General features: G+C 50.4%; 5 protein-coding genes across 16 annotated transcripts; 3 read left to right on the top strand and 2 right to left on the bottom strand.

Annotated features, from left to right (window-relative positions):
- The first annotated feature begins 3,096 nt into the window (after window positions 1-3,096).
- Window positions 3,097-74,996, top strand: ZBTB16 (zinc finger and BTB domain containing 16). 2 transcript variants are annotated; one of them, XM_072355061.1, is made up of 7 exons: window positions 3,097-3,218; window positions 3,770-5,083; window positions 36,570-36,667; window positions 47,555-47,641; window positions 67,020-67,190; window positions 70,674-70,841; window positions 71,175-74,996. In XM_072355061.1, the coding sequence occupies exons 2-7, from the start codon at window positions 3,840-3,842 to the stop codon at window positions 71,402-71,404; spliced, it is 1,998 nt and encodes a 665-aa protein (XP_072211162.1). In that variant the 5' UTR covers window positions 3,097-3,218; window positions 3,770-3,839; the 3' UTR covers window positions 71,405-74,996. The 2 variants fall into 2 exon arrangements, with proteins under 2 accessions (XP_072211162.1, XP_072211163.1); XM_072355062.1 differs by having other exon boundaries at window positions 3,147-3,218; window positions 3,766-5,083.
- A 2,983-nt stretch (window positions 74,997-77,979) lies between these two features.
- Window positions 77,980-85,577, bottom strand: LOC140261454 (5-hydroxytryptamine receptor 3A-like). 2 transcript variants are annotated; one of them, XM_072354884.1, is made up of 10 exons: window positions 84,522-85,577; window positions 82,831-82,994; window positions 82,568-82,612; window positions 81,647-81,756; window positions 80,808-80,977; window positions 80,511-80,671; window positions 80,014-80,224; window positions 79,355-79,588; window positions 78,809-79,129; window positions 78,004-78,726 (listed from the first exon to the last, which is right to left on the bottom strand). In XM_072354884.1, the coding sequence occupies exons 1-9, from the start codon at window positions 84,592-84,594 to the stop codon at window positions 78,831-78,833; spliced, it is 1,467 nt and encodes a 488-aa protein (XP_072210985.1). In that variant the 5' UTR covers window positions 84,595-85,577; the 3' UTR covers window positions 78,004-78,726; window positions 78,809-78,830. The 2 variants fall into 2 exon arrangements, with proteins under 2 accessions (XP_072210984.1, XP_072210985.1); XM_072354883.1 differs by having other exon boundaries at window positions 77,980-79,129.
- A 6,098-nt stretch (window positions 85,578-91,675) lies between these two features.
- On the top strand, window positions 91,676-111,925 carry USP28 (ubiquitin specific peptidase 28). 10 transcript variants are annotated; one of them, XM_072354830.1, is made up of 26 exons: window positions 91,676-91,774; window positions 95,051-95,125; window positions 95,901-96,033; window positions 96,615-96,705; window positions 96,867-97,029; window positions 97,840-97,926; window positions 98,803-98,940; window positions 99,307-99,380; window positions 99,884-99,960; window positions 100,096-100,244; window positions 101,877-102,004; window positions 102,126-102,221; window positions 103,314-103,508; window positions 103,662-103,876; window positions 104,181-104,251; window positions 104,520-104,748; window positions 105,650-105,841; window positions 106,569-106,708; window positions 106,881-107,066; window positions 107,753-107,848; window positions 108,748-108,926; window positions 109,020-109,098; window positions 109,353-109,432; window positions 109,818-109,941; window positions 110,376-110,574; window positions 110,770-111,918. In XM_072354830.1, the coding sequence occupies exons 2-26, from the start codon at window positions 95,072-95,074 to the stop codon at window positions 110,943-110,945; spliced, it is 3,351 nt and encodes a 1,116-aa protein (XP_072210931.1). In that variant the 5' UTR covers window positions 91,676-91,774; window positions 95,051-95,071; the 3' UTR covers window positions 110,946-111,918. The 10 variants fall into 10 exon arrangements, with proteins under 10 accessions (XP_072210931.1, XP_072210930.1, XP_072210935.1 ...); XM_072354829.1 differs by lacking the exon at window positions 91,676-91,774 and adding an exon at window positions 92,568-92,611; XM_072354826.1 differs by lacking the exon at window positions 91,676-91,774 and adding an exon at window positions 92,642-92,740.
- Window positions 111,926-114,265: 2,340 nt separating this feature from the next.
- On the bottom strand, window positions 114,266-114,958 carry CLDN25 (claudin 25). Its single transcript, XM_072355049.1, has one exon. The coding sequence runs from the start codon at window positions 114,956-114,958 to the stop codon at window positions 114,266-114,268; it is 693 nt and encodes a 230-aa protein (XP_072211150.1).
- A 3,550-nt stretch (window positions 114,959-118,508) lies between these two features.
- LOC140261348 (G protein-activated inward rectifier potassium channel 4-like) lies at window positions 118,509-121,660 on the top strand. The gene is made up of 4 exons (XM_072354654.1): window positions 118,509-118,534; window positions 119,772-119,995; window positions 120,081-121,293; window positions 121,413-121,660. Exons 2-4 carry the CDS (start codon window positions 119,783-119,785, stop codon window positions 121,658-121,660), a joined length of 1,674 nt encoding a protein of 557 aa, XP_072210755.1. The 5' UTR covers window positions 118,509-118,534; window positions 119,772-119,782.
- Window positions 121,661-121,896: the final 236 nt, after the last annotated feature.

Below are 121,896 nucleotides of genomic sequence, written 5' to 3' on the forward strand. Positions count from 1 at the left end.
CTTGGGCGTGACTGCTATTTAACACAAGAACCCAGCTTGGCTTCATTTAGCGTGCTGGTTCCTTTCTAATAAACATGTTACACTACAAGGTGGGGATTAAGTTGAGAAAAGTAAATAAATTGGAAACTGATGGGGAGAGATGGGAGCGAAATGGAACATCCTGGGGGGGAGTGATGGCCGATTAACTCTCATGCTGGGGTGCTGGGAACAGCCCTGCAGGCCAGTGCTGGGGCTTTCTGAGTTGAGCTTTGGTGATTTGGGGTTGGAGGTGGATGCAGGTGTGGGTTTTTTCCTAGTGTTTCCTCTGTGTAGGACGTGGAGGCTGTTGGTTGGAGAGAATGAGGTGTTGCTGAAGGTCATGGGTGAGAGATTTTGGGCTTTTCCCCTGCTTTATGCATTTTATGATCAGTCCACCTCCTTGCTAGCAAAGACTCTCCCTGTTCTGTGCATGCAGGTGAGTGGAGCAGTCAGAGTGGGGAAGGAAGCAGCATAAATCCCGCTGAAAGCTACTTGTGATTTGCATGCATGGTGTAGCTAGCTATTGCTTTTTGTGTGTGTAAATACAGGTGTGGGCAGATGGGTGGTGGAAAGCATTGCAAGAGCACCTGGGCAGCATGTGAGAAGGTGATGGAGCATCAAGGCTGCTCTGGCCACATGGCACATGAGCCATAGCTGTCAATGGATGCTCTGCACAAAAAGGATGAGTAGAGCTGCCTGACTCATCCTGTCCCCGAAACAGCTCCGGTGTGCTGACAGAGCAGCAGGGTGGGGGGAGAGCCCTGTGCTGTGGTTTGGGGAGGATGAGGGGTTTTCAGCATTTGCTTTTGTTCGGGGCACTGAGAAGCAGAAATCCCCAAGAGAAAGGGGTTGCTTTTGGGTTATGGTTGACAAATGCAAACTGTGGAAAGATGTTCTGATGAGCTTTCCTAGCAACTCTTGTGCACTGCTTCATCTTTCAGCTCTAAGCAGAACAGGCTCCACATTCAAACCCTGAGCTTTCCACGAAGGTCTCCAAAGCACCAGAATGCTGCATTTAGACAGAGCTTTTCCCAGGCATGAGACATGAAGGAGCAGGTGAATTCAATCCCCATGGGGACCAACTGCTGCTCCACTCTTGGTTTTAACCCCAGTTTAGCATATAGCAGCATTTTGGAGAGAGGCTCCTCACTTTTGGGGTGGTTGTGCAGAGCCTACAGGCGTCTTATTGTAACGCAGGTGGCAAAATTAAAGCACATGCCCAGCTGCTGAGAGTGCATCTGCCTTCCTGCTGCTTCAGTGCATGGTCCAAAAGGGCTTTGGGAAGCAGTGCAGCACAGCATGAGGGACAGTACCAGTACCTGCAGGGCACCTGCAGCCTAGAGAAGAGAGGGATTTCTGCTTCTAGAACTGACAGTCCAGTGCTTTTTGGGGGGAAACCAGGAGCTGTATTAGAAGCAAGTCTCTTAAACAACCCGGTAGCTTTTACTATGTATATATTAAAAGAAAAGAAAGCAACAAAAAGTACAATGCTCCAGTTCACTGGAAGGACTGGGGGGGTTAATTTTCAGGATGCTGCATGGGAATTTAGCCGTGGGATTTCCATTATTGCTAATGGGACTCATGCAGCTTAATTTCATGCGAGCTCCACTAAAAACATACCCCTAACTGTCTTTAAAATTTCAGCCCTGGAATTGAGCCTTTTAAAAGTTAGAGGAGGGTAAACAAACACCTGAAACCGCACCATCTTTGCTATTTTCTCCCTTTCAGTTGGTTTCGGTGGAGGGGGGTGGGGGGGAAAAGGCAGGCAGTCGTAAGCAATTAAGAAAGAAAAAACATATTGCTCTCACGCTGGCTGCCTGCGTTCCGAACTTTAGCTTTCTGCCAATTGAAAGGGCAGAGTTACAGCCCCTGAGAAATTGGGGTGGCTGATGCCTTATCCTTATCCTTAAGCATTGCACTGCGAATGCTGCATCATAATACATATCTAATAACCCCAGCACCACCGCCTGCAGTGTGGGCCTTCGGTTATTAGGCCATTCTTGTTAAATGACTGCTATCATCTGGTCCCAAAGTACATTAAATCCCATTATAATTATGAACACACTTCCCTATAACATTCTCCTTAGATTACATTTGCACTGCTTTACCCCAAGGGGATTTTTGTACTAATGCCGTCCTTATTTGTTATTTTAGCTGACAGGGCCGGGCTGCAGGCAGTGCTGGCAGCAGCGATCTGTGCTTCCCCTGTCCCTGCAGGTCCCCGATGTGCGCGCTGACGGTGTGCGCTGTGCCAACACAGCTCAGCGCTGTAGGTCCCTATTTCTGTGCTGGGCTCGGGCTCCTTTTCGTGCTTCCTATCAGGGCTCAGTGCCGCTCGGGGAAGGTGTTCGGACAATCGTAGCTTTACTAAAGCGATGTGCGTGCAGCGTGACGTTCCGCTTTCCAGCCGAAAGCTGGCGTCGGGCCCCTAACTTGGCTTTTGGTGACCGTCCCTACCGTTTCCACTCGACCGCCGCGGGCTCTTAGAGCCGGGCCGCGGCATCGGTTCCCCAGGAGCGCTTTTGTTCCGAGATGGGGGGGGTGGGTTTGCCCCGGTGGGTGCGTGCGTGCTCGCCCGGGTAAGCGGCTCCGCGGGGCCGTCGGGGGTCGGGTATCGCGGCGGCTCGGAGGAGCGGGCGGGGGGCAGCGGTACGGGGCAGCCCCCGCGGTTGGGCGCCGCTCGCCGCCTCCTCCGGTTCATTGGCTCCCCGCGGCCGCCGGCTTCTCCATGTTTGTTGTTGGCAGCGGCCGGCGGAGCCAAGCGCTGTCCAGCAGCCGCCGCTCGCCCGCCCCAGCCCCGCGCTCGAGCCCCGGAGCCGCCGCCGGGCGCTGGGGCGGGCCCGAGCGGCGCCGCAAGGTGCCCCCGCGGGGGACCGGGAGGGAGCGGGGGCCGCGGCCCCGAGGGAGCGGGCGGACGGCGGGCGGAGCGCAGGCGGCGTTGCTGCCCGCGGAGCGGCGCACTCGGGGCCGCGCAGGATGCTCGGGGCCCCCGTCGGGGCGGGCCGGGGCGGGGCCGGGGGGGGCGGCGGCGCCAGCAGTCAAGATGGTGCGGGCGGCGGCGTCGGGGGTGGGGGCGGCCTGACGTGGGCGCGGGGCGGCCCGTCGGCCGGCGCCGCGGTGATTTGCTGCGCGGCGCGGCGAGCGGCGGCGGCGGCGATGAGAGCGGGCAGTGCGAACTGCCGGAGCAGCCGCCGGCCGCCGTGAGTGCGGGCAGCGGGCGGGCGGGCGCGGGGCTGCCGTCCTCTTCTTCTTCCTCCTCCTTCCCCTCCTCCTCCTTTTCCCCCCTCCTCATCCCCGCCGCGATGCGCGGCTGAGGCTCTGCGGGCGCTCCGGTGCCTCCGGGCGCGGGGCTGTGCCGGGCGCGGCGGCTCTCGCTCTGCACCTGATGAGCGCCGAGCCGGGTCCGAGCCGTGCGCGCGGGACGGGGCGGCCGCCGCTGCCTGCCGTGCCGTGCCGTGTCCAGCTGGGCGTGCTCGCCGGCTCCGCTCACCGGGCGATGCGCGGCGATGCGCTCCCACCGCTGCCGCTCTCCTCTCCGAGCAGCTGCCGGCGGGACCGCGGTTCTCAGCGCCCCGGAGCGCTGCGGGTGCCGGCCCCGAGCCGAGCGCACAAACTTTTCAGAGCATCGTGACTCGGCGCCGAGCTCCGGCTAACCAACCACCCGCTCCTTCTCTCCTCCCCCGTCCCTCCTCTTTTGTTTTTTCCCCTTTCTCCTCTTCCCCCCCCCTCTGTCTTTTGTTTTCGCAGATAGTCGGCACACAAAGCTAGACCCAGATTTGAGCGACGGCAAGGCACCCTAATGAGTGAACCTCGGGAGCGCTATGGATTTGACTAAGATGGGCATGATACAGCTCCAGAACCCCTGCCACCCCACGGGGCTGCTGCACAAAGCCAACCAGATGCGCCTGGCGGGGACGCTGTGCGACGTGGTCATCATGGTGGACAGCCAGGAGTTCCACGCTCACAGGACAGTGTTAGCTTGCACTAGTAAAATGTTTGAGATCCTCTTCCACCGCAACAGTCAGCATTACACTCTGGACTTCCTTTCACCAAAGACTTTCCAGCAGATTCTGGAGTATGCTTACACAGCCACCCTCCAGGCAAAGGTTGAAGACTTGGATGACCTGCTCTATGCAGCTGAGATCCTAGAAATAGAGTATCTAGAAGAGCAGTGCTTGAAGATCTTGGAGACCATCCAGGCATCTGATGACAACGATGCCGAAGTCACCATGACGGATGGAGGTGCCGATGAAGAGGAGGACAGGAAATCGAGGTACATCAAGGGGCTCTTCATCTCCAAGCATTCCAGCGAGGAGAGTGGCTACGCCAGCACGGCTGGACAGAGCGGGCCGGGCGCTATGGTGGAGCAGAGCCCCTCGGTCTCCACGTCCTTTGGCCTCTCTGCCATGAGCCCTACCAAGGCAGCGGTGGACAGCCTGATGAGCATCGGGCAGTCGCTGCTGCAAGGTGCCCTGCAGCACAACGTCCCCGAGGAGCCGCACGCTGCCGGCCGCCACCCCGGCCCCAGCGAAGTCAAAACCGAAGTGATGCAGGTGGAAGATGCCTCCAGCCACGAGAGCCCACGGCCGGCGGAGTCGGGTGCTTCCAGTGGGGAGAAATCTGATGACAAGAGCAAGGAAGACCCCGGCACCCCGACCCGCAGTAGTGTTATCACAAGTGCCCGCGAACTGCACTACGTCCGCGATGAGAGCGCGGAGCAACCTCCCGAGGCCGCCCAGGGGATGCTGGTGGGGCCGGAGCAGTCTGCAGCTGCGAGCGAGAAGCCTTTGGGTGTCTACTCTGTGCTCCCCAACCACAAAAGTGACTCTGTGCTCAGCATGCCGCCCTCCATGACATCCACCCTTCACATGCAGCCAGCCCTGGCCGTGTCTATGGACTTTAGCGCTTACGGAGGGCTCCTGCCCCAGGGCTTTATTCAGAGGGAGCTGTTCAGTAAGCTTGGGGAGTTGGCAGCCGGCATGAAAACGGAGAGCAGATCCGTGGGTGAGCAGTGCAGTGTATGCGGGGCAGAGCTGCCGGACAACGAGACCGTCGAACAGCACCGGTGAGTCCTTGCCATGTCCGGCCCCGTGTGTGCACCTTCGGTTGTTTGTTTTGCTATTGCTGAGGTGTTTTCCTCTGTTTATTGTCGTATTTTGCTCTCAAAATGAATGCGACGCTCGGGTGCGATCTTAGTTGTGGGTTTTGATTTCTGAGTGGGAGTGCTGAGAGCTTAGCATCAAATCTATGCTGCGAGCCCCAAATCGGGACGTGGAGCAGCGTGTGCTCTGCCAGCCTCGCATAGAGAGAGAACTGCCTTAACTTTCTCAGGGCTGGCAGCCATGCCAGAATCTTCCTTTCTGTGAGTGCTGGGTGGGGTGCATAGCCCAGAGCTGGCTTGAGGTGTTGTAGGTGTTTCTTGCTAGCACAAACCCCGCTGGTTTTCCTGGCTGTTGTCTGCAGAGCCCGATAGTGTCACTGCCGTTTGAGTTTAGGGATCTGTGCCACAGATCCCATGCTCTGCAGATCCTCCCCCCCCTTTGCTGAGCTCCTGACCCCGGTGTGAGTGCCTGGTGCTCTGCAGGGTTTGTTTCTGTAGGGGAGATAGAGACCTGCTGCGTGCTCTTGTCCTACTGCACGGATGACGTTTGGGATTGCTGTGTTGCGCGGCTTGCCGCTCCCGTAGTTTAACACCTGCTTGGTGATGTTGCTCGGCTGCACGGTTTATGAAATATTTGCACTTTGCCCAAAGTAACATGCAGGTCAGGCTGGGATTGCTCTGTCACCAGGTCCAGCTTTTACCCTCTGCTGTGGGTGGGTGTGTGCTGGGGGATACCGTGGTGCTTGGTGCCTGGGGGGCTGTGTGCCGGCTGCTCCCGGCACGTGCTGCTATCAGATACGTGCTGCTATCAGATACACACCTCCAGAGTTCCTCGCAGCATCCCCAAAGTGCCTGAACTGAGCATCATCTCCAAATATTAATGAATCAACAAGTTAATTAGCCCCGATGCGCACAATGTCGTGCACTCATGGGGATGGTGCGGGTGCTGCTAACAGGGGCTGCTCCAACCCATAAGCTCGTGGCCGTGTGGGTGACCCCTGTGGGGGCAGCGGCTGCTGCATCTCTAGTGCTGCAGCATTCAGCCCTGCGGAGCTCTGTGAGCTGGCAGTGCATCGCGGCTTGCCATGCCATGCAGAGCCTGCTGACAGCCATCCCCCTGCCCCAGAGGGTCCCTCCTGCTTTGTACACCCGTGCAGCAGGGTTCTGCTTTGTTCCCCTGCATTGCAAGCAGGAGAGCTGGGGTTTGTGTGTGTGCGTGCGAGGGACAGATGATGCCTGACCAAAGCTTTTCACTCGGACGAAGATCTGGCCGTGCTTGCTGTAGGGTGATGCAGACTGAACGTCACCAAGGGAAAGCTGCAGTGAATGCTCAGTGAGAATTTTAACGTGGCTTCTATCACACTCTCCAGGATCTTCCCTTCTCCCTGAGCGCAGAGCATTGACCAATACTGGAACCGGTTCATAACCCTGATCTTGTGCCAGGGCTCCTGCTGCCCTGTGCTGTACCTTGTGTTCTGCTGAGGTTTGGGGCTGATCTAACACAGAGCAGAGCAGCTTTTGCTAAAAACACAGCCCCAGAATGATGGTTTTGAGGCAGTGCCGCACTTGGTCTGCTCCTGCTTTGAGGCCATGGCTGTGTGCAGTCACGGCGTGCTGGTAAACTTTTCAGAGCGAGCCAAATCCTTTGAGCTGTTTTAAAACTGATTTGTAAGACGGTCCGTGTTGAAAGGTGTTGGGCAACAGTCAAATGAACTTTAAAAGAGGAGGAAAGAGAAAAATGGAAATCCAAGGCAGTTTGGGCGTAGAAAAGGTTTCATGTGGCTTTTTTATAGTGTTTGCTTTCTGATACGTGGTGAAAATTACCATTTCGAGAGGATTTGTGGGATCCCATTGTATTTATGGAGCTGTTAAACAGCATCCACGCTACGCTGGGATCTATAACTCTCTGCTGGAGCAGTTGTGCAGGTGGTGGCAGCTGCACCGTGCTGCCACTTTGCTCCCAGGGTGTGCTGAATGACAGCGGTGTCACCACGGAGCTGCTGCTTTGGGTCACCTCTTTCTGCTGCCTGCCTGTTGGTGTGGTTTAGCTTGCTTTGTAGAGAAGCAGCCTTGTGCCCAGCTGTGTTCCAGGCTGCAGCTGGATGCCCGCTGCTCTGTCTCCTGCTGGATGAGTGCTGGTCTGCCCGTCTGTTTGTTCCAATCCCATGCTTTCAAGGTGTTGGAGTGATGGGCAGATGCAGCACTTCCAGTGCTGCTGGCACTGCCTGAGCTCCTGGTTCTGTGGCTTTTGTATGCAAGAGTCCCAGCAGGGAGAGGAGAGACCAAAGCGCTCTGCACAGAGAGCACTTAATGAGCCAAAAGCATCCCAACATGTACAGTGTCTGTTTATGTTACGTGAGTGAATACATATGGTGTGTATGTTTGTTTACGCACACGCGTGCCTAGATGCGTATAAATATAAATGTTTAGAGTCTGAGAACCTCCTGAGCGTTGCTCCTGCCTTCACTAGTGTGGGAAATGTGTGCACGTGGGGGAAGAAATAAAAGAGCACGGTGTTTCCCTCAGGCCCTGGAGGGGCTGTGATTTGGGTGTTCAGCTCAGAGAGCACCCAGGGGTGCAAGTCCCCATTGGGTCCCCTGTAACCCAGGAGCAGCCCTACAGCCACCCTGTGCTTCTTGGATGGCCGTCGGCTGCTTTGCAATCTGTTTTCCTTGTTGCCCAAGCTTATGATTTTGACTAATTGAGTGCGTATTGAGTTGGTGACTCTTGAATTTTGTCCTTTTTTTTTTTTTTTCCTCCCCTTTTTTAAATAAAAGATTTCCTTCCAGGATCAGCAAAGTTCAAACTTAATCTAATGTTAGTATTGATTGCTGCTTCTAATTGCAGACCAAAAAAGCTGTAGTTCAGTGGCCCTTTTCCGGTTTGTTTGTATGAAGAAAAATCTCCGCTTCTGCAGGGCTGTGCTGAGCTGCTGCCTGAATCTGGGGCAGTTTGTCATCGTGAGGTTAAATGCATTCAGACTTCATCAAATGGGTGTTTCATAAATGTATTTTTTCACATGCGAAGCAGCAGAGAAAGCTGTCAGGGGGTTGATGTGATTTGATGATGGCTGTGAGCGGCACAGTTCTTCCTTTTTCCTTTGGTGCATCATCCGTTCCCTCTGCAGGGAAAGGGTTTGAAGGGCAGAGCATCCAAACCCACAGCGTGGTCCTGCAGGGTGACCCCGAGCAGTGCTGTGTGCTGGCAGCGTTGTCCACATGTCCCTCTGTGACGTGCAGATGCCCAGCTGGAAAATGAAAGTGCTTTACGCCAATGTTGTCTAAAGCAAATCATAACCGGTAACTACGATGTGCTCCCCTTGGTGCTGTTTTGGCTGGAAGGTGCCTCTAAATCCATGTTAGTGCATACCTTGGGAAACCTCTCTTTGGATTCCCACATCTGATTTTTGCATGGCTTGGAAGGTATCGCGGTTGAGCTGCCTCCTCTCAGACATGTGCTCTGGTGGATGATTTTAAGGTTAGGTTTGCCCTGTCACCCCAAACCTTTGCCCTATTTGTGCGCATGCAGTGCAGAGGAGCAGCAGATCTGCTTGCCCTATGCCTTGCCAATTGTGCTCTGCTGGCTCCCCAAAACACACGAGCCTCTCTATGCGATCCTTGCGCTCCTTGATGCGGTGCAGCGAAGTGGAACAAACTGCGGGTCCCTAACAAAGACCTGTGATTGAACGGACCCATTGGCTGCTGCTTGTCACTGCGTGCACTGGGACACCTCCAGCAGCTCTGACTGCATGGAGCAGCGGTGCCGAAGCAAACCTTAAGTGGCTGCGTAGGGAAATATTGCTGCTTTTGGCTCTTTGCTTGCCAACCTCACCTCCATTTGTCTTCGAGTGGATTAGCTGAGCATTGTAATACTAATGCCATTAGGCACGTTGGCACCGCTCAACATGTCACAGTGAGAAACAGATGCAGTATACCATTAAAGCAATAAACGTGATAAATCAGATCCCAAGTGCTTTGTGAGATGTTATTAGTGTTAATTTTGGTAGCTGGGTACAGTAGTTGTTTTTTATTTCATTTTAAGCATTCGTCGATTTATGTTCCGCTGAGGTCGGCTGCAATCGAAACTTTAAAGAAAGGAAGAAAGAAAGAGAAAAAGAAGGAATAAATAACAAAAAAAGCAGCCCCCCAAACTCTGCCCGTGATTATTTCCAGAGTTCGAAGACAACTTGGCAGCTCTTGTTTCTCGCTGATGGGCCTTATTAGTGGCACCTGGCATCATAACCGCCTAATGGAAACCAGCGTTCCCCCACTGCGTGGCCGCTGACAAGTAGCTCTGTCAGTGCGGGGCTGCCATGCGAGGAAGCTCTTATTAGCTTTATGGGCAGGGGGACCTGCCCTGCTCAGGAAATGAATGTTGCAGCCGAGGTCCGCGGCGCTGACCCCGAGCGTGTAACCTGTGAGTGCCAGCCGAGACCCCGCGCAGGATGCTTGGGATTTCGGGCTTTCTCTGGTTCTTGTCATAAGGAAAGAGGGAATACGTTGTGGTATGTTGCAGCCTTGAACTTTTGATTTATTCGGTGGGGGACTTAACCATTTCCATGCAGCGCTTGGAGCGCGGAGGGGGAAGCGGCTCTCTTTGGCTTCGACGCTGTGCGGTCGTTTATCGCGTGTCTTGTTGGTGGATGGCAGTGCAAGCAGAGCTCTGCAGCTGCCCTCAGAAAACACCACGTTGGTTTTTTCCCCCTTGCCTAGAAATGGGCAGCAGCTCCTCAGGCTGGTGTGGCAGCACCTGCATGGGGCAGCACGCGGCGGCATGCGAGCGTTGCAGAGCTTTCACTTCTCGTTATCATTTGCAAAGCGCTGCTTGTTCAAATGGCATTTATTGGCTGCACGGAGGATCCCTCTCAGAGGGAATGCACTGTTTTAGGGTGACACCAGCAAATCTTTTGTGTGTGCACGTGTGGTTTTTTTTCTCCTCAATGTGTGGAAATGCTGCGAGAAGCACAGGTCTGTAGCAGGATCTCTGTGCCGCGCTGCAACGTTGCCCATTCCCTGACACTGCTGCCCGTATCTGCATGGTGAGAAGATCTGCATTTTCTTTTTTGCTCATAATTAGCACGAGTTTTCTTTTTACTTCCCTCCCCCCCACCCCCCCCATCTCCCCTTGACAGCTTCAAGAGAGACTTTAAATGAGTAATTACTAAATATTTCCCGGCAGCCAAACACGGGGCCATGGCATCTCCTGTTGCAAAAGTGAAAAATATTTCTGTTTGCAGTTAATTTTAGTGGCAGGCAGATCATGTTAACTGGGTGTAATTGCTTCCAGATATGGCAGAGGGTTTTGTGTGTTAGGATGAAGGGTCTGGTAAGTGCTCACTTCCTGTGTAAATTAGCCTATTCCATTCATTCTTTCTTTCTGGGCAGCCCTGGATTGTGTCATTCTTCTTGCAATTTTTTTTTCCCCCCCCTCTCCGGTCTGGTGTGAGGCAGCTAAGTGCTTTATAGTGGGTTTAATTCTTCGTTTGGCATCACCTTAGCAGCGAGGCGGTGTCCAGATGCTCGGGATAGGGTCTGTCCCCTCTCCTCCATCCTTTTCCTTTGCAACAAAGCCCGGTGCCGTCCTGCTGCCCTGCATGGCTTTGGGCAGCTGTTGTATTTTTGGGGTCGCGTGGCCCAAAGTAGTGCACGCTCTATGGGACGGCCCCATTTCACACAACGCTATGGTGGTTTGTTTGAAGGGCACATGTGGTTGTGCTGTCTGCCCAGAGATTTGCTTCCTCTCTGGCTACGGTGAAGATTAGGAATTGAGAAACCCCCCAAGAGCGTGGCACGTAGCAGAAATTAAGACAGAAGAGATTTGTGTCATTCAAGGAACACAGGGAGCTTTCTGCATCATTGCAATGAGTCAATGCAAATAAGGCAGTGGGGAAGGTTGGGGACCATGAATTTGGGCTCCTGAGTTCGAGGACTTTCCGTCCCTTCATGACACCGATTTCTGTTCTAAGCCCTCAGCCTGATCGTAAAGAGCTGCTGGGGGGCACTCAGAAGTGCTGCCTCGTTATTGGCTCCAGATAATCTTTATCTGCACCGCAGTGATTCTGAAACAGCCGTTATCATTTTGGAGCACCGGTTTGCACTGGCAGCGTTTCGGATCGCTTCCGCAGCTCATGTGCACAGATACCTTTACAGGGATAACAGCTGCTGCTTCGCCACCGGTTGTTTGGGAATAAAGGTGTTTTTTTTCCTTCTTTCCATCCATTTCCCAACCAAGGGAAGTGCTGGGGCACTTTGCTCTGCACCCCACTCCTATTTGGGGTGGTAGGACCGATGGTGTTTGTGCTTTGGATGGCAGCCAGCGCAGCCTCCATCATTTTCACTGTAGTGTTCTTAACTGATTTTAAGTAGATTACGGCTGGAAACGTGCCCCACTGTGCTAGTTGAGTTTGCCATTGACTTTTGTAATCTTGTCGCTGTTTTTGTTGGCATGTTGTTTAATAAACAAGCTGGCAATATGTAATTTAGGAAATATTTCTCTGTGTAAGCAAGAGAGGCATAATTCAGTTGCAACTCGAGCTGCTCATGGTAAGTCCCCGTTGAATGCAGGGTCGTGTTACCTGTGTCAGCACGGGGTTCTGGTTATCTGGGTGCATCAGTGAGCTGATAACCCCGTGCTCTGCTCATAGGGGTTGGTGTGGGGTGCCCAGGGTTTGGGGGGGCTCAGGGGGCACATCCAGCAGCGCACAGAGGGGACGTGGTGCTGCGCCGTGGTAGGAACCTCTGTGGGTGACCTATAAAGCAGTCAGAAATGGAACAAGTGGAAAAAAAAAATAGCACGAAAAGAAACTAAAAAAGCCCGAAACCCCAAACACCAGAGCATTTCCATTACCTGCTTACCAAGAAGGACGGAAAGAAAAGAAATAAGCTGGAGCCAGTGCTTGGTTTTAAAGTCATTTCTCTGGTCATTTTTAGACATGCGATGTGATTCAGTTTTTGTCTGTATGTGTATCTGCGTAAGCATATCTCTGTGTGCGTGTATAAATCTATATACTCATCTATCTATGTATATACATATATATATGTGCACACAGACACAAAGCTACACAACCACTGCTTAGCATTTAATCTTGTTGTAAGGTTTGTGTTCTCCCTGCAGGTTTGAAGTGGTTTTGTGCCACCAGGTTTGGGGACAGCGTGCTGGCAATGAGCTCAGTGCACTTTGCCCTCCGTCACCGTCCCTCGTTCTTTTCTCTGTGCATTATTTATAGTAAATGATATTAGAAAGGAGTGTTAAGGAGGAAGTGTGATTCATCCTCCTTGAAACCATTGATGACATAAATAAAGGCAAAGTGCTTACTATGTGCTTTTTATTATGGTATTTAAAGGCAGGCTGTACTAATTTTGGAGTGTACAGGGTAAACCCATGAATACTGTGAATCTAAGAAATTAGATTTAACCGCAGCATGTAATACATGTTAAAACAGATGCAACAAAAACCCACCTGGGTTTCTTGGAAGTGCACACACACGAGAGCAAAAGGCTTTCGGAACAGCTAAAGCATTTCCAGATTTCACTCCATCCCTCTGGTTTTTCTGTTAGCAGGTCTGAGGTTCCCATGGGACTTTGAGTGGTGGTGTTGGGAGCCCTCTCTTGTTCTCTGTGGCTTGTTTGGGGTGAATGTGAGCCCTGTGCTATTGCTGCTGTCTCAATGGGAATACAGTGTTGGGAGGTGATGGAGGATGGGGTTTCCATCAGGAGGTTCAGGTTGGATGTTAGGAAGCATTTCTTCTCCAAAAGAACCATCATTGGCACAGCTGTACAGGGAGGTGAGGATGGGACACTGAGGGATGTGATCAGTGGTCAGATGGGCTTGGAGGATCAGAGAGGTCTTCTCCAACCTGAATGATTCTGTGATCTCTGGCAGCAGGTCTTGCTCTGCAAACCTCACGCTTTCACTATCGCCCCGCTTTCGGTATCCGCTATCAGCATCAGAACATGACACTCAAACTGCGCCTTGAAGCAAAGCCATGCCACAAACCCCCACCTCTGGGATGGCTCCGTGAGGCCGAGCTGCAGCTGGCAGCAGGGCCGGGTGCTTTATCTTATATTATGGGCTGCGGTCGCTGAGTGCTGTGCAGCACCGGGGCGGTGCGTGGGAGAGCCCATGCAGCGGGTGCAGCGCTGAGGCTGGGCTGTGCTCTGGAGGGTGGGCAGTGGGCACAAAGCACGTCCTGCAGCACCCGGGGCCTCTTTCTGTGAAAAGATGAAGGGTTCAGAACCAAATCCCTCTTTACATTCTTATTTGGCACCGCTTGCTTTGGTTTTAGTGTATATATATATATATATATTTATTTTTTACCAGTAAAAGCTGGTAACACCAGAGTGACTTCCTCTTTTCTTTCTTCCTTCCTCCTTTTTCTTAGAAAATATCCAGAGTGGCAAGAGAGAGCGCTTCTGCGAAGGAGAGTGGGGCCATGTGGCTGTTAGGGGGGGCTTTTGGAGTGTGGGACATCTATGGTCACATCCACCTGCATTTTGGTTCACTTCAAACCTGCCTGTTGTCCAAGTTGTACTGGTTTTAAGGGCTTTTTGTGCGTTTTGGGGGTGGATGTCCCCATAGGAAGTGGGGCACCCTCAGTTCCCCAGCACCGTGCTGGCAGTGTGGGGTGTGGGATTTAAGGATGCAGAGGCAGTCGCTGGTATTGATTTCTGGCTTATCTGACCCTTTAGCTAGAGGCAGCTCTTCCCTCAGTGTCTAACCGAATGTAACTTAAAGCAACGAAGGAATGTATATCATCCTTCCCTTGCGTTAATTAGGGCTGGCCGATGCATTATTTAGTGGGGTGGGAGCTGAGATGGGCTGCCCCAGAGCAGGTGCTGGGATGTGCCTGGGGACGGTGCTGCAGTGCCACTGCTTTGCACGGGATGGGGGCACCAGCCCAACTTCATGGTTCCATGAGAGTTTCATCCAGCAAAAGCAGGAGAAGACAGTGAAAGAGCAGAGCTGGGCAGCTCAGAGCATTGGGTTCAGTGCATGGTCAGGGTAGGGGTATCAGCATCCCGTTACCAGCATCTCCATCCCAGTATGAGCATCCCCAGACATACCTGCCACAGGCAGCATCCTCCACCCGCTAGAGGTGGAAAGCAGCTCCCTAATTAGCACCTTCGTTGCTAAGTGAACGGAACTGCCGTGCATGGCCGGCTTCCCGATAGTGATACGTGTGTCGGGGAGGGGGGGCCATAAAAAGCACATACAATGCCTCATTGTGTGGCCACAGGTATGAATGCACGGCAGCCCGTTTGCTCGCCTCGTGACAGCGGTCAGGTAGCTCAGGCCAAGGACAAGAGGCGAATGCAGTTTGTTTTTCTCTCCTCCCTCCCACCCCCCTCCGTTTGCTTGGATGTTCGGTGCTGCCCACAAATGCAGTTGGTGGGGACTGATAAGAATCACTGACCTAAAGCGAGTGATGGAGACTTTCTTCCTGCCAGAATTACAAAGCAAGAAAACAACAACAAAAAGCCCTACCTACATAGCGCTGTGTGTAGCGCAGGTCTCAAGGGTCAGCATGCTGTGCTTTTTGGTCTGGTTTGCTTAAATGTTTGCTTAAATTTCTCTTGTGTTCTGGCTGTGAATGTTGGGGTTTGGGGGTTTTTTGTTTTGCATCTTTGGTGCTCAGTCCCCTGCATGAAACAGGAAGAGAGCAGAGAAGGACCTGATGTTCAGTGCCAGGGGGTTTGGGTTCTCTTATTGATGAGCCATTGGCACGGTGTTGTCTTTTTTGGCTGCTTTTCCATCCATTAGCTCTGAGATAAACCCAGGCTGCTCTGGCATCTCCTCGCCATCTAAATAACTTTGCCTTTGCAAGGCAAAGTTATGTTGTTGTTGGAGCTGTATTGAAAAGGACAAAACCAAAGGCTGAACTGCACCCATTTCCCCCCCAACCCCCCTCCACCCTCCTGTTGGGTTCAGATATTTTGAAGTCACAAAGCAACAACGTGTTGTGCACGGGTTGGTTTTTCCCTTCTTTTTCTGCACGTCGACTCGGTTCTTGGGTTATTCTCCCATCCGCTGCAGTCTCCCTTGGTAGGGTTTATTTTCCTAGTTATTAACTAATGAGCTGATTCTTTCACCGTTTTGAAATAGCTGTATTTTGCCTTCAGTGTGAGAAAAGGAAAATGTCCTAATAGCATAGCACTCCAAAGCCACTGAAGGCGTGAATTTACTATTATTTCACACAAATATGTGGATTAGTGCACTTCTTATTGCTTAAGCTTGAATTACTGAGTCATGGAAGCAGAGAAAGAGGAAATGTTTGCATACATGATTTTGGGGGGAAAAAGAAAGAAAAGAAAAGCCTGCTTTGTGAGCTGCAGGGATGGCTGCAGGGTTGCATTGGGGCAAGGCACTGTGCACAGCTCACTGAAAATGCTATAATGTCAGACTGAGAACATCCCTACCTGCAGCCTTCCAGAGTTGTGAGCAAAGGGGGGTGAATTGGACAATGAGTATTTAGGCTTTTAATGATGGGACAGGAGGTGATGGCCTCACGTTGCACCAGGGGAGGTTCAGGTTGGGTGTTAGGAATAATTTCTTCTCCAAAGAGTAGTTGGGCACTGGAACGGGCTGCCCAGGGATGCTGGAGGGGGGCACCGTCCCTGGAGGTGTTCAGGTGTCATGGAGTTTGCTGGACTTGATGACCTTAGAGGTCTTTTCCAGTCCTAATGGTTCTGTAAGGCTCAGGGCAAGACCTTGTAGACTGGCAGCTACTCAGAGCTGCCACCTCAGGGTTGTCATCAGGGCCACAGCACTGCCCAGCACTGTGCTGCTTGGATGGCCCATTCCCTTTATTTCTTCCTGCAACATATTCTACATCCTGGTCCTGTGCTGTGGAGTAGGGTTTTATTATTTTATAGGTGCTGTAACAGTTAAATAACATTGTGCAGAGGCTGCTGATGAGCTCTCTCACTGTGCTCCATGGCTGGGTGCTCTCTGGGTGCTCTCAGCTCCCAGAGCACAGCAATATTGTCTGCATCAGCTCAGACCTTTCCATCATAGAATCATTAAGGTTGGAACAGACCTCTAAGGTCATCAAGTCCAACCAGCAACCCATTGCCACCATGTTCAGTAACCACATGTGCCACGTCACTGTGTTTCCTGAGCGCCTCTTATATTCATCCCAGCACTTGGGCTGTTCTTCCTAGGGGTGCCCTCTGCTTTCAGACATGTTTCACTATGGGGACAAGCATAAAGCCATCAGGAAAAAAGGCCTGCAGAGGAGCATGGAGTTACAACCACAGTGTTGTAACCACAAAGCATTCCTCCTTGGGCTGGTTGAAGATGTCTGTTTGCATTGTAGCAGGCTGTTCATTGCAGAGCAGCCAGGGTAAAACATTACCTTGCAATTGCATGGTAGCAGTTTTTCTAACTAGCATGCTGTAAACACGGGTCTGAAATGTTGCCCGTATTGCTGGAGCAGTAGCTCTGAAAAACATTTTACTTTAAAGCAAAACAGCCCCTCATTTGAGATTATTCTTCTGAAGAGCGCCAAGAGGGGTAAAAATTAATGCGCCCGTCTTTGCATAAAGATTTGATTGTTCTTATTGTTATCCCTACTTAGCTTTGCTCTCAGAGAGATTGGACTGTCTTAAGATCTGCAAAGTGCTCCCAAAACTAGATGCAAAACCGACTGCGGTTATTTTCAGTGCGATGCTGAGATGATCACACACACAAAAAATCCCATACGAGGGAGAGAAATCGTGCGGAGGAGAATTCTCACATAACAAATTATTGTTCTTGCAAGAGCAGCTTTGAAATCTATTTAACTTTTCAATGTCCCGTACCCTTTTAAATGTTTCAAGTGTATTCTCACTGATAGGTTACCTTTTCTTTCCCTGCAGGCTATAATTAGTGTCCTTTACACAGAATTGGCTTAGAATTGGATTTGAAGAAGATAAGAATCAAATTACCAGTATTTATCTTGTAAATTCCAAAAGATCTACTTAAAGACACTGTATAAAAAGGGATTTCTTAAAAGTTTGTGCTATGAAAATGCAAACTCTTAATAGGTGCAACTAAAGGATCTGCCGGCGCTGCGTTTGCAGATTGCTCTTAAGTCCGAAATTGCCCAAGTGTTAGTGCATAGAGGAAAGCATCCCTCCTCCTGCTGTACCTCTGCAGCTGGGAGGCAGCCCTGCTGGCTTTCATGCCCAGCTATTTGTAGGCGCTTGTGCTTTTATTTAATTGAAAGTCGCTGTCTCCAGGTGTGATGCTCCTGCAGCCCATTCTTGCTGTTGCAGTAACGCTGCCCTGTTGGAGGTGCTGACTCTGCTCCTACATTGATAGAGCAGTTGGTGCTGTCTGTGGGTCCCACCCAAAGCCCAGTGCAGGTAGTGGGGGCTGTCCCATATACTTTTGCCTATCTGTGTGTAATACTGCATGCCAGGTATAGCTGAGGTTTACAACAGGCTTGTTTCCACTACGGGCCTTGCTCTGTTAAAACATGTTAATTTGTCTTAATTTTACTGTACCCACACATCTGTTTTTGATCTCTTGTGCCTGATGCCGGATTCCACGAACTCCTCTGACAGTGAGGGTTGCATTTGATGCATGACATAGTATGTTATCTTCAGCTGTTTGCTTGGCAGCACTGAAGAACTGTACTTTCATAACCCGATGGGTGATGGTGTGTTTTCAGTCCAGGTCCATACGGTGCAGGCTGTGACACCGCAGCAGAGCAGCTCCTCCAGCTCAGGGTATGGTGGTGAAGTTTGGTGCCAGTCTGGTGGAGTAATGTGAGGAGGTGGAGATGGTCAGGGTTGAGCACCTCAGCATCTATAAATGGTTGCTTTCGGTCTTTGCTTTCATGGCTGTTCCCAGGTAGGCTGGAATAGATCAGAAAGGGCATCCAAATCCAACACCTTTCCTACAATCTCCTCCTGCTTTGTGGGGTGGGCAAACCGAGCGTGAGAAATGGATGGCGGTAATTTCAGTGGGTTCTGTTTTGACAGAAATTAAGCATCTGAATTTAAATGAAGGTGATGGAGAGCCCGGGCAGCTGAGACTATATTTTCATAGCGTAAACAGTTGCAGAAGAAGATTAATAGCATCTGTGTAAACAGTTCATCGTGGCGGAAAGGGGCTTTTTGGATAGTTGGGAAATACTGATGGCCACGGCGCGCCCCTCGCCTCCATTTGCCTGCAGCCTGCACACATTCAACCTTCCCGTCGATTCTACAGTAAATATTTCAGACACCCTCAGTCTCGCTCTCCCTTCTCGCAGTAAATTACATATTAAAGTAGCCTGGTAACTGAGCACTGGTTGCTGCGCGATAAGGTCCGGGAAATCAATATGTTTGCCATGTGCCTGCTTGTTTATGACACCTGCCTGCAGAACAGTTGAGCAATGTTCTGTTTGCCAAGGCTGCGCTTCGGAGGCTCGTATCCTCCTGAAACAGAGTCATGATCTTACAGGAGAAGGTGCAACAGCAGCTATTGATTTTTGCTCCCTCCGTGCGGTGTTACACGCGCAGAACAGGGCTGGCTGACAGCCGCCCGCTGCCTCCCATCGCGGGGGAGAGGCAAGCAGTAAAATAACCTGAGTGATGCTGTTGGATTGAGTGGGATGAGGGGTTGGGATGCAGCCTCTGTCATCTCCAGGGCTTCTTCTTGAGCCCTGCCATTGGTTTTAAGCGCTCCCGTAATGTGCCTGGGAAGGGAGGTGGCTGCGTGGTGCTCCATGGGAGATGCTGATATTTAGTGATGCAGGGGAGCAGCACAGAGGATCTGTACCCAGGTCCTGATGCAGATCAGCCTCATGCCATGAGCCCCTTCCGTCCAGCCAAGGCTCAGCCTCTGCCACATTTCAGGGCTGGGATCAGCACTGTGGAAGTGCAGGAAGCTCTTTCTGTTGACTTCGGTGGTCCCCCCATGCACAATATGGAGCCAGCATGTGGGAATGGCTGTAAGCCATGAGGTTGGATGCTGCACATCACCACGTGCTTCTTACAAGGCTCCTTCCAGGTGAGAAATCAGCTCTGGAGGGAGAGCAATGTCCAACTTGGGCATCTCCACAAGGAATAGCCATGATCACCCATTGCAAATGAGGTGGGACGAAATCAGAGCCCCTGTTGTCATTGGTGCCTTCATTTGAAAAGCCAGAAGTGCAGAGGTAGGAGGGGGAAAAAAGAGCCCAAAACAACACAGGAATTAAAGGGGGAATCTGTCTGCATGACTCACTTCTTTTTTTTTTTTCTTTAATCTAAAGTTAGCAAGCTGAAGTAATTGACCTTCTGACCCAGATATGAAGTTGGGAGGTAAAAGGCACGACTTGCAAGATTTTTGTGAAACTGTTGACCTCTTACAAGATTAAGTCAGAGATAATAGTAATTATAAACAGCTTACGGTGGGTCTAATCAATAGTGAACTTTACCTCCTTCCTAAAACTGAAGGTCAGGTTTTTACTGCAGTAAAGATAGTGACTGCTGGTTTTCCCACCATAGCTAGCAGTAAATGTCTCTCTTTGTAGGAAATCTATGAAATGAGTGTGTGTGATTCCCATGGGTGCCTGGGTATGAGGAAGGGGAGTGGAGCTCTGCGCTCCTGCAAGTTGACTTGTGGCTCTTCTCGCTAGGGAAGAAATGAGGTCTTCTGTTAACATCGCTGTGAGCAATCAGGGGGTACTGCAGAAGGGAAGGTTTCTGCCTCATCTTTCTCTAAATATTGTTGCCCTCGTGTTATTTTACAGCACGAGCCGATTATCCTCTGTATGCAGAGTTAGATTCCTTAGCAAACCCGTCACTGTAATAGCGATCAAAAAATCCTGAAAAGCAGAGCTCCTGGCTGCTGGCCATTCCTTACTGTGCTCCATTTCGGATACAGCATTTGGCAGAAGGGAAGCTGGAAGCATGGCTCCTTTCCCTCCCTGCTTGCTTCCCAGCATTGGTTGGGAGAAGGTCAGCTCTGGGGCTGCACCGTGCGATGCTCAGCCGGCACCCTGTGCTCCTCCACCGCCTTCCCTTCGCAAGCTGGAGCGCAGCCAGTGTTTGTGAAGTTAAAAGCAGTCGGGTATACTGTCAGACTTAAATATTGGCAAACAGAGGCAGCGTATGGAAATTTGTTGCCTGTCGTTTATTATGGGGAAGTTGTACTTTATCCATCTCTTCCCCCTTAGGAAAGAAACCGCAGATTTGCTTCTAAATAGCCATAAATACAGGCGCGATGAATCTAGCTCATTACTGCGGGTGGTGATAGGATACGTACGGAGTGGTTTGCATGTGCTGTGTCATACTGAGCAGGGCTCTGCTGCATGTGAATGGTGTTGGGCACCCATGGGAGAGTCCCCAGCCCATGGGGACACACAACACGGGGACTGGCAGGGCTCAATGTCCGCAGTAACAACCTGGAGCTGCAGCAGAGCTCCGCGCTTCCCTTGTTTGTTTGCAAAACGCTGCCCAAGCGAGGTTTTTTGTTATGTTAAATCTCGTAGGTAAACTTAGAAGGAAGACAAACACCACTCAAACTGTCGCCAAGGGTGCCATAAACAGCACGTTTGGACAGTGGCACCATTGAGACGTGCGCTGGAGAGAAGTTAATACAAAGGGAACTGGGTAGCGCTGGCGCGGCTATGAAAAGGCAGTTTCTCTTCGTTTAGCTTTTAATTGCTTTCTTTCACTTTTTATGTATAAAAGATTGTCCATTTAATTAACTCAAGAATGCAATTTCAAAAACGCTAATGCTTTACACATGATGGCTTTTAAAATAAAAGTAGCATTCTAATATTGCGCCGGGCTTTTTCCATGTACGCGTTAACCTTTGGGGCTGCAGATTATTTAAGAAAGGAGCGATCCCCCCAACAGCCCCCGGAACAAAAGGGGATCTTGAATAGGAACCAGAGAGATGGTGAGCTTTTGATCCTCAGTTTACCTTGTTAATATTTCTGGACTGGCAGGAGCTCCCCTTTAGCAAACAGTAGGTGATTCCATCTGGTTCTTTGTCTTTCCCTGAATGTCACCTTTTAATCTCCCGCAAACAGCATAATGAGCCATATCATCTTTTCTTCTGCAGCCCGAGCGCTGGAGCAAGTGCTTTTGCATCGCTTACAAAAGATCTCGGGGTAGAGGGGAAGAGGGGTAGGGAAGCAATATGAGAAACCCTATTGCAGTCCTTGTGCCTCAGCACCAGTTTTTGCAATGCTGATGCTGCTTTGCCCTGTGCTGGGCACACAGGAGGACACATGCATGGGTTGCAGTCCATCTATGACCCTCAGGGGAGCAGCTCTTGCTTTGGGAGAGTCCTTCCAAGCTCTTGCGGTCAGGAAGGGAACCGTCTGCCCGATGTTGTTAGCATTCATAGAGCAGAGCAAATGCAACCTCCAGCAGTGAGTCTCCAGCAACCACAGAGCACCTGGAGGAAATCTCAGCCTGCATCCCTCTGCTCCGTGCTCACAGTTTATCTTTTATTATTATATATTTTTTTATGGAGCTGCTTTATAATGGATGCGCTCCTGAGCACACCCTTGCCACGACCCCTCGCTTAGAATACCCATTAGGGCCTTTTAAGGTTTGTTAGCTTTTAATGGACATGTTTAATGTGTACCAAATGGGCTGGGGGCAGGGGGGAGTGGGGGAGCACGGAGGGCAGGCGATGGGGAAGGCAACTCATCCTGCTGAACTGAAACTGCTGCAGAACCTTTCAGCCACTGCACTGCTTCCTTGGGTGCTGTTCTTGCTGTTGTGTGGGTATGCATCCAGGCAAAGCTTGGATTTAAGCAGTGTGTCCATGCATTCTGCTTTATGGACAGACCCGGGTCACCCGGATTCGGACATGATGGTGGTTCCCTGCTTGCAGCTGACACTTGGCAACATCTTGTGCTCCGAGGAGCCGGGTCAGCTGCTTAATGAGTTCCATATTGGCCTTCCGAGATGATTAAAGTGGAGCCTTGAGTCCATGAATTAGCGCTGTTGCCTGAAGACCCCTTTATCTGAAAGTTTCTTCTTTAGCACGGAGACTTGGTGGGGAGGCTTCTTCCAGGGGACATGCTTGACACTTTTTGCTTCCTGAATGATTCCGATTTCTCTTCTGACCACCTGGTTTCCTTACACAGGGCAAAATCAGCCCAAAGTGCAGTATGTCCAGCCTCCCCTGGGGCTTCTACATCCACAGAATGCACTGATAAACATTTTAGGGCTCCTTTTGATACCGAAGGGTGTTTTTGCTTTGGATTAACATGTGGAGTTTTGTTGGTTTTTTTTCCACAGATCCAGGCAGGAAAACATTGTGGGAACTTTGGAGCAAGTTGCTGAGTTTGTGTTTAAAAACCTGCACACACACATAACCCCCTTTTTTTTTTCCTTCTTCCCTCTTTTTTTTTTTGTTTTTTGTAGCTTAGAAACCTCTCTTTGTGGCAGAAGGCTGGGAGGGTTTGAATACCACATACAAGCGTAGGAGGCTGACTGAGACCATACGGCTTTATCATTCATTAATTCCTGTGTTCATTCATCCTTCTATTTAAACTTCTCTGTAAAGACGGTAGCTACAGATGGTCTTTTGGTACACGCTTTAGCTCGGAGACCTTGGCCCCGACAAAGGGGTACAGAGGGAGCAGCAGAGTGTACAAAATATTTCCAACCATTAGAAATCAAGTTCTTATTCTCTTGGCAGCTCCTGTTTTGAAAGCGAATTTATGCGAAAGCGTCATAACTCGAGAGCGGGGTGTTTCCAGGAGTCGGGCTTAATTAATAGGCAAATGCTCTCCGCACTTTGTTGTTGATCGCTGCGCTCCAGAAACGCGAGCATTTTTGTTAGCTGCCTGCCTTTGTGTTGTACAACACAAACCCCTCTGCTTTCCCTGCTCAGGTTGTGTTTGACAAAAGGAAATAAGAAGGATTGCGGGTTTCGCGCCTTGTTTTTGTGTTGGATCGCCTTGTAGTTTCCCTTAAACCCTCTGGCAGTGTTTTCTTATTTCCCAGCTTGGGGCAATGCTGTGGTTTTGGCATCCCTCTGCCCTGCACTCAGCAGGCATTGGGTCCATTGGTTACCTGTAGAGCTGCTCATGGGCAGAATGGTGGCCCATCCCTCCTGTGTCCCTGTGGGTGCTGGTTGGATGCTGTCCATTGGTGCAGCTCTTGGGGAGCAAAGAGGAGATAAAGGTGTAAAAACGACGGAGCTCAGAGCTTCGTGCCAACACTTTAATCATGGTTAGGAGAAAAACATATAGCGGTCTGCCTGGTGTGTTTCACAACAGCGTGCCAAGGGCAAGCACTGGCACTGTCTAGTTTCCTTTGCAGAGATGGGACTGGAGGGTAAAACATGCAGTGGGATGTGTGCTGCATGGGGAGCAAAGCATGGGGAGAAAAGCACCCCAAGATCCCATCAGGGAAAGGGCAGAGCTATGGGACTGGGGGGCTGTTATCGGGCATAGAGGGCTTGGGGAAATTCTATCTGGCTTGGAGGCATCCTTGCCAAACCTGGGCCGAGCGTGCCAGGTGGTGATAGGGAGGCTTTTAATAACTCTAGTCCCAGCACTGGGGCTGAGCACTGGGGGAGGCAGTGTGCTGTTCCCTCTGCCCCCAGGACGCAGGTTCTAATCTCGCCATGATTGAGCTGATTTCGTTTTATAGATTGGAAATTTCACTGTGATAGGAACGGATGAGCCTAATGTGAAAAATTTACTTAATAAAAAGCCTCATTACCTGATGCTGAGGGGCTGTGAAAGCAAAAGCAAGCGGCGTACAGAGCGCTCTGGGTGCATTTCATCCTTCCTGAAGGAAAACTGGGACTAAAAAGTTTTCTGCAGGAAAAACTGAATTCTGCCATCTCGTTTTTACACATGCTGTGCTTAAATATTAACACCAATTGAGCAAATTGCCTTTTAACTGCCTTTATTTGCTTTCATTAACAGTATAATTTAAAAGCTCCGGAATTTGCATGGAACCTGTTGTGCATGTTGGGGAGGGGGGTGAAACCGTTCATAAATTAATTAATGGTGAGAAAGCGTCTTGTGAGAGGTCACAGAGCACAAGGGCAGCGGTGCCGTCCCGGCGGAGCACACCATGTGCTCTTGGCTGCAGAGAGCTGTGTCATCTCTTGGCGAACGTGGAAGATATCTGTTTATTTTTAAGCGGAACATCTTTTCAGCTAAGTAAAACTCATTACGCCGCAGCTCTCGGAGTGCTGAAGGCGATACTGTCGGTGTTGGCATAGCAGGGGTAGAACTGATGCCAGGATGCGCTGAGGAGGTTCCTCCAGTTCCACCAAAAACAAAAATGGGGATAAAAGGTAGAAACAACGACTTGTTCTTGTCCCCCCTCTTTGCCGTCCCCATCCCACAGCCCTGGCGTGAGCCGCTGACCGCAGTGTTCTTCCAGTGAGTGACATCTGCCCGCATTGTTCCTCCATGAGATTACTCGAAATATGCTAAAAGTTTCCAGCATGATTTCACTGAATCGCTCGCTTCCTTCTGTACAGATGTTTTTTGTGGTTTTGGAACCGGGGCCAAATCAAACATTATGAATGAGATACAGAGACCACCGTGCGCCACGGCGATATTGACAGCTCCTCCGGGAGTTGGTTTCTACGAGCTATTCTGACACCTCCAGGATTCGATAGCCCGTACCCAAAAAGTATGTTTTCCTTAGGAGAGTTTCGCTATCAGATGGACTTTCTGATGGACTCGTTCCAAGCATTCGCCTTCCCATTCATTCCTGCTGTCACTCACGGCCGCTGCCCTGCACCAACAATGCGCCTTTCTCTCTCCTGCTGCCGCACGAGCTTCTCTCTTTTCTTTTTTTGGCCCTAGGAAAAATATTTTCAGTAATCACACTTATGAAATGCTGATAATGAGCATTTTGTTGCTCTCCACCTCGGGAGCTTGTTTGGAAAACGCGAGGTTTGTGGCCGCAGATCTTGCCCAAATAGCCCCGATAAAAGTGCTCGTTGTTCCCAGTTTCATCCCCAACCTGGCATTCTTGGCCATCCTCCTTTCTGCCATCTTGGAGCATTGCTTGGCTGCTACCAGAGGGGGACCCTCCGCGTTTTAAAGAGGAGAGGAAGGCTGGGGAGAAGCGCTGATTTCTGCACAACACTTCTGTTCCAAGCATCTGGTCCTGAAAATGTTGGAATATGTTTCTAGCTTATGCTTTCACACAGGGGGAGCAGCTGATACCTCCTTAAAAAGAAACAACAAAGGTTACAGAGATGGCTGCAAGCCGCATGTGGGGCTTTGGCTTCTCCCAGTTGTGGCTGAGAGTTGGGTTGGGTGACTTGGAGTTGGGGCTGTGTCACTGGGATTTGGGTTAGGTGACTGGGGGTTGTGTTGGGTGGTGATGTGCTTGGCCATAGGTGGGCTCCCAGTGCACCATGCCAGCCAGGATGGTGCCCCATAGTGCCCATTGATCCCTCCTGCTGCCATCCCCTCTCTCCAGGCAGTTCAGGTTCTCTCCAGGCGAGCGTGGTTCAGGAGCATTAATTTACTAGCTCATCGCCCGGCTTCTAATTGGACATAATTAGTTCTTTGTCAGCCTTTCAAACTTGTGAGGTGATGAAGGGGAGTTGGGTGAAGGCAGCAAAGGGGAGGGCAGCAAGGGGCTGTGCTGCCCCATGGGGCTGCCTGTGCCCTGTGAGCCCTATATGCTTTTTGCCTTCCTGCTCCAGTACAGGGCTTCTTCAGGCCTGTCAGGGAAGGTCAGCAGACCTTGTCTACTTATTTCCCATTGAAATATGAACTCTGGCTCTTTTTTGGATAGGAGTAACTCTGGTTGCATCGTGGATCGGCTTCACTCTGATTGTTTAAGTAACAGCTGGGAATTGTGGTTCTGCTTTAGTGGCATTTTGGAACAATTTGTGATCCTGCTTCTGCTGGATTATGTGGACAGAATAGATTCCTTAAGCAGATGTGGAAATGCATTGTGGTTGGGCTGGGAGGGAGTTTCTTTCATGGGCACAAAGTGAAATGTTCCCCACTTCAACTTCTGCATAACTTACCTGCTGGAAAATGGGGGTCTCAATGGAGAAAGAGAATCATGAGTAAGAGCCAGATCTGGGACCAGTGAGGGCTCTGCAGAGGGATGCTACCAGCCCTTCTGGCAGGAACTGTGGTTTCACCTCCCTCCTCTTGTTTGAAGGCACGCCACGAAAGGACAGGGAAGGAAAAATTAATTCATCCCTCAGCAAAACCGAACTGTGGTTGAGAGGAGCCTTTCCAGGGAACCCTTGCAGGTCTCTGTGTTTTAAGTCTGTCTGAAGGTATCTATCTCTCTGGGACTGTCTGAAGAAAGGCTGTGTAACAGCCAAGTATTAAGGTTTCATTAATCAAAGACACTTCCACTGCCCCTTTACAGAAACACAACTGCTTTGGCTGTCCTTTGCTGACAGCTTGCTAATTCATCTTCCTAGGGAAGGGAAGGGAGGGGGAGAACCTGCTGCTATCTATTGCTGCAAAAACTTCAGCAGTTGCTGTGCTCAGTGCTGTGAGCCTGAGTGGATGTGTTTGTTTTAGAAGTTTAGCCTCTGTGCTTTGGGTGGTTTTCCATGGACTTCAGTGTTATGCATTGGCCCCCGCACCTACAAAACACTCCTGTGTGTAAATGGAGGGGTCTGCTTCTTTCCCCCAGTTCCCAATGGGGGAAAGGCTCGATGTGCACCCAGGAGTGCTTGAGAGGTGGGGGGATGGCTGAGGGGTGTTTTAAAAGGAATGAAATTTCGCCATCTTTTAGTTGCAAAAAAAAGAAAAGAGAGAATGTTTTGGAGTCCCTAATAATAACAAAGTGTTTTCATCAAAGTGCTTTATTCGTATATGTGCTGACATCTGGAGAGCAGAGATAGATATTTTCCTTAAGACTGTATTTTCAACCCACGAGCTCTTCCCTTGCTGTTAATTAATCCTTTGTTGTTTAGTGACTGATGAAATCATGACTCTATGAAATTTTAATCCTTGCGCTGTATAGACACAACTGACATTATCAGAGGACCCCAGGTGTGTTCTTGAAATTAGTTTGTTGAATCTATTGCATATTTGATTACCTTATAAAAATCCCCAGGATCTGGGCCATGCGTTTGAAAGAACGCACTTTCCCTGTAATTTCTGTGTGTCTGGAGTGAATGTGTGAAGGTAGCAGCCTGGCTGCTGCCAAGGGAGGGGAGCAGGGGGCAGAAAACAATTACATGGGATGCACTGGGGATGGATGGGGGGTTTGGGGCGGGAGGACATCAGCATCTTTGCAATGAGGCGAGCTGCTGGGAAACGCGCATTTCCCTGTCGTGCCGGAGCAGCTGAGCTTGTGATGGATTTATTTCATCCAGCACGACTGACCCAGAGGAGATGGCAGTGGGGAGGGAGGGGGGGGATGAGCTCTGCTGTGAGCTGATGAGGTAAGAAGTGGGGTACCCCTGGTGCTGACACACTGCCAGCCATGTCCCCATGGGCCGGGTCTGGTGGCTGCACCATCTGCACAGGGAATGGAACTACAAAAAGCATCCCCCGCCCCTCGCATCCCACTCTTGGTTAAGTCTCCCCTTTGTTTTAGCCATGCTCAGCATCCTCTTGTTTGCTCCACTCTCTGTTTCCATCCTGTTTCTGGCTCGCTACGGAGTCAGGCCATCTCATCCCCAGGCACTGGGATGGTGCTGCTGTGTCAGGATGGATCCCAGGGGGTCCCTTTGGCATCACATTTGGGGGTCTCAGCGTTGGGCCTATGGACAGCCCGGAACCGGTCTGTGTGCATCACACAAGCAGGACAAGCTCTTGTGTATAATTAATGGCACTAAGCATCTGAAGTCATGCCAGAACCATTACCTTCTGCCTCTGAAGTGGGACATCTGGGCAATTAGGAGCTGCAGGGTTTTTATGTAAGGAGCCCTGCACTCTCCTGACTGCTTTGCCAAAACCTGAAGTACGTGCGGTGTTCACGTGCAAGCTGGGCTTCCAGCCTCTGTCTCCAAATGTCCAGAGCTTCCCCACTGGCCAATATGAAACAGCAACCTGGTCCAAAGGGGCAGCACCATTTGGAGTGGCCTTGCTTAGCCCCGTGTTCCACCACTCGTGATTGAAAGCAATGGAAGGACAAACCTAACACTTCACAACTTGCGGGCTGCTCCAATGGGATCCATGCTGCTAGGGAAACCAGATGATGAATATATTTTTAAACTTGGAACCCATGAACCACTTATTATTTCTGAATTAGGAATCAAAACATGTGAATAATCACTCCGTTGCTGCAGCAGATGTATTCGGCTTTAAGGTCACTTTGCTGTTGTTTTGTTGTTTTTGTTGTTGAAATTCTGTGTTTTTCAGAAGAAGTTCCTCTGGTTCTCTCTTTGACATCCCTGACATCCATGTCATGTTTGCTCAACTTACGAGTCAAAACAAGTGTTATGCCAGGCGCAGCGCTGCAGGGTCAGTGTAACCCGTGCAAGCAAACACTATTCTTTTATTTTTCAATACATCAGTGTCACTGGATGCCCCAAGAATATGGACGATGATTTTGGACTGCCAAATCAGCATTGGCTATTCCAGGCAAGGCTGCGTGAATCAGAATGCATTAACTCATTGGTGCTTGCACACTCAGCTTGCTGTTAAGAGCCACTGATGCCCAGGCACTGCCCTGTATCCACAGCCCAGGGCAGTGGTGGGGCTGGGGATGGATCCACTCCCCATTGGTGGTGCTTGGCTCAGGGCAACCAGGTTTGATGTTGTTCCATATGTTTGTAAAACCCAAGAGCAGAACGGGAGGTATTGGATTTTCAAGGTGAATATTATGAAGTGCCAAGTGCAGCTGACAAGAGCATGGAAAAGTACTGAGAGCTCGAAATGGAGTCGATCTCCAATTTCAGAATCCTTTAGCAGTTGGATGGAGACTTAGGTGCCTTTTCTAAGGTTTTGCCGTTGCTCTGAGATGCTTCTGAGGAGCATCTTCTGGTTTGTTGGGTTGTGGGTTGTTATTTTTGCATGTAAGATGAGGCAAAACGGGAGGGATCCGTTTCTCAACTTCTTTAGAAAGAAGGGGAAGTGTTGGCGTGCTGGTGTAATGATGTCAGCATCCTCTTGAAGCTGCAGTGATGAGCAGCTTCATCCCAAATACCACACGAGCACTGGATTTCAGTGCTCTATATTGATAACTATTCCATCTGCCCGCCCTTATTTCTTTCTTTATTAATTTAGGAAAAGTAAGACCTTTGTTTCTCACTCCCACAAGGTTATATTTGAAGTGCAGTGGCGCTTTGAGGGGCAGCCTTTTTGTTTTCTTCTCCTTTTAAAATCTGTTAAACCAAGAGGAAGGGCTCTGCTCCCTTCCCCCCTTTCCTTATGCCCTTAATAGCTCTTCCTGCTATTTTAATCTGCTGTGTTTGGAGATGAGGGCCCTGGCAGTGCTGCAGCGGTGCCATCGGCTCCAGCCGGCACGTGGTTGGATGTCATTGAGCTGAGCTGCGGATATAACACTCTGATCTGAGGTGCGTGCACTTGCTTTCTCCTTATCACCAGCTGTAAGCAACCATTGGGTGCTGCCTCCTCTTCTGCATCACTCCTGCCCATGGGTGGGTGCCTCCATCCCTCCCAAATTGCTTTCTATTTAGGCAAGCTTGGTTAGCCAAGCTGGCACCATGCTTTCCCCATGCAGTAACTGTTGCATCCCTGGTCTCCTTTCTTATCTCTTCTCCCAGTTTCATTCACTTTTCTATTTGCAACCAATATAGAACGTGGGTTTTGTCGCTCGCATTCCACCTGGTGACCTTGGTTCTCCACGAGGTCCCTGCTGTAAATGAGATGTGGCATCGCCGCGTGGATCTTGATAAAATATATCAGCAGATTAATTGATTTTCATATTGATTTGCTGGGGCGAGAGGGGTGCGGGTGAAAACCAACCATCCCCTAATGGTACCCTGCACCAATGCCATTGCTCAGTGATCGTGGGGATGCGATGGGGCTGCGGGGTGAGGCAGGATTGGTGCTGAGAAGCGAAGGGGGAATTTGGGTCCAGGAGGCACATCTGGCACGCTGTGCGCTTGGCTGCGTGCGTGCTGACAGGTGATTGGTGTTATTAGGATAAGTGAGCTCACCCCACAGAGATATTGCTGGTGCTCTCGGCGAGGAGCACGGAGGAACGTGAGCAAACCTGTTATGGAATTGGTGGTTTGGGTTTTTTTCTTGCGAATTGTTTAACTTGATTTCATTTGGGATGCTGAGCCACGCTGGTCCTGCGCTGTCCACCTTGCGCTTTATGTGTGTTGTTTGCAGCAGGGAGGGAACACAGCAGCCGACGGTTCTGCATCTGATGGAACAACGTATTTATAGCCCGATATAAATAAAATCAGAAGGTTCCTATAAAACTCTGTTATTACTGCAGTACAAAGTTAGAAATGCTTGAGGTTTCTGCTGCTTGGCTCTCACATACGGCAATGAATATTTTATAGGAAAGGAAATACTTAGTGTCTGAATCTTTTTATAGTGCTGCTACTTACAGGGGTGGTAACCTTCCAGCTCTCACGCGCAATTGCAGCAGCTCCTCCACCTCTCACGGCGCTGTGCACGGGGCTGTGAGATGCTGCTGCCATGCTCCAGTCTGGACGCATGCACTGAGCACCAGGGAAACGCATGGGGTGCTGAGGTTCAGTGCTTTGGGCATGGCAGTGGGATTTCTGACTGTTGCACAAACGAAGCATAAGGAGCATCTGTGAAACGCAGAAGGGTGGATTTCTTTCCGTGCTTTTTCAAGTCAGTGCAAGACTCTTAGCGCTGTGTTCATGTGTATTTTTTATCTTGCCTTTCATGTAGTAAGGCTCTGAGATGTCACTGATGCATCCTGGTCTCCCCGTTGTGTTTACAGCAATAGGGTGAGAGGGAATGGCACCAAGTTGCACCGGGGAGGTTCAGGTGGGATATTAGGGAAAACTTCTCTGAAAGAGCAGCCATTGGCACAGCTGTGGATGTGGGATCCCCATCCCTGGAGGTGTTCAGGAACCATGGAGATGTGGCACTGAGGGACACAGTTTAGTGACAGTATTGGTGGATGGTTGGACTTGATGGTCTTCAAGGTCTTTTCCAACCTACGTGATTCCATGATTTCAGAGGGTCCATATGATTTTCAATGAGCTGGCTGCCCCATCAGCGGCTTTACGCATAGCATCATGTCTGTTTTGCTCAGCCCTGGGTCATCTATGGGGAGAATCTACCACATGCTGCCATCTCCTTGTTGTTTTTTTCCCCCCACATAGGCACAACAGCCAACCTGCTCCTCCAGAGCGCGTGCGCCTGGCTCAGTGTTTATTGCTGAGAAGTTATTGTTGCCGGCTGACCTCTGCAGTGGCCGAGATGGAGGAAACCGATGCAGCTTTACATTGCAGAGGGACACTGGCAAGGTTGCTGGAGCAATCAATCCTGTGCCAGGGGTTTTACCGGGGAAGTCTCTGGGTGCAACCCTAGAATCGAGAAGACTCAAAACTCTGGGTTTTGCCCCCATGTCGTGCTGTTTTTCCCCATGGGGAGTCAGGCGTGAGGGGAAGCTCCATGCACAAATATCAGAGGTGACATGCAGCTGCTGGGGCTGCTCCTGCCGACAGCGGGTCGGGGCAAGGCTGTGCGCCCTGCAGAATGGGAAGCAAGCTCTTAACCTTGCTGTGTGTGTCACCTCGCCTTTATTTATTAGCCGGGCTCCAGCAGCATTTCCTGGCACTCCGCAGAGCCCTGCGCAGAGGCTGTGTTTGTGCCGATGGATGTGTGTGTCTATTTCCATCCTGGAGGTGACCCTGGGAGCCCTGGCTGCATGTCAGTGAGCACACGGGGCTGGAGCTGGAGCTTTGCTCTGCATTCAACAGGTATTTAGCTAAACTCCATGCTGGTGTAGCCTTTCCTTGCCAGCAAGGCTTTTTTCCCCCCTTCTTCCCTGCCTTTCCCCAGTAGCCGTGCGTCCTGCCAAGTCTGTGCACAAGCCTTGAAATGACAAAGTACCCTTTAGTTAATTGCACAACGGATCGCCTAGAGTTAAAAGTTCTGATTTATATGACTATAGCTCTAACTGCTCAATAACACAGGCCTGTAATCTACTTTCATTTCAAACAGAACTGTGATTTATGGGGCAGCATGCCGCTTTAGCTCAGAAATGAGGTGTTCAACATATGCTCTGTTGACATAAATTTGGAATTTATCGCTCTTGTCAAAACTGCCTGTTGGACAAAGGTGCGTATTAAGGCAATAAATGGCTCAGAATAGTTTTCTGTCAAATTTCCTAACCATTGTATTCAGTCTATTTGAGGGAAAAATATATACTTAAAAGTAATCAAATGTCCCAAATATGTGCATCTCGCTCAGAGAGGAAGGGGAAGGGGCTGCGGGGAGAGCTTGAGAGCTTTCCTGCATTGGGTTTTGTGGAGCGGGGGCTGCGTTTTGGGGAGGTGCAGGGGGCTGCTGAGGAAGGGAGGCGTATCAAAGCAAAATGGAAGGGGATGGGTTTTGCGTAGCGGTGCCGTGGTGGGATGGGGACGCAGGATGCCCCACGTCCCCTTTGCCACCAGCCCCATCCTTTTCACACAAAGCACCCCGTGGGGAAAACTCATAATTTTTACACCGCGCGGTCTCGACTGGCCGAGCCTGGAATTACTGTCCCTTTGAAGTGCTTTTTGCGGGGCATTTACGGGCCTTTTTAATTGCCTGCAGCTTGCGAGGGGCCTGCCTGCATCCCAGCTTTTGTCTGGCTGCACTCCCCCAGGGGGGGGGTCCCGCTGCCCCTTGGCACGCGGCTGCACGTGGGGCAGCCCCGCTGCCTCCTGCCATCCATCCCCTGCATCATCCAGAGTCACCTCCTCACCTGGAAACCGCAGCTTCCACTATTTATTCTAACAGTAATTAAAGAGAAAACTATCTTAGAATAAAAGCTCTGAAACATCACCCTTTGAGGGCAGGTGTTCTGGAGGTGCCGGGCTGTTAAAGAGGGGGAAAAAAGAGAAAAGGAGCTTTTCCCAGTTGCTCACATTCCCGTGAGCATCCTCCTGGTTAATATGCTTGAGAGCACACGGCATAAAATTTCAGCATCGATAATAAAGTGGAGTTTATCTTTTTGTACTTAAGTTTGGGCATCGCATCTCAGTAGTGTACTTCAATATACCCCCCTCACCCCCTTCCTCCTTTATTTTTAAGGCACAACTTCAGTAAAACAGCACGAACACATATTGATCTTTCCCCTCAGATCTTAACAGCCCGAGCAGCTGTAATACCTTGCTTACATCTGCCAGGTTGGTGTTTTTTTTTGTGCAGTTTTGCAGCATCTCCTTAATCCAGTGAGCATAAATAGAACATTTCAATCATATTTTGCTACCAGGAACCCAGCAGATAAAGTGCTTTAAGACCTTGTTGAAAGAGCCTGTATAAGATTGCGAGCGATAAGATCGTCCTATAAGCAGCCGCCAAATGAAAAACTTTTGTTCCCCGCTGAAATTTGTTGATAAAGATATTGAAAATAAATTACACGGCGAGAACACGAGCGCTTTAAAACAATAAGCAGGTTATGTAACGACTGGAAAAATCAGCACCCAAGTTTGATGGCAGATGCAGATTTCCAGGAGCTGTGGCACCCGTGAGATTAATGGGCTCTTTTGTTGGCCGTGGCGCCCAGCCCTGCTGGTTTGCTCTATTTTGCTGCTTTTGCTGAAGGAGGTGGGGAGGAAGTCTTATTTATGAGTGCTTGTCGAGGGCTGAGTTTGGCACTGGGTGCTGTTGTCTGTATTATGGTGAGGATGGGTGCAGAGCGCAGTGGAGATCCATGCAGTGCCCGTTGGTGGCTTCGTGGAGGAGGAGCAATGCTGTGGGTGTCCCTGAGCATCACTCCTGTCCCCTGAGCATCACTGCTGTCCCCTGAGTATCACTGCTGTCCCACCTTCATCCCATATCCCCACACCTCCAGACCTGCTTTGAGCATGGCCACCCTCCAAAGAGGGTCCTACTGCACGTTGGCATAGCACACATTCAGCTCCTTCCATCTCGATGTTCTATTCCAGAGAACCAGAAGGAAGTATTTCTCTTGGCTGAAAACGAAGAAGTTTGGTGGCTCTTCTTGTTGGTTTGTGTTTTGTTGGGTTGATTTTGCTGTTGTTGTTTGCTTTTGTGTGCATTGAAGGTACGGAGCTCTCTTGCAGTGTTCAGCAGAAAATGTTGCCCGTGTCTCCATGCTGGAGTTGGTCCCTGTGGACCAACAAGGTGGGGAACGAGGGGACAGTGCAAGGCAGGGGGAGATGTGGTCACTGAGGTCTGGCAAGAGTTTGTCTTCATTTATGGGGAGACACCCATAGAAAAGCAACAGTAGGAAATGGGCCATGTATCCTTGAAACAATCAGGAAGTGGTTTGAGTTGGAAGGGACCTCAAAGGCTGCTGTGCACAGGGACACCCACAGCTCCAGCAGTGCTCAGAGCCCCTTCCAGCCTCACTTAAAACCACCAAAGTTTTGCTTGAGCTGATTAGCCAACTACATTTTAACTCACTGGAAACACGTTCCAGCCCCATAGAGGTGAGCGCTGTAACTTTGGCTGTGCTCTCCCCAGCCAAAAGGTTTGAACCTGTAGGTGCAGAACCCAGCTCAGCCTGAAGCACAGAAGTGTGACAGGCATGTCCATAATTAAAAATGTAAAATTAGAAGATTGTCACTTATTTAGCTGCTTCTTGGCAGTAGAAGTCTGTCAGGAGGCTCGTGTTTTATTTATTTTTGCAAGGCAGATAAATCCTTTGGATTCTAAACTGCCTTGGCCTGAATTCGTGCATGACTCTTAATCCTCTGCTATGACACAGTGAATTCAGGACAAGCTTGATTAATAATTATATTCTACAGCAAAGTTGAGGGTTGAAACAAACTTGCTCCACAGCTTTTTGCTGCCTTGTCTTTCTCTGGGAGCATTTGCTCAGTGCTGGGTCTCTCTCTGTAGCCCAGCATTCCCAATGCTGCAGTGTAGCATCCTTGGGTCTCCTCATTACCAGGCAATTGTGGGGCTGGATGCCTTGCACGCTACCTGAAGGAGCCATCTGTGACAGCCAGAATGGGAAACAACTTTCTTGCAGAGTGCACTGTGCTGCTGTGTTGTCTCAAAGCAAGTCATGGACTTTTCCTTCCTTTTACCATCCAGACCCATACAAGACCATTTCTGTTTTGTGGTTGGCAAGAGCACAATAAAAATATACTTGTCTTGTTGCAAAGTGGTGATAAATGGTGGATTCGATCAGAGGTCGGCGTGTGGCTGTTTGGTGTGGTGCTTCTCCAACACACACAAAGGCTTCTCTGTTTACAGAATGTGATTTTGAAATGTTGCTGCTGCTATCACGAACTCTTCCTTGCCACCAGTATGAGAAGTTTGGGTTATATGAGGTGCAAATAGGCAAAAGCTTAGGCAAAAGCTTGGCTGGAAGCATTCGTTACTTGGTTATGATAGTTTTTAATGCTTCTGTCAGTTGCAAAGCTGCACTCATTTGCAAAAGCCTGAGCTTATCAATGGTGTGAACCTCGGTGCGGTGTGGGGTGTTGTAGGTTGCAGTTCTGGTTGTGCAGTTTGGCAGAGGCAGGTGTTGTTTTGCACACCAAGAAATGGTGAGGGCCACATTTCCTGTTGGTTGGCTGATGGTTGGTTTTCTTTTATGTTGTGATTGTAACAGGCCGTGTCTGGGTAGGAATTGAGATTTGATAACAGATGTGTCCAAGCAACCTCTTAGAGTTACATCACTTTATCTTAAAGGGCCCAACACGTAGGTGGGAGTTTACCAAAAGATACTGTATGTAGATATCAGGAATGGCTGATGGATGCAAACACATATCCCACATTCAATGCTGAGAAACAATCTTATGTAGCATGGCTTGGGTTGGAAAGGCCCTTAAAGATCCTGGAACCACGGAATTGTAGAACAGGTTGGATTGGAAGGAGCCTTAAAGATCATAGGACCATAGAATTGTAGAATGGGCTAGGTTGGGAAGGTCCTTAAAGAGTGTATAACCAGAGAATGATTGGGTTGGGAAGGTCCATAGGATGGTTGGCTTGGGAAGGTTCTGAAAGAGCATAAGAACCATAGAATGGCTGGCTTGGAAAGGTCCTTAAAGAACATAATAATCACAGGATGGTTGTCTTGGGAAGGTCCTTAAAGAGCATAAGAACCATAGGATGGTTGGCTTGGGAAGGTCCTTAAAGAGCATAAGAACCATAGGATGGTTGGCTTGGGAAGGTCCTTAAAGAGCATAAGAACCATAGGATGGTTGGCTTGGGAAGGTCCTTAAAGAGCATAAGAACCATAGGATGGTTGGCTTGGGAAGGTCCTTAAAGAGCATAAGAACCATAGGATGGTTGGCTTGGGAAGGTCCTTAAAGAGCATAAGAACCATAGGATGGTTGGCTTGGGAAGGTCCTTAAAGAGCATAAGAACCATAGGATGGTTGGCTTGGGAAGGTCCTTAAAGAGCATAAGAACCATAGGATGGTTGCAGCTTGCCCTCTCCCCAGGCCCCCAGCAGCACTAACCTGTCTGTGTTTTCCCCTAGGAAGCTGCACAGCGGTATGAAGACGTACGGATGCGAGTTGTGTGGGAAGAGGTTTCTGGACAGCTTGAGGCTCCGAATGCACTTACTGGCACACTCAGGTGGGTCGGGATTGGGTTGCTGGTGGGGATGAGCTCAGTGCCCACCTACTACAACCACCTGATGCATGCATTGCACCCAGGGGTGACCTTGACTCCTTTTGCAGCAGCAAATGGCATCCATCCCTTGAGATGGGACTTTTTGGTGGTTTTGAGTTTGTTTTGTTGTTGTTGTGGTGTTGTGTTTTTTTCACCTTGTTTTTAAAGTTTGTTTTCAATTCTGTAATTGGGGAAATATTTTTCCATGCTAAGCAGCCTGCAATAACAAACTCAGTGTAGTGCTCTGTGCTCTGTGCTGCTGCCAGAGGGCTCAGGCAGCGTCTTTGCTCCTGTGTGCTGGGCATTGCAGGCTGATCCTCACGTACAGATACCCGGCGTGGCTTCATTAGCAAAACTGTTGCAGAATTAGGTATTCTCTGTCTAATGAATCTAACTATCGGGTTCAAATTATGCAGGCCCTTTAATTAAATAGATATAGGAAGGCTGGAGCTCTGCGCTTGGTGAGGAGGCTTCTGCAAGTCAATTTAGCCTGATGTTCCTGTTGGGCATGCAGCCCCATGTACAGCTCAGGGTTTTATTTAATTAAAACTAAAAAGAAATGCAGGTGGCCACTGGGATGTGGTGGGATGCTCCGAGGGGAGCAGCGCTGCATATTGGGTTCTCTCAAGGGGATGATGCTGGGGAGCATCCCAGGGATGCTTCGTGTTGGTGGCAGAGATCCTGAGCTCGGTTGCTTTACAAAGCAAAATCCGACTCCGCATGGGGCACGGGGGGCCGGGGAGGGGCTGAGGGCCGACAGCATTGCCCTGGGGCTGCAGGGTACGGACGTCTCCCCCCCTCTCTCCCGCAGCGCTGGCGTGCGCGGCTCGTGTTTGTTACCGCCGCTTTGGCTCCTGTCCCGTCCATGGCCGGCTGCCAGCCGTGCGGGTACAGTATGTACAGTGAGCGCCGAGCCAAGTTTGTCATCGCACAGGATTAATTTTTGCTCTAATCTGGCAAGGGGTGAGGGATAGGGAGGGGAGGGGGGGGAAGCGGGCAGGGCGAGCTCTCCCAGCACTCGAAAACAGCCGCGGTGGATTCCAGCGCTGTTATTTATTAAAGCAGGAGACCTTTGCACCTCTCCCCTCGCCTCCCCCCGGCCGGGATGGAGCTCGGCTCTACGGGGTCGGCTTGTTTTCTCGGTCAGCTTGTTTCATACACAAGGTGATGATTGAATTGGGAGCATGCCCCAAAGGAGATGGGTGCCCCCCACCCCAGCTCCAATGCCCCCACCCCCCACCCCCCCCCCCGTAAAGGTTGAAGGCAGCGAACAACATTTTTAATAGCATTTTGCATTTCAAACTTACCTAAGCAACTGTTTTGGGGAGAAACCTGATGACAAGGATGCACTGCAGCTAATGGGTAGATTAGGGAGCACGTCCCCATTGCCTCTGCGCTGCAGGGTGTGGGGCACAGACCTCATCCCCTGGCATGGGATCATGGCCATCACAGGTGCCATGGAGCTTTGGTTCTCAAGGAGAACATCCTCAAAGAGTACATACTCAAAGAGTACATCCTCAGCCATCCCAGTGATCCTATTTTATCTTTTTGGCCAAACTCTTCCCATAGAGGGACTGAAGAAGCAATGACCTGTGCCCCAGGGTAATGGAGAGGGGAAAAGGGGAGGAGTGGTCCTATAGGGAGAGGGGATGGGAAGGCACCATTACTATCCTTGCATCCATGTGCTCTTGAGCTTATGGGGGTGCATGTCTCATGGAAACACATTTCACTTTGGGGTTGAGGGGGATGGAGGGGTGCGGATAAGAGAATCCAACATGCCTAAACGTGCTCATTCTCATCCTTATAAATGTCCAAGCCAGCCCTATGAGGGTTTTGTGATGTGATGTGGGGGTTATTCGGTGCTCTTATCTCAGCAGCTTTCAGGTGCATGATAAATACTCTGCCAAATGTTTACATTTCAATATAGGCTTACCCTTAATGAAGTGCAAAGTGTTGGTGCATGCGTGGCGTGGCTGCATTATCTCTTCCTGCTCCTAACAGGGATGTGTTTGCAAAAACTTTAAAGATTGCTTTAAGAGAAGGACAGAAAAAATACCCACTCATTGCCAAGGAGAAGCAGGGGGGATTTGGGGGTTTACTCCTTCCCTGCTGCTTGCTTTGCCTTTGCTTCTGGTCCGAAATCTCTGCTGTGGAGATGGATGCTGTAACCACCCAGACTGCAAATGGGGACTAATGTGGGCAAGGCCATGCATGCAGGCTGCTGCAATGCATGGGCAGTGCTGTGCCCTCCTGCAGCACCTGCATTGCCCCGGGGGGCTGCAGGGGGGTGGAGGAGCAGCGCTGGGAGCTGCAAGGTGCCGGGAGCAGAATGCAGCCCCGACCCTGCTGCAGTCCCATGGATGGGGGTGTCCTGTGGGGGCACCTGGGGGTGCTCATCGTGCCAAGATGTGGCAATACAGCCTCATTGCCCGTCGCACATCTCCGATGAACATCAACTTTCCTTCCTCGCTGGTTATCTCCGGCTGAAGATGTTTGATCAGAGATGGAGGCGATAGCCCCTCGCCGTGCTCCTCCCTCCGTGCCCGGCATTGTTCGATGGGAAGGAGCAGGAAGGGAAGCGCTGAAGGCTCAGCAGGGATTTTTCCCGGCCCCCCCCACCCCCCCCCACCCCGCCTGGCCGCCGTCCCGCGTTCGGTCCCCGAGTGATGTCAGCGGCCTGCCGGCAGGTCTGGATGTTCTGCCAGCATTCCTGCGTTTATGATCATCCGCAGATGTGCATCCAAGAACACACTGTACCCACAGCAGAAATTAATGCAGGCTTGACTGCCGGCCAACCCGCACACACAGGAGAGAGGAAGAAAGAAAACAAAAACTGTTTAATGCTGTTTATAAATTATACACTGGCTGATGAAAAATACATTTCTCTCTCCCCCCCCCCCTCTTCCCCCCTTCCACCTCCCAATCCTTTCTGCCTCGGGAGTCTGAGCTGAGACCAGAAGAATATGGTTTGCTTTTTAGCTCCTGTTTTGGCTCCATTCCTAGACCCGGCTGCTGATTCAGAGCCAGCTTATTTCCCCCCCCCCCCCTTACCTGATGAAATATATTTCTTTTTCACCCGTCACCGCTTCTCCTCTCTCCCCTCTTTTTTGGCTGCTCTTTGTTATTTAAGGTGTTCTGCGCCGCATTATGCGGAGCGCGATGCCAGGACCCATTACAGCACAGTGCTCTCTGTAGCAAATAAATCTTACGCACATCTGTCTACATTAATACTGCTAAATATATGTGATCATCGCGGAGCAGCCCGTCGCCTTTCCAGGTTCCTCGTCGTGAATGCTAGATGGGAAAGTTATGGAAGTTCAATGCAGGGCAATGTGCTGGAGCCCCCCAGGGGGGGGGGTCGGGCTGGGACCTCTCCCCTTGGCTTGGAGCCACTCTCTGCCCCATTGCTGTGCCTGCCCAGCCCTCCCCACGCCGCTCACAATCCATTTACATGGCTTTTGTGTTTTTTAATACTGCTAATGTTTATCATTTGCCCAACAGGCTTGACAGATTTTGTTTCCTGTAGAGCATCGCGGCTTTAAAGCCCCCTTGTTGCTAAGTAGCAGCCTCCCTGTACTGTAATGGGCTGATTTCGTATTCCGTTCAGCACTGTATCTTATTTTTGTATGCAAGACAAAGTGTTTTGATGGAGGACGATTGCAGAAGTGTCTGGAGGCTGTTTGGAGTTTTATGGGCTGTATAGTACACTGTGTGCTTTCTGAACAGAACACAGGCTGTTGAATTTTGGATTGGATTTGTCATTTTTTCCCCTCTGAGAGGAGGCTGTCAGATAGAACATTACTTTAAGGGTGGAGGAAAAGTGGAAATTATGTAATAACCTTTTTTATTGTTGCTAAGCTGAAATGATGATTATTTTTTTTTTAACCTGCAAATATCCCTTTCTCCCCACGACTTCTCCCCTTGTCCCCAAGCAGCGCCTCAATGAGCAGAGCTGGCTGATGATGTTGGGATGTTGACGCTGATGGATGCTCTCCCCACCTTTGGTGCATCCATCCCATCCCCTTATTTTCAGGTGGTGTGTGAGGGAGGTGCTGCCTGCTGCCTTCCCACGTCAGGTGATGCGGCACAGCAGTGGGCAAAGTCCCCAGCAAGGGACAGCCTTCACCCCGTCCCCATGCCTGGCGTGGTACAACCACTGCCACCTGGCCAAGCCAATGGCTTGGGTGCCAAAATGAGCCCCAAACCCAAAGCACAGCCCTGGTTTATCCCTTGCTAGCAGGCTTCCCCTTGAATATCCCTCCTGCCCAGCTCTTTGGGATGCAGACCCATTGCCTTGCAGCTTGAAGGCAGCTGTGGAGAAAGGGTTGAGCTGAGCATCCCATTAGGCACCACTTGGGCACCTTTGGTTGCTCTTTGCTGGCGAGCTGGAAGGAACACATAGGAAATACTTTGGTTCACACGTTCCTCCTGTGCTACCTGGCGCTGCTGTCTGCCATTGCCCCATGAAGCTGGCCCTGATAGCGCTGCGGATGAGCTCATCCTTTGGGGCTGAGGTTCACGCTCGATTCAGAAGCCTTCATCTTGTATTAAACCCACACCTTCCATTTTTTATGTTATCTTTCTATTCAATTATTGCATATATATATATATATTTTTTAATGACGGTTTAGAGAACGGGATGAAAAGAAAACCCTTTCACATCTCTCTAAACCCAAGCCTGGTTTGCAGCTTGATATTTTCGGGCCCTTCTTAGATGCCTTTAATGCTTTTAGTGGAAAGTACTGGAGATTTTCCTCACTGTCTCTTCCACTTGGGTGAAATAGGGGAGAAGAGGAGGAATAATAATAATAATAATAATAATAACAATAATAATAATAATAAAAAGCAGCTTTATGCGAGCAAAAAAGAAGAAAACAAGAGAATGGGGTAGAGAACAGGCTAAATTTAAAATTGTAATTGGCTGACTTCCACAGGCTTGCGGGTGTTTTAATGACTCATAATAACTTCATTTAAAACCAGCTGAGCAGAAAATAGATTGGAGAGGAGCCTCAGGCCATTATGGATTTGTTTTTTTTTGACAAGCTCTGTTTTCGGCAGCCAGGAAGGCACTCACAGAGGGCTCGGCTGTTTTCTCTCTCTTAGAGTTGGTGGTCTGCCCAAGAGAGATTGTATAGAAACCAGGGCTTGGATTTTTTTCTTTCTTTCTTTCTTTTTTTTTTCCTTTCCTGATTAAAAATAGATGCCTTGAGGTATTATTTTAGCATCACTGCGGGTTGTTTCTTTGCACTTTTGATGTGGTGAATGGAACATAAATAAAATTGTTTTTGAAATTACTGAATTAATTAGGGTAGTAAAGCGACGACAGTGCATAAATTTACTTGGCACTTCTTTTTTTAATCCATGTATTTATTTATTTTTTTTCCCCCTCTCTCCACCTTCTCGCCGATTACAGCGTTTTAATAATATATAATCCCAAATTTTTATTAATCCCTCGTGCCTGAAGGGGTGGGGACTGGAGTCGGTGCTGTGTCATGCATGCAGGGCTGTCGCTTTGGAGCACGCGTTGCAGTTAGGCAGGATCTGGATGTTCTGCTGACATGGAGCCCTGCCTCAAGACCCTCCTTGAGATGCAGCGCGGGCAAATACTGCTTTTTCCTGTTTTCTGCCTCAAAATAGCAGCCGTGTGTTTGTGTGGGTTGAGCCCCTTTGTGCCCATCCTTTGGCTGCGTCGTGCTTCTTGAGGGAGGATGTTGCAAGGCTGTGCAGGAGCGTAGGGCTGTGAACAGACATCCCATGATGGCTCTGGTTCTGATGGCTGCTCCCTGCCACAGCTCGGGCCCTGGGTGGCAACCAGTCAATGACAGGGGTTGGAGCTGTATGGTCTTTGAGATCCCTTCCAACCATCTGTGGTTCTGTGCTCCTTAAGGTCCCTTCCAACCCGTTCTAAGTTCTATGGTTCTGTGCTCCTTAAGGTCCCTTCCAGCCCATTCTAAGTCCTATGGTTCTGTGCTCCTTAAGGTCCCTTCCAACCCATTCTAAGTTCTATGGTTCTGTGCTCCTTAAGATCCCTTCCAACCCATTCTAAGTCCTATGGTTCTGTGCTCTTTAAGATCCCTTCCAACCCAACCCATTCTAAATTCTACGGTTCTGTGCTCTTTAAGGTCCCTTCCAACCCATTTTGATTCTGTGATTCTTTTTCCTCCTGTTTTTTAGAGGCATATGAGTTCTGTTTTTAAGTACCTCTTCTCCTTATTGCCTCAGCCTTTCAGCTTTCCCCTGGCCACCAGCCCCATAAAAGTTTTATCACAGCCAGGGACGGTTAAATGGGCTCAGGAAAACAGTGCTTTAGTAAATTGGTAGAATTAGTTGGGAAGGTTAATGAGGCACGGCTCATCTGCTGTCGGAGGAGAGCAGGTTTGTGGAGGTAGCAGAGCACCTTGCAAAGGTGTCCCAATGCCATCTGTGTGACCCTCACAAGAGCTGTCTGTCCCTATCTATCCGTTGTTATCCTAACTCTGGAAAGACCAGCACTGAGCTTGTTGTGATGCAAAACCTCAGTTACGGTGCAGGAGTTGAAAATCAAAGCTTTGGAGCAGCCCAGCAGCTTCAGACCTTCTGCCCGTGCTGCAATTACGGTCTTGGGAACACCAAAGGCAAGCAGACGAGTGTCATTTTTAACCAGTTAGAACATTTTACTACTTCCTAACATCACAAGCGTTAAACCTAGAGAGCCTGCTCCTTGTCCTCAATAAAGTAATTAAGCTGAATGGGCGTTGGGAAGTATTATTAAGGCTGATAGGGACTAAAAATAGGAAGGCTCTGTTTTCAGATCTACAGAGCCTTTTCCTTACAGGTCAGAGCCATTTCAGGGCACCCACATGCCAGGATGAGCTGTTGAGATGCAGGATGCTTTGCAGGAGGTGCGGTCCGGGCACTAAAGCTCATAGTTTGCTGTGTTCCATGGGAAAAGCTGATCAATTGTCTCCACATTTCACAGAGTAAATACCAGGGGGAGTCTGAAAGAAGCTGTTTTTTTCTTTTAAACGGGTTAAAATAGTGGTTGGATGTCGGTGGCTCCAGGTTTGCAGTGATTGGGTGCCCACCAGCTTGGGCACAGTGGATAGGGCAGCAGTGAGCTTGGCATGGCCAAGGGGATGCTGCCTGATCCTAGGGCTGCTGTGTAGCCTGGGACTTTGAGAGGGAAAAAGATGTGGAGAAAGGGGTCGAATGGCAGCGCTGCATCCATGGCTGCCCAGTAGGTAGTAACTGGAGGCAGAACCCTGAGCTGGGAGCCACAGGCATCGCATCCATCCTGCTCAGGGACGATGCTCGAGCTCACCGTTTCTAGGATCTAATTTCTGAGAAGCCGAGCTCATCGCTCACGCCGTGTCATTAAAACAAGCATCATTCATCCCCATGTCACGGCACGAGCAGCCTTAGCCCTGCAGGGAGGAAAAACCTGTCCAGCGAGGAAAGAAAAGGGCCAAAAAGCACAAAAAGCACGTGCTGACCCCATCCCGCTGCGTGCCGGGCACTGAGCGAGCCGCTTCTCGCCGTGTTTTTGCCAGCCTGCTGCCGCCAGGACCTTTATTAGGCAGGAGCTATAAATTTGCTCGTACAGATATAAATGTTCGGTGGAGGCTTGTGTGCCAATTACAAGGCATGCTCCAAAACACAGCTGATACTTGGCAGCACGTTAAGTCCCATCCCCTTGGGAAGATCATCTGAAGATATCTATGTACTGTAGGCAATACAAGCCGCTCGCTAAAAATACCCTCCCCAAAACTTCTGTTTACATTTTAATGGGCTAATGGCTTTTACGGGTGTTATTTCAAAGGAGAAAAGAGTAAAAATGAGAAAAAAAAACCAGAGGGGAGAGAGAAAAACAAAACAAAACCAAACAAAAAAGCCCTGACACCGCAGCCTCCCGATGTACCGCTTTCAAATATGTCATGCTCCCTCTAATAAACATCTAACTGTTTTTTCTAAGCCCCGTTATAATAAGCTCAGATGTTGGATGACATTTTTCCTGGTGACTCACATAGTAAAATTAACCTTGAACTATTTACATATTCAATCGCCGTACTCTCTCCTCCTCCCCCCCCTTCCCCTCCCCTCCGAGCAGTGTGTACATTACAGGAATTCTGGCTCCAGATCAGTTTTTGTTTTGTTGATTAAAAAAAAACCTCCCTGCCTGGAGTACACATCTACTTGAGTGAAAGAACACACAGTCCTGGCCTTTGGAAATTGGCAGGCAGCGTGCTGTTCCCTGACTGATAAGAGGTACTGTAAATAAAACTGTACAGCATAGCCTGTTGTAAAATGCCCCGTGTCTGTACTCATTGTTCTGACAGCTTATGCTTTTTTTGGGTATGCTGTTTTGGTACACTCTGTACTTCCTTATGTAACCCAGCGTGCATATCTCATCAGAACATTCACCCTGTTTATTTTAAAATCTCAAGGAATTTTGCTGTCCCCCTGCCCTCCCCACCCCCCCACCCCCCCGGTCAGCTGCTGGCAGGCGCCTCATGCTTTGCTTTTCTCTGAGCTGTTCAGCAGTCCCTGTGCCTGTTTGTATCCACCAAGCTATACCCTGCTCTCATGCCCACCTTCCCCTCTGCATGGGATGGCATTGTGTTAAAGCGGGGGGCCGTGTTGGTGCTGAGGACTGTGTCAAAGCTGGGGACTGCAGCTCCGTGCTGTCCCCACCGTGGTCCTGATGCTGGTGGGGTCCTGGCCCTGCATGCTTCAGCTGCTCAACGCAGGGCCAACTTGTTGCTGCATCAGGTTGATGTAACCTCGTGGATTACGCTTAGCAGCAGTGGGTCTCGGAGAGCTCGAAGTGGCGATGGAGAGGCATCGCCTTGGCAACTGCCTGCTGTACATCAGCTGTGCTGGAGGCTGATGGGGAGGGGTGGGCGGTGCTGCCCTATTGATCAGGGTCCCATGGGTGCTCAGGAAGGCTGCCCCAGTCCTGCACTCCCAGTGCCTGTCCCTGCTGCTGGACTGGGAGCTGCCCCTTTGCACCTCATTGGGATGCTTGCTGTGCTCTGTGCCTGGTTTGGCTTGGCAGGATGTTTTGGGTGCTTCCAAGTGCCCATCGTTTACCATTTGGTAGATGAGGTTTTGTTGTCACCACCTGGACAGTGCCCCGTGCCCCCTGTTCAGCCCTGGGTATGGCATGCAGTGTGTGCGTGTGGGGAGAAATGAAATTACAAAACAACAACAGGAAAAGAAAACAACCCAACACAGAAACTGTGGCATGGGGGCCCTGCTGGCCTTTTGGGTCACTGCTCCAGGAACAAAACATCCCAAGCAAGCTCCGGCATGATGGCTCCTGAACAGCAGTGACCTCTCTAATTATGCTGGTAATAGAGCCCAGCTCATTATTAAAGCTGTCCTTGGGCAAAGGGAAGGGGCAGCTGGCATGGGGCTGTGTCCCCACATCCCTGTGTCCCCCAGCACATGGGAGCAGGGCTGTGGCCACGGCCGTGATGTCACCAAAGTGCACCTTCCTATTTATTTTTTTGCAAGCAGCCATGTGGTTTATGCACACTTGAGTTGTTTTGAATGCAAACTTGACATCATAGGGAAGGCAGCAGAGAACAACATATGCACAGTAAACAGGCAGACTGTCTTATTGATTAACAGATGAGACCTCTATTATCGATCAAAGCTTGGCGAGAAAATTTATCACTTTTAATTTCGCTGCTGCCAAATATTTCTGCCTGTGAGCCAGCCGTTACTAAGACAATTTAAAGGCGAAGGAATTCTCGTGGTAATGGATTTGGTGGTACCTCCGTCTCTCCTTTTGTTTCATTGCACTGTGCATCCCCAGGTTGGTTCCTGAGCGTGAGGAGCAGCTCTGTGTGCCCCTGTCCTCTGAGCTGCTCCTCCGCGCTCTGCTCCGCGGATGGGTCCCTGCGGCAGCAGAATCGAGCTTCACGATCTCACAGCCTCGTTCACAGCTCTGTCCTGGCAGCGCATGCACTGGAGATAGTGTGCATTGTTAATCTGGTTTTATCTGGAAGTGACTTATCTGCTGATAGACATCCTGTTTTTTTTCCTTGTTCTCACCGGCACCTCTGACCCGCCGCACGCGGCACATGTTGATAGTGATTTTCTAAGAATTCCCCCAAACACCACATCTCTCTCACAGGCAAAGGAGTATCTGTGCTTCTCACTGAATGGTGTTGTTTCTGCCACGCTGCTTATCAGATGGTTCTGCCTTCGCTTTCCTCCCATCCTCTGATACTGGTGACGGCGCTACAATAGGAAGGGGCAGGAAACCAATTAAAGTTAGATCAGTTGCCACTCTAATGAAACTCATTGATGTTTAATGATTTTTTGAAAGCAAATATTTAATTTCTTCTTGGCAAGCAACTCCTCGCAGTGAAAGAACTGTGCAACATCAATGGTGTATCTGTACATTGTGCTGTTGTTTGGAACTCGAGGAGCAGTGGCACGGAGGAGGGCAGCTGCTTCTTGCTGCTGTTTGTGGGCTGTAAAATACACGTCCCTCTATCAAACAAATTCTGCTCTATTATGAAGTGAACATCTTTAAAAATGCATGCGTTCCTACAGGAGTCCTCTTCATGTCATTTTCATGCTGCTTGCTTGCGTTGGTTCCATGAGAACCTTTCTCTCCAGGACTGGATAAATCCTCCTATCTGATACTGGTTAGGCTTTGATTTTGGATGCTTGCTGTCGAGTTGCTCCATCCAAGCCCTGTCCCCCTACATGGCTTCAGTGCTGGGGATGCCTGCCTGTGCCCACCCCATCCCTTCTGCAGTGCTCTTTGCCACTGTGATTTCCCACCTTGCTGTGTGCCGTAGCTCTCTGCTCTGCGTGCTCTCTGAATAATGCTCCTTTTCCCCTTTGTCTTTCCAGCGGGTGCCAAAGCATTTGTCTGTGATCAGTGCGGTGCGCAGTTCTCAAAAGAAGATGCCCTGGAGACACACAGGCAGACACATACTGGTATGTTGACTTTTCTTTTTTTGCTGCTTAACTCCTTCTCCAAACAAACAGTGCAGAAGGAAGCGCTGTGCGTGCTGCCTCCGCCCCAGGCAGCCGTGCTTTCTAGGAGAGCCCTCTCCCAGCTCTGTTGCTTCTCCCCCATTGAGCCCTTATGTCCAATGGAGTCCCACCGCCCCGCTTGATCTTGCCCCATTCTGTCCCTAAGCAGTGACCCTTGCCGCCGTTCCCTTTGGAGATGCTCACAGTTAGGCTGACTTTCTGCAGTCGTGCAGTGATGCAGTTGCTGGGGAGCACAGTGCTCTGCTCCAGATGTGGTCGTGGTGCTGGTTTCACCCCAGTGGGTTTGTTTGTTTGTTGGGAAATGAAACTTTTGCTAAGGGGAATGGTTTTAAACTGGATTTAAAATGGTTTTAAACTTTTGCTACGGGTACGAGGGGGAATGGTTTGCAGCTGAGACAGGGGAGGTTGAGGTTGGATCTTAGGAGGAAGTTTTTCCCCCAGAGGGTGGTGACGCACTGAACAGGTTGCCCAAGGAGGCTGTGGATGCCCCATCCCTGCAGGCATTCAAGGCCAGGCTGGATGTGGCTCTGGGCAGCCTGGGCTGCTGGTTGGTGACCCTGCACACAGCAGGGGGTTGGAACTGGATGAGCATTGCGATCCTTTTCAACCCAGGCCATTCTTTGGTTCTGATCGACGTGATTCTAAGCGCCTGTTTATTGAACTCCATTTAGACCTAAGTTTGATATTTAAGCTTCCTTTGGAAGTTTTGGTAAACCACAAGATTAACCCCTTGTGGTTCTGGCTTCTGACCTGGCTGAATCAGAAGTGTTGCTGGTGGCAGGAGTTGCTAAAGGAGTTGCAATTTCCTTCCAGGCAAGTGGTTTGTTGCACTCTTGATGTTGTAAATATGGCTCTGAAATTCAAGGTATAACTCTCATCAGACTTTTTACTGAATGTGACCAATGCAATGGCGCTTGGCCACCATTTCAGACTTTAAGAGAAGCTTTCCAAGAGATAAATAACGTTGTCAAGACTGTTTTGATGATCGGGAGCCTAAGAGTGATGCATTATAAATCATCTGAGAATCTCAGCCTACACTGATCGTTCTCTTCCTGCTTTCAAGCATCTCTACAAATAATTGCACTGTATCTGGGGCTCTGTGTGGGTTTCACCTTGCAGCCATGAGGTCTGTGCATCGCTTCTAACAGGATGCTGAGATGCTGAGTGGGATGAGAGCAAGACTGGGGCCCTGGAGAGCCTTAGGTCCCTTCCTTGGCACAGGAGCACAGCCCTATCTGTTATCCCAACATCACACAGTGAGAGAGCCATCAGTGCACAGTGAGACCCTCCTGCAAATCACTGTGCAATACACCACGCTGATAAAGAAGGCAGCTTGCATGGGAAGTCTTAGTTTCTGTGCTTTCTAAGGGTGAGATAGCCCAAGCTCTTCTTCCAGTGCAGCGCAGGCGCAAGGCAGTGATTCACTAAAGCACTATTGCTTTTATAGCTTAGCACTAAAGTATGCATGTAGGAAACCATTGTGCAGCAAACACAGCGTAGTACGACTGCTCCCTCTGCGAGGGAAACGTTGCTCCTTTCCAAAGAGCTATCAACAGTTGGCTTCTGCCACGTTTCTGTTACTGTGCTTTCCAGCTCTTTGGGTTGGATGCGGCTGGCTGTGGGTAAGCACGAGGAGCTCCGTCTGCCCCATCCAGGGTGACAGATAGATGATGTAAATGCTGCCCTTCCAACCCCATAGTGGGTTTGCTATGGGGCATGGAGGAGTTCACATCTGGTGGTCCCAAGTGGAGTCTTTGAGCAACTCCTGAAATCAAAATAGCAGAGAAGAGCCCGCTCCCCTCTGTGCTATATTAAGGGCAGTTTAAATTAGAGCAAGCTAGTCTTTCAATGCGGAAAAAACTGATAGATGCCATTAATGGCTGCGCTTATACTCAAAGGTTGAAATTCGATATGTGGACGCTATGTTGGCATGCAAAACATGACCAGTTATATGCCAGAGGTTTTAATGACTGATCAGTAATATAAATTGCTGCGTCACTGAGCAGGAATAGGCTCAGCACGTCATTTGATCTGGAAACTTTGCTGGCCAAGCAGCAGGTAATAAATTTTAAAGTGATTGCCCTCTGTATTCAAAGTCATGCTACTTGAGGCTGAACTTTGCAAACCGTAATCTTTTTAGCAACTGTATGCGCTGTAGGTTAGGGAGGGGAGGAGTGCTCACAGGAGCTGGCCAGCACATCAAGGGGTTGGCTTTGGGACGTGCCCCATGCTGGGCTGGTGAAGCAGGATCTGGAGCATGGGTTTGATAGTGGCCGTGCATGGTGTCATTGTCCCAGAGCACCACCAAATATTGCACTCCCAGGGCTCTGCAACCCCTGCAGGCAATGGCTTGATCCAGACCTGTCCTGAAAACCATACAGAGCAGCGTGGAAATGGGCTGTCGCTGATGACCTTGACAATTTTGCATGAGTCAGTGTTGCTCTGATGGAAAACCTTGGGCCCGGACCATGGTGGTCTGTGTGTGCCAAGGCTCAAAGGGTGACATGAAAACTTAGCCCAGCAGAACACGGTGACCCAGGTTAAACAGGTTTATCATCACCTCTGTGAGCTGTAAACACGCGCGTCTCAGTTACACATCAGAAATGGGCTTTATGGCCAGAGGAGCCCACACTCACTGAAATTAATAGCTTCCTGTTGTTGGGCGGCACTCAAATAGCGCTGCCTGTGGCATAAGAAACATTCCTCCAATACAGTTGCTATAATTAGCTCTCTTTCTAAATAATGACATCTCCCAGAAAAGGGTTTTGGAGCGTCATCCTCTCGTCCTTAGCAGCAGGTTGTTTGGCCAACACAGTGGAAGACCTTCACACTTTGCCAGATAGGAAAAAAGAAAGGAGCCCTTTTTTGGGTAGATGTTGGGGTGGATGGCTTCAGGGCTGGTTCAGACCTTTCTCAGGGAGAGGCTCAGTAAACAAGCTTTGTAGAGGACTCGTTTGGCACAGATGTACCAAAGCAGACCTGTTTTGTTCAGAAACGCAGCTCTTATTGGAGGGTGCAGCTCCAGTTTGCCAAAAGCCAACTGATGGTTGTTGGTTTTCTGGGTCATCCAAAGCCTGGGAAGTTTTCCTAAGCGGATGAGTAAGGATTCCACTTGTCGGGCTTCTTTTTTTCCACGTGGGGAGATGTTTCTCAGGTGAACAGTTTGGATGTAGGAATTCTCTTTTCCTCACATTTTTCTGTCGTTCTCACTTCCCCTTCTGAAAGGCAATGCAAAATAATAACCCAGGAGGAGCTGGACTTGGCAATCCTTATGGGACCCTTCCAACTCAGGACACTCTACGATTCCAATTTGGTGTAAATTTGCTGCCTGGTTACTGCTGTAAAACAGTCTCTTACGGTGGAAAAATTAAGGCCTCCTTTTAGCTGCAATGTAAAATGTATTAAAAGACAAAGTCACTTCTGCTTGTAAACACAGAGATGGCCACACTGCCTATGGCCCAGCCGACTCTGGGCTGAGAGGTTCTTTCTGGGTGTTCACTTTCCTTGGCCTCCATCCTACAGCAATAGGAAAAGCAGCAACTGTTCTGGCTCATCTTCATAGCAGCGTAAGCCCAGCACCATGCCGGAGGGAGAGTGTGGAAAATTACTTACTGTGCTCTTCTAATGTAGAGGAAAAATTAAATGTATTCAGGAGTAAAGCAGCCACCACCAAGCAACACATCCACAAACAGGGCTCTAGTAGCTCAATGCTGCCATTGGCGGTAATGGGGTTGGGGCTTGGCTGGTGTGCCATGCACTTTTAGTAGTATCAGAGGTGATATGTGTAGTAGGTAGAAGCAAGAGGCTTCATCCCATCCCTCCTCCTCCTCTCTACCATCACTCCCACATCGCTTCTGTGGTGATGTCAGTACTGGGGTGCAAACAGCAGAGAGGAGTTAATAAAACCAATCTGTAACTGAAAATTGAAAAGCTATAAATCTCCCTTTATTATTATTTTTTTTTTTCCCTGGGATGTTGGTAGCATTTTGATTTAATAGTTGGACAAACACAAGGGTCTATTTTATTCAGAGTTTACAGGCCTCAGGGCTGTTATTCCTCCAAATTTAATAGCATTGAAATTGCAGGGTTTGCGATAATTTGCCTATCACTTTCTGCTCTCCCATTGATGTTTATTGTCAGCGGGATGGAATCTCAATCCGATTCACTTAGATAACATGTCTGTTAAACATTTAGATAATTGTGCCATCATTAACTTGTCACATTATTTTAGAGATTCAAAACAGTAACGTGGTAAGTGAAGGTACAAAGGGAAGAAAATCCCACATGCAGGAGTAGAGTATGGGGTAAAGAGGAGCTGGGGGGGGACAGCACAGCCCTGGGATGCTCCCACCAGAGGGATGCTCCTGTCCCAGGGAGCTGGGAGGAGGCAGAAATGGGGGGTGCAGCCCCCAGACTCATCAGCAGCTCCACTCCTCTCCCCAACCCAACACGTGCAGCATCTCCCGGCGTGCTTGTGACTTTCTATTACTGTTTCACGGTACTCTGGAGGGTTTTAACAGAGCTGCTTGATTGGGCTTATGGGGAAAATACCATCAGATAGCATTTTTCTCCATAGATAGAGATAACGTACGGTAGTATTAAGTATGTTTACACATAATTATCCCTCCCGTACTCGGTTGTGTGAACACAAGTGGAAGAGCAGAGGATGCAGGAGGCATAGGTGTGGGAGCAGATGGGTGAGTGACTCCAGCGAGCTCCAAGCTCTGGGGATGCTGCAGCACCACAGAGATCAGCAGGAGTGCATTGGGAAGCTCCTGTTGTACCATGCGGGGTCAGTGAAGGAGGAGGGCTGCATTACCAGCCCCTGCCTCATGCTCTCTGTGCCCAGCCAGAGCTGTTCCAATTGGTGCTGTCCCCATTTCTTTATATTATTACTGGTGTTGCATTGGCTACTAGCAAACAAACAAAACAGTTACACTTAAAACCGTGCTGCAGGCTTTGGTGTACGATGCCTGGCTGAGCAAAGCTTTGGCATATCTGCCCTGTAATAGCTCCAATTTCAGATGCAAGTACAGGCAAGGGAACCATCAGCTTTTTGGTTTTTCATTAGGAAAAGAAAACTTCCCTGTGTGTTGGAGTCTGCAGAGCATTGGGCTGCTTCCTTCCTTCAGCATGGGGTGCTGGGGATGGGGCATGGTGCTGCATTGGGGTTGTGGGGTGAGTGAGCTGCGAGCAAAGGGAATGTGGGCAGGAGCCATTGAGAACAGAGAGAGGAACTTCAGGGAATGTGGATGGGAGCTTTTGGGAATAGGGACAGGAGCTTTTGAGAGCATGGTTAGGAGCTTTTGGGAACAGGGACAGCCTTTGGGAATGTGGGCAGAAGCCTTTAGGAGCATGGATGGGAGCCTGCGTGAGAGCCAAGCTGTTAGGGAGAGGCATTACCATTTGTCATAACTGAGCTCTCTGACCACATGTAGATCTTTACAGGTGGAAAACCATCCCCACTGCTCAGGAGGTGATATCCCCCAGCCTGCTGCTAGAGGCTGAGCATTGCCTCCCCGCACCCCAGCTGTGATCCCAATAACAAGTGAGACAAGAGAGGGTGGAGGAGAAGCTGAGTGGTGGAGTTGGAGAGTGCACAAATTGTGGATTTTTCCACAGTGAAACAAAGTTTTGCTCCTCGTGTGCCAGCAAAGAATGTTTCAGGCATCGCTGCCAAGTCTTGCGATATTTTGGCAGCTCTTGAAGTGCTTCACGGACCTGGAGTCCTATGAACACATCTGAAAGGATCGCGGAGAGAAAAACTGTAAATACGCAAGAAAACATCGGCTCCAAAGCTGTTGTTTTATTACACGGTTGTGATTTTTCTTTTGGAGGTTGGAGTGCTCGGGTATGGCCGTGCTGAGGAGACCTCATGCATGGGGCTGGGCTGGGGATGCAGGCTTTGGTCCAGGTGTGAGCATCACACGACCCCATCTAAGGAACAGATGGGAGCAGAGATGTGGGTGCTTGGTTCTGGAAGTTGAACTGCAAACCCTGAGCGTGCCAAATAAATCTGGTTTCCCTCACAATGCTGCCTTCCTTGCCGAGGTTTTAGCTGCCACATGTGGAGGGTGCGAAGATGCTTTTGGCATCTGATGTGCTCAGGAGATGAAACGGGAGTGATTGCAGGCAGGGGAACCATCTTCTGGCACAAGGTTTGCTGCTTCAATAGCACGAGCTGATTGGATCGAGTGGACATCCAGCCTCTGTGAAACGGTTGTTATCGAACTGGAAGTTGAGTTGTGGGCTGCATGCTCATGTTTGGAAAGCTTTTAGGTGGTCTGACAAAGGTCAGTGTGGGTTGGGAGATCCCAACCATGCTCAGTCCTGAGTGTTCCTTGGGGGGAGGGATGTGTTAGCTCAGATGTTTGGGTGTAGCGGAATGGGATGGAAAAGATGATCCAGGAAAGGACAAAAAACACGATTTGAAGTAGGATGATCAAAAAAACACTCCTGAGTTTTGGTAAATAAAAAAGATCAGCTTTGTTTCCAAACACTTTCCAAACTAAAAATGGCAGTTGCGAGAGCGTAAAGAGGCATCTGTCTTAATCAGATCATGATGAGCTGATATCTTATTAACCCCAAGCTGCTTTTGGCAAGCAACCATGGCCACAGAGCAGAGGCGCTGCCCTGGGGCTGGGAACTGCTAGCAGCCAGTGCTTCTCTCGATAGCATTTCAGATAGTTGTATCCCCTTCCAAAAGCTGCAGCCCACGAGGGTCCCCCCTTTACCTTTCTGCACCTTCCCCGTGTGGGGCTGAGCAGTGCATTTGTCCCCGTTTTGCTTTCTGCCGAGCGATGTGGGGCTTCAAGAGCCCTTCCCAAGTTTGTTTGTAAAAGGGACTGAAAACTGCAAACAGAGGGAAGGGTGAGCACCAGCATTCGGCTGAAGGCTTCTGCCTTCTCCTGTGTTTCCCTGCTCCTGGTCCAGGAGCTCTGTGTGTGGAAGCTGATGTCTTCCAAGAAATTGGGGTTACTTTGCAAACATTTATTTCTCCAAAAACAATGACTGTGACAACGAAACTTCCCATCGGAAGCTTCTTAATTTAGGAGCATAATTCATGATGACAGTTCAACAAACAGGAGGCTCTTGCAGATAAAAACGAGCATGGGGCAGTCACTCCTTCCATGGGGTTCAGAGGCAACAGCACAGCACCAGAAGCCCATGGCCGTGAGCACAGAGCTGCCATTGGGCTACCATGTACCCAAAGGAGTGTCCCCATCCCCCACAGCCTGGCAGAGGTGCTGGAGAATGACGTGTCCCCAGCTCGCCTCCCCAATGTCCTGCTGTAACCCGACATGCAGGGTCTGCAGCCCAAACACTTTGCTGTGTGTCTTGGCTCCCTCCTAGCAATGCCATGCCTGGCATTCTCACCATGCAAACAAGTCCCACTTCTCTTGGAGCTGCCCTGGCCATCCTAGCATTCGATAAAAGCTGGAGATGTGCACTGTGTTGAATGCAGCAAAGCCAAAACTCTCTGTGTGCTGGAGGCTGCCTGTGCCCCCACTTCCCTGCAGAGCTGATGAAGAAACAGAGAAGTTTGTTTCTTGCTGTTGCCTTGGGGCTATGCTCGGCAGCAGCAGTGTGTCAGATGCCATCAGTTTGGAAGGGACATTCCCTGCTGGATGTTGATAGGAGCTTGCTTTGGAGTTGCAGTATCTTGTGTTAGCTGTGTATATCAGTGTGTAGAGTTGGTGAGGTGCAGTGTAACCTTCTGACACCACTTTCCAAGACCCACTTCTATGGCTCAACGTAGCGAGTTTTCAGCTGGATGGACCCTTTTGAGTGAATGACAGAGGAATTACAACACCCTGAAATACCCCAGATCTCTCCAAAAGCTCCGTCAGGTTTTAATTGGTGCTACGCACCGATGTGTGTAACAGGAGCTAAGTGAAACTGGGCACAAACATTGGCACACATTGTAGTCCATCCTCACACCCTGAAAGAGGCTCCGCCAATGGAGCGGTCAGGGTTAAAGGAAAGAGGACTTTGTGCAGAGCACCACGCGCGCCCTGAAAGCCGCGTTGTGCATTTTTAGCTTTGGGAAGGACATCAAAAGGCATTTGGAAAAAAGTAGTGGTTGGTTTGGGACGCAGCTCCTCTAATCCAAATATATCTCAGCAGCACCACGTGACGGTGGCAGGCTGCTGTTACCTGACTTGAACTTGGGATCCTCGTGCTGCTCCGGCTCCGTGCAGCACATACAGCTTCCTGTCCTTGTCATGCTTTGCCATCCCTATCTCACCTGGAGTCCAGTGGTGCTGGATGCATCCAGCCCCATTTGGGACCAAGCATCTATCAGGTGCTTCAAAGTTTTGCATTTAGAATACCAGAATTCACTAGTTACAAGTCGTGGGTGTTGGTAGCTCTCACTGGAAGGGTGATGTAGGGGTGATGTATTACCCAAGGCTCCTGCAATCATTTTTGGGTACTGTGGGTTTGCACCGTGCATTGGGAACCCATCCTCAGCTCCCAGCCCGGACCCGCGGAGCCGCTCGGATCCGCAGCACAGAGCCTCTTTGTCTGACAGTAATGTTCTGTGACAGTGCTTGAAATCTGAGTCTGAGCACACATTCCTGAAACAGGGAATCGCGCTGCCTTTCAAACCCGCTTCTTTTCTTAACCTTTAAATTAAAGGAAAACAAAAATTCCCTGCCCTTCGGAGAGAATTTATAGTCGGGAGATCGGATCGGACGGGAAGTACAACAAGGTTGGCATTGCTGTGATCAGACACATTTGCCTTAAAAATCAACAAATAGAAAGGTAGCAGACCTGTGTGCTCGCGTTTAAAATGAGCGCCCAATGGTCTACGTTTAATTTTCCTGTGCAAATACTATTTAAACTGCAATGAGAAAAGCCCTCTTGCTAAGCTACAGAAAAATCTTTCTTGTCCTTTAATTCTAGATGAAGGGGATTAGTGTGAACATATTTAACCTCTGACCCTCAAACAAAAGCATTATCAAATTTAGTTGCCAAGTGGTTCCCCATTTAACTGAACCAGTTCAGTATCTCAGCAATTTTTTTTTCCCTCTCTCTTTTCCTTTAAAGCTTTAAAATCTATTGTTGCCCTCGGAACATTCAGAAGGGTTTGCACTGCTCTGTTCAGGCTGGAGATGGTTGTCAGAGCACCGATAAGGGAAACCAACTCGGTGCAGTTGGTGTCAGACTCACCAAGGGTTCAAAAAGAAAAACACAAACGAAACCGCCCCAAACAAACAGCGCTTGCGGTGGCCTCTCTAGGTGAGGCCGTTTGCACCTTCGTTTTCCTGCACCCGCCCTGCTGCTGGCGATGCCCCAGCCCTGCTCTAAGGTTTGCTCGCCGCAGCGCTGGTGCCTGTGCCGCGCTCCCCCAGAGCAGGAAACAAAAGAGCACTCTCTGCTCTCTTAATCTCAGTTTCCCCGTGCATGCAGCTGGGGCACCCACAGCCTGCAGTGCGCTGCTGTGCGCCTCAAGGTGCGTTGTGCATCACCTCCTTTTGGGGTGAGCATTTCGCTTCACCTCCAATCCGTACATGGTTGAGCATGTTGCATTGCCTCCATATGGGGTGAGCATTCCATGTCCCCTCCAGTTAGGGTGGGCATTTTGCATTTCCATATGGCATGAGTGTTTAGTGTTGCCTCCATATTGGTTGAGCATTTTGCATCCTCTTAGTTTGGAGTGAGCATTTTGCATCACCTCCATTCGAGGTGAATATTTTGCATCCCCTCCATTTGGAGTGAGCATATTGCATCAGTTCCATACAAGGTGAGCGTTTTACATTGCCTCCACATTGGTTGGCCATTTTGAATTCTTCTCCATATTGGTTGAGCAGTTTGCATCCCCTCCACTTGGAGTGAGCATTTTGCATTGCCTCCGTACGGGATGAACATTTTATACCACCTCCATACAGGAGGAGCATCATGAATCCCATCCATTTGGGGTGAAAGTTTTTCATCCCCTCCATACAGGATGAGGTCGCGGTGCTCATGAGTGCTGGCGCTGCCGGATGTGCCGGCAAGGAGCACTGTGGGGCTGCATCAGATAGTGATGAAATGTGTAAAACTAGGTGGCCAGGGTCTCCGGCCTGAGGAAAATATTCCGGCTCCGTGGAGGAATGCAGAGAGGGGCCTCCCTTAAAAAGCTGGTGTCCATTTACAGTGCATCTCTCATAAACTCGGCCACTGGGGTAAGGGCAGGGGGACCAGCCCTCCTGGTATGTGATTGATTATCTGGTATTTATGCCATTGAGGACTTTTCAGCAGTTTAGGGTCAAAGGGTCATCTCATGTGTCTTGCTGCAAATCCGCTTCCTTTTGTACAGTGAGGGCTGGGTGAGCAGACACACAAAAACAGCTTTTTCTTTTCCTTGGGAAAAAGGGGAGGGGGGCGGGCTGGTGTCAATGAATTTTTTTTTTCAGTCTTTTCTGAATAGTGTCCTTTTTAATTCTAAAGAACTTTTAATTAAAAGTAGCAGGAAAGTTCATCTTGACAAGGTTTAACTTACCTTAACAGTTACTTTTGTGTCCCGGGATCCTCGTCCTCCCCACTTAAATATATATAAAAACATATTAAAGAAAAAAAAAGGGAGGAGATGTTTCTATCTGTTACAGCTTCCCATCTTCTTGAGTTGGCTGAGAGATCTTTTTCATCTCTTCCCTTTTTTTTGATGTTTTCTTTTTAAATAATGGAGCTCCTGGAATAATAAGCGGACGATAGGAAATGTTGCTTTGTGTGTCTCAGCAGCCCTCTGTGCAGCATCCTAAGGGCAGTTTTATTTGCTGGCTTGGCAATCAGGGCTGCCCCGTGTTTCCTCGCTGCCCCTCAGTGACAACTCTGACAAATGCAACTTATACCATAGAAATGTATGGGGGATGCCCTGTGCTGCAGGGTGGGATGGAAGTGCTGTGTTGGTCCAGGGTTGTCACTGATTTAAGACCCATTTTGAGCTGAAATGAGGGGAAAAAGAGTTAAGATCTTGGAAATACAGCTTCCAGCTGGAAAGTGCTTGAGGTAGAGATTCTCCAGCCAGAAAGACACCAGGGGCCAGCATTTAACTGGTGAGGATTTCATCTGCTCCTTGAGGCTCTTTGTGTAAGGATGGAGACCTCCGAGTGGTTTTGAACGAATTAATTGAACCATCATTCAGCAAGCAATGGGAAAAATGTGTTTTCGGCAGCGAATCAAGTTATTTTTTCAGCTGGTTCCATTTGAAATTCCTTTTGGGGAAGAGAAATGCGGGCAGCCGTAGTGGTGGCGATGAGTAAAGCAGTGAGATGACAGCTTCCCTGGTGATGCGGTGGCAGAAAACACTGCAACAGTGCTCCTTCAATAGAGAAATGCCCACTCCAAGGGTGATGCTGAGCACAGGTGGGTCTGTGTCAGTCAAGTGAAGCTTCTTTCCCTGGAAAACATGGGCCAGGAATTGGACAACCCAAGCGTGTGCCGGGGTAAAGTTTCCCTAGGCTTTGGCTGCAGCCGTACTTGCCATCTTTCACACCTGGTTTAAGGCTGAAATATCTTTGCTGTCTCTTGCCTGTGTCTAAATTCAGGCCCGTTTGTCTCACTGAGCTTTCCCCATTCAGCTGCTGGGCCAGATGGGACTCTACAGCAGCATTTATTTCTCTAGTCAACATGCAAAGAGGTCTTTTGTAACTGCCTCAGTCCCGAATTTGCATTGTTTAGCAGCAGAAGGACTGAAACATCACCATCTCGCGCCCTTCCATCCGGTCTCTGTGGAGCAGATTATATTCCTCTCATTACAGTTCTTTTGCTGACTGTAAGCTAACTGGTACCACAGTGCCTAATGAGTGCATTCAGTGCTGAAAAGTAGAGGTTGGCTCCTTTGATGCACGCAGTTTTTGGCCACCTGAATGGCACTGATACAGACTTGATAAGAAAGGTCTTGGCAGGGAGGCTTTGCAAGGACAAGGAGTCAGTGCTGAGGGCTCGGCATTGGTAAATGTCTTCAAATCACTGTTTGACCTCAGACATAGCATTACGATTGAACACACAGAGCACCGTTGGTGTGAGATCTCCCTGGTGCACTCCCAGCCTCGTACAACAATAGGAACTGGGAAACCTCAGCATCTTTTACTGCGTGGAATCGCAGTAAAATGTAATTGTCCCATAAAGAAGCCGTTCTTATTTTCATTTCAAAACATAAGCTTTGTGCAGTCCTGGATTTCCTCAGGAGGAAAACCTGTCTTGGCAGTGCTGGCAGCCCTGGTGGATGCGGTGCACAGTCGGCAGGCTGTACCCTTCTATGGGCTTTGTGCCTTGACTTGGGGAGTGCAATGTGCCACAGTCCTCATCTGGAATGAGTGTCTCCTCCCAGATACACGCACTGCAGCCAACGCTTTGGGTACAAACCCACTCACTTCTGGGCAATTTTTCACCTCGAGTCCAGCTGCCGCCATGATTGACATAAAGCCATTCTATAAATAAAGTCTTTCTCTCGTCTCATAAAGACTTTGTGGTTTAGTTTGCTTTCAAGGTCAAGATCAGACCTTTCTAAATAAACACATATCAAAGGATCATTAGCAAAGCAGCACTGTTAAATTGAGATATTAACTTCTGTCAACTGTGTGTTTCTTTTTTGTTCTGTAACTCATGACTGCAGTAGGTTTTTATTATTTTGGCCCTAGGCGGTAGCATCTGGCTTCTGTAGAGACTGTAAAAATTAAAAAGCAACACAAATCATTGCGAGAGAAAAGCAGTAAATTCAATGATAAGAATTTAAAATTAAAATGTTTCAGTGCTTTTTATATTCCGCAAAACATGAAACGAATGAGTTCTGTGCCTGTTGCAATAAAGCTACCGCCGCTAATAGTCACTTGATGTTTGGTTGGGTTTTTTTTTCCCTCCCCGTGTAATAATTCTTGGTAGAACGATCGCAGAAAAGTATAATAAAGAAGTAAACTGAGGAGGAGGATGAAGGGCAGTAGGGGAGGGAGAGGTGCTGGTCTAGGCCTTCCCGATGGGGAATGAAGGGCTGAGAAGTGGGGATCATGCTGTGCTCAGGTTGCACAGCACAGCAACAGGGCGATGCTGGACCCCATGGGCATGGGGTGGGAGCCCTGGCACAGTTTCCACGCGGGCTGCTGGCCATGGCACACAGCGAGGCGCGGGGCCTTTTGTCTCCCCCAGCCCTGTGAACTTCGCCAGCCAAAAGAGAGGTGAGAAGCGGATCCGGTCATTTTGCCTCACTAAAGGAGAATGAGAGCAAGTGTGAAGATTAGGGACGGAGAGGTCGAGCGAGGAGGGTGTGACTAATGCGCCGGGTCATTCAGATATGGGACCACATTGTTCCCCTGTCCAGATGGCCCTCGGAATAAATCACCTCCGGCGGGCGCGAGCTTCCCGGGCAGCAACGTTTGTTCAGCGCTTGCCGGCTGCGAGACCAGCACCGACAAAGACGTCACCAGCGCGGCCGCTGCCCACTTTGCTTTTTGTGCCATCCCTCTGCATTTGGGGAAGGAATCCTCTTCTTCCTCCTCTTCGGGCGCTGTCTCCCTCCCAGGTTTCAGGCTCAGCCTGCGGTGCCCGTTTTGCCCAGCTCTTTGTGTGCCGACAATCCCTTCTGACTCAGGGATGTTCTGTGATACCATGAAATCCACGATCTGCTCTTAAATATTTGAGCTTCTCCAGGTCTGATAAACCCTTGCTGGTTAAAGGAATGTGTGTATGTGCTCATGTAAAGCAGCATCTCCATCCTCCATGCCAGGGCACCCCTCTATGCCACCCAGCCTGGAGGGGAAGCGGGCGGCACAGGAGGCAGCTGCCTGTGCTGCTTTGTAAGAATGAATTTTCTGCAGTCAGTTAAACTTGGGAAGAAAGCTGTAGTATCTCTGAGTAAATAATAATAAACAAATACCCCCTTGAGAGAGTTTCCCTTCCATAAAGATGTTAATTAGCATGAAAGCTCAGTTGTGGAGTCCAGAGGCAGCAGTTGAAACTGGGATGATTTGGCGATTCCAGCACAAAATGAGTCTCATTTCTCTTTCTGCATGGGTTTTCCCCTCTCTGTTTGTGGGGCAGCCAGATGGACATCTCTTGTTTCCATTTCCAGGGTGCTGATGCCTTTGTTTCCTGCAGAAGGGCTGCGAGGAGGGTGTGATGGGTTTGCCAAGGGCCGGTGCAGCGTCCTACACAGCGCGTGTATGTGTGTGTGCAGTGCATTCTGTATGTAGGAAGTGGTTTCCAGGACAGAGCTTTCATCGTGTGGGTTTTTTCTGTATGAGCTTTCTTTGGTGCTGCCAACTACTAATGCTGTTTTTCCTTTCATAATCAGGAAAAGGGATACCGAAACTAGGTTAATCTCCTTACACCAGTAGCTCGTGTCTGACACTGTGGTGGGGCAAAGCACAATCCAACTGCACTGCTGCCTTGGCCAGCAACGTGCATGTCTGCCTCACCTTCTCCTCCTCCTCCTTCTCCTCCTCCTCATCCCAACAGGATGTGCACTGCAGCATCCCCTCCTCTAGCACGTCCCTGGAGATCCCACTGCCTAAGAACTCTTCAAGTATGTGCTCAAGTCCCTCTGCTCTGATAGCTTTCAGTCCTGCCCTTTGATGCTGTTCTGAGATGTGGTTGATCATTAGGAAATATCACTGGATGTTAAGAAAAATGGGGATGAGTTGGGGTTGGATTTGGTGAAATTAGTGGACTTTTCCAACCTTAATGATTCTATGGTTTTATGATCACTTGTCCACCTCACTTCCCCTGGGACATCCGCTCTTGGCCAACATGAGTCAAAGCCGACTGGGGATGAAGGTTACCCGTAGCTCCCTGATTCCAAGGCTGATAAAGACTCCCCCTAGCCCTGCTTCCATACAGTCAAACTCCAGCATTCTCTGCATTGTCCAGCAGCTGGTGACTGTGAAGGAGCCATTGACGCAGTGACAAAAAAATTCCAAACATCTCTGAAATCTAATCTTGCAAGACCCAACAATCCCTGGACTCTTGTTTGGCGTACCAGGAATTGTTTTTTAGCCTTCCACTTGACTCTTAGCAATTGCAACAACAGTTTTTTTGCATGCCTCTATTGCATGCACATAGCTTAAGAGATTCAATATGAAGAGTGAGTGAAGACCGAGTATTGGAGGCACTGAGCGGGTGGGATCTGTGTGTGTGCTGTGTGTTTGTGTACACATGCACCTATATAAATGCATCTTTTAGTTGAGTGGCTCACAGCTAATGCTGGTGTCATTGTGCTGATGTTGTTCAATGTAGGATGTATTGGGGCAGGCTGTGGGGATGCCTCACAATCATGGGAGTGGTGGAGGTGTTACCATGAAGGCAGCAGGCAATGCCTGGCCCTGTTGGTAGCCCTCACTGTATGTTTGAGCCCTAAAGCCCATTGTTGTACCAGAGCCTTTGATTAAAGGTTTATAATGCTATTACTTATTCTGGTGATGGACAGTCAGAGAGGCCAAGCACCAGAAGCAATAAAAACGTAATGAGTGTTTCATACCTAGGGTGAATCAGGAAGAGATTTTGGTTCTGCAGTCCTGGTGCCTTCTCCAGGTGCTCAGAAGTGCCCAGCGTTCATCAGGTGGGCACCGAAGCCCCAGCACCATCCTGCACCCAGGTCCCAGTGCTGGAGCTGCAGGAGCTGGAGGCGAGGGCTGAGATGGAGTGGCCGCATCTCTTGCACACGCACACACACGCAGAGGGGAAAACTTGAAGTCAAACGTCTCAAAGTCAGATCCCTTTTTAGTATGAATTTGCTGTATCTCATTCTGAGCACTAATTCCAATTTAATTGCAAGTGGCCTGAAGCCTCTTCAATAGGAGTAACAAATGGTTTGATTTTGTAAACTTCATCAGACTGCATTTTAAATGCGACACACTAGCCCGGCTCGAATGCCAATGAAGCACTGAAGTAGCTCTCTGTTTACTAATTATCCGTTTTTACTTCAAGCCACGCTGGCTGGCTTGTCTGATTAAATCGGATTTGTGGGATAGAGAACAGCTAGCAGAGTTTTCTCTATAGTAAACGAGATTGAAACTATGGACCGCCTGGCTGCACACTGTAAATTATATTTCCTTTTAAAGGGGACGTGTCTCTTTTATTTCTTCGGCGTACCTCCTGCATGTTAAACTTTGTGGTACAGAAACGCACCGGGTGCCTTTTAAAAATAAGAGGAAAAACAAACCCTCATTCCTTGCCATATGCCTACGTGTCTCCGGGCAAATTTCATGTTCATTCCTTCTAGCGTGGAGTCAGGGTGTGGAAGAAGCGTTGTGCTTAATACTGCGGAGATTTTAGCATTCCCCACCTGAAGTTTGAAAAGAGGAGTCCCTGAGTGATGGGAAATGCATCTCCTTTGCCTTTAAATACATGGGGAAAAGCACTTGTTTGGGAGCCTGGAAAGCGAAGCGTGGATATCCACGCGCACAGCTGCGCTCTCAGGGCTTTTCCTCCCTCGAGCAAGCATCAGTCCTGCAAAAATCACATCTCCCATCACCTGTTATTTAAACCTGCCTCGCGCAGAGCGGGCGGCGCTCTCTTCCAAATAGTTAATGCTGCATCCAGCATCTCATCTACATGGCAGCCTGTCGCTCCTGCCTTGGAAACCCGCAGCACTGCTACACGCAGTATTAATTGTTTACTGCTGCAGGCTGGAGGCAAACAGCACATCGGCTCTTAGAGGAGAAAAAAGGGAAGATGGGAGAAGGTGGCTATTGAATGCGGCGTAATAGGGCTGTGCTTAAACCTCCACTGTTGCTAAGACTTTAATTCCACAAGCTTGACCTATTCTGCCCTCTCTCTTGGTATCTATCTTTGTGCCTAGAGCTTTTTATATTTTAATTTGCTTTTGAATGTCCTACAAAATTAATGGTATACTTTTTGCCATTGTGTGGCGTACAGTACAGGGAAGGCCCCGTGGTGTTCGCTGATAGCCGCGTTTCCCTGGAAATGAATGGTCACCGCACTTTTCTGTTCCATATTCGCCCCTTTTAATTGTTGACAGTAAAAAGCGTTTAAATGCTGCTTAATTTGTAATCATCTTCCCGAAAAAAAGGAGAGAAACCATTAAAACGTCAGCGAAATGAATAAATCCGTCTTCCTCTTTTTGTGCCTACGTGGCGGTGTTTATTTATCGGGGGTGATTTTTCTTTCAGTGGCCGCGCATTGAAACGGCCCCACGGCTCCAAAGCCAACGGGGTGCCATCGTAGGGAGGTGGGGCTTTTCCTGCATCACCCCTTTTTCTCCTTGCCAGCAGGTCCTGCCTTGCCAGCTGTGCTTTTGGAGGTGGGTATGGTTGAGTGGTGGGCTCTGCTTGGAGGTCCCCGGTGCCCGTGTGCTGTGTGATGGCACAGTGTGTGGTGACTGCAGAGCTGCATTGCCGTGTCACCAGGCTGCAAACTCCCCATGTCCCCATCGCAGCACATTGGGGCACGCAATGGGATGTGTGTCCATCCCTGTCGCCTTGTCCTTGGCCACCCGTCCTCATCGATGCCACCTTATCCTTGGCCACCCATCCCCAATCCAACCATCCCCAACCCTACAGCCACATCCCACCGGACAGCAGGGCTCCCCACACAAGGCAGCTCCTCTCCAGCACGGCGGCCCAACATAGCCCAATTTTTCAAGCGGGGGCCAATTAGTTTCACAAATGAGGGCCCTATGGTGCCAGGGAGGATTTGTTCCGGGCCTGCGCACTGGCCCGGCTGCATTGTCCTGCCCCCACCCCCGCAGGAGCCCATTGTCCCTGGCCCCAGCGGGGCTGCTCCCGACGGATTGATGGGGGCTGGCGTCCCGCCGGCCGGGGCCCCCACGGCACAGCTGGCCACGGCACAGGGGCTCGGCCCCGCCGACCTCTGACCCGTCCTGCTGTCACCGTGAGAGCGCGGCCGGGCTGCATACCGTGCAGGATTTGCTCTGCACCACCCGCTCGGACGGGCTTTGTGTCTCCTGGGCTCTTGGGAGAGTTTTGTGTGCAGCTGTGAGCGAGCGCGCGCGTCCCCCGGATAAATCCGTGAGGAGGGAGGCAGCAGCATCTGCACCGGGGCCACCTCGCTGCTATGTGGTTTGATTTCCATTTTGCTCATTTATTTGCACGTTCTCGGCGTCGCACGCTTGCACGGTGCACACCTCACCCAGGGGATGGCCAGCATCGAGCCAACTCACTGCACATACACAGGCGTGCACAACCTGGGCTGTGCAGGATCTCTGCACTACTTTTTGGTGCATTTTGCCACCAGCACAAAGCAGGGACCCATCCTGTTCGGCAGGGTGATGCTGCAAGCAGGGATCTATCCACAGCACTGCAGGTGCCAGGAGCACACGGTGCCCAGAGCTCCCCCAGCACCCCCTTGTGTAGTGGCTTTGATCCTTACCACCCCTCAGGTTCATTTTGGCACTGCGAGGATCAGCCCTCCCATTCTCCACAGTGTCTTAAAGGTTGCGTGTATTTGTTGCTTACCTTGAACATCTTGCTGCTGCTAATGAATTGCTAATACAATTTTCTAGATAATTTTATTTCCATAGTCCTCCCATTTTAATGTCTCCAAAAAGCTAGCATTTATTTGCTTAATCTCCCGGTGTAATACAATTTACACTGACTCATAGGTTCTGAACAATCAGCTATGCATAAACTAAAACAAATTGTTTAATAACACAAAGGTCTTATATTTTTATTGACTGTGTGTAAGTATCTCTATCTTTGTGTTGGTGTCCCCTTTTTTATGTACTCTTCTGCTGATGCAGCCAATTTTGCTATTGTGGCTCATAGGATTTAAGCTTCTGGTGGCATTACCACCGAGGGTCACAAGCAGTGCTGGGGATGTGCATGTGGTCCTTCTGTGTTCAGCCCACTGCTACCCAGAGCAGCTTTACATGATGCTCAGGCGTCCAACTGTCTTTCCTTTGGGTCCTTTTTCCACCTGTCATTAGGGGCTCTGTCTCACACAGGTGCATGCAGCCAACCATCAGAACACAGGGAATTACCCAAGCAGGTGCTTTGCATTTGGGTTGGGGGTGTGGAGATGCAAGCCTGCAAGGGATTTGCAGCTGTGCCCAACGCAATAAAATCCTCCTGCTCTCTTCTTGCACTTCTTCTCCCTGCTGAAGGGCTGGAATTGCTGCAGTCCCACTGCCAGCCCTTCTGCTGCCCCCTAGGAGTGAGGGCTGCAGGACTCTGCCCTGTGCTGGACTTCTTCCCATCCAGGGATGCTCTGTGTGTGGTTGAGCAGGTGCAGAAAGCAGGCTGCTGTCTGCAATGAGAGCTGGTGACTCTGAGTGGTCACCGGGGCTCACAGTCCTCTATGTTAGGACCACCCCTGGGAGACCCCCAGGCACTGCCTCACTCCTCTGTCTCCTCTCTTGCAGGTACAGACATGGCTGTGTTCTGCCTGCTCTGCGGCAAGCGCTTCCAGACGCAGACTGCCCTGCAGCAGCACATGGAGGTGCACGCCGGGGTGCGCAGCTACATCTGCAGCGAGTGCAACCGCACCTTTCCCAGCCACACTGCCCTCAAGAGGCACCTGCGCTCCCACACAGGTACAGCCAAGGCCACTGAGAGCAGTCCTCTGCCATGGGGTGTGGGATCCCATTGCTGCCCTTGTCCAAGGTGCACCCAGTTGGGTTCCAAGCTCTGTGCAGGAGAGCTTGGGGCTGGCAGCTTGGTGGCACCCAGCAGTTGATGCTGAGCTATGGATAGAGCTGGAGGAGCTTCCTTTGCGTCCAGGAGGGCTGGGACAAGGTTGTTCCTTGCCAAACTGAACTTTTATTCTTCTCTTTTTTTTAATCTTAAATATATCGAGGCGACTGTCATCCACAACTGAGTTTGCTTGGGTTTAAAAAGAACAAGAAAACAAGGTGGGGGTGGGGGAGAAAGCACTGTGTGTGTAATAAGTTGATCCGGTATAATGTGACATGTGACCTTCTTAGGGGATGTGCCATCTTACCCCACTTCATCGGCTTAAATGCAGTAGATGCACATAATCAGCTGGTACTCGGCTCTAATGGGATTACAGTGACCTGGGCTACGTGTATATGGTATTTACACTGCACGCCCACCAAGGTGCTTTTAGGTTAAATGAGAGCTGGGGTATGAAACCAAGGATTTGACCGTGTTACTCGGTGTCCTTAAACCACCTGCCTGATGGTGGCCCTGTCCTCCTGTGCTTTGCTCCTGCTGTGTATCTCCATGATGTCTCATTGCTGTGGGACTGCAGTGTAGGGAGAAGCAGTTCTTAGAGCATAAGACTGCTTCATATTGTGCCAGGGAAGGTTCAGGTTGGATGTTAGGATAAATTTCTTCTCCCAGAGAGTGCTTGGGCATCGTCATAGATGCCTGTTGAGGTGGTGGTGTCACCATCCCTGGAGGGAACATGGAGATGTGGCAATGAGAAATATGCTGGGGTGGGATGGGGTTGGGGATCTCAGTGATCTTTTCCAACCTTAATGATTCTCTGATTGATCATATGTAGGAAAGAGGTGTCAGTGCATCCCTTCCAAAGCAGAAAGTGAAAGTTCCCTAGTAGGTTTAGTACCTGAGTGTGGTGTGTTTGGGAAAGCCAAGCAGCACCATAGGACTTTCCTCCTGCTTTTCTTTTTGCTATGGGAAAATGACCCTTCAAATCAAGCTTCTGATGAGGGATGGCCTCCTGCCGTCCCCATGTGCTTCTGTCCCCAGGAAGGAGCTGCTTCTCCCCTTGTTCATGGCAATGAGGTTGGATCTGGAGCCTCGCAGCACCCAACACGTGCAGCAATGTAGCAAGCCTGGGGAGCTGACCCTCGCCCAGCTCAGTGATTAGCGGGATTGTGCTGCTCCACGCAGCAGAAAGCTGGCCTGTAATTTGCAGCCCAGCTATGAATCAGAGTGACTGAAATTGCTTTTTGCAGCGGTGGGGAGGCGGGGATGGTTTGCAGGTGGGTGGAGGGAATGCTCCTCTCCCATCTTTTCCCACACCAGTTGTGAGGCTCGCGCTCCAGCAGCACTGTGATTGCTGGGGGGAGGCAGATGCAGATTGTTTGCATCTCTTTTTCTTCCTCTTTTTAACCAGTTTCCTGCACACACATGGGTTGGGGCAATATCACAGAAGGTCTGCATCACCAGTGCCTGTTTTGTCCTGCATCCATGCTCCCAACCAGGAAACCCAGAATCACACAGCACTTACGATCCCATTAATGCTGGGTGGAGCAGCTATTCATAGCAAGTAATCCAGTGACCTGGGCTGTAGGCCACTCTGCGTGGGTTCTGCCCCCAGCCCCTGATGGTTTATTAGCTCTTGGCTTTAAAAATAAACCAGGATCCTTCAGAGCTTTATGAGTAGTTAGTTGTGCTCCGTGGTTATTCTTGGAGTGGAAGCACAATGCTGAGTCCACAGAGAGCTCGTGATGTGGTGCTCAGCTCTGTGCTGTCCTTGCCTGGCATCCCAGAACTGGGAGAGCACAGCAGGAATTGGAGGGTCTTTCTTCACTATAGAGAGGGTAAAGGCTGCAGCCCTTGGAGGTATCCCAGTTTTGCCAACCCCTCTTTCTGCTGAGTGGGTCAGAATAAGAGAAAGGAGAGGATGCTGGTGTTGTACAGAAGGGTTACACTGGGGTTTCTCTGCTGCTTATTTATAATCCAAGCCCTTGCACTGATTTCCTCAGTGCCAGTGGATCCATTGCTCTGCCTCTATGGCACAGGGCACCAGGTAGTGGCGCAGAAGCGGGTCACAGGTGCTGGAGGGGATCTAATTAGTCCCCTTTGTCCTGAATTTAATGCTATGCTCATTAAGGGTTCTGCAAAGTTAATCAGCGTGCCACAAATTGGATTTTAATTTTTTTTTCCCCCCTGGTTCTGCAGCCGGAGCAGTGCTGCTGTGGCGATGTGGGTCCCATTAGTGTCCCCGCACTGGCACTGTGTGTGTATGGAGGGTGTGGGTCTGGCCTTCGAGATGCCATATTTAAACTCATTTACCACATGATCAGGTTGATAATTAAATTCATGCGGATCCTGTCAAACCAGCTCCTGAGTTTAACACTTCACTTAAAGTACCAGGGTGCTGTAAAGAAGCAGCAGGAGGAAAAAAAAAAACACTATTCCCATGGGTGGCTGAGGCTAAACGAGAGAATCCTTCACCTGGCTCCCATCTCCAGGTGTTCTCTTAACTATTGAGCAAATGGGAGTGCTGAAATGGGCAGCTGGCTGTTACATGATAGAGTGGTTCGGGTTGGAAGGCATTTCATGGGTCTTTTTGGTTTTAGGAACGAGGAGCCCAATGGAAAATAGAAATAAACCTGCATCCCGCACAGGGCAGTGTGGTTAAAGATGTGCTTTGCTGGTTTGGGGGTGTGTAATGGGGAGGTGTTTGCACCCTGTGGGATCGTTGCTGGTTTGCAGCCGTTGGGAAACAATGCCGTGCACAGAGCAGCAGACCTCTCTGCAGGGCTGGGGGGAGAACAGGCAGAGAGTAAAATATCATTGCAAAGAGGAAGTGAAAGCACAGGCATGTGAGTATATAACTAGAAGGACAATTTATGCCCAGGCACGAGTGCAGTTTGACATGGGGATAATGAAAAAACGTAGGTCATTGTGGATGACTTAAGCCTTCACAGCTGAAGAAAATGTATGAAATGCGAGGAACATTACACGCTTGGCAGCTCTGCACATCTGCAGTAGGACAAGTGAAATACAGTTGGCCATTCTTTACCATAAACTGTGGTTGTAGGATATGCAGCACAGAGAAATTGTAATTACAGTGACAAGACAAATCAGTAATATTTAAATATTCATGAACAAAGTCTTGGACGATCAATCTATCTTTATTGTCCTTGCCTTCACTGCCGTAATAAATAAGTAGCTGGAGCTCTCACCTTTCATTCAAATAATTCTGAGTTTGGTGCTGAGCCTAAGTTCATTTATCAGGGTGCTGAGCAGCGCTGCGGTGCGGGGCTGATGCAGGCAGGGGGCTCCGAGCGTGCAGCCCTGAGCTGTGCCCCTGCATCACTCCCCACATGCCTGCCATGGGGCTGACCCACATGTGCTTGCAGGTGACCACCCCTATGAATGCGAGTTCTGTGGCAGCTGCTTCCGGGATGAGAGCACGTTGAAGGGCCACAAGCGCATCCACACCGGGGAGAAGCCCTACGAGTGCAACGGCTGCGGCAAGAAGTTCAGCCTGAAGCACCAGCTGGAGACCCACTACCGCGTGCACACGGGTAGGTGCCGGGATCAAGGCTGGCTGCTGGGGAGAAGGAATCATTGAATGCGTCAGCGTGGAGCTATTGTAAATAGCAGATCAATAGTTAGATCACTTTTGCTGTTCATTACTTCATTATTTGCTGTGTCTATGCACAGAGCAAGTATCGATATTGGGCGCGCTGGGCAGTTAATTACTGTGCTCAAGCGAGGTCCCGCAACCTTGTGCAGTGCTGGAAGCCCATGTCATGCTGACCCCATCCCACTGACCCCATCCCACTGACCCCATCCCACTGACCCCATCCCACTGACCCCATCCCACTGACCCCATCCCACTGCCCTGTTTCCCACAGGTGAGAAGCCCTTTGAGTGCAAGCTGTGCCACCAGCGCTCCCGGGATTACTCGGCCATGATCAAACACCTTCGGACCCACAATGGCGCTTCCCCATACCAGTGCACCATCTGCCTGGAATACTGCCCCAGCCTCTCCACCATGCAGAAGCACATGAAGGGCCACAAGCCAGAGGAGATCCCCACCGACTGGAGGATAGAGAAGACCTATCTCTACCTCTGCTATGTCTGAGGGACACAGAGGGGGATGCGGGGCTGAGTCGTGGAGGACTGGGCAAAAAAAAATAATGCATCGTCCATGGCCTTTTGTTTCCATTTTTCGTTTGTTGCTGTTGCTGGAAGGATCCCTCACTGGGGTTGAGGATGGGGAGGTGTGGGCACATGGTGCTCACAGTGTGGGGGTCACACGCTGGGAACGCCGGGGGCTGCAATCTGCCATTCCCACCCACGGCCCCTTCCCCTCCCTTGGCCCTCTATTGGGTTGCGTGTCCCCTGACCCCACTCCCTTTGTCACCACCAACCAGCAGCCATCCTGCCCAGCACAGGTGGCACCAGGTTGATTCAGTGCGAACGGTGTAGTTTGTGCCTCACTTTGACATCGTGCGTGTGAGCAGCGATTTGGGAACACTTTAATTTCATCTTCTCCCTTCTAATCCCCATCAGTGACCCCTTTGGAGGAGCTGTCGCGGATCCCTCTGGGTGAGGCGGTTACCCTTGGGCTCAGCCCCTTGTTCAGCGGGAGATCAGCACCTCGCAGGTGGGACAGCGCCCGGGGCTGCACTCACCCATTGGGCCCTACTGGGGGGCTCTATGGGGTGCTGTGGGGTGCTGTGGGGTGCTGCTGGTGTTCCCAAAGCTTTGGCAAAAATCTGGAGTGAAGACCTCTGGTTTGCAGGGGTTGCGTGAGGCCGTGATCCTCCTCCTGACCAAAGACCTTTCTATGCATTTCTTTTTTTCCTTTTCTTCTTATTGGTGAGGGGAAGACGAAGCCTTCAGCAGGAGGATGAAGCTGGGGGCTGCGTGCTGCTCCCTGTCCCCATTGGAGCTGCAGCTCCTGTCCCACAGCATCCCTGGCCCTTGGGTGAGCTGTGGCGATGCTGGGCCAGGAGATTCTCTCTTTTCTTCTTTGTGTTTTTGGGTGCTTGGAATGTGCCAACGCTTTTTTTTTTGCCCAGCCCTCAACTCCCAGAGTCTGCAGTGGAGCAGACTGTAATGAATGGCTTTGCTCTGTTTTGGTTTGAGTGTTGTTGGTTTTTTTTGGGTTTGTTTTTTTTTTGGTGGGCTTTGGTTTTGTATTTTTGCTTTTGGTTTATTTTTTTTTTTTCAACGTTTTTGACTCTTTCTGTGTTTAGCACATTTTACTTGAAATTACCTCGTTTTTTTGTGACCTCATGAGCTTTTATTGATTTGGGGGTGGGGGGAGGGGGGGGGCGGTGGTGTTGAAGTGATGGGGCCGGCTGAGGGCCACACTGGGGCCGGTGAGGTGGAGATGCCAGGGAGGGGATTGTGTGCTGGGCCCCATTGGCCACCTCTCGTGCATTATCCTTTACCAAAATGGTATTTTTTAGAGCGGCCTGACAGAGCCTGGCTCGCCGGTTCGGAAAGCTACCTCTTGTGTTTGTTTTTGTTGTGTTCTGACTTTTTTTTTTTTATTGTTTTTATTTTATATATTTTTTTTTTTTGCAGTGACGGAAGCACAGTTTGCAATATTTGTGTTCGCTTTTGTGATGCCATTTGGGTTTTCATCTCATGCTTTACTTGCAATGGTGTATTATTTTGTAATTTAGCTGCGTTTGTATTAAATTGGGGAAGGAGGGGAGGTGGGGGGAGGGTGGGAGAAATTAGGGAAAGGTTTTGTAGATGGGAGTAAAGGGAAGAGAGCAGGGTGTCTGTACTGCTGTCCCCTGTCCCCTTGCTCCCTCACTGTCGGAAACGTGAAGGCCTTAATCTGGGGAATTCGCTGCCGTGTGACAGCGTGGTGGGGCAGGGCGCAGCCCGGCAATGTGTCGGTGCTGCAGGGAGGGGAGCGTGAAACTTGAATAGGAAAGTGGAGCAAGTTGAGTGCTATCTGTAATGTGAAAGCCCGGGGTGCACTGCAGGGCTGGCGTCGATGCCATGAGCTTTTGGGGTGCTGTGCAGCTCTGAATGGGGTGGGTTTGCAATCGTTCATATGCAGAGCGTCGCCCTTTGGTCATGCACAGGGTTTGCTGGGGGGTGTTCATGGGGGCAGGTGGCTGCGATGGGGGGCCCTGAGTGGTGGTGGTGCTGCTGGGGGGGGGGTCTGTCCATGCAGAGCACCCTGCAGCAATGCCCCATGTGCACCTGCGAGCAGCAGCACTTTGGCTGCTCCGCGCCGAGGAGGTGAAGCGGGGTGGATGCTGTTGTAGTACAATCCAGGATGTAACTTTGGAGAATGGCTTGTTTAATCTTTGTGCCTAAAGAGAAACACACACATACACACAACCGACAACGAAACGACACACCAGTTCTTTCGCATCAACAGTTGCTGCAATTTCTCACAAGTCAATGGTACCTTTTTGCAGTGAATTGGTACTGCTGGTCGTGGGTGTCATGGTACTGCTGAGTGCTCAGCTGAGCTCACGTGGCTTTTGTTGCTTTAACGTTCCCTCCCCTCTCACTGTCCCCTTCCTCCCCTAACACAGACATCGGCATCGTTTGGCTTCAGAGCTCAGCATGGTGCAGAATGGGAATCGGGATTCCCATTGGCTCCCAAACAGCACAGAGTCAATGCAAGGCTGTGTCTGATGATGGGTTGCCCAGCTAGAGGGTGACGTGATGGCCAGTTTCCCTCTGTGATGCTCATGGAGAGCACCTGGCATGTGCTGTGCTGAGCTGTGGGCTGTGCCATGCCGGTGTGTCCCCATGTTGGGCAATGCAGCACAGTGCAGTGCCTCTCCCACACCCAGTCCTTGTGTTTGAGTGCACATCCTAGTATTTGTTTCACATAGTGTTACGTATGCATGAACTTCTAAGGCTGCGAAGCCATGGTAAAGCTCCATGACACCTATCCATATATATATAAGTATATATATGTATATTATAGCACTGAGGACCAACTGCCCTGCTGGACCAAGCAAACTAAGGCTTTCTTTCATCGCTTGTCTTTTATGTCGTGACAGCCCAAGTGCCAGTCTGATTGCTCTGTATTAAAACTAGTGTTTGGAATTAATTGATGTTATAGTTCCGTCTACCTCAGCACCTCCTGGTAGCCTCATTTTAGAAGGTGCCCAATTTTTTGTTTATGTTTCTTCAGAGTATGGGTTACTATTATTTTTTTTGTACGATTGTTTCCTCGCTGTTTGTTCCTTTGCAGTACTGCTTGCGAGTCCTATCTGTTCTCTAGCCACAGATGCAGTTAGCTAAAATTCCCTGGAAAAAAAAAAAGAAAAAAAAACGAACAAAAATGAATAAAAAAATAAGAAGTCCCGAGTTGTGGTGTCTCCTAGTTGCAGCTCTCCGCATCTGCCTTCATTCTGTGTAGATTCAGATGCATTTCTTTGTAAAAACTTCAGTGTTTCTGACAGAGGAAAAGAAAAAAAAAAGGAAAAAAAAAAAGAAAAAAAGGAAAAAAAAAAAAAAAGAATATACTGCTGCAGGTTTTTTTCTCTCCATGTGTCACTAAGTGAAGTTCGTGCCTTCTATAGCAAAGAGAATATTTTTTACATCCTACTAACAGTAGATTTTTTTGTAGTGGACATTTTTTGTATTTTTATTTATAAGTCTCATAAGGAAAATAGCAATGTTCAGTTGTATACCTTGAATCTGCAGTTAGAAGAAACAATAAAGTTAATTCAGTTGTCTCAGCCTGCTGTCTCATGTCGCTGTTCTGTGCTCGGATGCCGGCCCTTGGGAGGAGGATGAGGAAGATGTGGTGGTGGAGCCCTCCAGCGCTGTGCTATTGGCACTGGGTGTTCCTATGGTGCAGGTCAACCAGTGCTGGAGGGCTGGGTGAATGAAGGGACCCATCTCTTTACACCCTTTGACTAGGCTCCATCTCAGGGGGTGGGTGCTGTGGGAGCAGATCCCACTGCTGTGACCCTGGAGAGTTGGGGGACTGGATTGGCAAACAGGAGCTGCTGTTTTTTCTAAGGACGTGCAGCCTGGAAGGTGCTTTTCCAGGGAAAATGGAGGTATGTGATTGTGGCTCTCCAGAATTTCTTTTTCATTAAGAGCCACGAGCTCCTAAAAAAGCTTCCTTCTTATTTATGCAGGGCTCCCTCCGTGATTTGGCATAGGAGAGGGCCTTTACAGTGGCGGAAAATGAAACGTGCCTCCTGTTTTAAAGTCCCTTGGCATCCCTGGAGACCGTTTCATCGTGCACCGTGTGATGCTTGACAGGGTGATTTGCTGCTGTCCTTTATTTTTTCCTGTTTGAGGAGAGAAGCATCAGCATGTACAGCTCTGCCGTTCTGCTTCTGAAGCCAAAAGGGCCGTTCCCACCCTGTGTGGGTGCTATTCCCACCCATGGTTGGCTCTGCCTCGCTGGGATGGTGCATGCACAGGTGCGTTTGCATTACTTGGGAAAGGGGCAGGGCTGCCTGGGTGAGGTAGGAGCAAACAGCAAGAGGGTGATACACAGCAGAAAGCCCACACAGGGGCTCCCTGCTGCTGTGGGGTGCATGGGGTGCAGCCCTTGGCCCTGCTTGCTGCTGTCAGTGCAGGCACTGCTGCTGCATACACAGCTCGCCGGGGAGCAAAGCGAGTTTGCCTCAATGAAAGTGAACTCGTTCATTTAAACCTGACTGCAGAGTAGTCTGGCCCCCTGCTGTGTTAATTATCCTGTAGTTCTAAACTGATTGCTGTACACTAAGCTTAAGCCCTCCTTTATTTATTTACTGACTACATTAACAGCAAAGTCTGCACTCCTTTTATGTCGCTGTACGGCATGCGGCACTCAGCCCGGTGTGCTGCAAGCTGCTCCCTCCCACCCTTAGTGCCCCCTCCGGGGGGCCAGGATGCAGTTACATGCCCATCGTATAGCAGTCCCAGTGCAGTCACTCCATGTAACATGTCATTTATTTTTCAGGTGATGGATGCAATGCGCTGGTGTGAGTGTGGGCCCGGGGGTGAGGGAGCAACGTGCCCACCCCAAGGCTCCCACAGAGCTCCAACTCCCCCAGGACAGCTGTGCCCCATCTTCTGCACTGTGAGTCCTGCTGCAGAGCACAGCCAGCATCAGTGGTTCCTGGCCCATGGTGGCAACGCGTGAGCCTCCAAGTGGCATCTGCCTCTGGGTGCTGCCTCTTGGCACAGCCCCTCCTAGGGATGTGTTGGGTACCCCTGGTTGAGGTGTCCTGCTTGCAGCAACCTCCTGTCTGCACCATCCCTCATGGAGGAAGGGATAAGATCCCACCACAGCGTTTGGCCTCATACAAAGGAGTTATTATAACAGGGAAATTGTCATAGGACTGGGCTTTTGTCTGCACATTCACACAGCAGCTGGGAGTGATTATGCTGCAACAATGTTCTGTTCCATCAACATTATGTCCTCATTAAACCTTTATTAGTAGATTAGATTCAGATTTATTGATTTTTTTGTTGTTGTTGTTTAGAGGAAAATCCAGACTCATCTCACAGAGATGCCTGTAACTTTTCCTGCATGCGGCACTTCCCAGAGCGGTGCAAGGGAAGAGCACTAATCTGAGAGGGAGAAAGCCTGGATGCTTCCTCCTGCTCTGGCTTAACTTCTTTCCCTCGGCAACCTGTGGAGCAGGTGAGGTTTAGCAGCTCTGCACTAGGATCAAGTCACATCGGGACCAGGATTGCCAGAGAAGAGTTGTCCATGGGATCCATGGGAGCTGTGGTGGCACAGGTGAGCCATGGGGCAGAGGGTGTCTGTGGGGCATGGCTGAGGAAGGCGATCCAGTGGTCCCACTGACCTCAGCCCAGGTCTCGTGCAGGCGGGAGGCATCGTACGCCCGGTTCAATGGGCCCATTGGATTTGTCTGTTGGAGCGTTTGATGTTACATGAAGGCAGCTCATTCCAGAGGGTGTTAATTGCCCGCTGCAGTGATCAGGTCTGTAGCACCATCGATCTCGGTAGGATCAATGGGCTGATTTAGTGTCTCACAAACTCTTTAACTGGACACCTCATCAATAGCCAGCCACTTACAGACCATCAGCACATTAGCGCTGGTCGGGGCTGCCAGGAGCCCACACCAGCCAGCCAGCAGCCCTCCTGTCACTTAGCAGGGAGTTTTCCTGCATGTGAAGGCCTTGGAGGGTGTCTGGCCTGTGGATTGAGGTTGGTGGGCTTGGGAGTGGCCACAGAGGTGCCAAACACTGTGATATCTGTGTTCCTGCCGAGGAGCTACCAGAGCAAACAGGATGAGGCCTCCCTTCATCACCAGCACTTTAGATGATGGTGCCTGTGCTGGATGCTCAGGTAAGAAACCAGTGTGAAGTGCATGTCTTTACCTGTGCAGGGTTTCAGGAACCGCCCTGAAAATGCCATCAGTTTGGCTTTTTCTCTTGGCAGACATCGCAGCTTCCTGACACACTACCCCCATTCTGCAAACACGCTGTGCAGGTATCGCACTGGGCAAAGCAGCTCTCTACAGTTTTTGGCTCTAATCCCAGTCCTGCTGTTCTGAAATGCAGGAGCTCCTTTTCTCTCCTGTTAGACAGCAGCTTCATGCCTCTGCCCTGGCAGAGGTGCACAGAGGAAGCATGCTTCTGTATGACAGCTTTGGAAGCCTGCATTAGTGGAGGACCAAGACAGGTAACCTTGTTGGTCTCTTCCAGCGTTGCTTTCCTATGGCAACAGACCCATTTGCACTGCTTTTTAGAGTTTTATTTGTGTCTCCCCCAGCTAGTTCTCTCCCAGTTACTGTACTGGTGGGTAGGAATGTGGAGGGGATCTGCCAGTCAAGCATGCAAAAAACAGTCAGGGGAAGGGGAGACATAGACATGCAGGACCTGATGAGCCCCTGGCTCTGGTGAAGCATTAACAAAGAACGAAAAACAGGTGTGCAGCTTCCAGTGCTTCGTGCAGGGCGAGTGGAGCTGGTGAGCACAGCCCTGCGTGGAGGGCAGATCCGTGTCCCTCTTCCACAGCAAGTTACATGATGAGGATGAAGGTGGGACTGGGATGAAGTTGGGTGGTCCTGAGATGGAGGAGGGAGTGGGGAAACACCCTGGGGAAGGGACGGGAGGGGGGTGGGCTCCAGATGAGCCCCCACTGGGCAAGGTGAGGGCTGAGCCCCGGAGGGAGCGGCCGGCGCAGGAGTGTGTCGGTGCCGCTGTCCGTGGTGCTGAAGCGCCGGGAGGGACCGGGTGGGAGCGGAGCCGCGCCGTGCTCGTGGCCTTGTCCCGGGTGGGGGGAGGAGGAGATGGGTGCAGAGGCTGCAGCCACCCGGGAAGCCCTTGTGAGGTGTGAGAAGGGGAAAGGAGCTCGGTTGGAGCTAAGAACGGTTCGGTTGGGGTGGGTGTGCTCTGTGTTTGCTCGCTTTTCCTCAGCCCTTATCTTAGTGCTCAGATGCTGCCGCTGCTTTAGAGCTACTGGAAGTGGGGTGATTGCACCAGTCTGGATCCCTGTAGTCAGAAAACACAGGTGGTTCTGAGTGCAAGAACCGGGGAGTAGTCTCTGGAGCGCAGCAGCATCTGAGGTCCTCACTTTGCTTGCCCCAAAATACAGCTCAGGCATATTGCCACACCGACCAGAGGGTGCCCAGCGTGACAGTGTAGGCCAGGACAGCCACCAGGTATGCTCGGAAGAGCAGGACATCCAACACGTAGCCCACTTGCAGCCACTCACGGGCAACATCACGAAATTCATCACGCTTCTCAAGGAACTGGCGGATGGTGGTGATCTCGTGCAGGATGCTGTGAATGAGCAGAGAGCCCTCTGCTGGAGTGGCAAAGGCAGGGGTGGGCCTTGTGCCCCCTGCCACCTCTCGCTCCCGAGGGTCTTCAGAACTGTAGTGGTTCAGCTTGGCTGCAGGATTGAGAGAGAGAAGTGGGAAAAATCCATTTAGATGCAGAGCTGAGACTTCTGCGTGTGATCTGGACATCTGGATTGCTGTGCATGTGCCACAGTGCTCCAATAGAGATGGTTAATTGAAAGAACAACTGCTAGTTCTGATAATACACCATTAGAAGAGCTTTAGGCTTAGTTTTGCATAGGGTTCATTTCCCTTCTGCTTCTCTCCCCAGTCCTTACCTGTGCTGTCATTGTTCTCCACGTGCCTGGAGATGTCTGAGCTCTGTGTTCTGGTTTGGCTGAATTTCTTCCTGTCCCAGATGCAGAGCAGCGCAGTGGCACGTTCCAGCAGTAAGTGCTTCACCCAGCTGGGGACGTGAGGCTGCAGGTCTTGTTTGTGTACCAGGCGCACAATGAAGATGGTCTCTGTGAGGCTGATGACGAGCAACGCCATGCACACCACAAAATAGATGCCTGTGGAGATGCCAGCAAGGTGAGTGGCCTGCAATGGCCAGCACAGTCTTTAGATCGATGCACAGTGCAGGCAGGTCTTGAGTGAATTCTTCCTGCCAAGCCCTGCAGCAGAACTCTGGTCACATCATAGAGCTGCAGCTCCTGTAGCTCCAGACCTACAACTGCTATTGCAGTTGCTGTGTATCCCACCCCACCTGTCATTCTGCTCTCTGGGTTGCTGTGGCAGTGCCCACACAGCCATTCATCTGCTCCAACACAGGAGCTCCAGTGCAGCTCTGGCAGATACATGGGGTAGCCTTGATACCTCCAAATCCTGAGCTACTTTTACAGCCCCCACTTCTGTACCGACCCACATCTCCCATTTCTTGCTCTTGTGTGAGGAGCTCTTGCCCCAGCATCAGCTGGAACCAGTGGTGCTGCCATACCTATCAATGGGGTGCCAACAGCAGTAGCTGGAAGAGTGTCAGATACGATGATGAGGAAAACTGAGTAGCCCAGGAGGAGAGTAATCTTGAAAGAGACCCTCTCGCCGCTGTTGGGAGGCAGGTAGAAGCCTACAATGTCCATCACCATCAAGAAGATACTAGGGAGCAACAGGTTGATAGTATAAAAGAGAGGACGCCTCCGGATGACCACCTGTTGGGATACAGAGATACAGGAAAGGTTTAGTGAAGGCAAGAGCCCTGCTTGAAGGGTGGGCTTGGGCTGGTCTGGGTCTCTGCTTAGGCAGGTGAGAGTGGTGGTGGTGGTCAACCTCAGAACAGTTGAGGGATGCACCTCAGCACGGGGCTGGGGAGCAGCTTGGTGATGAAGTAATGAGACCAGGGGCAAAACCGTGCCATGGTGCCTCATCTCTAAGAACAGCAGCACTCAAAACAGGGCACAGCGTGACACGGGGCCACAAGAAGCTAAGGGCCCTTACGTAGAACTTCATCTCTGCGTAGCTGTCGCTGCTTTTGACACTGAACTCCTGGAAGTGGCTGAGTACGTAGAGCAGCTCCCACTCGCCCTGGTTCATGAAGACGCTCCTGTCGAATTTCACCAGCTCCGGCTGCCGCCACAGCGAGAGGTTGATGTCGTGGACTGTAAGGGAGGTGGGGACCGAGCTGCGGGCTGCCGGGCACGGCATTCCCGAGCCGCTGGGGCCACCTAGAGGGGGGATGCATCCCCTGCACGGAGCCGCCCGCCCCAATCCCGTCCCCGAGCCCCCCGCGCTCACTGTTGTGCAGCCAGCTGGTGAAGGTAAGCGAACAGTTCTGGACGTCGAAGGGGAAATTGTAGATGTCCAAGCTGCAGGCTGTCACCACTTGGATGGGTTTGAGGTTCTGGACCTCTCCGTGGTGGCGAACGTAGACGTAGGGGACGTCAGGGGACTTCCCGACATCCACGCTGGAGGGCATAGGGACAAAGAGCATAAGGGTAGGGAGCGCTCTGGGGAGGGCTGTGAGTAGCTGGGCTCCTCCTGGCAAGTTGTGTTTGGGATGGGGACTGCCCAGCGCTGGGACCTTTCCTTGCTGTTCTGCCAACCTGCTCTTTTGGAAACAAGTGGAGGTCAGGGGAAAGGGCCAAAGTGTCAGCAGCACAATGCTCCGTGTGGGCACAGCTGCCCCATTTCATTACTGTGCTCCCCATGCACTCCCAGAGCAGCACAAGGCCATTTGTGGCTCTGTCTCGTGGGGGTCTCTGCAGCATGAGATGGTGGGAACACCTTAAATCCCAGCAGAAGTGGGGGTGGGGAAGGACAATGGCTGGCTTTGCAGGGAGGGCTGGCAGCTCTGCAGCTGCCCTTGCATTGTGCTTCCTTAACAAAGCCTTTCTCCAAATATCTGGATCCCACCCCCAGCACAGTGTGGGTAATTACAAATGTTTGCAGTTAGCCAGCATTGGAAATGTCCCAAGTGCCAAGACGTTCCCCATCTGCAGCCCACTGCATATGGGGGCAATGCCAGTTCTGTGCCAGGAATACAGAGCAAGGCACAGTGATGGGAGAGGGAGATTAAAGCCCCGAGCTCTCTTTTGGGGTTTCCTGCAGTGGGGCTGGGGCTGTGCTGTACTTACAACTCGTTGATGAGGATGTCAGGCACCCAGATGCTCTCCGCAGGAAGGGAAATCTGTGTGATGTTGTCAAAGTGAGCTGGATCCCACTGCAGGAACTCATCTGTCCAGTGCTGTTGGGGCAAAGCAAGAGAGGATCTGGAGGGTAACGCTGGCCCTAGCCCTGCCACGATCTAAACCTAATGCCAGCAGCCTGCCACAGAGAGAAGCCCTAAATGCCTTGTCTGAGGGGAAGGAAAGCCCATTTGTCCAGCTACACAACAGTGAGAAGCAGGCAGTGTGGAAGCTGTGCCTTCAGAGTCCTGACTCAAGTCCTGCAGAGGTCTTGTTATGCCCTACAGTAATGGGGGATAACCCCATGGTGTCAGCTGGGAAGCTGTCACTCAGACACATTTGCCTCCCAGAGGGGCTGGCTCTCACAGGGACACTGCCCCATCCCCATGAGCACAGAAATGCCTGTTCTTTCTCTACCTGAAGTTGCCTGCTTCTGCACTCATCCAGGTGCTTTGTGTCTCATGGGCCTTGCTGAGGGTCAGTTCATTGACTGGGCAGTCACAGGGAACAAAAAACAGAGGTGAGTGAGTAGCTGAGCGGACAAGGAAGCTGTCTTTATGGAAGAGACTTGCAAGTACAGTGTGAACTCAAAGGAGATTTTCCTTTCTGTTGAATTTAGTGCTCCACAGCCATCCTGCATCCAAGGGAGATGGCTGCAGCTTTGGAAGGAGCCACCAATCCAGGACCTGTCTGCAGGGCTGGGCACTGGGATGTGGAGGTAGGCAGATATCAGAGCTGGCTGACAGCAGCCTGCCTTCCCCCATGCACCCCTACTGGGACAGGCATATCCCTACACACTGTGGGGCAGAGCATCAGTGCTGGCAGATGGGGCTGGAGGGAGATGGGGGCCAGCAAGGTCCATGGGCTCACCTGTCTGTACCAGATGTAGGTGGTCAGCACCTGGTTTTTCTCATCCTGTGGGAACAAAAGGAGGAGTGTGATTGGAGCAGGGTGACAACAGACCATTGCTGGTGTGGGTGGATGGAGCTTGCCAAGGGGAATTTGTGCAGCAAGCATCACTCCTTTTGCAGAGGAATGAGCAGCAGCACAATGCTGTGGGGTGGAAGGGGAGAAGCTGGCTGGGAACCCCTTGGTTCCCCATCAGTGCTGGGATGGGAGGACAGCAGACTCACCACGCTGAGGATGGCATACACCATGACATCGATGGCCACAGTGGTGGTGGTGCGCCAGTCCCGCACGGGTCGGACTCCCCTCCTGTAGTGAGTCAGCAGCGTGTCGGACAGACGGAGCAGGGCTGGAGTGGAGGGATCCGGCTCTGGGCTCCCCTGCAGGGCTCCTAATGGGATGGGGAGAAGCAGCTCATGTTTTCTGTCTGCCCCCTGAATCACCCTGACCTTCCCTTAGGCTGTTCCTGAGTCTCAGATGGCCACGTCCCACCTGAAGCTGCTGTCTGCCTCTTCTCTAGGAGTGACATCAGGACAACTGCGAGGGAATCACTGCCCCAAGGTGAGTATTCTAACTCTTATTACTTGGAGAGGTGTTGTTTCTTTAAACTTAGCCTTCAACTTCAATGTAAAGATGAACCAAGATGCTAAATTCATTCACTAGGTAATGAAGAAGGCTCAAACCTGTCTATACCAGACAAAAAAGGTACCTGTGTTAATCCTTGGAGGGCTGCACCAGGCTTTGAATTCAGCTCCCCAGTGCTTTCTATGGCACAAAAAAATGCCTGCAAATGCTACTGGCCTGGAAAGCGACTGCAGGCCAGCTGGGTTTTTTTGGCTATTGGTCAAATATCTGCTCCTTAGCACATCTTTGCTGCCCCAATGCGTTCAGGCAATGCTGGGAAGGTTCTGTGCCACTCCTCCATCATTTGTGGCACTGAACGGCACTGCGTCAAGGCTGAGGAGCCTGAGTATTGGGCAGCACATCTGTGTGTACAGACCTCATCCCCTTGTGGCACATGTGGGAGTTGGATGCTCTGAGCCCACAAAAGGAGGAGGTGCAGCACAGGGCTGTGAGATTACAGCTGGGATAGCGGCACTCTGTGCCATGTTGGCTGGGAGCTGGGGCTCCCACATTGCTGCTCCAGGCACTCCTCCTGCCCTATATGTGTATGGTGTATGGGCTGAAGCTGAAGAAGGACCCACAGAGCTGGTGTACTTGTGTGCATGCAGCTTTGGCCCTGTGTGGGCATTGCATCTGCAGCTCTGCATTGCCAACCCAGCATCTTCAGCTATGAGTGCCATCACTTTATTGTGCAGGATCAATGTTGGTGTTGGTATCTCAACCGATAGAGCCTGTGTGTAATAAGAGGCACTTACTGGAGCAGGTCTGCAGTGCTGGTCCTAAGGCTTGGCTGGCTCACACCACCTGCCACACTGCAGGTAAGTGCCATTTGCTCACTGTTTTCCATCTGAGCTAAAGGGAATTCAGCCCAGCCCCGCAGTTGGGCCATGGCATGCAGCCATGCCAGCACTGAAGTGGGATCACAGCGCCATGTCTGGGGACCCTTCCTTGAGATCCAAGTGCTCTGAAGCCCCTGATGTGCCCAAAACTCAGCGCTGGGTTCAGATAAGCCATTACCTCCCTCTCCTCGCAACCACACTCAGTCAAGTGCGCAGTGCCTTGGAGCTCTTTCCAAGAGGTTACCCATGGATCTATCCCATGGATATGGATTTTGAATAACTTTAATCTTAAATACTTTAAAAAAAACCCCAAACAAGCAAAAACACCAAAACAACCCTAAAGTTTGTACGTTCTGTAGAGCCATTGCTAACGTGAAGGTGCTCCAATAAGCCTCCAGCTGCAAGAAACCAGCTCCTCCTCCCACCCCTGCAGGTTTTCCCCATCGTATCCTTACCTGCATCCTGCAGCATCCACACCGGTGGCAGCAATGCCAGGAGCAGCGACACAACAGGCACCACCAGCACCATGGTGCCCAACGTCTCCGGCTCCGTCCTCAGTCTGAGCTCTCCTCTAAGTGAACCCAATCAGAGAAGCAGGCAGCACTTTTTGCTCACTGTCCCCCAGCCGTCAGGTTTGGGAAAATGCGTAATTAATCTTGCAATCAGCCTCTTCTGCTGCATCGAGTTTCAGGAGGGGAGGAGGGAAGGAGGAGGCTGCCTGCCCCACAACTGGCATGCAGCGAATGCTGAGCATACAAGCCCCCATGCACAGTGCTGGGGGGAAGCTCCTGTTTCTTGGAGGGGTGGGAGCTGGTTGCATCATCTGCGGGTGGCAGCAGTGTGAGATCTCCCCATCACGGCTGTGCTACTGTGGGTGCCGTGCAGGTGAAGGATGAAATCCATGCTATGCACTCACCTTTTAGCTGTGCAGGTTCGTTCTGGGCAACTGCGAGCCATGGAGGAAAGAAGGGGCTGCAGGAGGTGTATGGGGAGCAGTTCTGGTGATGGGGAGAGCCACGAGGCTGTGCCAGGAGCTCTTTCACGGCCTGCAAATGAGACAGGTGAGACTATGCCAGGGGCTTACAAAGAATAGAGCCATAGAATCACTGGATTCTATGGAGGGGACCTCTAAAAAGATCACTGCGCTTCAACCCCCTGCCATGGGTAAGTTGCTGCCTACCAAACCAGGCTGCCCAGGGCCCCATCCAACCTGGCTTTGAGTACCTCCAGGAGTGGGGTGTTTGGTGAGGGTACAGCTGGAGCTGCTGTGGGGCAGGATAGGCTTCCAGCAGTTCTGGAGCTGCTCTGAGCAGAACTGGAATTGGAGTTGCTAGAGGAAGCAGGGAGGGAAGCCTGGGGATGAGCAGGGCAAGCTGAACAAGGGCTTTCCCCAAAGCCCCATGGTGCTCCCAGCTTCCCCAGAAGCTCCCCCATACTGGGAGGGCTGGTGAGGCAGCCAGGCAGGATCGGAGCCCTCAGCTGCGGCACGGAGCAAATTGCATCAGATGGCAGCGTGGAGTCACTTAAACGAGATAAGAATTAGTGCACAGCCCTGATGAACTCCCCCTTGGCTGCCAATAGCGGTGTCAGGGAAAGAGAGAGTGTAAAGCTGGGGCTAATTTGATTTCTCGGCTCTGTTAGCGGATGGTAAGTCACCTCCCGGGGAGCGCAGACAGCTCGGAGCTGTTTGCTGTTATTGAATCTGGATAATAAAAATCACGGGCAGAGCCACAGCGGTGCTGGGGACCGTGCCCTGGGCTGCAGTGCTGGGGAGCATGTAGAACCCGCTGCCACCACCCTGTCCTCCTGGCACCTGAATTGAGTGGGACATGATGCACTGCACAGGGTCCATCCGAGGGTCTCAACATCATGATAGGGTCTGGGATGGAGCGGGACAGTAAGGAGCAGTGAACCGCAGCCTCAGCAGCAGCATCATTAACTCTGTATCCTCTCCCTTGGGTTTTATGTCTTCATCTTAAAGAGATTTTAATGTAGTTCCTATCAGGCCTCCTGTTATCGGATATCTAATTAGTGTGATCTATTATAGCCTTGTATTACGCGCGTGCACACACAGCCTGTACGTTGGGGGCTCTTACGGGACTTTTTGTGGGATGTCTGATATAAATTGGCAGTATCCAGATCAGATTTACTTTCTGAAATGGTATAATGGGATTTTATTAGCTCTGTAATCTGCTGCACAGTAATTGCTTTTCTGAGAATCGAAGCGCTCGGCAACTCGAGTTTCCCTGAGCTCAGCCCGGCTCCCTGCACCTGCAGCACCACCACAGCTCTCGCACTGTTCTGGGCACCAAAACCCGGTGAGTTTTCCCTTCTTGAAGGGTTAAGGATGGTGCTCAAATGGGATCAACCCTGGGGTGCTGCATGGGATGGGCACTCGCTGATGGACGCAGCGGAGCAGGGAGGTTACAAACGAGATGATGGCAGAGCAGTGCTCTGTAGATTGCAGAGCAAAGGGCCATTCCTTGCTTCTATGGAGACAGCTCCCCATAAAGGCTAATAGGTTTTTGAAAGATACAGAGCACGGGGGGATCTGTTGGTTCTATGAGGCCGTTCTTTTAGTGCAGGGAGTGAGCTGGGTGCCCAGTGAGGGGGTCCCTCCTTCAGAACCCCAACAGAGCACATCCAGGACGTGGATGGAGCTAGGAGATCCACTTTGTTAATCTAATTACCACCATGTGGGTCGCTGCAGATCCTGATAGCTTTGCTCTGCACAGGGAACTTGGCTGACGAACACCTCACTGCCGTGCTGTCTGCCTCATTGTGATCCCATAAATGTCCCTCAGGTAAACAACTCCACACCTATAGAGGTGGGTGCTGGAGTAACGTGCAGATAGAGCAGCACTCAGCATCAGCAATGCTGCCATCCCAGAGCCAACCTCCAAGCCTGCATTAAGCAGGTAACACCGAGATCATGACAGAAGAACAAACGTTTCCAAGGATCTCACCAATGCGCTGATTAAAGCAATCATTTCTTTCCCCTCGTGGGTATGCATTGCAGGTAAGTGGTCCCTGCCATGGCAGTGCAAGTGCATGACAGCAGCAATGGAGTCAGAGTGTTGGTGGAGTATCCTGTTGGGGCTAATCATACATGAGCAGGGGATGAGGAGGTGACCCACTTGGTCTCTTCCATCTCCAATTCTTGTTTGCTTTGCCCATCTCAATGAGGGAGCGTGATTATGCGACTGCTGTAATGAGTTTAAATTTATCTCAGCAGTGCTTTGGAAATAAGATTTTATTAGAGCGATAGGAAAGCTTCCCCAACTCCTGTCCCCATCCTTACCAATAAAAATGCACAGGAGCCATAAATAAGCAGCTCTGCAGCAGCCAGGAAGGGAAGCGCTTCCACAGCCCCACTGTATTTCATGGTTTAATTATCAGCAGCACCAAGTTCTGTGGGCCTGGAGGGGACAGTTAAAATGTCTCTGCAGAAAGTGCTCTAAAGTGACGCTCTGCGATGAACGTGAGGCTGTCTGACAGTGTAAGAGAGCATCTCCTGCAAAGCAACTTGGTTTTAATCTCCTTTGAATGCTCTTTGATGAATGGGCCGGGCTGCACGGCACTAAGTGTTGCTGAAAGGGAATAACTTTTGTGCAAAGTCATCTGCTGGCTTTCGAAGCCCTCTGGCCACGAGCACTGAGCAGATGTGGGTGCTGCAGAGGGGAGGGGGGGCGAGGTTGGAGCATCAGTGCAATGAGGGAGCAGCCCTGGGTGTGGGGTGCAGCCCTGGGTGTGGGGTGCAGCTGACACCTGCACGGAGTGCAAAAAGGCCTTAGTGCAAACTTATGGAGCTGTAGCAATGCTGAGATGTGCAGTGCTGCGGGGCACAGCGGAGAGACCTGCACCCAAATCCAACCAGCTGCAGGGTAGTTTTGGGGGGATGGAAGAGTGTCAGGATGCAGCTGATGTTGCTCTCATTTCATTAACAGCAGCAGAAGCATTTCATGGGCAATTGGAGATAAATACCAGCGCTGTGCAATGAGCAGTGAGAGACAGCTGCAGGTAGGGGCTGGGACTGTGCCTGTGAAGAGCAGGGTGGGGGGGAGCTGTGAGCTCTCTTGTCTCAGTGCCCCCAACCACGCTCCTACTGCTCACAGGGCTGCACATTACCCCCTGTCACAGGGCTGCCCACAGGACAGACAGACAGCTGGGCACCACATAGAGGGTGCTGAGCATCCCTGGGGCAAACAGGAGGATGGAGACAAGAGGGTGGGGGTGGGGGGTGGAATTTTGGAGCCCAGCAGCCAAATGGGCACAGCTGTAGCCCGGTCTCAGAGAGCTCAGCAAAGGAAGGCGCTCTCTCTCTGCAAGCTGCTCGTATTTACTCATCTGCTTAATGAACTCCACTTGGAGCAGCTGCAGGGATGAGTCACGCTGTATTTCAAGGCAGCAAGTGGTGGTGGTGCTGTGCTGGCGTCAGGTGCAGCTCAGGCCAGGGGGAAGGGAGTAGCCATGCAGTTTGGGATCTCATTCTCAGCACTGTAAGCGGAGGGCTGAGCAGTGCTTGTTGTATGGGTGTGAGCCCCTTTTGTCTTCCTTGGGCTGTGACAGAGTGTGAGCCATGCCCTGCTTTGCTGTGGACCAGTGCCCCAACACAGCCCCTCTGTTGCGCTGCCCTTGGGGACGTGGCCAGCAGCATGCTGAGCATGATGGTGACCTTGGAGCTGTAGCTGGTGGCAATGGAAGATGTCCAAACCCACACTCCTAGGGAGGATGCTGGGATCCCTGTCCTCCCAAGGCTGGGAATGTAAACCCGGCAAAGAAGCTTGATGCCTTTAAATCCCCCATCAAAGCACTTTCCCTTCAGTTGCATTCACCATTAGACACCCTTCAAGTGTTAGCAATATTATGCCACAATTTCATTATCCATTAAAGCCAGGTAATAATAAGTACACCAAGGTATTTGGAGCCCATTGGCGTTAATGGAGGAGATCCATCTCATTCCGAGCAGGTACAGCAGCCGTGCGTCAGAGATGCGATATTACCCAAGGTTAGGCAGGAATTGCCTTGCTGAGAGCAGACCCACCGGTATTTAATCTTGCATGGCTGTCTTTATGGCACAGTGTGAGCTCGGTACCTCCTTTGCTGCTTTTCTCTCCCTTTTATTTTGCTGCTGCAACTTTCTGACCTGGTTAGGTGGGAACACACCCCCAGGACTGGGGCATTTCCTCCTTTCTTTTGCTTTCTGGATGTGGTTTGATGCATCCCCAGCAGTAGATGTGCACCAGGAGCTCTGCAAATGCCAAGCATTTCGAGGCACAAGCATTTCAAAAGGGAACTTCCCATCAGTGCCTGCTGCTTTTAAACATGACCCCAAAGTGTTTCTGGGAGAGCAGGTGAGGATTATTTGCTGTTTCATAAGGGCAAGTGTTTGGTGTCCATTGAAATCCCCCCAACTTATGGTCCCTGGTAAACATTTCTGGAACACTTTTTCATTCTTTGTTTCCATTGAACAGTGCGAATTGATTGCTTCCTTTTGATAAAATCAGGCTGTATGGAAAGATCTGAAGGTATGGAAGGAAGAGGGATGGGGACACACCATCAGCTCCCACTTGTTCTCCATCCAAGAGCATATGCCCCTCACCACAGTAAATTATCTTTGATATAACGGCACTTGTACCGTGCTTGACACTACAAGAGAATCACCAGTATCTGTCTCGCACCCTAATTAGTTACTGTGACATTAATCAGGCTGCTCAGCATAACACATACCCTCAGCAAACCCAGAGCTAAAAATACGAGGCTGAGTTTATATGGGCAATCAGGGCATTAATAATTTTTTAGAGGGAGTTGTCTCAGCTGCTTTAGGCAGGCACTTGTGTTCAGTCTCCATGCCTATAGATTTTCCTGCTCATAAAACAGACAAGAGTGACCTCAAGGTAAGTGTATTTTGTATGAAATGATGCACGGAAATCTCCTTCCTGCTCGAGCTCTGGCTTCTCCCAGTGGCTGCAATGTAAGGATGCACTGGGTTGCAGCTCAGCTCAGTCCCATGACATGATGGTACAGACATCGTGTATCTCCTAGTAAGATGGTCAGACAATGGGAAAGAAAGTGGTGATGCAGTGGCACATGGAGGTGGTGGAGTCACCATCCCTGGAGGTGTTCAGAACTGCAGAGCTGTGGTACCTGTGGGCATGGTGGGATGGGTTGGGTTGGACTTGGGAATCTCAGAGGTCTTTTCCAACCTGAATGACCCCCTGACTCTGTGATTCTATGAAGCTGCAGGAAGCCATAGAGGAGGAGCAGCTCCCTTCTGGTCTCCTCGGGGCTGGCCCAGAGCATCCTTACATGGACCACACAGTCTGGCTCCTCCTTACCAAGTTAAGCACCAAGTTTTGCAGTGCCAGCTGGCTGCTGTAATTGGCTCTCTCGTGGCGTTATTCACAGCTCTTCCCTCTTTCTTTTCCAGCTACCTTCCATCTTGCTTGTTAAAAGCCAAGGGTATTTCGTACAATTGGAATTCATTAGTCTTCCTAACAGAGGGAGCCTACTTAGACCTAAATTGGTGGTTAGCAAACGCGGAGATAATTCCCATGCGTTCTTATTTATCTTCCCAGTTCGGCAGCGTGTCGAGACAGCTGCCTCGGCGTCTGTCGGGGAGGCTCCAGCCAGCGGAGGGGAATACAAAGGTATCTGCCTTCTGCAGTTGGCGAAACTCAATATAAGCAAATTGGAACTCCGACTCGATTATCTCCCCGATCAGATTTCCCCAAGGCCCTAGCAATAACTTGATATTCTCAGGCAAGACTAGTCTTTTATGTGCAGGAAACAGGAGGCAAAAAAAAGATCACAACAGAAGTCGGAGATGGGCCGGGAGCTGTATGGCTCATTGCTCAGCGTGGGCACCAACCGGAGCCACAGTAACAGCCCCCTGCCTTTGGGATGGCGTTGCTTCAGGTGCCAAATCTCAGCATCTTTGCTCATCTCCTTCTGAATCTCTCCTTTGGGGGCAGGAAAAGGGCACCTCATTGAATAGTTTGGGTTAGAAGGGATGCTCAGAGATCACCTCATCCAGCTCTTAGACCTGCTCCCTGCTCCTCTGCTAAGGATGGGTGGGGGTGTGCTGAGCAGGTCACCCATGGGATGCACTTTTTCTACCCTAAACTTTGCATTTCCAGCTGCTCTGAATTACAGTTTCAGCTCGGTGGGGAGAAGGAACTCAATATCGGCAATATGAGAGCTAATTACAGGGCTTGCAGTTATTCATTACATTCATGTAGCATATTTCCTGTAATTAATACCATGCCCACGCAGCCCAATGTTATCACACTTGCCAGCACCTGAGTTGTGTTTTAGCAGCTCTTGGGATATCGGAGTAGGTTGGAACAGCACAGATCTGCTGCCGGGCTGAAGGGGATGCTGCAAACCATAAAGCCAATAATATCAGCTCTGGTGCTATGAATAATCCTGCAGACATATGAAATTGACGCTTTTTAACCTCTCCCTTTGAAAACATCCCTCCAGATACAGCTCAGATGCTTTTTTCTCTTGTGGTTGGAGCCAAGATTGACCCTTAAGAGCCCATGCTGATGCTCCCACACCTACAGTGATGTTCCAAGCACCCGCACTGCGAGGCAGCCGGAGAAACGAGGAGCTGCAATTGCATGTGACACGTTCCTGAGTGCTCCTCCATAGATGCAAAGAAGGAATTTGGCTTCAGCCCCCCAGGGGAGCTGAGCCTCGCCAGGTCATTGGGCCGAAGCAAATTGCCAATGTGCAATGCTGAAATCTCATCTGCCTTGTCCTGTGTGTGCAGCCGGGGCCGGGGGCTGCTGACAGCCCCTGTGATGAGATGCTTTGCATCCGAGATCCAGCAGGAAACTGGAAATGAGATCTTATCTCGCATCGGCACAGCCTCGTCCCAAGCAGAAGTCATACAAATGAGGGTTTATCAGAGAGCCCTGAGCCCTGCATTGATGGCTTGTGTGCTTCACATCTGCACTGAGCACCCCTGCCTCCTTGCTGAGCCTCCTGGTGCCATTGCTTTGGGTGGTGGTGATGGGGGAGGAGAAGCTTTTGCTCCCCAAAGCAGAATCAGAGTCACCCTGCCTTGTAGATCCCCATGTAGATCCAGGGGAGAACCCCCATGCTGCACACTTGGGCTCCACGCTGAGCAAAGGGATGCGGTGCTGGGCATGGGATTGCAGCAAGGCCGTGCGAGTGATCTGCAAATGCTGCTGCAAACCGAACGGCTCCGTGCTGTTCTGTGCAAAGACAGAGGATTTCAGAGCCTGTTTCCCATGCTGCTGCCTGCCCAGCATTGGAGCTTCGTTATGCACCGGGACCTTCACACCACAGACTCCCTGCAGAGGGCTCCAGCACTGCAGCTCCATCTCCGTGCTCGAAAGGGCAGACCTTGCAACAGAGGGCCTATGCATTGCATGCACCTGACTCCATATGGGCTCACGTTACGTGCATTGCATGCACCTTGCAGCTGCAGCCTTCGGGACCGCACGGAGCAGCCGCGCCCCCCGCCCCTCCCCGCCGCGGGACGGCGCATGCGCAGCAGGGCGGCAGGGAGGCGGTGAGGCGGGCGGTGCGACCCCGCGGTGCGGGGGGTTGTGGGGGGGGGGGTGGGTTCGGTCCGGTCCGGTCCGGAGGGATGACGGCCGAGCTGCAGGCCGCGAACGGCGGCACCGGCGGCCTCGAGGCGGTGAGCGGGTCTGAATGGGGCGGGAGGGGCGGCCCGAGGCCTCCCGGAGCCGGGTGGGTGGGTGGGTGGGTGCGGGGTGAGCTGCATAACGTGGTCTGCTGGGGGGGGACGGGCTCATATACAGCATGTGTGGGGATACAGCACGCACCCAGAGTGCCAGGGGATACAGCACGTGGAGTGTGCGTGGGGACACGGCATGCACGGGGACACAGCGCTTGCATCACGTGCATAGAGACACAGCATGCACAGGGACACAGCTTGCACCGGGATGCAGCATGCACGGGGTAGAATACACAGAGGGTGTACAGAGATGCAATGTGCACGGTGGTACAGCACACACACAGCATGCACAAGGATACAGCATGCACTGAGATGCAGGGCACACAGGAACTCACACAGGACACAGTGGATGCACTGTGCACAGGGATGTGGGCTCATTCTATGGGCACATTGGAGCTCTTCTCAGGTGCAGCAGGAGGCATAGATGGTTGTGCATGTTGCACAGGTGCTGGCGTGGCAGTGGGAAGCTGTGGGCCTGCAAAAGGTTCTATTTGAGGAGTGCAGGTGCTGCTGTTGCTGCAGGGTTGGAGGCCTTTTCACATCCGTTTTACCACTGGGATACAAAGCACTGCTGGGGATGAAGGTCATGGGCTCCCATCCGCCCTGCTTACTGCTGCTCCTGGTTCCCCCTGAACCACATTTGCATCTGTTTGCATCCACGTTTGCTCTCAGTTTCTCCCCCAATCTAACCATTGCTGCATGCTGAGATTCATAGGAAGGAAAACAGCAGAGCTGCTGCTGTTATCGCTCGTTAGCTGGCTGTGTCATTATTATCTCCATTCCCTCCCAGCCCCTTTCCAGCTTTGTCTGTTGTTTCCAGACTCTTAACACCAATAGCACTGTTGTTGTGACTCCTGTTTTTTTCCGACAGGTTGCATTTATTCTTTGCTTTGCTTTTGCTCTTGGAAGTGCAGCCGGCCTTAAGCTACTGTCATTCTGAGCCCTAAAGGCTGGTTTGCTTTAAAGGAGCAAACCCAAAAAGCAATGAGACAAACCAAAAGCAAGAGTGCTCCCCTCCATACTTCACACATCAGAGGTGCAGAGCATGATTCCCAGCCACAGTGTTGCACAGCTTATGTATGAAACAGCCCATGCAAAGCATTTATTAAGCGGTGACGTGAAGCTGTGGGCTGGTAATTAGTTTTGCTGTGTTTACTCTGTGAGTTCTTCTCTTGGTGAAGAAGAAAAGGTCCCGAAAAACCACTCCCTGGCCTCCCTTGGATTGCACTGTTGTGATGTGGTTTTGCAATGTGGGTTCTTCTCCAATGGAAAGATGTGCCCTGCAGCGTGAGGTGGGGTTGGGCAACCAGAATACAGCGTGGAGGTGGGAAATGAGCAGCGTGGTATAATTGATGTGCTGGGGAGTTTTCCTGTCCTGAGGCTTCTGGCTGTGCAGTTCTCATCATGCTGAGCTGGAGCACCCCAGGTGTGTGTGTGTATGTGTGTGTGTGTTGCACAAGGAGCTCCTGCTGTTGGTGCAAGCATGCAGACACATGGGGCTCTTATAAAGTGCAGGCCTTTGGGGATATTGACTCCTGTAGCACACATGCTGATCTTGTTCCATTGACCTTGAGTGCATTCCTCAGCTTTGTTACCTTCTGGGCAATGAATGCCTGTAGCAAAATATCCTTCACTGCTCTGTAGTTGAGGCTTCTTCATGTCCCTCCCTGGACATTTTATGTGACCAAACCAAGGCTGCTTTTTACTCGATATCCCCTTAAAGCCTATAAAAGCTTTGAGAAGTCATGAAAACAATTAGAGAGGTTTTCTTAAGGAAGAACACGTTGCTGGCTGAGCAATGACCTGCCCAAGCCTGGAGCTCCCTTGGTGTGGGAAAGAAAAGCAATGGAAGCCTCTTGGGCCCTTCTTCTGTCACCTCATTGTGAGTGAGAGGTGACATGCACAAGTGGCATGTGCAGCCAGGCTTAAAATAGCCCCCAGCAGCCCACGGGGAGCCTTATATGTCCTGTTGCACATGCTGGGCTTGGGGAGAGGGCTGCCAGGGCCTGCCAGCATGCTCCTGAACATACAACAGGTTGAAAGTGAGTCTGGAAATAGCAGAAACTAAGAGTGGTGTTCAGGCTGATGTTAGTAGAGCTGTCTGGCACGTGTGAGTGAGTTTCCATGTCCGCCTGTCAATGGAAAAGAAAGAACAAACGCTTCATTGTGAGGTTGGCAGATGTTTCAGGGATGGGTTGATGTCATCCTGGTCACCTTTTAACAGCAGCTTTGTTTGTTTCTCGACTGCAGGATTACCAGGTTTTAAACAAGATGAAAGAGATAACAGGAATTCAGGATGCTGATTTCCTTCACGCTGCTCTCAAGGTTTGTATGTGCCATCACTGCCCTTTTGAAAGAAGGCTGCTGGTGTTGTCCCCAAAATCAGGCAAGTCCAGGTTCTCTTATAGCATAACTCAGGGCTGGTGTGTGCAGGCCTTTTTATGGGCTGGTCAGAAGGTAGGAAAGCCATTGTATGGCCTGTGATGGTGATGCAGAGTGTTTTGATCATTGCCCTGAGGTGTATGGGCAAGAGATGAGTTGCATTGTTTGTATACATAGTATACATTGCATTGTATTGCATTGGGTAGTATTGCATTGAGTATTGCATTGGGAAGTAACGCGCACACAATGTTAACAAACGTGGACTGAAAGGAGTTTAACACTTGACTTCGTGGTCTAAAATGAACGTATTTGAGCTCTTCTCTTGAATGAGGCACGGTCAGCATTCTGCTGCTCTTCAGACGCCGTGTGCTGTGTTGTGTCACCATACCCACATACCCATCTATGGGTGTCTCCCTGTGGCCACGTGCCTTGGTGCACTGCAGACCAGCAGCTACTTGAATCTCTAGCGAGGGAAATGAAATTAGATAATGGAGTCTATATTGTCCTAGTAATAACGGCAAAGTGCTTTCCATCAGATAAGTTTTAGCCTTTATTGTTTTTGGTTTTAGTGCTACTTGTCACCAATAGACAGATGGCTTTCTCTGATGGCCAGAGGAAGCCAGGTTGGAGCCAGCGCGCCTATCTTTGCCACGGATGCATTAAGTTTCATACAAATGCAGGTGAATAACTATGGATTTTTTCCTTGTCTTTCTGCTAGGCTGCTAAGGGGAACCTGATGGAAGCACTTATTGTCCTCACAGAGGAGCGTGATCAGGAGCCTGTTCAGAACACAACTGCTGCAGAGCCATCCTCTTGGGAAGGCAGTGCAGTGGGCAAAGAGCCCCCACAAGGTAAGGAGCCCATCTCTGCTAATTCTGGGTCTCCTGAAGGCTCATTGTGTCACCTGAGCTGAAAGGGCTGTTCCAGAGCTGCTTATTTTCCTTTCCCATCTCGTCTGTAGCCACTAAATGAAGTGGCTCAGTTTGCTGAGCATCCTGAAACAACCGAAGGAAGCTGATTGTATATAAACATGCAGATTGTATGAAATGAAAACCCTTTATTTCTTAACACTGTGTCAGTTGTCAACACTGGTGTCAAGGCATAGCAAATACAAGCAGCAGCTGGGGTTCCTAATTCATTATCTCAACAGGTTTGGAGCATTCCCACTAGCTCTGAATTGGGATGTAAGGAAATCACGGCTGCGTGATCCTAATCAAAGGCACTTAATGGGAGCTTTGATTTTATAGTGTGATCCAAGCTAACAGAATCTGTGTTTAAATTTCTGGGGTTCTTTTTTATGCTAGGAAAATCTTTCCTTCATGAGGTTAAAAATCACGTTGGCAAAGCGTAACGTTTGCTAGAAGTCTCTTTTTAGAGGAAACATTTACCCACTGGTGATGGAAGGCTGATCAGAATGCTGTCCTGCCTCCAGGTGGTGCTGCATTCGACCCTGAAAAGAAAGGAGACCACTCAGCTGTTGCCTACAGACAGCTGGAATCACCGAAAGCTGGTGCTGCTGAGAGGTTGGTGATGCTGTAGGTTCAGAGCTGAAATGTTTTAGGGTGAGATGAGTGTTGTCCGTAGTGCCAGGTCCTGCCTGATAGCTGAATGCATCCCGTCCGTGGCTGGGGTGCAAGGCCCAGAGAAGGTGGTAATTCTCATTGACCTTCCTGTCTTGTGACAGACTGCAGGAGGTTCATTCTCCTGAAAACAAAAATCGCTCCAAAAGGAAACGCTGTGAAGTCTGGGGAGAGAATTCCAAACAGAGCGACTGGAAAAGAGTGGGTGATTGGCCCGTTGGGATGAAGAACATTGGCAACACGTGTTGGTTTAGTGCTGTCATACAGGTAACGTGGTGGTGGGATTCTGCAGTTTTGGAGACAATATGTCTCTATCAGTTAGAATTTAACATTAAACATGAAATGCTGACGTGTGTCCTCAGGGAGAGATAAAAAAGATCTTTGTTTTACATAATTAAGATTTCCTCTGCCAGAAGAGCACTTAAATGGAGTCTTTGCATCAAAAGATATGGATGCGTATAGTCTGTGTGCATGTGTGCAATTGGGTTCTTTCTTGGTGCATTGATTGTTGTACAAGTGCTTATTGAATGACAGGAACTTGATTGGAACTGATGATGTAATTATAGTGATGTTATTGTTAGCTCCATAATACGTGGGGTATCAGGTTCTGCCTAATGGGATACAGTGGCACGGACATTGGGACTAATAAGCAGCTCAGTGGTGTGTATTATCAGTGATAGCCTAAACAAGAAGAGACAACAGTAAGTGGGACTGGGCACGTTTGTAACCATTTTACATCAGCAGATAAATGCTGATCCATTGGCTCCCCATCCTTGAGAGGAGGTAAAGTAGCTGCAGTTGGGCTCCTTTCTCTGTGTCACTTGCTCCTGTGTGCTTTTCCTAATACTCCTTCCTAAGCCAGTTTTATAGCCTAAGAATGGGAGGATGAAATCTTTGGGAGGAGCACAAGGAATCTGTGAGGTGATCACTCAGGCTGCTCGCTTCTTAGTGCTTTCTTAGTGTCCTGGGACCAAGAGAGAATGAGGAGTGAACAGGAAAGGCTATGGGGTGCATCCAGCTGCAGTGAGTCAGCAATGTGGAGATGCTGATCGCTGTTTCTCTCTCCATTCCTTTCAGTCTCTTTTCCAGTTGCCGCAGTTCCGGAGGTTGGTGCTCAGCTACTCCTTCCCTCCAAGTGTCCTTGAGAGCTGTCGGACGCGCACTGTGAGTTTTCTTCATGTAAAGTTCTGATGTTTCCCTCTTGTGCTGCCCTGCTTTGTTATTTCTTCGAGCAGATTACATTGGGAACGAACTGAATGATTCTCATCAAGCTTTCCTCCAAGTGAGGGGCAGGAGAAACCTGCTGCCTAAAGCTTTTTTGGCAGCTCCAGGTTGTTATTTTTGTTCGTGTTTGTCGTAGAAGAACTGGTGTTTGAGTCAGTGTTTGAGTGCAGTGTTTTCACCCAGAGGGTGGTGACGCACTGGAACAGGTTGCCCAAGGAGGCTGTGGATGCCCCATCCCTGCAGGCATTCAAGGCCAGGCTGGATGTGGCTCTGGGCAGCCTGGGCTGCTGGTTGGTGACCCTGCACACAGCAGGGGGTTGGAGCTGGATGATCATTGTGGTCCTTTCAACCCAGGCCATTGTGTGATTCTACTTGTCAGTGTGAGGGTGCATCCAGCCCCAGCGCCTTCCAAGAAAGGTCAGCAGAAGGTGCTTACAAAATACTTGAAGAGAAACGTGGAACACAGGATTATCTTCTGCTTGTTATGTCGTTCTCCCGTTTAGGAGTCTTTGGTGTTCTTGTTTTTCTTACTGAAAACAACCCAAAGCACAGACAGAATAACCTGATAAGCACGCTGGGCTTTTGCCTTATGTTTTAGCCCTTACTTTGCGTACCTCAGAGTTAGTTTTTTCCTCCCATGCATCCCCTGGAAGATCACATTGCTTCTGAGCAACACCGCACGTCCTTCTGCTTTTGTCCTTTTTAAGGTCATCTCTTCCCATGGATGTTAGCTTGGCTGTTAAGGTACGTGCACGTGGTATTCTGCAGCACCTGGTTTACAGTGCAGGAAGGGTTTGTCTTCTTTTTGTGTTGCAGGGTAAAAGAAATATTGCATTCATGCAAGAACTTCAATGTCTGTTTGCTTTAATGCTGGGAACACGGCGGAAGTTTGTGGACCCTTCTGCAGCACTGGAACTCTTAAGGGATGCATTTAAATCAACAGAGGAGCAGCAGGTAAAACCATGAGACACCTGTCCTCAAACCTGCACTTGATAAAAGAGGAACCCTGTGTGGTTGCATCCTTTCCTTTCCAGAGGTCTCTTGGTGTGTTTGGCAGCAGGCAGACAGCTGTCTTTGGGTTGTGGGGGTACAAGCTTGGTCATCGACCAGCCAGCACAGCGCTGCTGTGCCCCATGCCAGCTGGGTGGTTCGTTTCCTCTTACCTGCACATGAACAGGGTGTTCATTACTGGTGAGACTGAGGTTTTGCCCTTCTTGCAGGTGAATGGTACCAACCGGGTTTTGTTAGAGCCGGTTTGTGAGACCAGCAGTGTGGAACCACTTTCTGCTCTGTGTGTTTGACTCTCTGTCTCTCTTGCAGCAAGATGTGAGCGAGTTTACACACAAACTGCTGGACTGGCTGGAAGATGCATTCCAACTCGCTGTGAACGTCAAGTGAGTTTTTGAAGATACCAGGAGTTCAACCTGTCACTGAGGAGAAGCAGATTTTCAATGTGACTGCTTAGTGCATGAGGGGGCTTTAAGCAAATGTCCATGTGTGAGGAAAACTTGTTTGCTGGCTGGTAGTGATCCCCCTTCAGCCTGAAGTATGCTTATAGAGCGATAGATCTACATATCTTGCCTGAGTCTAAGGCTGCATTCGAGGCCACATCAGCTCTGAGGGAGCTCTGCAGACTGGTGTAAACAAATAGATGAGGCTTTTAGGAGCTGTGTTTCCATAAGACAGTGCCTGCATATTTTCTTCCTTGCCAGCATAAGTATTACAGTGTGCTTTTGAGTATGAGAACGTATGAAGAGCTTCCTCTGTGTTCTGTGCTGTGATAAAAGCGTTGCTTTTGATCGTAGAATGATTCCCAAGCTGAGGGCTGGATGATGAGTTAGGACTTTGTGTTTTGTGACCTACGAATGAATTCAGTGCTTTTTTCTCTCTGAACCAGAAGCCCTGGAGACAAATCTGAAAACCCAATGGTCCAACTTTTCTATGGGACTTTCTTGACTGAAGGTGTCCACGAGGGTGAGTGCATAGAGAGCTATGAGCACTTCATTTCATGCATCTAACCCGGTGTTTACAACAACCTCTTGTGTTAATGGGAGTTGTTTTGCTCACTGCAGTTAGTTCATGGGTTTTTGTGTCATTTTCATCATTCAGGCAATACTTTTTCCAAGATCGAAACCTTTGGTCAGTATCCCCTTCAGGTAAATGGTTATCGAAACTTGAATGAGTGCTTGGAAGGAGCCATGGTGGAGGGAGAGATGGATGAGGAGACAGCATCTCAGTCAGTGCAATATGTACAGGAGGTTAGTTGGAAGTTTTGTTGTTGAGCTTTCGGTTGCTTTCTAAAGAAAAACTCAATGCATGTAGCACAGGTGTGTCTCAGCATAGCGTGCTAACTGTAAATAGCAATTGCAAACAGTCTCTAATTGGACACAGTGATGTTTTCTGGCTGCCTGGGATCTCACGTCGCTGTATGTCAGCTGTGAGATGCCGAGTCTGCTTGTTTGTAAAGTTGCGTTGTCCTGTATAACCAATTCAGGGGCTTTGTTTAAAGATAAAAAGGTAACCGTCTGCTTCTGATGCAAGTGTGATAAAGTCTCTCTCTTTCTGTTGAAGCCTACCTGTACCTGAGTAGGGGGAGAACCACTGCCTCCTTATTTTCGGAGGGTAAAAGTACAGTGCTTATCTCTATGGTATGCCATTTGGAATTTGTATCTTTCTCCCTATTACAGTGTGTGTTCTTCTCATTTTCACTCTTATCTTCTGACTGTGCTGATTTATTTAATTTCCTTTTTCTTCATTTATTTTTCTCTTCTGTAAACCCACAAATCACAAACCAGTCATAAGCTACTTAAAAGCAGCAAAGTAGAAAGCTGAGGTGTCCCATTGCATTCAGCATCCTGTGTGTATTAAGAGTAGCTGAAGGTTGGTTTGAGAAATGCACAGAGGTGTCCGGCTTAGAAAGGACAGAGAAAAGCTTGTTTGTTCTGGGAAAACAAGTGGAAAATGTGTTGTTACTTCCTAGGAGGACTGCATGATAGGGGGGGCATAGAGGAGAAGGTGTGTTTTGTTGTGTGAGTGCATCAAGGCGTCAGTGGGGTTCATTAGAACCTACGTTTTTTCCCTGGGTGGTAGGTGTGAAAATCTTTCCTTCTCTGTTTTTACATTGTCTTGTTCTGAAGGCGAGGCTTTAAAAACTGCTTTATAAAAGCATTTAAAAACCAACCCGATCACCTCCACTGTAAACATCTTAGATCTCAAATGTGCTGTGGCCCTTTGGTGGTGTGGGGCAGGTTTGCTATGGCAGGGTGCGAGATGTGAATCATGCAAAGGAAAATATGCCCTCATTGTGTTCACAGGGAGTGCTGTGTCAGGTAGGTGGAGGGCACTTGGGGGTGCTTGTGATGCTACGAGCCCATAAAGGCAAAGGAAGAAGTTCAACTATGAGTCTTTCTTCCTCTGTGGCTCTTTGCAACAGTCTATCAAATGGATGGGAAGTGGATTTCTTGTTTGAATCTCCCGGATGGAGTAGTGTAGAAACAGAGATGATAAGGAATAAGGTGCTGCTTGAGGACTCCTGTCTTGTTACTCATCATTGCATGTGATGTATGTTGGAAAACAGCTGTCTGTTGGAGGCTCCGACGTGCAGAGCTGATGTTGTGTTTGTAACTTTTAGTTAGTAAGATGTGGAGCTGGATGTGTCAGGCAATGAAAATGAACTTCCTTAAGGCAGTTTGGAGGCTGCTTAGGGGTAAAAGCATAAGATGGAAGCACAGAGCTTAATCTCACCGTCGTTCAGTTTTCTGCCTAGTCACTCCATAAACACAACCTACATCCAGTATTGAAAGGCAGGTGTTTAGGATGGGTCTGAGACGTGATGCTGAGCAACCATCTTAAAACAAGTCCCCTCGGGGGCATTTCTGCTTCTGTTGCAGCGCTGGTTCACCAAACTCCCCCCGGTGCTGACTTTTGAACTCTCTCGATTTGAGTTCAATCAATCCCTGGGACAGCCAGAGAAAATCCACACGAAGCTGGAATTCCCTCAGACTATTTATATGGACAGGTGAGTTACTCTCTTGCACGGCGTGTTGAGCCAGGATGGATTCTGAAGTACTTATGGGAGACTGCGGATCTGAGAGGTGAAAATAGGTTCCCCACGGTGAGGCTCTGTGTTGCCTGTTTAGGTACCTCTACTGCAGCAAAGAGCTTATTCAGACAAAGAGAGAAGAAATGAAGAAACTGAAGGAGAAAATGCTGATTCTGCAACAGAAACTGGAAAGGTGAGCGGTCAGCTACAGCTACTCTTGTGTTGTATGGGAGTTTGGAAATGGATTCTTCTAAACAGCAAGATGGAAGAAAGCACTGGAATAATAGAATCATAGAATGGCCTGGGTTGCAAAGGACCACAATGCTCATCCAGTTCCAACCCCCTGCTATGTGCAGGGTCTCCAACCACCAGCCCAGGCTGCCCAGAGCCACATCCAGCCTGGCCTTGAATGCCTGCAGGGATGGGGCATCCACAGCCTCTCTGGGAAACCTGTAGGGAAGGCTGAGTGTTGGGTCCCTGTGTGGCATCGTGCTGGTCAGGCTGAGATGGAGCTTATCTCTTTCCTAGCAGCTGGCTTTGCTGTGTTTTGGGTCTCTGACCAAAGAGGAGCTGATGGCATGCCCACGTTTTGACCACTGCGGGGCACCAAGGCTTCCTCTCTTTCCCTCTGCCCATGAGATGCAAGCTGTTGGCATGCAAGGCATGCTTCTCCTTGGAGGAAACACGGGGCTTGGAGAGAGGTGTTTGCAGCACGGGGCTCCTCTTCTTGCTGCAAAGACTTTGGAACAGCCGAAGAGCTGCATGTCTGTGGGACACAAGTGTGTGTGCATGGACACCACATGGTTCAAAAGACAACAACTTGGACCCTGCAACCAAGTCTGTGTATGGTGTTACAGTGGATCTGTGTTATTGAGTGAGAATTCATTGGTTTTTTGTTTGTACACTTAGGAATTGATATGTGCAAGGATTGCCTTAGGTAAGTGGTGTGTTATTCCACCTTCACACAAAGTGGAGGAGTATTTTGGAGCTAAGGCTATCTGTCAAAAAGGAAGCAGCACTGGCTTTCATTTAATGAACCGAAATGGTTGAGCAATATGTAAGTAGTGCATGGTGGGATGGCAGCTTTGGGATGTTCCGTGGGCAAATGCATCCCAGGGTTATCTGATACCAAATGTATTTTCCAAACAGACCTAAAAAGAAACACTCTGTCTGTAAATAAATAGTGTCACAACCAGATTTGTAGTTGCCTGTTTGTTGTTTGTCTCAGGTTTAACCGGACAGCTCTATTCCTTTGTTAATGGAATGCTTTGCTCTGTCATTGCAGGTATATGAAGTATGGCTCCGGCCCAGCACGCTTCCCACTGCCTGACATGCTGCAATACGTCCTGGAATTCATCACTACAAAGCCTGCTGGAGCTGTGTCCTCTGCCTCCATATCTTCTACTGAGGACTCTCAGATGATGGACAGGCAGTCCCAGGGCGAGTCACTCATTCAGGGGACGCCTTCACAGCCTGACAGGTTGGTAATGGAAAGTAAAAGCCATTTTTTGGAGAACACGTTAACTTTCAGCTATACTGGTTTTGTCTATCATTAACTGTTATGCTGCTGCAGTATAGACTGATGATGAGCCTGCTCGGCATGCTCAGCTTACAGTTGGCTTTTGCTTTGCAGCGTGCTTGATGGAAAGGATGGTAAGCCTGAAGATGAAGCTGTCCTGTTGGCGAATTCCTCACCGCAGCAACAACTGAATGCACCTCTGCAGCCTTCTGGTCCACCAGCAGAGATATCGGACTGTCCTGCTCCTCATGTGGCTTCTGAGGAAGAGATGAACCTGGTGACAACATGTCTGCAGCGATGGAGAAAGGAGATTGAGCAAGATGTGCGAGGTCGGCCCTAAACGTTGGTTGTGGTTTTTGTGTTTATTGCCAGCCCGAATCCCCCTCTGTTGCTTCTGAATTCATCCTGAGCTGCACCTTCAGGTCTTTCTGCTCATCTAAAAATGACTCGTTTGTATGTTTTGAGGTAGATGGTATATTGTATATTGACCAGCTTTACATCTACCATCAAATAACCATGTATGGGTTTCAGCTCTGCTGTTTGGTGCATTCTGTAGTTACTGCCTGGCTTCAAGCTTTCTGTTAAGGGTGGCGTTTCTAGGTATTTTTTTGTAATTCATGGTGTCCTTGGCAGATCTGAAGGAGTCCATTGCCAGAATCAGCCTATCCATTGATGAAATGTACAGTGACCCCCACCTCCAGCAGGTAGGAGATGCCACTTCATGTAGTAAATACTAACCTGATGATGCTGATAGTGCATCATTACCTGTCAGTTCAACTTTTTCTTTTAAAACAAATCCTAATGTTGTTTTTGCCATTAAAAGCCAGCTCTTACTCAGCACTAAATCGCATGTGTGAATCAATTCTTGCACAGGGCAATGGCTGTGAATGTATTTTACATCTTCTTCATAAAGATCAGACAGATTCCTTTACTAAAAGTGAGTCTGAAAGCTCTGTCCATCTGAACTTGCAGGTTCCCTATCATTTGCATGCTGTCTTGGTGCACGAAGGGCAAGCAAATGCTGGTCACTACTGGGCCTTCGTATATGACCAGCCTCGGAAAAGCTGGTTGAAATACAATGACATCTCAGTGACAGAATCGTCGTGGGAAGAGCTGGAGAGAGATTCATTTGGTGGCCTGAGGAATGCCAGTGCTTACTGCCTGATGTACATCAGCGATAAGGTGTCCCACGTTGTTGCAGGTAGGGGAACTAAAGCTGTTTTGACTCTGATGCATTATGTTCTCTCTAACCTGCATCATTACCAAGCCCCTCGGTGTCTGTGTGTTATGGCACTACCCCCTGTCTGCAGATGCTGAAGTAGAGAGACCAGCAGGAAGCTTGGGTGATGGAGAAAGGACATACATCATATATACAACACTGTATATTCAAGCTCTCTTTTTGCCTCCTATCTGACTTAATCTTTAGTGATATCATCACACTGAACCCACATGGAGTCTTTGGTTACACAGCGTTCTCTGTTACGTGAGATGAATTATTGGTGGTCATGGCTTAGCCTTGCAAGCCTGTTTGCAATTGCCAGCATATAAATAGTTACATGGATGAATTATTGTGCACGTGGCACTATACATGGCCAGCAGCTGGAGAAGAACCTAATAATTTCATGCGTGGTTCATTTTGATGTAATCAATAGCAGCAAACAATAGAGGACTGTCGTTCTGTTCATTGCTAAACATTGCTGATGAGAATTTGGACGCTGTTCTTTGTGACAGGTCTGCTTCTGGAGTGAACCCACAAATGGTTTTTTTCTTCTATTTGATACAATTTCTGTTGCTTTAAAGAAAACGCTTTCTTTTACAATGAGGGCACAAGGAAAGATGGCTCTGGTAGAGGGAATTGTCATTCTCTTTGCGTAGTCTCGTCGAAAGCTGATGTTTGGTGGGTTTTGTGTTATTTCAGATGTTGGTACTGAAGTAGATGGAATTGAATCCAGCATGGAATTCATACTTGGGAGCCCACATTGCTTTTGTGTGATGCTGTAGATAGGTTGTCTCAAGCCATACTATGACTGCAAGCAGCTTGAGTGCTGCACTATGCACAGTGGTAGCCTTTGGGTACAGGCCTGTTTCTGACCTTCTTGCAGGTGAAGGTGACGGCTCAGAGGTCAGGCAGTTCCAGAAGGAGGTGGAGGCTTTGTCCCCAGAACTGAGGCGTTACATCCAAGAGGACAATTGGCGGCTGGAGCAGGAGGCAGAGGAGTGGGAGGAGGAACAGTCTTGCAAGATACCTTCAACTGCTTCTGAATCTCAAGAGCTCTCTCCTGAGTCGGGACTAGGTGATGGCATGTCTGATTTTGCAAGCTGTGTTGAAATTAATGGTCAGAAAGACCACTGCTGTGGAGCCTTGTTTAATATAGGGGTATTTAAGGGGCTGTTGAAGTAGCAGAGGTGCTGGTGGGAGCTGTGTCCTCGCAATATATAAAGGCTGCTCCTCCTGTTTTTGCGCAGTTGTGTTTCCAGGCTTGTCAACAGAAACAGCCTCTGAAAAGGTTCCATGGGGTGTGTGTGCATGAGCCCATGATGGAACCAGGTTCATGTGGGATGGCTGTTCAGTCATGCACAGAAATGCTCCAAAACATTTTAGAAGGAGACAGAGAAAGAAGATATAATGGAGAGCAAATGCTCATTATGATATTGTATTTTGATGGAACTGAGCAGCTCACTCCAGACTCAGACAGTGTTAAATTAGCATCTCGTATCACATCGTCTGGTGGTGCAGCGGTTTAAGATGTTAATGAAGCCATTACTTTATCTTGGGCCGTAATTCCTAAGGATGTGCACTTCTGGTAGATGGTTCCATCTCATTAAGGGCCACATAACAAGGTGGGTGATCATTTCTAATGTGCGTGATTGTGGAGCGCTGCTTACAGATAAAGAAGTTGGTGTGGATGCTTAGGAGATGTGAGAGGGCTGCTTCACCCTCGTGCATTTCTCTTCACCTTTTACTCCCTGTGACCGAGCTCTGCAGTTCTCCTTGCTCACACCACATCTCTGCCCTGACAGGTCCATCTGCAGCCCACGAGCAGAGCCTGCGCTCTCTGTCCTCAGAGCACGCCATGATTGCAAAGGAGCAGACTGCCAAAGCTATTGCTAATGCAGCCGATGTCTATGAGAAGAAAGGTGTGGAGGCAGCACTCTGCGAGGTAAGGACACAGCCCAGAGAGTGGCCAGCTGCTGTCTGTGTGTTATTTTCCTCAACCCACACCCTGGCTTTTCCATTTCTTTGTGATTCTGTAGCTGTTTATTTCGACCCACCTTCTGCTTTTCCTCTATTTTGCTTTTGTTTTTTCTTATCCTTTTTCTTCTCGGCCGCAGCCAAAGGAGGTAGAACCAATGAAGGCCCAACCGGGAGAAACAGCCTTTACAGTTCAGGCAGAACAACCTCAGGATGTGAAAGAAACAGAACCTGCTGCCCAAAGTAGCTCACAGATCTCGGAAGTGGAAATCCCCAGTGTGGGGAAGGTTCCTGTTAGATCTGATGCAGATGGATATAATGAGGAGGTACAGCTCCCAGTGCAGGCGCTAATTGCTGTCCATCACTAACCTCTGACTTCGGGGTGATTGACTCACTTGTCTGTCGTGGAAGCAGTGCTGTTTTCAAAGTGATTTCTTCCCCGTGTAGAAGTGCTCAAGCCAATTTGTTTAGCAGCTTCTTTCCTGAATGCCATCAGAGGAGCAGCTCTGTAGAAGCGTTCAATCATTAGATCCACTCAGTGTTCCTGCAGGTCTGTGTCAGAATTGGTCCTATTTACAAACCTCCTTAGTGCCTTCAGAGCTTTGTCCTATATATGTCGAAGGGATGGAGCAGTCGCAGTGTAACTCAGAGTATCCCAGCTCCTGGTGTGTTGAACCTGGTTAACCTCACTCACACACACACAGCAGCACTCTAGAAGCTGTCTTTTCACACTGAAAAGTGGAGTTCACTTATAGGAATGCAGAGATAGATATTGCCGGAGTATATTTAATGCCTGCCTGTATGAACTTAGCACAGTTAATTCCTCTTCCACATGCACTGCTCTCTTGTGTTGCTTAGGAAAACTGAATGGGATGCAGAGGGGGTATGGCTGGTGTTCTTCGTGTTAGAATCCAAAGTTCTTTCCTCCCTTCACCATGTCTTCTCTTCTTCTCCCGTCTGTTACTGTTTTCCTCGTTCTCGTTTGTGTTTCTTTTCCTGCTTTCCATGGTAGGTGATGCTGAGTCCAGCCATGCAAGGTGTCATCCTGGCTATTGCAAAAGCCCGCCAGACCTTTGATCGCGATGGGTCTGAAGCAGGGCTCGTTAAGGTATCCTCGTTTGCTTCATTTCCACAAGCATGGAAATCAGTGTTCACAGAATGAAGGCTCTGTGCTATGTATAGAGACATACCAAGCAAGTGAAAGGAGAGGGCCAGGCAGTTGTTTTGCTAGATAATGGCTTTTCTGTCCTGCAGTTGTGTTTGTGCTTGCATAACGCCACATCTTTGCATCCCAAGTGTTTCTTGGAGCTTGTAAGAACTGCCTTCTCCCAGAAGGATATTTGCTGTTTGTACTGCTTGTTCTTTCAGTGTCAGTAATTCGCTTGGTCTGGATTTAAAAGTGAGGCTTTCTTTGTCTTTCAGCATCTGTTGCATGTCCTTGGTGCTGTTGTCAGGACATGAGCGCTCGTGACATTAGTTGTGCTCTGGAATGTGCATGCTCATGATAACTTGCCTTGCAATTGTGCATGGAATTGGGGGTTCTCAAACAACATAAGCTGCCCAATGTTGGCTCTGGCGTTAGGTTTTACCACCAGGTAGATTTAGTTAAAAATACAGCATGGGGAGAAATCTCCTGTGTTCTTTATAGAGGGGAAGATAAATGATGATATGCTCACAGATATAAGAGCATTGCAGTTGATGCTGACAACTCCTTCGCTCACATAAGAGGAATACCAAACCTGTTTTGTATATCCCACTCTCTCAGGAAGCCATTCAGATACCTGGATGCTTCAGAAAAACCTCATGTTTGATGCACGTGCTTCTAGTTTGGAATACATCATTCCCAATGTTTATGGGCTTCTAGTCACCAGCAGAGCACGGCTAAGCAGCAGAGATAGTTATCCTCTATGGGCATCCCATCATTCTGGGACAGTTTTAGGCTCCACATCAGCCGCTGCAGAATTCAGACTGATGAAAGGCCTCAGTGTGTGTGTGCTTTCTTGCCAGGCATTCCACGAGGAGTACTCCAGGCTCTATCTCCTTTCCAAAGAGACCCCGACCCCTCAGAACGATGCCCGGTTGCAACACGTGCTCGTTTACTTCCTTCAGAATGATGCTCCCCAGCAGATTGTGGAACGGACCCTCCTTGAGCAGTTTGCAGACAAAAACCTCAGCTACGACGAAAGGTTTGTTCAGTGGGTTCCGAGATGAAGTTTCTCTCATCTGGAAGCAACTGAGGTCATCCTTCTCATTCTCTCATCTCTTCCCATGCGGGGCAGGTCAATCAGCATTATGAAGGTAGCACGAGATAAACTGAAAGAGATCGGTCCTGATGAGGTCGATATGGAGGAGTATAAGGTGAGTGTCACCTTTGGCCTTCTTGCAGTCAGAGCTCACGCCTCCCAAACTGGGAAGCTGGGGATGTGGTTCAGAGCGGTGCATGCACAGAAAGCAGAAGGGGATTAGCTGAGCTTTAAGGGATAGTTTGCGGTTGACTGAATCAATTTGTGGCTTCTGAGAGAGTTTTAAACTCTTCATGGTGCACTTGTGAGTTATAAAGGAGTGTGAAAACGTGTTGGAGGTGACGCTGACACTGTTTGCTTCCTCAACAGAAATGGCATGAAGACTACAGTCTGTTTCGGAAGGTGTCTGTTTACCTGCTTACAGGGCTGGAGCTGTACCAGAATAGAAAGTAAGTTTATTCTAATGGTGACTTTGGACAAGATAAGCTACAACCCAGAAATAGAGGCTGTTTTGGCTGAACTACTTCTTTCAGACCTGTGATAGCCAGTCTCCATTCAGCCTTGTGATGGGGGACAGTGTAGTTTATTCCTGGCTCGCTGTTTGCCCTTCCTTGAATGCAGAGCCAGCCCTGGTTGTGCTGAGTACACTAGCTATGTGTCTCTCCTTAGCATGTCCTCATCTTTCTCCCGGTGAAGCTGTACAATTGCCGTCACATTTTGGCCCTTTGGGCTGCTGTACTGAAACTGAACTGTCTAGAATTAGGCACTGTAATGGATTTAAGCACATTTTGGAGTGTCCAGAGCTTGCAGGCTGGACAACTGACTCTCTTGTAGGTACAAGGAGTCCCTGACCTACCTGATCTATGCCTACCAAAGCAACACCGCTCTGCTGAAGAAGGGAGCCAACAGAGGAGTGAATGAATCGCTGATCACCTTGTACAGAAGGAAGTGTCTCTTGGTGTGTAAAGGAGGAGCTCTCGAGCCATTTGGGAGGGTTGTGGAGGGGTGAGAGCAGCCCAGGGAACATCATGGAAGTGTAGAATAATTCAGGGAAAAAATGTTTGATGTGACTCTCTAGGAGACTTGGTAAAGCAGATAAGAAAACCAGAATGAGGAGTAAGCTCTGTATATTTATATAACGATCTGTTAATATGTACCTAAATATATGTATATATATGTATATAATTTATCAGTTTGCTTTCTGAAGTGTGATTGCTTTGGCTAACAGTTGCTGCTTCTCCAGAACCCAGTACCCGGTTCTGTTTGTCTTTGTGCTGCACAGCTGTCCATGGAGAGGAGCTGAGCTGTGTTCCATGCTGATTATCATGCTGATTATCAGAAGACCATAATGGCTTTTTAAAGAACTTTCTCAGATTCTCTCTCCTCTCCTAGAAGCTGAATGAGGTGGCATCATCTCTGTTTGTAAGCTGTGAGGAAGCTGACGTGGCAGAGGGCATTAGCATCCTGAATGAGCTGATCATCCCCTGTATGCACCTCATTAACAACTTCGACATCTCCAGAGAAGACATGGATGCCATTGAGGTCATGAGAAACCGCTGGTGCTCCTATCTGGGACGAGAAGACATGGACGGTAGGGAATGGTCAATGGCCACCTGCATTACCTTATTCGTGCTGTTAGTGCTTAGGGCTGTGTCTAGGCCTTAACTAGAAAAGAATGAAGGGGCTGCTTAAAGCACTTCCTGAAGGATCTTAAAATCAGTGTTGTAGCACGTTTGGCTGTTTCTGTTTCAGTCCCATTGATTATATCATCCTCCTCCCCCGGCAGCAAGTCTGCAGATCAGGCTGGGCGAGCTGCTTCCCCGCCTGCTCGACGGCTCCACGGAGGTGGTGGTGCTAAAGGAACCCCCAAAGATCCGTCCCAACTCCCCATACGACCTCTGCAGCCGCTTTGCAGCAGTGATGGAGTCCATCCACGACGCCTCGACCGTGACTGTGAAGTAGATGGCAGAGCTGGCACCTCGGAGTGGCACACTGTGAAGCATCCGTGCTCAGCATCCTCCCTCCAGGTGGTATTCACAGAGGGGAAGAGGTGATTTCGTGTTGAGACCTGTGTGCTTTGTAAATAGGAGCAAACGAAAAGCAATATTGCACTTCTGAGATAAGATGTTAAGTGGGAATGCAAAGGACGTGAACCACTGTACTAATATGGCACAGCAGGTACCTGGCAGTTCCACCTGCCTCATTTTCTTAGGACCAGACGAGGATACCTTTTCTATTGTGGCAACTTTATACCCTGTCCAGCAAGCACATCAACAGCAGAGGAAGGGTTTGGTTTGATCTGGTGAGCTGAGCTATTGGCTGTCATTGATCCATCAGACACGTTTACATCTCCCTAAATTATTAGCTGCAGTATTTATTCAGATCTTGCCAAACTTCTGTCTGAGAGGAACAGCAGCTCCCACTCTGTATGTTGTGTGCAGTCACGCGTCCAACTGCATATTTCAGTTGAGTTCAACAAGCGTTTCCCTTTTGTGTTCTAACTGGCAAAAGAAAAGGAGCAGGATTCTTCCTCTGAGAAAGGCACAGTCAAATAATGGCAGTGACGAGGGACAGGATGGAGCTGGTAGCTTTATGAGTGCTGCTGGCTCAGGGCATAACAGCCCCGGGGTGTATTACCCTCTTGGGATGGAAAGTGAACTTGTTTCTCACCTCTGGTGGATGTTCAGTGCTGGATGAGTGATGGTAACTGCAAGGCCTAGAACCAGCCCCTTTTTAATTCCTGTAAGACAAAAAACATGATGCCTCGTTTGGAGTTCCTTTTGCTGGCAGCCTCTGATTGTGTTTGAACTCTTGACAGCTGTTTAAACCAAACTGGGTTCTGGGTAAGTGGAGGAGGAAGCCTGTTTGTTAGGACTATGCAGTTTTTCTAAAGGTGCAATAAAAGCATTTGTTCTATGTTAGAATGAACAAGTTCCCTCTGTACGTTTGTGTGTTGTTCTTTGGTTTTTATTTCCCCTCTGTTTGTTACGCCTTAAGGGGGTTCCTCTTGGCTACAGCAGGAAGAAAGGGAAGCAGAGGAAAAGAAATCCATTGGCAAAGCAATGCGGGAGTGTCTGTCCCTGGATGCAGCTCCAGGTGTGAGCACTTGATAGCTGTGCAGTGCTGAGCTTGATAGCTCCTCTTTGGGTCTGCAACAGCAATGAAGCACTGGCTGTGATGCATCTGACTGAGCCCCTTCTGTGCTGGTGCTGATCTGAAGCACTCTTTAGTTACCTACAGGTGGGACACACTGTGCTGGGTTACGGTGCTGTCTGGTTTTCTATCTCACTGTTCTCTATTTCTGCTATTCAGATTGAGCAGTGTGACCAAGGGTTCAGCTCAGTGCTGCTGTAACTGAAGGCCACGCACCCTGCCCTGCTGTGTCTGCAGATAACAGTGTGCTGGCTGGTGCTGGGAAGGGCTGTGCTTCCCCTGGAGCTGCAGGGAGCTCTGTGTTAGCTGGTTTTAGAGGGAGGGGATCTGCTGTTCCAAAGCAAGCAACAGGAAATAATGCATTCACATCGAGTTAGTAAAGAGGAGGAAAAATCCATGTTTTCCAGCAGCCAAAATCTCGGAGTATTTTCTCCATTAATCGGGGAAATGAAACATTTAATTGCATATTGAGCTGCTAACGTGGTCCTACATTATAATGGAGCCTTTACCTTCTGTCATCGCACTGAGAAAACACAGATTCTTTTCAGCAGCTGAGGTGGAAAGGAGAGAAAAAAGGGTGTTTTTGGCCAAATGGAAGACAGATGTTTGTGGGACTTCTTCCTGGTGCAGCGTTGGTTGTAATTAGCAAAGCTGTGTTTGAGTGAAATTGTCAGCCAGGTCCCATTGCTCCATCAGTTCCTATAGAGGAATAACTAACTCCTATGGGAGTTGGTTTATCTTGAGTTCTCTTGAAGGCTGGAACAATGATCTGTAGGAACTCAAGCTATGCTTGTGTAAAAAAGTGAGCCAGGCCTGTTGCAACTGATGGCTGTCACAGAGCAAGAGCTGCTGCTGTTCCAGCCTTGCTACCTTGCTCCATGCTGTTGTGATGGAGAAGACCCTGGAATGATGCTAGCTCTGCTTTATATCTTAGGGTTGTAGGGTTTTTAACAGAGCCTGGGTTCTTGGTGCCACACTCTCCATCACTGCTCGCCCTGCACAGCAAGGAAATGGCCACAATTTCAAGGTAAGTTTTGCAATATTGTGTCATTCCAAGGCGTTCTGACTTCCAGGTGACCAGGATATTTGCTGTCGTTCTCCCTCCCCCTGCTGTGTCTTCATTTCCCAAGGGTGTGGGTGATGAGTTCAAGTCAAATTTGAGTCTCTGCTTTGTGGGTTTGTGTAACCCTGAAGAAAAAAACACCTACATTTGTGTCTGAAAAGTGCATTCATCAGGCAAGAATGCTGCCCTTCTGGCCCCTCTGTGGTGCACACTCCATCGCTGTGGCTCTTTGGGTCCCTCCGAGCTGAGCTGTGCCCCCAGCAATCCCTCCGCCGGGTGAAAAGTGTTTGGGAATCATCTCTTTTCTTCCCCCACGTGGTTCTATTTTTGACTCTTCGCCGGACCAAAGTGCGGATTTCAAAATGGGGCTTTTGAAGAACGGTGAACTTTGGTTCCTGAAGGAGTGCTGCTGTTGGGTGGAGGCTTCCTTTATTTCAGCCGTGCTGCTTTGGCTCCTGAAATAGCTCTGTGACCATCAGCTCATGTTTCTGTCTCCCCTCTTTCCCCTCCATCCTTCTGTTTCCCCCTGAGCTTTGTTCAATGAACCACTCAAGCAGTGGCCTCGTTCCCTACAACCCACAACCCATCATCCCCGCTCTTCCCGTGCTCTCATCATCACACGCTCATCCCGTGTGGGATGTTCTGCTCTCGGAGCACAGAAACGCACTGCTGGTGGCTGAAATAATTTATTTAGAGTACATCAAAATGAAATGGACATTCAAGGAATGAGCTTTTCGGCGCGGATAAAGGTCTTACAGCAAATACATTCCCAGCCATTGGGGATTCCCAGGGAATGCCAGCACAGTGTAATCAGTGAGTATGCTGCAAATGTAGCCAGAAATACAAAGTGCTCTTTACTGCTCTGTGTTTGCCTTCGTGGCTTACAACACTGGGCTCAGTTTGCAAGCGTTGCTTGGAAAAAGGAAGGGGGGAAAACCCAAGAAGTGAAGCAGACAGACACAGATGGAAGCAAACCAAGCTGCAATGAACAGTCTTAGGAATCAGCAAATCATCCCTTAACGTGTGAGAACCGTCTCTGAAATCCGAACAGCCAAAACCTGCAGTCTCAGATTACCAGGTCGGCGTTTTTGGGGTGTGAGTGGTGGCTGCACGGTGACATCGTGGCTGGGCTGTGTGTCTCTGACCGTAGCGGGCAGGTAGCTGGAGGTACAGCGGGTGTCCCAGTCCGGTTCAGGCAGGTGCTGTAGATAAGAAGCAACCCACCTGCCATGAGGAAGGACCCAGCGAACCACCCCAGGAACATCGCCTCGCCAAACTCCCACCGCGGGACGATGTCGGGAATGGCTTCATCCCAGAACTCAAGGACTGTGGTGTAGGCGACCCAGGAGACGGGCACGAGCGTGGTGACCCCTGCCATGCTGAATGCCGCTCCTCCGGCGAGCAGAAACTGTTTCTTGGCATTGGGTTTTCCTTCACATGTCTTCCAGCAGTCCAAGCCCACGCTGGCAAACAGGAGTGCCAGGAGCCCCAACCCATTGGAGAGGCACATCAGGACGCGGGAGACGCGCAGCTCCAGCGGCATGGCGAGAAAGGAGTCGTGGGTTTTGCACTCCGTGGCCCCCTCCTCCTGCATGATGCACACCTGCCACAGCCCCATGGTCCAGATCTCCAATTCATTCAAGTCCAGGTTGAAGTTCTTCCAGAGCGGCACAAAGGTGGTGACGCAGGATGAAACCCACCCGAAGAGTGCCAGCAGCATCGCTCCCACCTGGACTCTTGCGTTGCAGCTCCACGCCATGCTCACACCACTCCTGCAAGCTGTGTGCTGGCTCCGCTGCTGGGGCTGAGATAAGCTGAGGTGAGCAGAAGGCTTTTGGCATTAACGCTTTTGGAGCTGTGTATTTGTGGTGAGGATTTCCATGAACACACTGTTTCAGTTGGCGGTCACGGTCAGAGCGCTGCTGTTTGTTCCTGCCTTTCAGAGGAGTTGTGTGGGGGGAAATTCAGGCTTATACCTCTAATTCCTGGGTGTGGCCTCGATCATTTTCGTGTCTTGTTGGTCTTGCTGCGATAGAAGAAGGCACCGCTGGCTAGGCAGGAAAAACTGGGTGCAACGGAGAGCAAAGCTGCTCTGAAAGCCATCGTCGGCCCCACGCTCTGCTCCTTCTCCCCCACTGCTCCGTTGAGTGCAGTGTTTTAGCATAGCCCTGCTTTGTGTGTGTCACCAACCACCCCGTTCCTGCAAACTGGGGGATGCTCTGGGCTGGCTTCTGGGAGAGGACAGCTCCAAGAAACAAAGGGATTTGTCCCCCTTGTGTGGCCAGCATTGCTTCAAGGGAAACCCAACTTAACTGGCTGCAGTGGGCGCTGCCTCTCCCTGTACGCAGGAGGGTTAAACAAGAAGCATGCAAATCCCCTGAGCCTCAGGAACCCCGAGGAGAGAGTTGGCAAGAACAGCAGCAGGTCTGGCAGGGGAGAGGGGCTGTGGGCAGAGAATGTGGTGCCTGGGTTCTTCCCAGGGGGATTAAAGGCCCCAGCCCTCCTCCAGCCCTTAAATAAACACCATGAGAGGTGCTGCCAGTTGTCCCTGGGGCTCCCGTGGAGGAGCAGTGACCCAGAGGCTGCTGTGTGTGCTGGATCCCTGCTCCAGGAGGCAGAGATCCTGGAAAGTTTCCGTGTTGCAACGGGGCTGGACTTTATACCCACCTCCTCATCCTCAAAAGCGCTTTGCAAACACTTGTACTCTGAGCAGCCGCTCCCGGGGGTTATCTGGGGGAGATGGGATGGAGGCAGAGCTGGGATGTCACTTGGGGAACAGCATCGCTGCAAGAAAATACCCCTCTGTAAAAAATAGATAGGAAAAAAGGAGAGGAGGAAAGCAGTAACTTTCTGATGACACTCATTTCCCATCTGTTCCTGCCCAGCCACACACATGGACCCAAGGTCCAGCTTTTTAGATTCATCTTCATGGGGGGATTAGTGACTAATCTCTCGCTCATCTGCTTGCTTTGTTACCAAGAAGGATATGAGGGGGGCAAGGCTGGGAAATTACTGCTGCTTCCTTAGCACGGTGGTGGTGTGGGGGCTGTGCCCAGCACCATGAGCCATGGCCATGTCATGGGCTCACAAGGAGGGGGCTCAGTACTGCATGGGACCTCTGTGTCCCCCAGCATCACTTCATTGCCACTTTCCTGGCACGCAATGATTAGAGGCCTTTAGAAAAGGCACGAGGACACCAGAACCTATTTGCTCTAGGGATGGGGAGCTTGATCCCTTGGGTACACATCCTGCTCCCATCGCTCAGCACCAGCTGAGGGCTGCTTTGCTGCATCCTCTTATTGGAACCCTACAGCTGGGCACGGTCGCTGCTTTCTGCCCTTCGTGGGAAACTCGGATGTCTGTAAGCTGCCTGCCCTGAGCACGTCCCCGTGGTCCCACCGGTTCCAAGCTGCCCCCAGGCGCTGTCTGCGGCCGCTGCTTGCACTGCTGCAGTCCTGCTGGGGACAGCTGTGTCAGCTGCAGGAGGAGCGGGTTGAGCCGAGCGCTGCAGTCACGAGTGCGGTTGGTGGAGTTGCGTCGTGCTGTGTTGGTGACCCCAAGTCAGGCTGGACCTGAGCACTATTTATAATCTCGGTGCTGCCTTGGCTATTTTTAACCCTCCTGCTGTAGGGATCCGGCTTTAAATATAGCACAGAGGATGGCCCTGAGATGTGTTAACTTGGTTCTGTTCTGCAGGACAAGGTGCGCCGGGCACTGAGTTAATGACTCACACAGGCAAAGGAATCCACACGGATGTAGACAATGTCTTGAAGCCTTTGCTGATGACCCCATCCCTAAAACCATGGGGAACAGTGTGGATGAAGGCTGGGATCCTCCGGCAGGGAATGCCCTCGCCAAGCCCCCACAGTGCGTCTGCCCCCAGCCCTTCCAATTAAATCATCTTGAGGTAATGCTGCCTGTCATTGAGGGGGATTAGCGAGTGACCTTCTTCTCCTAGAGCAGGATTGGAGGACGTGCCAAGCTCCCCTTCCTTCTCCTAAGCTCTGCGGCGCAGCCAGGAGGGGATTTCCCCCCCAGAACTGATGGGAAGATGCCCAGGAGCAGACAGATCAGTGCCCAGGAGCAGCTATAGGGGCAGGCAGAGGCCGAGGGGCTGTGCCCGGAGATGCGGTAGGTGCTGCGGGGCTGCGAGCCGGGCAGGGATCATGGCCAGGGGGAAATGGGCAGGGATGGGGCAGGGGCACAATGCTGTGGGTATCTGTGAGGTCACCCACTCTGTGCTGGCTGCTGGGCATCACCAAGCATTTGGGAGCCAAGCTGTGGGATGGGGCAGCAGCTGTGGGACCATGAGACACATCCCTGCAGGAATAGGGCTGGGATTGCAGCAGTGCAAAGCAGGAGGGCTCAGTGACGGGCACAGAGCGGTGCTGCAGTTCTGCTCTCGTCCTCATTCTGAACATGAGAGCTCCATGCATGGGCATCTCTACCAGCACAGCGTCTGCAGGCATCCCAGATTCACACCCACGAGTCTCACACAGCGTCTGATACAGGAATTACACACGGTTGGGAGAGCTCTGAAGTATGAGGAATTGGCAGGAGCTGATGCTGTAACATATCAAGGGGAATCACAGAATCATTGAAGTTGGAGGGAACCTTTAAACATTATCTCACCCGACTCCAAATTATCTTAAAATTCAGGCATTCCTGACTTTACAGAGTCATGATCTGCTGCTGCTCTGCCTACAGAGCCCTCCAAACCCATTGGCTTTCCTGCACTTGCTGCTGCTTCCCCAGCCCCACACCCCAGGCTGTACAGATGTCAGCTCTGAGCTGCCAGAGGAAAGGAATAATTAAAGCAGATAATTATTTCTGGGATAACATGCTTCCACCAGGGCTTGTTAGCCCAATCCTCACAGCCTGGCCCAAGCAATGCAGATCCACAGCACAGAGCTGGTGCTCAGTGCTGTGCTGAGCAGTGATTGCTTTCCACATTCCCTCTCCTTTATTCATTTTTTGCTGCAGGGTGCAGCCGGGATGGGTTTGTTCTTTTCTTTTGCAGGATGTTCCCATGCAGAGGTTTGGGGCTGCCCGGAGCGTGCGTGCTACCCTGCAGCAGGATCGTTCCGTGGCAGAATCGGTCTGTTTGCATCTTCTCTATCCAGCTGCTCCAAGAGCCGAGCCTGCGGGCCACAGCGCTGCTCGACGGACGGACGCAGTGCCCGTGCCAGGACCGAGAGGCCGGGGCAGAGGATGCTGCGTGAGGCAGCGGGGTCCCTCGCCTTGTCCCTGGGGGGACCAGCGCCAGGAGCCGTGCTGGGGCCGGTCCCGCTGTGAGGCTGCATCCCGCTGACGGGGAGGGGGATCCGCCAGCCAGGTACCCCCGCACTCTGCCCCCTTGGGTTGGGTCCTGTGCCTGTTCTCCCCCCTCCTGTGTTATGTTTCTGAGTGGTGTTAGAGCAGTATTCCAGGGGACAAGCTGCAGGTAATGACCGCTGAGGATGTGCTCGCTTCACGGAGCCTGAGGGCTGCACAAGTGGGCTGAACGGGAGGAAGCCATCCCCAGGTGGTGCAATGCAATTAGGGCCAGTAATTGGCTTAGCCATCTGGTGCTTCCTGCCCAGCTCAGCTCCATCACCTGACTGGGACACAGCAGGAGAGGGTGGCTTCCAGCACCTGCTCTAGAGTAGTTGGGTGCTTTGGGCACAACCTGCAGTGGATGCACAGTGTGAAGGACCACGCTGCTGGCCCTGGGATGGCTGCAGAGTTGGCATTCCCCCTGCTCTGTGTCACAGCCCCATGCCCACAGCAGCACCGTGCCAAAGCTGCTGCAGAAATGCAGCTAACAGGATTATGGTTTAGGTGGGACTCAGATTAACAACCCTCTTCCTCTGGGAGATCCCAGGAGCTCTCACAGATGGGGTTCTCCCCCAGGTCTGCCTGCTGCACGTTGCCTTTCCTTGCAGTGCTCCTGAACTCTGCACATCCTGTCCCTGTGCTTGCATTGGGGTGGCACTGTGCTGCCCTCCTAGCAGCAGCTGCACTGAGAGCTGCAGAGATGCTCCCCAGCCCGTGATACCTCAGTTGCAGGCGCACCATATGCAGGTTGCAGCTGCGCCAGGCTCCAGCCTCTGTCTCTGCTCAGGGCTGCTGTTTGCATTTCAAAGTAGCACTTTGGGTCACATCCAACTTCCCTTTCGATGAAAACCTGTATTAAAATAAACATCGACTCTTCAAGTGAGTGGGAGAAGATGGCCAGACAATGTGCTGGGGCTGTCTTGACGTCAGCAGAATGGGTGAGGGCTTTGGGTCTATTTCCCACCAATGGAATTCTTTCCAAACCCCTCAGGCACGAAGGGGGCTGCTGTTAGTGATGGTTCTGCCTCACCCTGATGAGCCCCAGGGCTGTGGGATTTCCACACTGCAATAGCATCCCGGTGCCCACCATACTTGCTCACAGCCCTATGGCACTGCAGTTGCCCAACCTTTCTCTTACACAAGCATCCTTCACCTGCTACAGCCCTATGGAGCTCTGAGTAGGACCAGGCAGTTCACCCCCAATACCCTGCACTGCCCACACAGCCCCACCTGACAGTCCTGCTCTGTTCCCACAGCACCCTGCACTATGGCTGCAGTGCTTCCTGCTGGCAGCAGCATGGAGCCACAGCATGTCCTCTGCACCCACAACAGCATGGGCAGCACCTGGCTGCTACGCGAGGAGCCCCGGGGCCGCAGGAACTCCATCCCACCCGTGCAGGCACCCACTGCCAGGCACATGCTGGCCTACCTGCCACGGCCACCCACCGACACCAGCCACTATGGCACCTTCCCCCAGAAGGTAGGACCACAGCCCCATTGCCTTGCTGTGCTGCATGATGGCACGGAGGGTGGTTTAACATTGATTGGAGCCTTTCCCCTTACAGCCTGAAGTCCCAGCTGCCCCCACGCTTCTCACAGATGCTGCTGCTGAGAGAAGCACTCTGGTTCCAAACGACCTCTCCCCACCCCATAGCACTGATGTTCCTAGTGACCCAGCTCCCACGCAGAGCTGTGTGGACTCAGAGGCCGTGGGACCCACCAGGCGCTGGCCCAGTGTCTCCATTACCACCAGTGACGTGCCCAAGCACCGCCGGACCTCGCGCCAAGACCACCAACCCACTCTGCATGACGGCACCTCCCGCTGGTACCCACGGCAAACCCACAGCGTGCCCAGCATCCTCAGCCCCGCACAGAGCAGGACGCCCAACCGCAGCATCATCTCCATCCCCGCCTCCGAGAGGCTGCAGAACCGACGTTGCAAGCTGATAGAGGACGAGAGGCTGCTGGGTCTGGCTGGCAAGCAGCAGCGCCAGCGCTACGTCACCAAGGTGGGCAAGTGCCAAGTGAACCTGGGCAACATCCAGGAGAAGAAGAGGTTCCTCTCGGATATATTCACCACTATCGTGGACCTGAAGTACCGCTGGTTCCTCTTTGTTTTCATGATGTGCTATATTGTCACCTGGGTTGTCTTTGGCACCGTCTATTTCTTCGACGCGTGGGTAAGGGATGACATCAACCACATCGGGGACCCAGAGTGGAAGGCTTGCATCGAGAACGTGGACAATTTCGTATCTGCCTTACTCTTCTCTGTGGAAAGCCAGAGGACCATTGGCTACGGCTCCAGGATCGTGACAGCCAACTGCGCCGAGGGCGTCATCCTGCTGATGGTGCAGTCCATCATTGGCTCCATGATTGATGCCCTGATGGTGGGCTGCATGTTTGTCAAGATCTCCAGGCCCAAAAAGCGTGCCCAAACCTTAATCTTCAGCAAAAATTGTGTCATCTCCCACAGGGACGAGAAGCTCTGTCTGATGTTCCGCATCGGGGACCTCCGGGAGAGCCACATGGTGGATGCAAAAATCAGAGCCAAGCTGATCAAATCCCGACAGACCAAAGAAGGGGAGTTCATCCCCTTGGAGCAGTCGGAGCTGAACTTAGGCTACGATACAGGGGAGGACAGGTTGTTCTTGGTGGAACCCCAGATCATCTGCCACGTCATCAACCAGCACAGCCCCTTCTGGGACCTGTCGGCGGAGTCGCTGAAGAGGGAGCAGTTTGAGATCATCATCATCCTGGAGGGCATTGTGGAAGCTACAGGTGAGAGAGGAGGGGTTGGGGTCAGGCAGAGCCGGGTATGAGAGACGGAGAGTGGGGTCTGCGGGCAGCCAGCTGTGTTAGTGTGGTGCGAAGCCCATCTCGCCATGTCCCTGCTGCAGGGATGACGTGCCAGGCCCGCACCTCCTACACTGAGGACGAGATCCTGTGGGGGTACCGCTTTGAGCCCTGCATGTCCCTGGAGAAAGGAGCCTTCCACGTGGACTACAGCCGCTTCGAGCTGACCTTCGAGGTGCAGACCCCAGCAGTGAGCGCCAGGGAGATGCAAGAGATGGCGGAGCTGGAGCGCAGGGACCGCTCCACATCCAGCCTGTGCTGGGAGATGCTGCCACAGCCCTGCGGGCTCTGAGTGAGCGGACATGGAGGCTCAGTGCAACCGCAGGGCTTTGGTTGTTGTGTGACGGGGCAAAGAGCCCCTCAGCAGGACATTAAAAGCTGTTCATCGAGGTGATGTCAGTGTCTGGCGTTGGCTTGGAGCACATGGGGCAGCACCCAGGGCTGCTCAAAGGGCATTTCTCTTCCTGGCCCCTCAGCCAATGCAGTGCTTGCATGGCATTGCATTGCTTGGCAATGGGATTAGGCCTC

Source organism: Excalfactoria chinensis, chromosome 21 (assembly GCF_039878825.1).
Source record: "Excalfactoria chinensis isolate bCotChi1 chromosome 21, bCotChi1.hap2, whole genome shotgun sequence".
Lineage (NCBI taxonomy): Eukaryota > Metazoa > Chordata > Aves > Galliformes > Phasianidae > Excalfactoria > Excalfactoria chinensis.

Bases quoted from the DNA above. Each gene is read 5' to 3' on its own strand.
- ZBTB16 (XM_072355061.1), top strand. From the start codon at position 3,840: ATGGATTTGACTAAGATGGGCATGATACAGCTCCAGAACCCCTGCCAC. The intron at 36,668-47,554 runs GTGGGTCGGGAT...TTGTCTTTCCAG, and splicing joins GCACTTACTGGCACACTCAG to CGGGTGCCAAAGCATTTGTC. The intron at 67,191-70,673 runs GTACAGCCAAGG...ATGTGCTTGCAG, and splicing joins GCACCTGCGCTCCCACACAG to GTGACCACCCCTATGAATGC.
- LOC140261454 (XM_072354883.1), bottom strand. From the start codon at position 84,594: ATGGTGCTGGTGGTGCCTGTTGTGTCGCTGCTCCTGGCATTGCTGCCA. The intron at 80,978-81,646 runs GTAAGTACAGCA...TATGCCCTCCAG, and splicing joins GACATCCTCATCAACGAGTT to CGTGGATGTCGGGAAGTCCC. The intron at 79,589-80,013 runs GTATGGCAGCAC...GCATCTCCACAG, and splicing joins TGTTGGCACCCCATTGATAG to GCATCTATTTTGTGGTGTGC.
- USP28 (XM_072354826.1), top strand. From the start codon at position 92,690: ATGACGGCCGAGCTGCAGGCCGCGAACGGCGGCACCGGCGGCCTCGAG. The intron at 98,941-99,306 runs GTAAAACCATGA...TCTCTCTTGCAG, and splicing joins AATCAACAGAGGAGCAGCAG to CAAGATGTGAGCGAGTTTAC. The intron at 105,842-106,568 runs GTGATGGCATGT...CTGCCCTGACAG, and splicing joins CTCTCCTGAGTCGGGACTAG to GTCCATCTGCAGCCCACGAG.
- CLDN25 (XM_072355049.1), bottom strand. From the start codon at position 114,958: ATGGCGTGGAGCTGCAACGCAAGAGTCCAGGTGGGAGCGATGCTGCTG.
- LOC140261348 (XM_072354654.1), top strand. From the start codon at position 119,783: ATGGCTGCAGTGCTTCCTGCTGGCAGCAGCATGGAGCCACAGCATGTC. The intron at 119,996-120,080 runs GTAGGACCACAG...TTCCCCTTACAG, and splicing joins ATGGCACCTTCCCCCAGAAG to CCTGAAGTCCCAGCTGCCCC. The intron at 121,294-121,412 runs GTGAGAGAGGAG...TCCCTGCTGCAG, and splicing joins GGGCATTGTGGAAGCTACAG to GGATGACGTGCCAGGCCCGC.